Raw genomic sequence first — 144,179 nt, 5'->3', positions numbered from 1 at the left:
ACCTGTGCATACGCAACTCAGTGTACAATTTGAGCTTCTGTCGATATGAGTGCGCAAGTGGCCTGGCCAATCAAAAGCTGAAGATCGCAATCCAGGGGAAGCCTAGGGAGAAGTTGTCAGTGGCCAGTGAGGGACTGCATTGCTGGACTGGAGGTGTGTATAGTTCCACTTCAGTTACAGCAACATCTTTGTTTTGGTAAATAGGTTTAAACCATAAGCAAAAGCTGAATATTGTAAGCACCCCCGCCAGCGTTTTATGGTTTGTCTCAACCCTCTAACTGACACTTTTGTGGGACAGTTTGGACTGCATGTAAATGTGGAGAAAATTGAAATACAGTAAAACCTTGGATTGTGAGAATATTTTTTTTTTATAGTCCATATAAAAAGATTAAAGCAATGTGATAGGTTGTGTAACCATAAAATGTCCATCCACAAGGGGATTTGAAGCAAAAGCTACAGAATATAAAAGAGAAGAGAGGCGCCTCTAAGTGCAGAAATATGGTTACATTTAATGAAGGTACAACATTTAGCAACTCACATGGTTGATGATTAAAACAGGTACATGTAAGTATGCAGGCATCCGGGGTAAAGCTGTCCACATAGACCATCCTCCTCACCGCCGGTTCTCACCGATGTCAGTCTGAAATCATGACCAGAAAGACTACCCTGCAGTAGAGCGATCTGAAAGTGAGGCTTGAAGAGCTTGTGGAGCGCAGCGTGGAAGGGACGACGTCGATGGTGGTGCAGAGGATGGTCTATGTCAGGGATATGCAATTAGCGGACCTCCAGCTGTTGCAAAACTACAAGTCCCATCATGCCTCTGCCTCTGGGTGTCATGCTTGTGGCTGTCAGAGTCTTGCTATGCCTCATGGGACTTGTAGTTCTGCAAAAGCTGGAGGTCCGCTAATTGCATATCCCTGGTCTATGTGGACAGCTTTACTCCGGATGCTGCATACTTAGCTGTGCCTGTTTTAATCATCAACCATGTGAGTTGCTAAACGTGTACCTTCATTAAATGTAACCATATTGCTACACTTAGATGCGCCTCTCTTTTCTTTTATACTCAGTTGTGACATGACACTACTCGTATATCAAGGCATCGCTCGTTAATCAAGTCAACATTTATTAAAAAAATGTGCTTGTGTTGCAAAACACTCTCAAACCAAGTTGCTCTCAATCCAAGGTTTTTACTGAAGAGGTAGCTGAAATTAAAAAAGGGGAACATATTGGATAATATCATCACAGGTTTTAACCCATATAGTATCAGAATACATTTTTCCTTATAGTGGACCTTTACCTGAACTGAACATTTATTGGAAGTGTAGATGTGTTGTTCTTCTTTATACAAGTGTTCTAGGACAGATTTTTAAGGCTTTTTGTGAAACATGCGTACACATGAAAAATGAACTCTTTATACCATTTGTCCATTACGACTTGACAGAGGTTAGACCTGAGCGAACACCAGCCTCCATGTATAGGATGTATACGTTTCTCTCTATGGCCTTCTCCCCATACAGTATTTAACACGCACAGTGGTATGACGAGTAGACATTTCTCGTGATGTCAGCTTCTCTGACCTTCTGCTGAACATTTCAAAGACAACATCATCTGCTTGTATTATGGATCAGGTAACTTTGACAGGGGGTTAAGTGATACTCCAAATGTTTCTTAATAGAGATGCATTCCACTCATTTAATTTTGGCATCAAAGGTAGAGTCCTTGCAAATGTAAGTGGTTTGGTCTCTGGTTTCAAAATATCATCACATATTTTCATCAAGTTTTCAGGGATGAGAGCATTTGGCCTGCAGTGTTGTCATAACAATAAAAATAGGTGTACAGATATTGTAATGCAAAGGTGCCAAGGCCTTGCAAATAGTGCGTGAAGCCCTTTGATTTGCTGACAAAATCCATCTCAAAATGTTAATTATTTCTCTTTCTAAGGAACATCAGGTGTTTGATCAGCGATCACGACACAGGTTGTAGCTGAACCAGGTGAAGACAGGTACCTTGGTGGATTTTCGGTATGAAAATGTTCACTGACTTTGAGAGTTCTGCTGGGGAGATTTGCTGAACTAACCTGTTAATTAATTTCTGGGACTTAATGCATCCCTGACATATAAAATATAATGCTATATTGACAACCCTATGCAAACAAATGGAGTAAGGAGCAAAGTACAGTAAGCTGTAGAAACCAGGAATTCCCTTTGCTGAACTCGCACCAATACAAAATGGATTCTGATTGGTTGCCATTGGCATTGTATTTGAAAGTAGATCTTATTTATTTAATACAGCTATTTATATAGCACCAACAATGTATGTAGCACTTTACATATATATTGTGCATTCACATCAGTCCCTGCCCTCAAGGAGCTTACAATCTAAGGTCCCTAACTCACATTCATACACATACATACTAGAGCCAATTTAGACAGAAGCATTTCTTTGAACGTAACACTAAAATTACTTTCCTCCTCTCCAACCCAACCGCAATGAACGAATCCCCCTCATTTTAATTTTTTTGGTTGTTATTTGCTTTTTTTTTCACACCTCTCCTCCATTCTGGCCTAGTCCTAACTGATGTGCTGCGTTCCCCAAACCTCCTGGGACATGCACATCACATATCCCAGAAGGCATTGGCTCCCAATCATGAAAGGAGTGGGCCTGGTGGCACGTCAGCAGGATAAAATATATACGCTGAGCTACCTGTAATTAGTGTGATGCACACCCTATCAGTATAGGGATCAAAATGCATGCATGACTATTTTATAAAAAATTCCTTAAATAATCAATGAAGATGTACTGAATAACTTAAAAGGTGATTAGTGCAATTAATTTAAATGGATAAAAAGTATTATAAAAAATATATTAAATACACAACTTAATCCAAAGTGCTCCTATGCGAAGTGGTGTTGAAATTGCTTCTACAATACACAATTTAATCCAAAGTGCTCCTATGCGAGGTAGTGTACAAAATATATAGATTAATATGTGAATTAATCATGAAAAAAGTGCTCATGTGCATATGTGATCAACAATATGTCAATGGTGATCCTGACAGAAAAAGTCCATAAGTCTCAAACTGAAAGAAACTGTTCACAGATCACAGTGCTCATGCAAGTGGAATCCAAATGCATCATTGATGATCACGGTGTAGAGAAACCATATAAATCAAGCAATTCAAAAGGCGGTTCAATCATGCTATGGTGTCATCACTCAGGTGCTCCCCTTAGGTAATGAACGCTCACCTCAGAGTGGGCGACTCAGCAGTTAAGCTCAGTCAATGCACGCTTGTGAACCACCTCTGGGTTGTTTAATGGTACCAGGATCCTGGACTCCTCAATGCGACTTTCCACAGTATATGTAAATGAGAGACCTTGATAATGCAATAAAGTTTTTAAAGCTTTATTAAACAACATAAAATCCCTTTCTGGGGTACTCACACAGAACTGGTGCGCCAGTGCACCACTCTATGGTAAGTGCAAGCGGGTATATACCAGACTGGTATCGGGATGGTATGAGCCTCCTCCTCAGCAAAACAAACTGCCTATCGTACTGTCCTGTCCTGTTCATTACCTAAGGGGAGCACCTAAGTGATGACACCATAGCATGATTGAACCACCTTTTGAATGGCTTGATTTATATGGCTTATCTACACCGTGATCATCAATGATGCATTTGGATTCCACTTGCATGAGCACTATGATCTGTGAACAATTTCTCTCAGTTTGAGACTTATGGACTTTTTCTGGCAGGATCGCCATTGACATATTTTTGATCACATATGCACATGAGCACTTTTTTCATGATTAATTCACATATTAATCTATATATTTTGTACACTTCCTCGCATAGGAGCACTTTGGATTAAATTGTGTATTGTAGAAGCAATTTCAACACCACTTCGCATAGGAGCACTTTGGATTAAGTTGTGTATGTAATATATTTTTTATAATACTTTTTATCCATTTAAATTAATTGCACTAATAACCTTTTAAGTTATTCAGTACATATTCATTGATTATTTAAGGAATTTTTTATATAATAGCCGTGCATACATTTTGATCTCTATACTGATAGGGTGTGCATCACACTAATTACAGGTAGCTCAGCGTATATATTTTATCTATTTATCCTTGCACGATTTATGCGACGTGTTTAACGCTAGCAGATTCCCTGTCATTTATTTATTTATTTTAGCATCTGGTTATTGGTGGCTCGTAGGATCCTTTATTATCTAGTTGGCACGTCAGCAGGAGGCAGCTGCTTAAAACCCATGATGTCATGGAAGAAGATGGCGGCGCAGGACCTGAGCAATGGCAGTGGAGAAGCAGATCACAGCAGGACAATGCTGGATCTGCAGGATGGGTAAGTATCTGAATTGAGGATGCCCCAGCACCAGGTAAGCGGGTCTTTAAAAAAAATAAATGGGAAGAGTAGAGTTTCTCTTTAAAGCGGTTGTAAACCCTTTACATATAGCCATTGAAGGGACTATCCTCAGGTGATACACAGAGAATAACTAAATTCTCCTACATAACTTGTTCCTGTTTATCTTCAGTCTTCTCTTATCTACTTCCATTCAAAATGCTGAATTTTAAAGCTTGTCTGAGCTGTCAGAAAAAATTGGGCGGAACTCAGTGAGGAGAGGTCTAAGAGCTGATTGGAGGGAAGGGACACCCCCCTTCACATAGGTCACAGGAACAGAGCGGAGGCTGTCAATCTGTTGAAGGGCCCTCCCCTGTCACCGTTTTTCTCATGGCATCAGAAAAAATTGTCAGAAGTAATTCATGCTGATAGCAGAGGAATAAAGCAGCAGACAGTAATGGCACTTAGTGCTTTCAATTGAGACAAATACACACTATCGAGGAATATGCTTTGTTCATATTTCATGTTGCAGTGGATGCAAGCAGGTGATGTAACCTATCTATGGAATTCAGCCCCGTTGATGGACATCAAAATTACACGGATGACCCAGAGCTTTGCGATCCCATGACCACATATAAAAACATTAAAAAAGGTATTTATATTATGATTTGCTAGAAAATGTATGCAGAACAATGGGGAGCCCTGCAAAGGAAACCTTTTAAAAGTTGGTGTATTGGGTAGCCATTCCCTCTACCTTAAGAAAATTTGAGATTTGTACTTCTGCTTGCGGTAAACCAATGCTAGTTTCCTGGCTCTCTGGCTTTAGTAGTTCCTAAGTTACTTATTGAGAATAAGCATGCATTAAGTGAAATCAGATTTCTTCAATTGCTTGCTTGTTCCATGGGCGTCCGCAGAACTTTTTTCAGGGAGGGGCTTAATTAAAAAAAAAGAAAAAAAAAGTGCAGTTATTTTTTGATGTAGAGGATGTAGATGTATTCACACTATCACAGAAGTGGAGCGTCTGCAGATTTTAAAAATGTAATAGAGCTGGTCATGAATGATATTTGCTGCCACAACAAACACTAACCTGGAAGTTTGTCTGGCGACTCAAAACTCGCGGCCCTCGTGGTCGGGAGGAGGCTCAGGAGGAGAACTGGAGAAGTGGGGCTGCTGGCAATGTGCTGCAGCGGCTGCGGGAGTAGTTGGCGGCGGCCCCTGGACTGGCACTGACTGGACACAGGCTGGATCCTGGCTTACCAGCAGTGCCACTACCAGTAAGGACTGAGAATGAAGACGCTCGCCTCGTCGCTCTGGTGTGGCTGCCCTCTCTCTCTCTGCGGAGGTGCAGAAGGAGAGAGGAGGTGGGTGGACTCGGAGGCACGCTGCAAGGCTGTAAGGTGCCCACTGCCCACGTGTCAGCCGACGTCACTGGTTGCTAGACGCGGGGCGGCCCTAGCCTAGCAACCAGTTAGGCTTCTTCGGCAAATGATTATTAGGGTGGCGGACTGGCGGTGTGTTTTTTTTTTCATTCCGGGACACTGTATTGTCCTGGAATGAAGGTGCCTGGGACACAGGACAAAAATCAGAATTAAAGGACAATACGGGGGGGGGGGGGCAATTGCCCCGCCTTGCCCCTATTTGTGGACGCCCATGCTTGTTTCACAACATTGACTCACTGAAGTACTTGAATCAGTTTGACAAGAAGCCAGCATTTTCAAAGTCTGCTGTGACAGCATACATATTTCCCTTAGTGTGTATATATATCAAAAGCAGGATATTGTATACAACTAAGGAAAACCTGTGCCTTGCCTGCTTGTACTGGGCAAAGTAACAGAATGCTCCCATAGTGCCCTACAATTCTGTGTCATGTTTTTAAATTTTATATAGGTCATGCAGGTTCCTCCGCTCTCATTCAACAGCATTTGGACTAAAGAAAGCCCTCTGACCCTTCTGTACTCAGCATATTTGTTGTTAAGCCTTTATGTCAATTTACCTTTTTTTGAGCAAAAAAAAAAATTTAGCATTGATAAAATGTAATAACTTTTTTGTTATCAATTTATGTTAGAGTACATTGACGTTACTTATGTTATTGGGCTTTATTATTTATAAAAATAACGCAAAGTGATGTTGCTGCATTACAGTTTTTTCTTATTGTTGAATTATTTTAGTAAATCGCTGCTATGAAACTTCTACTAAACATCACCAAAAACCCTCAGAGCTCCCTCTGCTGGCACATTGCAGAAATTAATTTTCAGGAAAAGGTGAGAACTGTGGATATTATAGCAATGTTGAATTACTATGTGTGTGGCAAATTTCTTGGAGACAACTAGGTTATGGCTTATAAATAATATATACCTGTGCTCAAATCCAAATAGCCTATACATAAATATAACCCATCATGTGCTAAAGGAGTTCAATCACATTTTAACACTAGAAATTGTGTATGAACTCTCTGCACACTGCTATACACCCTTTCTAGTAAACTTTGCTCTAAAACAGGATTTTTTTTTTTTAGAAGAGCTACAAGGTTCAGGTTTTGTCACAGATCTGCACTATGCAATAGAAATAAGATATACCTGTGTTTAAATCCCAATAGCTTAGACATATATACAACGGATCAGGTGCTAAAGGGGTGTGACCACATTAACATTAAAAATTCTGGATAAACCCTCAGCACGTTGCTATACATCCTTTCTAGCAAACTTTGCACTAAAACAGAGATTTTTTGTTCACATACATTGCAATACATGTTTAAGCTGACCAACTGCATCAATGTAATCCCTTATGGCTTGCCATACCAAGCTTCTTTAAACTCTTGTTTATATCCCCTTTTATAAAACATGACATTGTGGGACACATGTGGCACCAGGGACGGCGCCACCACTAGGCGAACTAGGCAGACGCCTAGGGCACATTGTCGCCTATGGCGCAGCCACGGCTGCTGGCTCCATATCTCGATGTGTGACAGTAGTAGTCCTTTCAGGGCGGCGCCGCCATTCAATCCTGTGGAGGAAGAGGAGGAGGCGCTGGGAGCTTGTTACAACCTCGATCCAACAGTTGTTGGGTCAGTGATTGGATTCATGTGCCCCCCTCCCTTGGCTCCTTCTCTTCTTCCGCGCTCTGCGGATCTCCTAACATGTGCAGAGCGCGGATAATGGCCACCATGGCTGAGCAGCTCCCTGATCTCTCCAGGATGGACGGCCGTAGTGGAGGACCTGCCAGAGCAAATGTCGCAATCATCGGGGAGCCAGTCTGCTGGAGTCTCAAGGTACATACAGCATCATGGGCCTGCTGCCCGATACTGACACATCCTGTGACGTCATTCCCTGACCGAGGGCTCCCCGAACATCCCTGCTACCAGCCGCCGTGACCTCACACACACACAGCCCTCATGATATGATGCCATCTACTGTCCCCTGTCATCATCATCATCATGCTCCTTATCATCCCCCTGTTCCTGGTATCCCACCACCCTACTTCCGAGTCCTGTCATCCTACCTTTTATCATCATCCACCTGTACCCCCCCTGTCATATTCATCCCCTGTCATCATCATCCCCCCTGTACCCCCCCTGCCATATGCATCCCCCTGTCATCATCATCCCCACTGTACCCCCCTGCCACATGCATACCCCTGTCATCATCATCCCTCCTGAACCCCCCTGTCATATGCATCCCCCTGTGTCATCATCCCCCCTCTACCCCCCCTGCCATATGCATCCCCCTGTCATCATCATCCCCCCTGCACCACCATGTCATATGCATCCCCCTGTCATCATCATCCCCCCTGTACCCCACTGTTAGCTTCCTACCACCCCACCACCTGTCATCTTCATCCCCCTGTACCTCACTGTCAGCTTCCTACCACCCCACTCCCTGTCATCTTCATCCCCCTGTACCTCACTGTCAGCTTCCTACCACCCCACCCCCTGTCATTTTCATCCCCCTGTACCCCACTGACAACTTCCTACCACCCCACCCCCTTAAATTTACTGGTGCACGCCACATATGATGGACGCAGGGACAATTGTTTTCTTCCAGACACCATCAATGGGCAGGGACTTTTTTTCTTTCAGTGACACCAAGGATGCAGGTGCATTTCTACCTAAGTCCCCGCTCACCTATAGTGCAGTGTCCTGTGTTTAATTTTTTTTTTATATTTTTTTTTGGGGGGGGGGGGGTGCACGTAGCTGGTCTTGCCTAGGATGCAAAATAGCCTAGCACCGGCCCTGTGTGGCACAGGCTTGCTCCAAGGTTGGCATGAAGCTGATCCCTTTTAAAATCCGCATAAAATACAAATAAATTGAGTAGAGCCAGCTCAGTAAAGGGGACAAACAAGCATTTACCCTTTCAGGTCCCTACTTTGAGTGATGGGTCCCCAAAGCAAAAACAATTAAAGTACTCTTTTGCATCTTTTTGGACCTTCTATTGCTCTCGGCCTCCTCCAAATCTGCAAATTCCTTCTTTTTTTTTTTACTGCTGTAGCAAGGTCCCAGGCTTCCTTCGGTCTAATGAGAACCTCCAGGGCCAGAGATAGCTGACATCCTTCTGTAAGTATTGGGTTGTGAGGTATGGTGGGTGCAGAGTAGTTATAGTTATTGGGCGCCAGACACTTCTTCAATGCAAAAGAAAGTTTATTTCTCCTAACAAACTTTTTTGGGGGGAGAGAGGGTTAGGGCCAGGACACCCTTAGGTAGTTGCAAGATTAATTGACAGACTACTAAACTTCAATAGGAGGTCAGCCATGCAGGGAAAGGCATCCAGCAAGCCGCCACACCTGCACATGCAGGAATACTGTCTCCTATGGCAACAGTCCTCCTTGTAGTTCTTCAGCCCACTGAGCTCCCAGTCTCTCTCACTAGACTAGATGATTCACTGCCACTGAAACCCTTGAGCTCCTCTTCACGGTGGCATCTTCCTTAAACGTCACCCCCGCTTCTCTGCTGGGTCACTAGCTTGGTACTGTAGATACCTCTCAAGCTTCACCCCCTCTGGCCTGCTCAGTCCCTAGCTTGTTTTTGGTTGTAACATGACAAAATGTGGAAAATGTCAAGCGGTATGAATACTTTTTCAAGACACTGTATTAATAATTGCAATACTGCATTCATTTGTGACATTTATATCTTCCTAGAGTTCAGAAACGCTTAGGTATTAGGCGTAGGCAGTGGCGGAACTATCAGGGTTGCAGCAGACGCACTTGCGACCGGGCCCTGCATCTCCCCCTGCACCTCTGGCTGTCAGTTCACTATGCAGACGAGGGGTGGGAGGGGGGTGCGCACGAGCTGTGGGATCCTCCCTTTCGCTCCCATCCTTCCGGCTGATAGGATTGCATGACAGTCGGATGGTAATGGACAGGAACTTAGTTTCCATTCAACCACCCCATAGAGAAGAGTGGGCTGTGTCTGTGTCTACTCTGCATCAGCGGAGCAGATACGGACCTGTTATCCACTTGCTCATCGGGGATCAGTGGAGAGATCCCCCGCTGAGTAAGCGGATCCTGCAAATAATCCGCTCCATGTGAAAGGGGCGTGTGGCGTGCTGCCTCTTGAAAGTCTGGTTATTTTTTAATCCCAAGAGGGATTTTGTATTAAAAAAACACTTTGCTTATGGCTCATGGTTGCCGGGTGCTCCAATTGACCTTGATGGGGAAGTTTGACAGGTGGAGTCATCTATAAAACTCTTATGCGCCGTACACACGAGCTGAAATTCCACCAGCAAAAGTCCAATGAGAGGTTTTAATCGGAAAATGCGACCGTGTGTATGCTCCATCGAACTTTTGCTGGCGGAATTCCAGCCAGCAAAAGACTGGGAGCAGGTTCTCAATTTTTTGGTCGGAAAAATTTGCGATCGGAAATTCCAATCGTCTGTACCAATTCTGACGCGCAAAATTCCTACACATGCTCGGAAACAATTCGACGCATGCTCGGAAGCATTGAACTTCATTTTCTCGGTTCGTCGTAGTGTTGTCCGTCACCGCGTTCTTGATGGTCGAAAGTTCAGAGAACTTTTGTGTGACCGTGTGTATTCAAGCCAAGCTTGAGCGAAATTCCGTCGGAAAAATCTTGGAAAATCCGCTCGTGTGTACGCGGCATAAGGCTACTTTCACACTGAGGTGCTTTACAGGCGCTACAGCGCTGAAAATAGCACCTGCAAAGCACCTGTAAAGCGCCTCTCCTGTCACTCCAGTGTGAAAGCCCTCTGGACCTGGAGCGGTGCGCTGGCAGGACACCAAAAAAATTCCTGCAAGCAGCATCTTTGAGGCGCTTTAGGAGCGGTGTATACACCGCTCCTAAAATGCCCCTGCCCATTGAAATCAATGAAATCAATGGGCAGCGCCGCTGCAGTACCGCTTTGCTGGTGCTTTTAACTCTTTTTTGGCTGTTAGCAGGGGTTAAAAGCACCCTGCTAGCGGCCGAAAAGCGCCGCAATAGTGGCGCTTTACCGCTGACGCCCGCCTGCCCCTGTGTGAAAGTGCTCTAATGGGCGAGTTAAAATTGCTGCAGCTGCAAAGCAAAGCATGGCAGCAGCGGCATCTGTACAGCCCAGCCCAAATGTTATATTAGAATTTAGGTGGGTGGCCGAGTTGGCTGTAAAACAGCAGCTCAGAGAGAGCCCTAAAAAATTTGTTTCCATTTCTGAAGCTGAGAGGGCTGTACCCAAACTAAATTTTAATAATTTTGTTCCCACAAGTTCTTTTGGTGGTATTTGATTACCTCTGCGGTTTTTGTTTTTTGCTAAATGAATAAAAAAAGACCAAAAGTTTTGAAAAAAAAAGATTTTCTTTGTTTTTATTATAAAATTTTGTAAACAAGTAAGTTTTCTCCTTCGCTGATGGGCACTGATAAGCTGCACTGATGGGCACTGATAAGGCGGCACCAATGAGATGGCACTGATGGGCACTGATAGGCAGCACTGATAGGTGGCACTGATATGCGGCACTGATGGGTATTGATTAGGCGTCACTGACGGGACACACTTGTCACAGGGTGATAACAACTTGCTCATTCACTGTATTTAATTTTGGAGTTCGTTATTCATCATTCATGATTTATTGAATTTTGTTACTTATCACAGGGTGACAGTCATAGATGGCACTGGTGGGCACTGATAGGCACTAATAGGCAACACATGGGCACTGAAAGGCTGCACTGATGGGTACTTATGGGTGGCACTGATAGACGGCACTGATGGGCACTGATAGGTGGCAATGATGGGCACTGATGTGCACTGAAAGGCGGCATTGATGGGCACTGATGGCTGGCGCTGATAGATTTCTCTGATAGGCATCACTGGTGGCACTGGCAGGCATTTTTCATTGACACTGATTGGCAGCTGTCTGGGCACTGATTGGCATTTCCCTGGTGGTCTAGGGTGGCATACCTGGTGGTCCAGTGGGGTGGTCATCCCTGTTGGTCCTGGCGGCATCCTGGTGGTCTTGGGCGGGCATCCAAGGGGGGGCTGCGCTGATAAACAATCAGCACAGACCCCCCTGTCAGGAGAGCCACCGGTTGGCTCTCCTCTACTCGCCTGCTCGTCTGTCAGACGCGAGTGAGGAAAAGCCGATCACCGGCTCTTCCTGTTTACATCGTGATCAGCCGTGATTGGACACGGCTGATCACGTGGTAAAGAGTCTTTGTCAGATCGGAGTTGCGGTGTGTCTGACTGACACGCCGCAGCAACTATCAACGCGATGCGCGCCCCCGGAGGCGCACAGCGGCTTGTTATCCTGACCACGTCATATGACGTCCGGTCAGGATAACACAACCACGTTTGTCATTTTGCTATATGGCGGGCGGCAAGTGGTTAATTAATCTCAAACAGCAGGCAACTAATTAGCAGTAAATTAATAATTTAATCAGTGGAGCAGTGGACTTTGTCAATAGGGCAGAGATTGGTGTCAGTAGTTTTTTTTTTAATATTTTATTTTCTCTTTTTTATTTTTTACAATATTTTTTTTTTACAATTGTTTTTTAGACGCACCATTGGGGGATTTTGGTGACATATCAGGGGTCTATAACTACAGCTGCTAACATGTCTGATTAGGTCTTTGATACAGTAGGTCATTACTAAACACTACATCAAATAAAAAAAGTAAACATAAGTTTATGTAGTAAAAGTAAGTAGATATTCTTATGTTTTATAGATTTTTTTTTTTTTTATTTTGACTGCATTTTGTTTTTAACGACACATTATACCATTGAAATCCCCCTATTTAACTCTAATAATATGAAAGAAGGTCAACTATTATTTAATCAACAATGCATTCAGCGGCGGTTTAAAGGAGATTATAAGAAGAAAGGACTATTTGTGTTATTGCCATCAATCCTTGATGTCTTAGTAACAGTATTTACCTCGTAATTGGTATTTTTAAGGCAATTTGATTCAAAAAAATGATTATTAAAAGTATTATTAAAAGTCAAGAAAATATTATATTTAAAAACTGACATTCAACAATGATTGCACAAAACCAAGATATTACATCAAATTCAATAAAATTCATAGTGTGTATCAAAAGTTGAAGTGGTATTCCCCCAGCTACTTGCTGTTCCGCTAAAAGGGCACTTGTAGATGGTCATTTAGTAGGTGAGATGTCCAACGTGTTTCAAAATATAGACATTTAACAATTTCTTCTTCAGGGATTAATACCACTTCTGAAATACAAAGTAATCACATTTTAGCATCAATGCTTCCTACATTCATGCACAAACTTTTCAATATATTTTGAAACGCGTTGGACATCCCCACCTACTGAATAACTGTCTACAAGTGCACTTATGGCAGAACAGCAAGTAGCTGGAGAATACCACTTCAACTTTTAATACAAACTATGAATTGTATTCAATATGATGTATTATCTTGGTATTGTGCAATCATTGTTGAATGTCTTGTTTTTATATATAATATTTTCTTGACTTTTAATAATAGATACTTTTTATAATAATATTTTTGAATCAAATTGCCTTTGAAAAACCCAATTACAAGGTAAATACTGTACTAAAGGAGAACATAAAGCCAGCATGACAAATGCATCTCTTTTTTGTGCCTAGCCAATAGATAAAAGCTATTTTTAAAGCATTTTAATACAAAAAAAACCTCAGCCATGAGCACTGTGTGCATTGCAAGCACGTTCAGAACCCTGCTCTGATGACAGTTGAAATAAAGCACTATTATATGGCGCTCAGCACATCTCAGAAACGTCTATTACATGCAATTGTTTACCTGAAAATACCGAGCAAAGGCCAGAATTCGAGGCAGCCTTTTGATTGCTCACAAAGCACTGAATATGCAACTAATAAATTGCTCCACACCTTTGTCTGAACCGAAAAGAGAGCCAAAGGTCCTATGTTCCCTCACAAGCATCTACACGTCTGGCCAACGCAACGTGGCTTTCTCCTTGTAATTCTTCCTATTTGTTTACTTAGACTTTTCTGAGTGACAATGTACATCACTGGCATGTTACCTCTGCCATCTGCGCTACCGAGTCTATCTCCACTCAGATCAAAGCTTGAAGGCTTCTAAAAAGATACACAAACCACAATGTGACAAATAGCATGCTTTGTTTGACACAGCAAACAAGAAATTACTTTCATCAGCCCACGGAAAGAATCCCATGTTTTTAACGCTAATTGTGTTGTCTGCAGTAAAGAGAGCTGGAGCTTTTCTGCATTCTCAAGGAATGAATACATGAATACAAGCACAATGAGGATATAGAACATAATCTCTGAAAGGCAGGAAGCAAAGCATTCTATTGGCAGATCCCCTTTTTTTAAACACGACAATGATAGTAAGGGAAACTGTAATCATTTTTGGTCAGGTTTGATTTTTTTTTTTAATGTTTAAGTTTATAAACTTGTATTTTTATATTTTTAAAAATAAAATCTTTACTTAAAAAAAAAAAAGTAAAGCCTAACTCCAGGAATACTATGACTTCTAATAGTTCATTCAAACCAAGCTGGCTCAAAAAAATTATTTTCTTTACTAATCGATCAGCTACATACATGATCCCACACTGTATTCTGGCAGCTGAAGCAAAATCGAACAGGAAGCTTTGTATTTTTATGAATGAATACAAGGCTTCTTCTGATTGTAGCTTTGTTATGGAAGGATGTGGCCACCATGTGCCTCTTGTGACCATTTAACCTCTTTCTAACTGTTTTTACCTCCTTCTACCTACTTTAGCATTCCCATTGACTTGTATGAGTAGAGAAGCATTTCTGATATGAATGAATACAAGGCTTCATCTGATTAGCTGAGGTGGATATCATGACATCATGCACACACCTCTTCATTTCAGCGAATCAGAGGAAGCCTTGTATTCATTCATAAAAACACAAGTTTTTATAAGAATGGCTGAGCAGTGCTCAACCCAACTTGATTTCTTTGCAAGAATGGAGTGGGAAGTTGCAAGAACAGGACACAGCACTGTATACTGTATGTAGCTGATACTTCATACAGTTTATACGGCACTGACAGCTGCTGCATCACCTAGTAAAGGAAATAGCTTGTTTGAGCCAGCTTAGTCTAAACAAGCTGTTTAAAGTTGTATAATCCCTGGCGGTAGACTTTAATATGGGGTGCTTCTATGGCCATGGCATTTTGTTTGCAGGGTATACTGAGCACAGCAGTGCCTGTTCACTTTTTCAGCTATCTTAGTCTAAGGGCCCGTTCACACCATATGACAGGGGCTGCGCTGAGCCAACTCAGTTCAAATACATAGACAAAGGTAACTTGCCTTATGTCCAAATATTTCAGTTCACACCAAAGCACTGTGTGCACTGATAAAAATGTAGGACAGGATGCATTCTTATGCAGTACGACGTGGCGCACAACAATGCATCACTATGCAGTGAACAAAATGTCAGTCTGTGACATTTCAAAAAAAGTTTGAAAAAAGGTACATGTTATACACAGCATAACACAAAGCCTCTGGTGCGAACTGGCCCTAACTTCTAGCATACCTTGCAATCTGGTTGATCAATCTCCACTAGACCTACCAACAACTATGTAGTTCAAGGGCCTACCTTAATAGATACCAACTGAATAAACTGTTTTGGTATGCCACATTATCTAGTTTTGTCAGATGTATAGAAGATTGTACAGTACAGACACCAAGCAATCAGGTTGTATTATGCATAGCAGGTTTAACTGAAAATTCAGATGGCTCTGTATGAGTTTGCAAAAAAGGGGCACTGATCTTAGTCACTCAACTGTGCGTGTATTGTGAGCAGACAGAATTATAGCAGAAATGTAATTTAATAAATCACTTAAAAAATTAGTAATGTATAACCTTAAAGTAGGAGCTACATCCGACTTTGGAAAATGAAGGGCTGTTTGAATACAGGTTCTTGCTGAAAGAGCTAGCAGAAAAATAATCATTCAGTATCATCCCATTAGAGTCTTTAAACATCCGCAATCTAGGTTGGAATTCCTGCTTTACATTACTCACCTCAGGCACCATAAAACGTGGTGTTCCAGCAATTTCTCTAACCATGCGGAATCCAATGACACCTGTACCTGCCACTCTTATTAGCAATCTTAATATGGCCAGCATTGTCCAGGAGGACATTATCTAGCTTTAGGTCCCTTTTAACAGAAGGAGCAGACAGGGAGTTTTGTCTAATAGACAATTATTAGATAGAAATGTAGTGCTACCCCTTTATGAGTTGCTGATTTTAACTTCCCTAAACAGTGCAGAGACTACCAATCACACAGGCAAGAGTCCAATCACCCTGGCTCCATTAAACAGTCTAGGGGATGCTATTTTTTAGTTTGATTGTTTGTAGAACTTTAACAGGAGAGGGGTACAGGGCAAAGGAAAATGCTTAAGAACAGTTGGCAGAGGACTCTCTTCTCTCAATAAAGATAGCACAGTCTATTTCTCACAGATATCATGAGATAGCTCCAGCACAGTTAGAATCTCACAGCTGGGGACCATGAGATACGTTGCAGTATATGTAAAGACTCTACCCCCAAATCCCAGAACAGACATCTTAGGCTTGAACCACTGTTAGTGAAGCTCAGCAGTCAGTCCAGAAATGCCTGAGGCAAGCAGCCCTCTGAAACTCAGTGACCCCAGGGAAAAAGACCGTCTGCCCAGGGTTTCAGGCTGTTTGCCACCTTCCTAACCACCTTCTGGGCACACCTTCCCAGAGATCAGCCAGGGTAAAGTAAATATTCAGGCTAATAATTTGAATTTCCTACCCTATGCTCTGTAAGCAGGGGGAAACAATCAAACTTTTAGCCTGTGAAACCATGATCAGACCAAGGAAAATGATCACTGCTCCTCTGATTACAGAGCAAGCCAAAAACTAAATTTACCTAGCATCCTATACTAGGAGGGTGCTACCCCCCCCGGAGTAGGCCCTGTCATCTTAGACCGAATCATGAAAATACTCGCCAAGAGCAGAGTATTCCATAACAACAAGGATGGGAAGAGGGAAGCAACAATGTAGCAAAAGATATGTGGCATTCCACATAATATTCTCTGGTCGAGGTGCAGAAACTTTGTACATTACACCCAAGAGACTGCATCAGGTTAGGCAAGAACCCCACTAGGTTAGAGAACTCCAACAAAATACAAATACATATATACAATTTATCTAGGCAGAGCCCTACCACTAACTAATAATAAATGGTTAGTGCATTAACACGTTATACTTCGGCCGAAGTATAAATCTCTTGTCACCTATTAAAAAACAAGGTTAGGTAAGCAGCAAACCATCACAATCTGGGACTGAAGCATCATCCCTTCAGGGATGATCCTCCACAAATTAATAACATAGTAACTTAGTTACATAGTAGGTTACATAGTAGGTGAGGTTGAAAAAAGACACAAGTCCATCAAGTCCAACCTATGTGTGTGATTATGTGTCAGTATTGCATTGTATATCCCTGTATGTTGTGGTCATTCAGGTGCTTATCTAATAGTTTCTTGAAGCTATCAATGCTCCCCGCTGAGACCACCGCCTGTGGAAGGGAATTCCACATCCTTGCCGCTCTTACAGTAAAGAACCCTCTACGTAGTTTAAGATTAAACCTCTTTTCTTCTAATTTTAATGAGTGGCCACGAGTCTTGGTAAACTCTCTTCTGTGAAAAAGTTTTATCCCTATTGAGGGGTCACCAGTCCGGTATTTGTAAATTGAAATCATATCCCCTCTCAAGCGTCTCCTCTCCAGAGAGAATAAGTTCAGTGCTCGCAACCTTTCCTCATAACTAAGATCCTCCAGACCCTTTATTAGCTTTGTTGCCCTTCTTTGAACTCGCTCCATTTCCAGTACATCCTTCCTGAGGACTGGTGCCCAGAACTGGACCGCATACTCTAGGTGCGGCCGGACCAGAGTCTTGTAGAGCGGGAGAATTATCGTTTTATCTCTGGAGTTGATCCCCCTTTTAATGCATGCCAATATTCTGTTTGCTTTGTTAGCAGCAGCTTGGCATTGCCTGCCATTGCTGAGCCTATCATCCACTAGGACCCCCAGGTCCTTTTCCATCCTAGATTCCCCCAGAGGTTCTCCCCCCAGCGTATAGAATGCATTCATATTTTTGCCACCCAAATGCATTATTTTACATTTTTCTACATTGAACCTCATTTGCCATGTAGTCGCCCACCCCATTAATTTGTTCAGGTCTTTTTGCAAGGTTTCCACGTCCTGCGGAGAAGTTATTGCCCTGCTTAGCTTAGTATCGTCTGCAAATACAGAGATTGAACTGTTTATCCCATCCTCCAGATCGTTTATGAACAAATTAAATAGGATTGGTCCCAGCACAGAACCCTGGGGCACCCCACTACCCACCCCTGACCATTCTGAGTACTCCCCATTTATCACCACCCTCTGAACTCGCCCTTGTAGCCAGTTTTCAATCCATGTACTCACCCTATGGTCCATGCCAACAGACCTTATTTTGTACAGTAAACGTTTATGGGGAACTGTGTCAAATGCTTTTGCAAAATCCAGATACACCACGTCTACAGGCCTTCCTTTATCTAGATGGCAACTCACCTCCTCATAGAAGGTTAATAGATTGGTTTGGCAAGAACGATTCTTCATGAATCCATGCTGATTACTGCTAATGATATCGTACGTATTACTAAAATCCTGTATATAGTCCCTTATCATCCCCTCCAAGAGTTTACATACTATCGATGTTAGGCTAACTGGTCTGTAATTCCCAGGGATGTATTTTGGGCCCTTTTTAAATATAGGTGCTACATTGGCTTTTCTCCAATCAGCTGGTACCATTCCAGTCAGTAGACTATCTGTAAAAATTAGGAACAACGGTCTGGCAATCACTTGACTGAGTTCCCTAAGTACCCTCGGATGCAAGCCATCTGGTCCCGGTGATTTATTAATGTTAAGTTTCTCAAGTCTAATTTTAATTCCGTCCTCTGTTAACCATGTAGGTGCTTCCTGTGTTGTGTCATGAGGATAAACACTGCAGTTTTGGTTACTGAAGCCCCCCGATTCACTCGTGAAGACTGAGGAGAAGAATAAATTCAATACCTTCGCCATCTCCCCATCCTTTGTAACCAGATGTCCTTCCTCATTCTTTATGGGGCCAATATGGTCTGTCCTCCCTTTTTTACTGTTTACATACTTAAAGAATTTCTTGGGATTTTTTTTGCTCTCCTCCGCTATGTGTCTTTCATGTTCTATCTTAGCTGTCCTAATTGCACGCTTACATTTCTTATTGCATTCTTTATAAAGTCTGAATGCTGAGGATGATCCCTCAACCTTGTATTTTTTGAAGGCCTTCTCCTTTGCTTTTATATGCATTTTTACATTGGAGTTAAGCCATCCAGGACTTTTGTTCGCTCTTTTAAATTTATTACCCAATGGGATACATTGGCTAATGCCCTTATTTAATATGCTCTTAAAGCAAACCCATCTCTCCTCCGTATTCTTTGTTTCTAATATTTTATCCCAGTTTATGCCTTTTAGCAAGGTTTGTAGTTTAGGGAAGTTGGCTCTTTTGAAATTCAGTGTCTTTGTATTCCCTTTATGTTTCCTATTTGTGTGATTTATACTGAAACTAATTGACCTGTGATCACTGTTACCTAAATTGCCCCGCATTTCCACATCCGTGATCAGGTCTGTATTGTTGGTAATCAGTAGATCCAGTAATGTTTTATTTCTAGTTGGTGCGTCTACCATCTGACCCATAAAATTGTCCTGCAAAACATTAAGGAACTGGCGAGCCTTAAATGAATGTGCGGTTCCCTCCGCCCAGTCTATGTCTGGATAATTAAAATCCCCCATTATGATAACACTTCCCATTCTTGCTGCTAATCCAATTTGTGATAGGAGATCCGTCTCCACTTCCTCCCTCAGGTTTGGGGGCCTATAGCATACTCCCAGTATTATTTTCCCCTTAGCTTTATCCCTTTGGAGCTCTACCCATAAGGATTCCACCTCCTCTCTAGCTCCCTCAGTGATGTCATCTCTCACATTCACTTGTACATTATTCTTGATATATAGGCATACCCCTCCCCCTTTTTTACCCTCTCTATCCTTGCGGTATAGGGTATACCCTTGAATGTTTGCCAGCCAATCATGAGAGCTGTTGAACCAGGTCTCTGAAATTCCCACAAAATCCAAATCCTCCTCGTACAACAGTATCTCTAGTTCACCCATCTTGTCCGCCATGCTCCTGGCATTGGTGAACATGCCACATAGTTTAGACCGGTCGCATATTGTCCTCGTATTGGGTGTTTCGAGATTGCAACTAGGACTTGCTACTATACTCACCTTGTGTTTTTGTGCTTTGGTTAACCTACCACTAATGCCCCCAATACTAGCCTCTGGAATATCTTCCGCGCTGGCTATCTCTGCCTCTGGACCCTCCCCCCCATCGCCTAGTTTAAAAACCCCTCTAACTTTTTGGCCATCTTCCTTCCCAGCAGATCTGCACCCTCCTCATTTAGGTGCAGTCCGTCCCTTCTATAGTACCGGTTACCAACTGAGAAGTCGGCCCAGTCCTCCAGGAACCCAAACCCCTCCTTACTACACCAGCTCTTCAGCCACTTGTTTACTTCCCTAATCTCCCTCTGCCTCTCTGGTGTGGCTCGATGTACCGGTAGTATTCCTGAGAATACTACCTTGGAGGTCCTTTTCCTCAATTTAGCTCCTAAGTCCCTAAAATCGTTCTTTAGGACACTCCATCTGCCTCTGACTTTGTCATTGGTGCCAACGTGCACCATGACAGCCGGGTTATAATCCTAACTGTAGTACTAGTACCTACATTACCATCTATAAACCTAAGGTATACTGTCTAGCCAGTGCCCTGATGGCATCATCTCTCTGATGAAATGTGTTGGCTGTGGCTACAATGCTATCGCTGTCATACTCGCTGACCGGCATGTGGAGTCCAGTGCGGCCACTGTATGGATTACACTATGGGCGTATATACACTTTTTTTTTTACCATGCAGATGAAGTGTTCCTAACTGGACGCACCTGGCATTTGGAATCACCCTAGTCAAAGGGATCTAATAAGCGCGTTTGACTTTTTATATGATGGTCCACTGGGTCCGGTAATGCCCTGTACACACGGTCAGATTTTCCGATGGGAAATGTCCGATCGGAGCGTGTTGTCTGAAATTCCGACCGTGTGTGGGCTCCATCGGACATTTTCCATCGGATTTTCCGACACACAAAGTTTGAGAGCAGGATATAAAATTTTCCGACAACAAAATCCGATTGCGTCAATTCCGACCGTGTGTGGCCTGTTCCGACGCACAAAGTGCCACGCATGCTCAGAAGAAATTCCGACACGGAACAGCTCGGTCTGGTAAAATTAGCGTTCGCAATGGATACAGCACTTTCGTCACGCTGCAATGTTAAAAATGGTTTAATACAGCGCACTCTCTTCTTCTTTATAATGTGACAAGAATTAAGTAGTTTTGCTGCTCATATTCACACAGACTTCTCACAAACTTAATTTTTTTGGGGGGAGGGGGATTCCCTGAATATATTGTTATTTGTCACATCTGACATAAATTTTTATTTATTTATTTATTTATTTATTTATTTTTTTTTTATTTAAAGCCATTTTTCGTTTAGATTTTATGTTTGTATTTTTTCAAAGGCTGATCTTTGTTTAATGTTATTTTTAGTTTTACTCCAGAATATTTTTGTGTGTGTTTTGTGTGTCAAGTTACCACAACACCATTGATATCTTTTATTATTTACTCTCAAGGAGATTGTTTGTTGTTGGTGTCCCTTGTTAATTTCACATTGTATTTTTGAAATGTACCTGAATCCTCACAAACTGTCCTTTTTGAAGTAAAACACACATAAGCAAGTATAATTCAAACCAAAAATCCTTTATTAAGGGCTCAGAACCAAACAAAGAGGGAGGCAAGGCTGGAGAAACAGGAGAAATTAGTGAAGCCTTGGACCCCCAGGGCAGACATCAATTCTTGAACATCAAAATTGGTGGCCTGCGGAGTCCATATGTAAGGGAGGGCAGTCTGGTCCAGAAGTCCCAGAGATCCGGAAAGCAGCAGATGACATCTGTGTCCCCAGGCTGTGGTACTACAAGAGCCTGCATCTTTTGGCCGACCAGACTTGATCCCTTGTCCTCACTTTCTGGTCTTCCTTCCACGCTTCATTCCTGGCTGTGGCTCTGCTGTTGGAGATGTGGCAGGAGGAGGAGTAGGACCTGGAGGAGGAGGAGGACTAGGAGGACCTGGAGGAGAAGGAGGAGGAGGAGGAGGACCTGCAGGAGGAGGAGGAGGACCATGTGTGAGTTCACAAAGGTGTGTATCAGATGTAATTTGGGCCCTCCTCCCCTTATTAAGAGCCTCCAATATTAAGGACTCACACATGAGTTGTTGTCCCTCCTCCATCCTCTGCATTTTAGAGGCAATGATGGCAGCGAAGTCATCCTCCATGGTGTGTGGTGCTCCCAGGGCCTCTGTAGCCCTCCAAAAGAGGCCTATGGCAGCCTCCTCTAGGGCACTCCTCCTCCTGCCACTTTCTCTTTCCAGGTGTAGGGGAAGAACCTGCAGATCAGGCAGCCGGCTCGGCCCGGCCACCTCCTGGCTGAGACTTCCCTGTGTATGAAAAAGGGACATGGTTTTAGGTTTTGCATCATCAATCACAATCATAAATTAGTACTCCAAACTAACATCTAGTTAACATCATTGATTGGACAACCAGCAATATTTAGAGGAATGCTATACCTGGCTCAATCTGGGCTCCTCCACATGTTGTTGCCTGGAAGGCCCAGGTTGGGCGTCAGAAGCCTCAGCTGGAGGGGAAGGAAGCGTGGAAGGAAGACTGGAGAGGGATGGCCTGGGTTCAGTCTGGCCTGCCAGAAAATGCAGCCTGTCATAGTACCACATCCTGGGGACATAGATGTCATCTGCTGCTCCGGATCTCTGCGAATCCTGGACTTTCTGGCGCTCCCTTACATATGTGCTCCTCAGGCCACCAATTAGGATCTTCAAATATGTGATGTCTGCCGTGGGGATCACCTGCTTCACAATTTCCAACAATTGATCCAGCGCTGCCTTCCTCTTTTTCCTGTAATGTGGGTGGTTGATCTCCCAAAGACAGGGCAGCTCCCTGAACATGTCAATGAATATTGCCATGAAGTCATTATCTTGTAAGATATCCATGTTCACTGCAAGACACAACACAAGACAAACCCTAATGTCAGGCCAAACTCTACTAATCTTGTTACAATATAGGCCTCAATGTAGAAGCAGTATAGGCACAAGTATGTCTCTTACCTTCGTTCTTACGATCGGTGCCTCCAATGCTCCTTTCTCCGCTCACAGATCGTATGTAATACGCACGTGTGGTACGCTTTATGCACACTGCGCATGCGTGTAACTCCGCCCGCCCCTGACTTCTTTCTAGTCTATTCCCCGCCCCTTTTCGTTCTGCGCAGTGGGGGAAGAGCACATGGCGGATACACAGCAGGTGCGTGCTAATTACAGGAACAAGGAGGAGGAGGAGAAAAGCCTGGATCCGGACACGTCCCAATCCAGAAGGAGAAGATTTAAGGCCACAAATATGTCCTTTGGGGAGATGTTGGAGATGGTGGACATCCTGAAGAAGGCCGACTATGATGGAAAGTATGGACCTTACCACAACCCCAATATCAGAAAGGCCAAGATCATTGCGAAGGTGGTCAAAAGTCTGCACCGAAATTTCGGGGTACGACGATCGAAAGATCAGCTCAGGAAGCAGTGGTCGGACCTCAAATTAAGAGAGCCCGAGCAGTACAGAAAGATCCGGAGAGTGCTGCAAAAAAGTAAATAGTTGTGCTGTGTTCCTATTCTTTTTGTCTTTATTACGTTCGTGCTGCTCCATATGCTTTTCTTATTGTTGTACAGTTTAAAATGGCAATTTTAATGTTCATGAGACCATTAAGCGTTCGTATCAAACATTTTTATTTCGGCCTCTAAAACACCATTGTTTAGGCCATATGCATTTTCCAACATTTTTCAGGGCCTACTTGTATGAAAAATATTTGGTTGTGTAGATGGCTTTGTTACTATGAAATGCAAACTAGATTCTGTGTAAGGAGAGGACACTGAGCAGCTGTTTTCACATCTGGACACTGAAGCACTAGTGTGGGACACAAGAACACAATTTTTATTAGGGGGGGCACACAGGTGCTCCAGTGTATACTATAGGGGGGTCTCCATCTGTGAAGCTTGTACAAAACAGGTAAAGTATTACAGGTTGACAAAGGACACTAAAAAAGCTACATCTTGGAACTCTGCTAAAATTGACAATTGTACCCCACTTCCAAGCAATGTTTCCTATTTATAGTTCTGCCATCAAATATCTGTGTGCTAATTATACCATTTTTGATTTACATAGGGGAGAAAAGACTTGGAGGACAACCCTCATTCGAGGAGACCACAGACCCCCCACCTCTGGAAGAAGGGGAAATACCCCAAACACAAGCTGAGCAGGAGGAGGAAGAAGACGTGGTGAAAATTGGCACCACAACAGGTGAGTGTCTGTGACCACAGGCTCAGGTAAGAGATGGATGCTGGCAGATTTTTGATACCTGTTTTTGTTTGGTTACTCTCTTTTTAGGTGATCGTGATGTTGTGGATCGAGATCCTTTCACATCAGAAAGTGCCCAGATCCTGATCGGAAAAAAAAAAAAAATCAATGATGTTATTCAAAAAAATAATAACATCATTGATGTTTTGGGGTGAATTTAAAACCCCACAAAATCACTTTCTTTTTTTGTGTGCTACAATCTTTAAAATTTTTGAGCGATGTTTTGAAAATCCAAATTTGGAGGATGCACACAGTGTGTCAACATGTGCTATCTGCCATCACGGGAGATCAATGGACGCGTTTTGGGGGTGCAACCCCTTCCTCAATAATAAAGTAGCGGTGAGGAAGGGGTTGCTCCCACAAAACACGTCCCTTGATCCCCCGTGATGGCAGCTAGCACATGTTGACATTCGTAAATTGGTGTGCATTTTCCAAATTTGGCTTTTCAAAGGGTGACTTCACCCCATCTGAACGCAATATCAAACACAGTTCCTAAATACTCATGTCTGATATTGCCTTCAAGTTTTACCATATGTGAAATTTGTAAGTTCAAGATTTTTGTCTTTCTTGTTGTTTTTACACAGGCCTTTTTTATCGTAAATGGACATTTCTATTTTTGATAATGCCACCCCAAAAATTGTTATACAACAAACATGTTGGTTTGTTTTAAAAACCTTTGGTAAATGTACATGTGATTGTGCAGGTATTAAAAAGTTTGTTAATCAAGAATGTGTGGATTATTGTCTCAACGCTACAACACTTTTGTGGTGATGTAATTGCTGTTTTCTGAGAAAATGGTGGTTATTTCCTAAGGGCAAATCCTCTTTGCACTACAAGTGCAGTTTCAGTGCAGTTTCAAGTGCACTTGTAGTATTAAAAGTGTCTACGCCTTTAGTAAATAACACCCAACAGTGCTTTGTATCAGGTTACACAATCACGCCATTTTCTGGACTCCCAACATTGCTGTCATGGTCAGCTAAAACAAACACAAGCAGTAAATGTCACCAAAGATTAGCTTTTTCTTTTTTATTTGATAAATGCTTCACAAATTGTCTGGCATATTGATGGCCCCCCTACCCGCAAAGTACTCAAGGTATCTTAACCAGACATCACAGGCACTCAGGGAGGGCAAGCCAGGACGGCCACTTTCAAGCGCCGTCAGGGTTGGATCATGTAGAATTCCGGCCTCAGGCCCAACTGAGCCAGCATAGTTGGCAGAATGTTTGCGTAAAAAGTTATGGAGAACACAGCACACCAGGATTAGATGATTAACCACTTGACGACCGCCTCACGCCGATGTACGTCGGCAAGGCGGCACGGAGAGGCAAAATCACGTACAGGGTACGTGATTTGCCTTCCGCGGGTGGGGGGTCCAATCGGACCCCCCCGCCGCCCGAGGCGGTCCCGTTCTGTCCCCCGGCGATCAGAGATGAGGGGGAGGCCATCCGTTCGTGGCCCCCCCCTCGCGATCGCCGAATAAAGGTTTAGCCCCCCGATCGCCCGGCGGTGATATGCGTCGCCCCAGGCAGCGTCAGATTAGCGCCAGTACCGCTAACACCCACGCACACAGCATGCGCCTCCCTTAGTGGTATAGTATCTGATCGGATCAATATCTGATCCGATCAGATCTATACTAGCGTCCCCAGCAGTTTAGGGTTCCCAAAAACGCAGTGTTAGCGGGATCAGCCCAGATACCTGCTAGCACCTGCGTTTTGCCCCTCCGCCCAGCCCACCCAAGTGCAGTATCGATCGATCACTGTCACTTACAAGGCACTAAACGCATAACTGCAGCGTTCGCAGAGTCAGGCCTGATCCCTGCGATCGCTAACAGTTTTTTTTGTAGCGTTTTGGTGAACTGGCAAGCACCAGCCCCAGGCAGCGTCAGGTTAGCGCCAGTACCGCTAACACCCACGCACGCACCGTACACCTCCCTTAGTGGTATAGTATCTGATCGCATCAATATCTGATCCGATCAGATCTATACTAGCGTCACCAGCAGTTTAGGGTTCCCAAAAACGCAGTGTTAGCGGGATCAGCCCAGATACCTGCTAGCACCTGCGTTTTGCCCCTCCGCCCGGCCCAGCCCACCCAAGTGCAGTATCGATTGATCACTGTCACTTACAAAACACTAAACGCATAACTGCAGCGTTCGCAGAGTCAGGCCTGATCCCTGCGATCGCTAACAGTTTTTTGGTAGCGTTTTGGGGAACTGGCAAGCACCAGCAGCCTAGTACACCCCGGTCATAGTCAAACCAGCACTGCAGTAACACGTGGTGACGTGGCGAGTCCCATAAGTGCAGTTCAAGCTGGTGAGGTGGCAAGCACAAGTAGTGTCCCGCTGCCACCAAAAAGACAAACACAGGCCCGTCGTGCCCATAATGCCCTTCCTGCTGCATTCGCCAATCCTAATTGGGAACCCACCGCTTCTGCAGCGCCCATACTTCCCCCATTCACATCCCCAACCAAATGCAGTCGGCTGCATGAGAGGCATTTTCTTTATGTCCTCCCGAGTACCCCTACCCAGCGAACCCCCCAAAAAAGATGTTGTGTCTGCAGCAAGCGCGGATATAGGCGTGACACCCGCTATTATTGTCCCTCCTGTCCTGACAATCCTGGTCTTTGCATTGGTGAATGTTTTGAACGCTACCATTCACTAGTTGAGTATTAGCGTAGAGTACAGCATTGCACAGACTAGGCACACTTTCACAGGGTCTCCCAAGATGCCATCGCATTTTGAGAGACCCGAACCTGGAACCGGTTACCGTTATAAAAGTTAGTTACAAAAAAAGTGTAAAAAAAAAAAAAAATATGAAATAAAAAAAAAATAGTTGTCGTTTCATTGTTCTCTCTCTCTCTATTCTCTCTCTCTATTGTTCTGCTCTTTTTTACTGTATTCTATTCTGCAATGTTTTATTGTTATTGTTATTGTTATTATGTTTTATCATGTTTGTTTTTCAGGTGTGTAATTATTTATACTTTACTGTTTACTGTGCTTTATTGTTAACCATTGTTAACCATTTTTTTGTCTTCAGGTACGCCATTCACGACTTTGAGTGGTTATACCAGAATGATGCTTGCAGGTTTAGGTATCATCTTGGTATCATTCTTTTCAGCCAGCGGTCGGCTTTCATGTAAAAGCAATCCTAGCGGCTAATTAGCCTCTAGACTGCCTTTACAAGCCGTGGGAGGGAATGCCCCCCCCACCCCCACCGTCTTCCGTGTTTTTCTCTGGCTCTCCTGTCTCAACAGGGAACCTGAGAATGCAGCCGGTGATTCAGCCAGCTGACCATAGAGCTGATCAGAGACCAGAGTGGCTCCAAACATCTCTATGGCCTAAGAAACCGGAAGCTACGAGTATTTCATGACTTAGATTTCGCCGGATGTAAATAGCGCCATTGGGAAATTGGGGAAGCATTTTATCACACCGATCTTGGTGTGGTCAGATGCTTTGAGGGCAGAGGAGAGATCTAGGGTCTAATAGACCACAATTTTTTCAAAAAAGAGTACCTGTCACTACCTATTGCTATCATAGGGGATATTTACATTCCCCGAGATAACAATAAAATTGATTAAAAAAAAAAATATGAAAGGAACAGTTTAAAAGTAAGATTAAAAAAGCAAAAAAATAATAAAGAAAAAAAAAAAAAAAAAAAAAAGCACCCCTGTCGCCCCCTGCTCTCGTGCTAAGGCGAACGCAAGCGGCGGTCTGGCGTCATATGTAAACAGCAATTGCACCATGCATGTGAGGTATCACAGCGAAGGCCAGATCTAGTGCAGTAATTTTTCCAGTAGACCTCCTCTGTAAATCTAAAGTGGTAACCTGTAAAGGCTTTTGAAGGCTTTTAAACATGTATTTATTTTGTTGCCACTGCACGTTTGTGCGCAATTTTAAAGCATGTCATGTTTGGTATCCATGTACTCGGCCTAAGATCATCTTTTTTATTTCATCAAACATTTGGGCAATATAGTGTGTTTTAGTGCATTAAAATTTAAAAAAGTGTGTTTTTTCCCCAAAAAATGCGTTTGAAAAATCGCTGCGCAATTACTGTGTGAAAAAAAAAAATGAAACACCCACCATTTTAATCTGTAGGGCATTTGCTTTAAAAAAATATATAATGTTTGGGGGTTCAAAGTAATTTTTTTGCAAAAAAAAAAAACTTTTTCATGTAAACAATAAGTGTCAGAAAGGGCTTTGTCTTCAAGTGGTTAGAAGAGTGGGTGATGTGTGACATAAGCTTCTAAATGTTGTGCATAAAATGTCAGGACAGTTCAAAACCCCCCCAAATGACCCCATTTTGGAAAGTAGACACCCCAAGCTATTTGCTGAGAGGCATGTCGAGTCCATGGAATATTTTATATTGCGACACAAGTTGCGGGAAAGAGACAAATTTTTTTTTTTTTTTTTTTTTTTTTTGCACAAAGTTGTCACTAAATGATATATTGCTCAAACATGCCATGGGAATATGTGAAATTACACCCCAAAATACATTCTGCTGCTTCTCCTGAGTACGGGGATACCACATGTGTGAGACTTTTTGGGAGCCTACCCGCGTACGGGACCCCGAAAACCAAGCACCGCCTTCAGGCTTTCTAAGGGCGTGAATTTTTGATTTCACTCTTCACTGCCTATCACAGTTTCGGAGGCCATGGAATGCCCAGGTGGCACAAAACCCCCCAAATGACCCCATTTTGGAAAGTAGACACCCTAAGCTATTTGCTGAGAGGTATAGTGAGTATTTTGCAGACCTCACTTTTTGTCACAAAGTTTTGAAAATTGAAAAAAGAAAAAAAAAAATGTTTTTTCTTGTCTTTCTTCATTTTCAAAAACAAATGAGAGCTGCAAAATACTCACCATGCCTCTCAGCAAATAGCTTGGGGTGTCTACTTTCCAAAATGGGGTCATTTGGGGGGGTTTTATGCCACCTGGGCATTCCATGGCCTCCGAAACTGTGATAGGCAGTAAAGAGTGAAATCAAAAATTTTCACCCTTAGAAATCCTGAAGGCAGTGATTGGTTTTCGGGGTCCCGTACGCGGCTAGGCTCCCAAAAAGTCCCACACATGTGGTATCCCCATACTCAGGAGAAGCAGCTAAATGTATTTTGGGGTGCAATTCCACATATGCCCATGGCCTGTGTGAGCAATATATCATTTAGTGACAACTTTATGAAAAAAAAAAAAAAAAAGTGTCACTTTCCCGCAACTTGTGTCAAAATATAAAATATTCCATGGACTCAATATGCCTCTCAGCAAATAGCTTGGGGTGTCTACTTTCCAAAATGGGGTCATTTTGGGGGGTTTTGTGCCACCTGGGCATTCCATGGCCTCCGAAACTGTGATAGGCAGTGAAGAGTGAAAGCAAAAATTTACACCCTTAGAAATCCTGAAGGCGGTGATTGGTTTTCGGGGCCCCGTACACGGCTAGGCTCCCAAAAAGTCCCACACATGTGGTATCCCCATACTCAGGAGAAGCAGCTGAATGTATTTTGGGGTGCAATTCCACATAGGCCCATGGCCTGTGTGAGCAATATATCATTTAGTGACAACTTTTTGTAAATATTTTTTTTTTTTTGTCATTTTTCAATCACTTGGGACAAAAAAAATAAATATTCAATGGGTTCAACATGCCTCTCAGCAATTTCCTTGGGGTGTCTACTTTCCAAAATGGGGTCATTTGTGGGGGTTTTGTACTGCCCTGCCATTTTAGCACCTCAAGAAATGACATAGGCAGTCATAAACTAAAAGCTGTGTAAATTCCAGAAAATGTACCCTAGTTTGTAGACGCTATAACTTTTGCGCAAACCAATAAATATACGCTTATTGACATTTTTTTTACCAAAGACATGTGGCCGAATACATTTTGGCCTAAATGTATGACTAAAATTTAGTTTATTGGATTTTTTTTATAACAAAAAGTAGAAAATATCATTTTTTTTCAAAATTTTCGGTCTTTTTCCGTTTATAGCGCAAAAAATAAAAACCGCAGAGGTGATCAAATACCATCAAAAGAAAGCTCTATTTGTGGGAAGAAAAGGATGCAAATTTCGTTTGGGTACAGCATTGCATGACCGCGCAATTAGCAGTTAAAGCGACGCAGTGCCAAATTGGAAAAAGACCTCTGGTCCTTAGGCAGCATAATGGTCCGGGGCTCAAGTGGTTAAGTTTATACTCCGCCATATGGATGGGTGTCAGAAATAGGCGGAACCGCCTGGCCAGGATTCCAAATGTGTTCTCCACCACTCTTCTGGCTCTGGCCAGCCGGTAATTGAAAACCCTCCGTTCTGGGGTGAGGGTCCTCATCGGGAATGGCCGCATAAGATGGTCCCCCAGCGCAAATGCTTCATCCGCAATGAAGATGAATGGGAGTCCTTCCACATTGTCCTCTGGAGGTGGCAAGTCCAAGCTGCCATTCTGGAGACGCCTGTAGAACTCCGTCTGGGCGATGACTCCACCATCGGACATCCGGCCATTCTTCCCCACGTCCACATACAAGAAGTCGTAATTAGCCGACACCACCGCCAACATCACAATACTATTGAACCCCTTATAGTTGAAATAGTATGACCCCGAGTTGGGTGGTGGGACGATGTGGACGTGTTTCCCATCAATTGCCCCACCGCAGTTAGGAAAGTCCCACCGCTGGGCAAAGTGGGAGGCCACAGTCTGCCATTCCTGTGGCGTGGAAGAAAACTGTTAAGGAAAACAAAAATAAATTACTATTTTTGCACATAAACATGGCAAGCAGATTAGGCACAAACATTCTTGGCCAACCTCCAGATAGCACTTATTAAGGGGAAATTAACACCAAAGTATAAGGTAGACCTATCATATTCAACCCCCCCCCCCTCTCATGGCCCATTTTATAACATTATAGGGGGGGTGGAATCTTGGACCAGGTAACCCTCTTCACTTCATTGAGAGATGAATGCCTAAATACAGTGTATTACTTGGAACAGCCCCTCCTTAGTTACACTATTGGCAGCCCACTGGACAGGTAAGAAGTGTCATAATACAAAGATATAAATACACACTGTAGACATTTGAGAACATTTGGACATTCTGATATTACCTATCAAGATAATAATAGAATAAAAAACTTTAAACAGTACCATTGGAAAGTATACAGGCAGGCCCTTGCACTACATGCTTTGAGGAATTCATCCATACATCTGAGCACAAAAGAGATGGGTATAGTGTGTATGGGTTTGGCAAAGTCAGCAGATAGATGATTGAGGATAGATAGAGAATTGGTATCAGCTGACTTAGCAGTTGGGGGGAGGGAGGGTTTAGAAAAATGATTTGGGGACACTACAAAAAAAAGCCTCTGGCACTCTGCCTGAATTTAAAGCACAAATCACATTTCTAAACATTTTAGGGGGTGTTTGGGGTAAAGCACTACTATGGATCTGATAAAATACATTGTTAAGTGACTACATGAGGTGAATATAGGGGCAGGAGAGCATGTTGGGGAGGTAAGTGAAGGCAGATATGTATGAAGGACTAAAAAAAAATTAGATAAAAATCCAGCATGCATGAGAACAAAGGGGGCATTCACAGCATATTCCAATCATTAGGGAATAAGGAAAGAAATACAAGATATTAGCAAACATTAAAGACAATAAAATGTGATATTAAAGGATAAAAATCTTACCTTCATATACTCCTTCTGCAGGACCTGGATGATGGCAGAACAGGTCTCTGGGATGATGATCCCCAGAGCCTGGGGGGAGATGCCTGTCGAGAACTTGAGGTCCTGCAGGCTTCTCCCTGTCGCCAAGTACCGCAGGGTAGCGACGAGCCTCTGCTCCGGAGTGATGGCTTGCCTCATGCAGGTATCCTGCCTGCTGATATAGGGGGTCAGCGAAGCCAACAAACGGTGAAATACGGGTCCGTCATCCGGAGAAAGTTCCCGAAATCATCAGGATTATTCTCACGGATCTCACGGAGCAAAGGCACATGAGAGAACTGGTCACGCTGAAGCAACCAATTCTTGGTCCATGAACTCCTCCCCACCCTGTTCATCGACTGGACTTGTGTCAAGGTCAGGACCCCAACACCAAGCCCCCGCACAGCACGAACTCTACGAGCAGTACGTATACGAAACATGGCTAGAAAATGGTCGGCTGCTCAGAACGAAGTAACAGAACGCACTGAAGAACAGCAAGGCCTGTGAAGAGCGACCTGAAAAACAGTAACGAACGAACAAGAACACAATGACTAATTAAAGTCACGCGGAACTTGCTTGCACGCACTGAAGAGCAGATACAAACCCACAAGCACAAACTGAACCACAGAAAACGATCTGAAAGCCACGAGTCTGAAAAAGAGCGAATCGTCTCTCACCAAACTTTTACTAACACGAGATTAGCAAAAGGAGCCCAAAGGGTGCCGCGCTTGGTTCTGAACTGGCCTTTTCTAGTCTCGTCGTACGTGGTTGACGTCACCGCGTTGTTGTCGATCGGAAATTCCGACAACTTTGTGCGACCGTGTGTACGCAAAACAAGTTTGAGCCAACATCCTAGGATTTTGTTGTCGGAATGTCCGAACAAAGTCCGACCGTGTGTACGGGCCATAAGAGGCTCATTTATTTACCAAAGATATAGAAACTAATGCGCAAAAACCACAACCTCCTATAAAGAATATACAGCCTAAGCACAAACTATAATGCGGTACCAGATAGAGAGCTGCCAACATAAATGGGTGCACTCAACACCTCAGTGAGTCAATAATAAGATAGAATAATATGTGGCGCTAGTCCATCCTCCCGTAACTAACTGCAGAGAAGCAAAATAAGTAATAACTTGTCAATCACCATCCATAAAATCCTCCTATTACAAATAACAGGTGTGTGACAATAGGTTATAGCCACTAAACCAATAAATAGCCTGCCTGTCAAATGAATCAATAAATAACATAAAGTGACTAGTGCAAAAATAAACTCACTAGTGCAGTGACCAAATCGCAAAATAAAATGAATTATCAAAATCTCATAATGGTGACTCTACATGCAGTCCAAAAAATGTAAAAGTGCAAATATGCTTACATGTGCAAAAAATATTTATAATAGAAACTTGCTTGCTATAACATATGACATGTGACTTCGTCTTCTCTAAAATGTGACAAATAAACCAGTATATAAAAATACCATAAATAGTAAATTGCAAATGCGGATGCAAAAAAATAGTTACGCAACAATATATAAATAAATCTGAACAAATATTGATCACTGTCCCGGGATTACTGTGAGTGGAGAGAGGTGAAGCGGAGAGCTAGAGCCACGGACATCCCGCAGAGGAGGAGAATGCCGGTGCTGCTGCTGCAGGAAACTTATCCCCTTTACAAGAGCACTATCTACCTGCTTGATTTGGCCCACTGGGGGCCGCTACTGGAGGTGAGAGGCTGGGGGGAACAATCGGTGTGTGCACCAGAAGCAAAGAACAGCACTAAGTCACTATTATCTGCACGTCTCTAATAGACTTTTGGAACACTTGAAGTCACTTTTTGTGCATGATATTGGTGTGGATTGCATTGCACCATTGTCACATTTTTTGGAACTACACCCTTTTATTTATTTTTTTCATTTTTTTCATTTTTTCATTTTTCAATTTTCATTTTTTGTTTTTATTCTTTGTTTGGTTTTTAGCATCTCACATTGAAGGGATGTGTGTTTAATATTTATTGCACCTATGTCACTATTTGTTCAGATTTATTTATATATTGTTGCGTAACTATTTTTTTGCATCCGCATTTGCAATTTACTATTTATGGTATTTTTATATACTGGTTTATTTGTCACATTTTAGAGAAGACGAAGTCACACGTCATATGTTATAGCAAGCAAGTTTTTATTATAAATATTTTTTGCACATGTAAGCATATTTGCACTTTTACATTTTTTGGACTGCATGTAGAGTCACCATTATGAGATTTTGATTATTCATTTTATTTTGCGATTTGGTCACTGCACTAGTGAGTTTATTTTTGCACTAGACACTTTATGTTATTTATTGATTCATTTGAAAGGCAGGCTATTTATTGGTTTAGTGGCTATAACCTATTGTCACACACCTGTTATTTGTAATAGGAGGATTTTATGGATGGTGATTGACAAGTTATTACCTATTTTGCTTCTCTGCAGTTAGTTACGGGAGGATGGACTAGCGCCACATATTATTCTATCTTATTATAGGCTCATTTATTTGGTGTCAGTGGGGGAAGCACTGAATATTGGGAACGTGGGCACACGTTTATATTAACTGGATTACGGATTGATCATCTATTATGAACTTTGTTTTCAAATACCCTTATTGATGGACCCTAATGGACTGACTATTTTTGGCACAATTTAGCTTGCTGTTATTTTATGTTTGTCACTAAACAAGTTTGGTGTCACTGTATACAGATATGATTTTCTTTTATTTACATTGCCTTGAAAAAGTACTCATACCCTTTGAGATTTTCCACATTTTGTCATGTTACAACCAAAAACATAAATGTATTTTATTGGGATTCTATGTGATAGACCCACACAAAGTGGTACATAATTGTGAAGTGAAAGGAAAATGATAAATGGTTTTTACAGTTTTCAATACTTTGTAGAACCATCTTTTGCTGTAATTACAGCTGCAAGTCTTTTTGGGGATGTCTCTACCAGCTTTGCACATCTAGAGAGTGACATTTTTGCCCATTCTTCTTTGCAAAATAGCTCAAGCTCTATCAGATTGGATGGAGAGCATCTGTTAACAGCAATTTTCAAGTCTTGCCACAGATTCTCAATCGGATTTAGGTCTGGACTTATGCCCCGTACACACGGTCGGACTTTGTTCGGACATTCCGACAACAAAATCCTAGGATTTTTTCCGACGGATGTTGGCTCAAACTTGTCTTGCATACACACGGTCACACAAAGTTGTCGGAAAATCCGATCGTTCTAAACGCGGTGATGTAAAACACGTACGTCTGGACTATAAACGGGGCAGTGCCCAATAGCTTTCATCTCTTTATTTATTCTGAGCATGCGTGGCACTTTGTCTGTCGGATTTGTGTACACTTGATCGGAATTTCCGACAACGGATTTTGTTGTCAGAAAATTTTATACCCTGCTCTCAAACTTTGTGTCGGAAAATCCGATGGAAAATGTGTGATGGAGCCTACACACAGTCGGATTTTCCGACAACAAGGTCCTATCACACATTTTCCGTCGGAAAATCCGACCGTGTGTACGGGGCATTAGACTGGGCCATTCTAACACATGGATATGCTTTGATCTAAACCATTCCACTGTAGCTCTGGCTGTATGTTTAGGATCGTTGTCCAGCTGGAAAGTGAACCTCCGCCCCAGTCTCTACCAAACTCTAACAAGTTTTCTTCTAAAATTGCCCTGTATTTGGCTCCATCCATCTTCCTATCAACTCTGACCAGCTTCCCTGTCCCTGCTGAAGAAAAGCATCCCCACAACATGATGCTGCCACCACCATGTTTCACGGTGGGGATGGTGTGTTCAGGGTAATGTACAGTGTTAGTTTTCCATTACACATAGCGTTTTGCTTGTAGGCCAAAAAGTTCAATTTTGGTCTCATTTGACCAGAGCACCTTCTTCCACATGTTTGCTGTGTCCCCCACATGGCTTCTCGCCAACTGCAAACGGGACTTCTTATGGCTTTCTTTCAACAATGACTTTCTTTTTGCCACTCTTCCATAAAGGCCAGATTTGTGGAGTGCACGACTAATAGTTGTCCTGTGGACAGACTCTGCTACCTAAGCGGTGGATGTTTGCAGCTCCTCCAGAGTTGTTATGGGCCTCTTGGCTGCTTCTCTGATAAATGCTCTCCTTGCCCAGCCTGTCAGTTTAGGTGGACAGCCATGTCTTGCTAGGTTTGCAGGATTGAATAGTGCTCCATAAGATTTTCAAAGCTTGGGATATTTTTTTTATAAACTAACCCTGCTTTAAATTTGTCCACAACTTTATCCCTGACCTGTCTGGTGTGTTCCTTAGCCTCCATATTACTGTTTGTTCACCAAGGATCTCTAACAAACCTCCGAGGACTTCACAGAACAGCTGTATTTTTATTGAGAATAAATTACACACAGGTGGACTCTATTTACTAATTAGGTGACTTCTGAAGGCAATTTTTTTCACTAGATTTTAGTTAGGAGCATCGGAGTAAAGGGGGGCTGAATACAAATCCACGTCACACTTTTCAGATATGTATTTGTAAAAAATGTTGAAAACCATTTATGTACCCATACCCATTAACATAGGGGGGGGCAGGATCTTGGGGCCCCCCCGCAGACCCCGACAATCACAGCACAGGGTTGTCGGGAAGAGGCCTTTGTCCCCACCAACATGGGGACAAGGTGCTTTGGGGGTGGGGGAGCAATAGCTCCCCCTGCCCCAAAGCACCCACCGCCCCATGTTGAGGGCATGTGGCTCGCCACCCCCCCCCCTTTCCTGACCTGCCGGCTGCATGCTCGGATAAGGGTCTGGTATGGACTGGGAGGGGAACCCTATGCCATTTTTTTAAAACATTTTTCTATTGCCGGGCAATTTCCGGCATTCTCTTCTTTACATTCATCTGTCAGTGGGGAAGCCCGCTGACAGATGATGACATCCCGGCCCGCTGCTTAACAACTGGCTATTTCTTCACACAGAATTTGAATTGGTCGATCGTTTTTTGACTGATCCGAATTCTAATCGTTTTGAAAACATGGAATCTATTAGAAAATCATAAATGAAACATATTTTAACAAAAACAAAATGAAATTTAACGCAAACTAAACAAAACTAAATGAATTTCATAACGAAACAAAATTAGTAACATATTGAATCTATCCAAAACTAAACTAAACTAATTTTTCCATTCTGCACATTTCTATTTCAGTGTTGCTTCCTTATCTTATTATACTTTTGCTATTGGTGTCACAATTGCTTAAGCAACTGCTTATTTTGCATACATATGCTCCAGCGCAGATTTTTCATATAACTTTTGATTTATTCTCTGTAGTTTATGTCTAAGTCTTTTGGCACTTTCTAATATTTGGGCTGTGTATTCCCCAATCTCCAGCTCTTTGGGATCCCTCCCAGGAGACCGCCTAACTTTCCGGTCCTCATGGTGACCCCCCCAGGGCCAGTCCATTTGGGACAACTCACCCTCACTCCAGCTAAATTGCTCAGCTTCCTCTGCTGCACTACCAGTCCCAAACTTAGGTGATCCCAGGTCGGTATCCCCATTGCTTACCTCCCCTGTGGGCTAACCTGCCTCTGTATCCGGCTGTAGTACAGTCCAGTCTAGGAGATGTCCTTTTTTTGAGAATTATTGCTTGCAGAACTTTAACAGGAGAGGAGAACAGGGCACAGGATACTCCAAAACACTAATGCTGCGTACGGGAAATGTTCGATGGGAGCTTGTTGTCGGAAATTCTGACCGCGTGTAGGCTCCATCTGACATTTTCCGTCAGAATTTCCGACAAACAAAATTTGAGATCCGGATCTCAAATTTTCTGACAACAAAATCCGTTGTTGTAAATTCCAATCATGTGTACACAATTCCGACGCACAAAGTTCCACACATGCTCGGAATCAAGCAGAAGAGCCGCACTGGCTATTGAACTTCATTTTTTTTGGCTCGTCGTATGTGTTGTACGTCACCGCGTTCTTGGTGATTGGAATTTACGACAAGATTTGTGTGATTGTGTGTATGCAAGACAAGTTTGAGCCAACATCCGTCGGAAAAAAAACATGGATTTTGTTGTCGAGATGTGCAATCGTGTGTACGCGGTATTAGGCTGGGTTCACACTGCTGTGCTCACAACAGGGGTCCGGTGCGTCCCTGTTCTCCGTTTTAGGGATCAATCAGGCCCAAATTTTTGGCTGGATTTGGACCTGAAATGGACCGGAAGGCGCACAGGACTCTTCTGCAAACCGCTCCGCAGCTGTCCAGGAGCAGTGTGAGCCAGCTCCATTGAGAGCCGGTCACAGTCTCCTGACATGCGAATTGGATGCGGGGAAACCGGCATCCAATTTACACTAGTGTGGGCCCAGCCTCAAGAATATTTGGCAGAGGACTCTCATCTCTGAATAAAAATAGCAATGTCTAGTTATCACAGCTGGGGATCATGAGATAAGTTACAGAAAAGTTAAAGTCCCCTATTAACACCCTGTACCCCTTCCCCTCCTCTTACTTTCCTGCTCTGAACACTGTGCCTACAATTTACTCCTCTCCTCTGTGCTCTCAGTACCCTAACCTTGCCCATTCTGGAACACTTTTGCTAGTGTAGCTGGAAGGAATAGTGCAGTTTTTTGTTTAGAGTAGGTAGATTTCCAGGCTTGGCTGGCAGCCAAGCCAGAGTGTGTTTTTGTGATCTGGGTTGGGAATAACCTAGAGCAGTGCTGGGTGACTCACAGGTGGTGTCACCAGGACCTGTCACTTCTTTCCAGAATGTCTTACAAACCTGACCAGGAGGCACAGGAGGAGCAAGAGAGGACAGCGGGAGAACACTACCTGGCAAGTCTCCAGGAGTTCCACAGAGGCAGCCAGGGGGGCTGGTGAGTGGGCACACCGTCAGGAGGACTGGGAGGCACGCCTGAGAGGACTGAGATGCAGCAGCCTGGGATGGGTGCAGAGTCTGGAGGATGATGGTGTCACAGGCAGTGGAGCGAGGCAGCTGAAGCCAGGAGGGCTGGCAGTGCCTGAAGAGGTGGTGCTGGGAGCAGTAGCCACAGGGACAGCTATCACTGGTACTTTCTATTTGCTACACCATAGGGGTCCGCGGCCCCTGCGTGTAAAGAGCCTTTGCTTTGGGCCTGGCTGAGCCAGTGTCAGGTGGGTGGGTATCTGCGCTATCTAAAATAGCCAGTGTCAGGCCTACAGTGCTAGCTAGTCTGGAGAGTGCAAGAGAGGAAGCAATGTGCAGGAGGAGTGAGGAGTGATACTAAGAGAGGAAGCGATGTGCAGGAGGAGAAGAGGAGAGTGTATATACTGGACTGTATATAGTAGTCCCGATATTGACTGTTCATTACTCGGGCATCTCATAAGTTCCCATTCCCCATCCAAGTTTACTCTCCCTCAATAAAACATAAAAAACAAGTGCAAGGACTGCTTTCATGTATCTGAGCGAGTGAGAATTGTGTGCCTGGCTGGACAGGGTGACAGATGAACCACAACACTCAGCAGCCGCTACACTAGCATATAAAAATAATAATTGATCAACTAAATCCAGCATGTTTTAATTTGAATCCCTTACATCAAATATAACATATCACTTCCAGACTGGCCTTAGACTCAATGTATTGCTGTTGAAACGCCTGGTCCTTTGTCAATTTTGCGTACCTCGGTCATTAGATTCATCACTTTCTGGTACTGTGGTGTATTCAGCATCTGGGAAAAGAAGACAGAATTATCATGCTCAATAATTAAGGGCCAGTTCACACCACACACAGTCCAGTGAGTTTTTTTTCTGCATGGAAAGTAGGTTATATGGTTTCCAATGGCATAGTTAACACCAGTGTGGTCAGTTCCAGGGTTTTCCGGTTCCAAAAAAAAAAAGTAGAACATGCTGCATTTTTCCTGCACTGGACTGTACTGAAACGCAGTAAAATGTGTAGAAAGGCACTGGAATACACCGGAACATGTCAAAAACACTTCAAAAAGGCACTTGACCCTAGTATAGTAAAGCACCTGGATTTCATCCGGAAACGCATGAAAAACGCATCAAAAATTAACCAGAATGTGCCAAAAACACGTTATCGTGCATGCAGAACTGCATCTGGAACGGATCTGGAGTGTTCTTTTGTGGTGTGAACTAACCCCAATTTATAAAACGCTTCCATGTTTCAGTGGGCTACAACATGGTGTACAGGGGGTATCACAGAACAGGAAGCAACAGCCCCCTCTGATGGTCAAAAACAGCACTGTAAAATAATAATAATATTACTAATAATCCTTGTCCTAATCTGAGTCACCCTTGTAGACCCGCCAATATACTTGGTCTACTTAAATTTAAGTGATGACCCCCACGTCACTAAAAATACAAATAAATATATATAAAAAAAAGTATATAAAAATATAATGCTACTCCCCTCAAAAGAGTGATGTACTCCTAGTGATGAGTGAAAGATTGAATCCAGGGGGCGCTAATTGTGAATAGTACGTGCCAGCTAATTAGTATTAATATACCGACTAACTAAGATGCATGTATCTATATATATAGTTAATCCCAAAAAGTGTAAACACTAAATTATGCGAATATATAGCAAGGAGAATCCACAGCAAAACATCCATATAGAATAGCTTCAGTCTTCCGATTAGAACAGTGTGTTACAACCAATTATGAAGCAGATATCTATACATAAATATAATAAATGTAAATAATAATTCCCAAATGGTGTAAACACATGAATAGTGTGAATTAAGGCACAAAACAGTCCACAACACCATATAAATGTGAAACAACTTCAATCCTCCGATTAAAGCAGTGTCATCCAATAAAGATAATGGGTCCTCCACCAAACTTTAAGAAAGCTGCATTCACCAATAGTGAAATAGATAAGTGATCTGCTTACCAGATCAATTTGACTTCTTTCCCAGGAAAGATAGTCAAACTGCACTTGTGCAGGATAGCTCACATGCATGGGACAGATATGGAGGAGACCTTCTTCCTCAGTGGCAAAGGCAGGATATGCAGGAAAAGCAAAGCAATATCCATAGCATAATTCTGTTTTATTTATTGGTAAAATCAAAGTATAAAAAGGTGGCCGAATGGCCTCTTACATTTAAAAGTGCCTACCCGGCACTGGGGCTGCTGGCTTGTCAGGAAAAAGCTGTGTGTAATAGCCTCCGTCCCACCTCCGTGGATGGCGTGCGTTCCACTAGCTTGGACGAACAACCATTTACCGGCTTGGAACGACAACCATTGAAGTTGTTTCACATTTATATGGTGTTGTGGACTGTTTTGTGCCTTAATTCACACTATTCATGTGTTTACACCATTTGGGAATTATTATTTACATTTATTATATTTATGTATAGATATCTGCTTCATAATTGGTTGTAACACACTGTTCTAATCGGAAGACTGAAGCTATTCTATATGGACGTTTTGCTGTGGATTTTCCTTGCTATATATTCACATAATTTTGTGTTTACACTTTTTTTGGATTAACTATATATATATATATATATATATATATATATATATATATAGATACATGCATCTTAGTTAGTCGGTATATCAATACTAATTAGCTGGCACGTACTATTCACAATTAGCGCCCCCTGGATTCAGTCTTTCACTCATACTTGGTCTACTTTCTGCTCATATACTCACTGCAAGGGAAAGAAAATGGTGGCAGAGTTTTTCCTGCCTCGAGTTCAGGCCAATTGATCAGGTGGAAAAAAGGATGTGCTCGTATATTTCTGAGAAGCCCTCGTCTGGCATTTTGATTCTTACAGAGCAGCTGTAACACAGAAAGAAAAATAATAACAATCAGTAATTATACAATTGTGGATGGTATAACCCCCTTTTGTAATATGATGGCAAAATATTTCATCTACGTTGCTGTTTTTTTTCAAGAATATATACTTTGTTAAGTCCCTATTATTTTACTTTGCCCCCTGCCCACCCCCTCCCCGGTCTGACCTTGTTAAATAATGCTCTAATGCAGTGGTCTCCAAACTTCAGCCCGAGGGATATGGATATGGCCCATTGCTTGCCTTTATCTGGCCCTTAGGTCACTATTCCACCAACTGACACCAATGATGGAGCACTATTCCCTCCACTGACACCATCAATGGGACATTATTCTTCTTACTAGTATTAACAATGAGGCACTAAACCTCCCATTTATACCAATGATGGGGCCCTGATGCTAGGACATTTTCTACTCTCACTGGCCACAGACCGGTCCCCATAAAGCCCGAAAGAGAGTAAATTTGCCTTTTGTCTAGAAAGTTTGGAAACCCCTGCTCTAATGCTTTGCAGTCTGGAGTTTTATCCCCTTTTATGTCTGCCCATTTCTCTGATCTCGCCCAGCTATAGCTCTGAAATACTCACTGTCCTTATGAGGTCCTGAAGGTCATGCTCCATATGTGGTGGATAATATGGATAATGGAAACATGTTGTCACTTTCCACATTTTAAAGCAGCTAGAGAATGGGTGTCTGCCAGTCGCCATTAGAAACACTATAACGCCCAATGAAAAGTAGTCAACAGTCCAGTTGTAAGGCTGGTCCAGGAAAATCTGTAGAAATATCCAGAAGAGAGGAAGGATTAGAATATCAGTGAACAATAGTGATGAGTTAAGAGCAGTACAAATGCTATAATGAAGTCATCGGGTGGATAGAACATTACATACTTCAGGAGCCATAAAACGTGGTGTTCCAGCAAATCCGCTAACCATGCGGAATCCAATGACACCTGTTACTGCCACGTCAAAGTTAGCGATCCTAATATGGCCAGCATTGTCCAGGAGGATATTATTTGGTTTCAGGTCTCTGTTAAGAGAAGGAGCAGACATGAAGTTTAGTATAATAGACAATTATTGGATAGAAAGTAAATAATAGGAGAAAGTGTGATATAAAGATATGAAGAAGTCTTTGATTTTGTTTAATCTGATGATCTAAGCCCTTACCTATGTATAATTCCTTTGGAATGGAGGTATCGCAGGCCACACAAGATCTCCGCAGTGATAAATCTGAAATGTAAAAGAATCATGTATGTAGTAATCTCACACAGCAATGCGCGACTAGCTGCACCATGCAAAGATCAGCCAGAATGGCGTGTCTGGGCAGTGATACTGGAGAGGTTCCCAGGTTGACAAGTTGCACCAAGACTCTTCCTTGACAGGCCATGGATAGGGTACGGCCCACCAGCCACTCTCTAGGTGACACTGGATTCTTGCAGGGTTCGACCATGACAGTGGACCCTTATCATTTTTAGTGGGTCCCACTGGGGGTGACCAGACCACTTCTTGTAAGAGTGCCAAGAGTAACTTTTGTTTGGGGGGTTCACGGACCACTCCTACTTTCTCTAGGTGTTTCTGGTAGCCCTTGAAGCATCCAACGGATCGCTTCCCCAGTGACCCAGAAAACCATAGTGGAACCATGTTCCTCCTGACTTCCCCTGCACCTGCAGAGAAGAAAGTAGACTGCACCTGCCAACATACTGGTCTGTTAGCCACAATGATGGATACATGAAAGATATCATCTGATAATCCATGAAGGGGGACGGTAGTACCTTTGACCATCGGCTAAAACTGAACTGGTATTTCTGTAACTAATCAGCTGTAACCAGCATCATCCTCCAATGAAATTTAGTTAAGAAAATTATAATTTACTAATTATGATTTCCCTGCAGCATGTAAGAAGGGTTGAGTCAAATCTATAAATAACACATCTGTGGTTTTGGCACGGTCTGTTCTAACCCTGACTTTCAAGTACCTTGGTGTATGGATTTACTGAGCCTCAGCAGGAAAAGCCACCTTGTAAATGCCCCATGACCACCTTCTACCCAAAGAGTAGCTGGTAAGAATCTTACCTCAATTTTTGCAGGTGAAATGGACTATTTGTCTGTATGAGAGCACACAGGTCCCCACCACTCAAGTATTCCATGGCAAATAATAGCAGATTCTGTATGAATATAAAGGAAAAGGATGAATGTTAGACTATACATATTCTGTAAGATACTTGAAATGGGAATTTACATCTACAGTTGTGACATGGGGTAAAGAATTGCAATGACAAATTCGGCACAATTGACTGTGAACAGTTTCTAAGGCTTCTCATGTTTTTGTTCTTAAAAATTATTTGATTCAAGTTTTTACCATCTTTGTCCATTCGCAGATCATTATTATTATTATTATCATACAGGATTTATATAGTGTTGACAGTTTGCACAGAGCTTTACAAAATGAGGACAGACAGTACAGTTACAATACAATTCAATACAGAAGGAAGCAGAGTGCCCTGCCCATTAGATTTCCATTTTTCTGTATTACTGATAATGTCACCTTTGTACTGGATAGGATTGGTCAAGAAAAAGGACATGGGCAGTCATAGTTTTTACTTACCTCTGTCTGGAAAAAACCAAATAAGAAGGTGATAAAGGGAAATCCTCTGGTCATCTCCAGCACCTGGTGCTCTTTCAAGACTATGCTGGGATGTCTCTTCAATAAAGGACCCTTCGGTACAATCTTCAATGCCAGCTGCTGGTTACAGGCCGAATGGGAAACCAACATCACCTAAAGGAGATAGAAATTTAGAATACATTGTCATAATATTACCCACCACCACCACCACCATGTTCTCTAGCATGTAATCTAACCTACTTGTCAGAAAGATTTTTTTTATATAAAGAACATTCTACACCCTGAAGACAATAGGCAAAACTTTAACACAAGGCTAAGGAACTCTTAAAGTAAAGATGCTTATTTGGGTGTCTTAACTTTGTGAATTGAACCTTTAGCCTGTTATAAAGCCCTTTGAATAATGTCTGATCACTCACCTTCCCATAAGTCCCTTGTCTGAGTACCCCATGACAAGTGAAGTTATCCAAGCTTAGTTCAGGCAGATCATTCGTTATGGTGCTAATGGATTGGCCAAATGGAATTTGATTGGCTCTGGTGGGTTGATCTGATTTCTGTGGCTTTCTGTTCTTGGTGATGGTAAATGTAGCTTGCACACGATGCTTACACATTTTGGAGCTGCTTAATGGAGCTGGTAGAGATGGCTGAGTGTTTTCACCTCTTGCGTATAGAGCTGATAGACATGGCTCACTCCTCTTTGCACCAGTGGATGGAGCCCAAATCACTGGGCCTCTCTTCTTGACAGTGTTGGATGGAGCCAGTATTGGTGGCTGCCTCTTCGTGTTGTTGGATGTAGTAAATATTGGTTCACACTTCTTAGAGCCAGTGGATAGAGCCAAAATCACTGGGTCTTTCTTCATGACAGTGTTGGATAGAGCTAATGTCGGTGGCTTCTTCTTCTTCTTTTTGGATGTAGCAAATATTGGTGGCAAACATGGTTTATTATTCTTAGTGTCAGTGGATAAAGTCAATATTGGTATCCCACTTTGTTTGTTATAGGTGGATGTATGAAATATCAGTGGCTCAATCTTCTTGTCAGCCAATATCGGTGACTTACTCATCTTGTTGTCGGTGTATGTAGCTGATAGATATTGACTGGCATCACTGGACGGGACCAAAATCAGCAGCCTACTCTTCTTTGTGCCGTTGGTCGGAGCTGATAGATGTATCAGACTCTTCTTAGCTCCAATGCATGGATCCAGTGTAGATGGCACACAATTTATGGAGCTGAAGGATGGGTCTGAAGGAGCTGGATTTGTATTCTTTGGTTCTCTCTGCTTAGCGATAGTCAATAGAGCTGGCAGAAGTTGCTTACACTTTTTGGAGTTGCTTAATGGAGCCGGTGGATATAGTTGACTGGTGAAAGGAGCCAATATTGGTGGCCCACTCTTTTTGGCGCCAGCAGATGGAGCTGATAGGTGTGGTTTGTTCCTCATGGCTTAGTTGAACGGATTCAATATAGGTGGCTTACAATTTATGGAACTGGTGGATGAGTCTGAAGGGGCAGGGTTGGCGAGGAATTGGTCTGTATTCTGTGGCTCTCTGTCACTTTTTTTGGGGTGTTTAATGGAGCCAGTGGAGATGGCTGACTGGCAAAAGGAGCCAATATCGGTGGCCCACTCTTCTTGATGCCAGTGGATGGAGCTGATAGATGTGGCTCATTCCTCTTTATGCCAGTGAATGGAGCCAATCTAGGTGGCTCACCGTTTATGGAGCTGCTTGACTGTATATCAATTACTCCTTAAAAAAAAAAGAAATGTAGTATTTAATATATCTACATACATATTTTTAATCTGTTACATGTGATCTGCTGTCTTTTAATACTGAACTCTGGGATTAATGAAAAAAAATAAAAATGCAGCGGGCCTTCCCCAGAAGCTGGAGCACCTTAGCACCTTAGAGAGGAGGCTTTAGGGGACTTGTTACACAGATCAAGTGAACCTGCTGGAGCAAGTAGTAGTGTAAGTATTATATCTTATTCCTCTACCCCTAGACCCAAACCCTAGGGGAATGAGCTTTTCCTATCTGGAGCTGGGCTTTAAAGCATTTTTTCACATATTTCGTAAGAGTAACTATCTGTTACACAATGGGGGTATTTAGAAAAGCAGTTTCAATATGCAATTTGCATGCAAAAATGGTAAAGTGTGACTAAACCCAAAACTAAAAAATACAATTTTAGAGCTTAGCAATCATTGGATGTGATGACTGCATTAGTTTCCTTTATTTTTATCTGGTGATTGATCAGTAACATACCTCCAGTCCAAGGGTGGCTATATTCACTCCTCCACTGTATCTATAGAGGAGTAATGTAGCCACCCTTGGACAGCAGCATTCTCAATCAGTGGAGAGGTAGTGTTAGAAGGATTGGTAGATTTAGATGGACTTAACATAAATGACTGACAATTTAAAGCTGAGCTCCAGATAACACTTATTAAGCAGTTACAGCAATAGTTTGTTTTCTTTTAGGGATAAAGGTTTTACATAAATGAATAAAATCTAACTATTGTAAGTACACCTTCCAATGTAAAATGGTTTGTCTCAAACCTCTAACTGCCACCATAGATCAGTTGCCCTCAGCAGAGTGTCCCCATAAATCAGTTGTCCCTATTAAAGTGCCCCCCATAAACCAGTTGCCTCCATCAGAGTACCCACATAAACCAGCTTCCTCCATCAGAGTACCCCCATAGATCAGTGCCCCCCATCAGAGTAAATCAGTTGCCCCCTATCAAAATGCCTCCATAAATTAGTTGCCTTAACAGAGTACACATTTAGATCACTTCCTCCCATCAGAGTAACCATAAATCAGTACAGCCCATCTGAATCCCCAGTGCCTGACTGATATGTCCCTGTAGCCAGGCAGGCAGGCAGGGGCAGGAACTGGGAAGAGAAGCATGCTGCAGGGGGCAGGGCACACATGTGATGTCATTGGTTGCTAAGATACCAGCAGTCCTAGAAACCAATGACTGCAGCTCAGCGTGGGTTCCAGCGCTGCAGACTGGCAATCTGATGGTTTGGACTGGGCAGTCAGTGGGTCTGTCAGTGAACCTGATCTCAGTTGGACATTTAAAGAAGGCTGCTATGTACACTGTAATCTACGGTTATGGTCAACAAGGGAATATTCTGCATAGAGGTGTCCTAGCGTCTCACACAAATGCCTTAGCGCCCTGTACAGATGCCCTAGTACCCTACACAAATGCCTTAGCGCCCTGTACAAATGCCCAAGCACTCAATACAAATGCCCTAGCACCCCATACAAATGCGCAGTCACACTATACAAATGCCCTAGCACCCCATACAAATGCCATAGCACCCCGCACACATGTCCTAGCACCCTGTACAAATGTCCTATCTTACTGAATAAATGTTCTAACCCTAATTTAGGGATTTCTGTTGGCCTCAAACCCTTAATGTCTCCAAAGGGCTTTGGATATAAGATTTATTGCATGTAATGCTACAGAAAACTGAAGGCAAAGACTGAAGACCTAATAGAGGAAATTGTCAGAGACTATTCTACAGGAGTGGTTGAAGACTGAAGTCATGCTTTAGGAGACAGTCAGAGACTAGGGACATGTTGCATAAAACCAGACTTTACTACTTTTAAGGGTTTCTTTAAAATTAATGTTCCTTCTACTCACTGTTGAGGTTTGGTATCAGGGTGCTAACCAGTGGCAGCCCATCCATTAGGGGCGTCGCCCCCCCCATCCATACATCTGGCCCTTTAATCTACATGCAGGGCGCTGGACGCATGGATTCCAATCAGGGTTTTTTGTTTTTTTTGAAGCAGGTGATTACAGCCAGAGGCTCTAATAGGCTTCAAAAAAGAGCATTGCGCCCCGAGCCCACCCAATTGTGTGACAATAGCCAAAGAATATTGGGTCTGAGACCCGTTTCCCGATTGGCTGAAAGGAGAAACTTTCCAATTGGCCGAGGAGGTAGGGAAGATGCACTGCGGAAGCCGCCCATGGCCCTGGAGCGAAGCGCTGCCCGCGCCATTGATGTGGTAAGTGCCAGGCTCACAACAGACCTCGGGGGGGGGGGGTTTTGGCCCTTGTGGATGACCGGACCTACTGACAGACCAGACTGGACCGGGGGGGTCTTGCGGATGACCCGACCGGTGCTAACAAGTCTAAAACTGAAAGTTAAAAGGAAGCTGAAGCTGATACTATAGTATAACAGTGTTGTGTTGCTTTTACAAGGGCTGAGAAGCTGCCCATCTCATACTATGCAGTCACAAGGTGTGTAGGCCACTGAAATGGTTTCCTCTACTGTACAATGAAATAGCAGTTTGGATTGTAAGGATGTTCTCACTCAAATCTTCAGAGTTCTTGACTATCCTAATAAATGTTATCCTGAAGTGTCTAATCTAGGTCCATATTGAAGATATACCTCATTCATAGAAGAGTGACCCCCGTATGTTTATACATGGGTGACCCTGGTACTGTTATGATACTTACCTGTTGGTGGTTTTTCACTCTTGTTTTTATCACAAAGGGTAACATTTTTCCTAGAAGTGCCCCAGCACCCTGCACAATTGCGCTAGTCCCATGTCTTTTTGAGGCTTTAGTGATAGTATGTGCTTTGGGTTGGCTGTTCTCTGATGTGTGATTTCCTCTCTCATCCTCAGGGCCCTCTTTAATATTGATTGGACCCTGGGAAAAAAATTTCTTGGGGCCCCCCTCCATGCAATTTCACTCTCCACCTGCTCTGAGACATACAATAAATAGCAGCTAGACTTAAAATCAGTTTACTGTATCAGATCAGGCAGCGATTGGTTGCCAGAGGTTACAGCATATCACTGCTGCTTACTAACTGATTGCTAGAGGTTACAGCATAAATTAAGGCTCACTGATTAAATGCTAGAGGTTACAGCACATGATTTCTGCTTGTTGATTGGTTGCTAGAGATTACTGTACAGTAATATCGCTCACTGTTTTTTTGCTATAGGTTACAGCACATCTTCTCCTCACTGCATGATATACATATGAATGCTGCCTTTATTTACATATCAATGCTGCCAGCCTCAGCTATTTACATATGAATGCAGCTGCTATTTACATATGATTGGCGATTATTTACATGTAAACACAGGGTCTGCAGGTGAGTCATCTGTACACAACAATAGGGCAGAGCTGGGTAGCATTAGTACCAGCACTTCACACTGAGATATCAGGACACAGCACAGGACTAAAACTTCAAAGGACAAGGGAATTTAAACTGGGATAGTTGGCAAGTATGAGGCAGCTGCTTTGGGCCCCACAACAATGACAGGGCCCAGGGCAGCTGCTCCTTTTGCCCTGACTTAAAGACGGCCCTGCTCATCCTTAGATTCCTCCTTGGTGTTGTTCGGAGGAACCACTCCTATCCTATTCTTCTTCTTTCTCATAATTATCAGAAAATGCTGAAAATGCTGAGAAAACAAAAAATAATTGCCTGCCCTTCAGTCAATGGAAACTAAGACACTGACTGTAGTGCATGCAACTAAATAGCTGAATGCATGCAGGCTGACCCAGCCTTTTATAAGCTAGCTGGCCAGCTGCAGGTGACATAGTACAACTACTGTGTTTTCCAGAAAATAAGCCCGGATCTTATAATAATTTTGGCAACAATAGACACAGTGGGGCTCATTTTCGGGGTAGGTCTTATCATGTCATGTGCTGTCTTCTCTCCCCCTCTCCCTCCCTGCCTGTCAGGAATCCCCAGTGGAACTGAGTAAAAGTAGCTGTAAAATCCTAGAATTCACTCTATTACAGTATTATTTAATGTAAACTATGTGTTTTTCTGTAATATAATTGTGCCAGATACCTTCTGCTTATCTTTCCATCCTGAGCTCTCTTCCCCGCTCCGAGCACTGCAGGGGGGGGGGGGCTGAGATTGCCCGCTGACATCTGGGAGAAGAAAAGGAGAGCAGCAGGAGGTCAGCTGAGCACCAAGCGGCGCTGTACCAAAGGTATTTGACGCAATTAGATTACAGAAACATACACAGTTTACATTATATAATACTGTAATAGAGTGGATTCTACAAGGATTTTACAAGCACTTTAAACTAGGGCTTATTTTCAGGGTAGGGCTTATATTGCAGCCCTCCCCAAAAATCACAGTAGGTCTTATTTTCAGGGTAGGTCTTATTTTTGGGGAAACACAGTATATGACAATCACAGTCATATGACTAAAAATAGAGCTCCTTAGGCTGGTGTTATTACATCTGATCATTGGGAAATAGAGAGGAACACCACAACAAATTGTGCTTGGTTAGGCCAATCAAATTTGAAAAGCTGCAATGCATCTTAGCACATGAAAAAAAAAGGTTCTGTCTGCATTTCTCACAGCACACTGTGCATTGTCCCTTAAAGTGATTGTAAACCCTTTACAACCACTTTTTGCTACAGGTAAGCCTATAATAAAGCTTACCTGTAGATACCCCGATGACGTCGGCACATGCAGATACAGGGGATATCTCCTAAACTGTGCATGCTGTACGTGCTGTTGCTTCAGTGACTGTGCCGACACTGGAGGCTCCCGCGCGGGAGTGACGGCATCATGGCTCCAGCCAATCACAGCCCCGGAGCCCACGATACCCGGAAGTAACTCCAGGAGCTATGTCGCCGGCCAGAGCAGGGTACGAAACGAAGACCGCTGCGGGGGCTTCGATCTAAGGTAAGTAAATCATAATGGGCTAGTATGCTATGCATACTAGCTCATTATGCCTTTGTCTTGCAGGTTTTTATTTTATTTTTATATTTTTTCGTGGGTTTACAACCACTTTAAACATTAATTATTTGTGGGGTTTCTGTTTTCTGCCTTGTAGGATCTGGTGGATGAGACTGGATACTGGGCTTCCTGTATTCAAGTGTGATCTAAGAGAATTGGGGAGTACTGGGGGCATCAGTGATATACAACATGATTGGGGGGGTGCATAATTCATGTTATGATCTTTGTCAATATTATTATTATTAACATTATTACTCTCATCCTATTTTATAAGCATATAGTTTTGTTTTTTTGGAGTATTGGTTGTATTGATATGAAGATTATTATAAATAGTCTTTGAATAGGTGGTTCTAATCCCTTTTATGCTCTCGTGTTTAATTGATTATAAGTATACAACACATGTATTTATGTTTAAAGTATAACTAAATGTAGCACCCTGGTGTTTAGACAGGGTTGCTAACAAATTTTGTTTGCCAGGTAGTAATTGTCCTGGCTGATTGATAGAAGATCCACTGATTCCTCTCTAAATTCTGAAATTGCTGCACCTTTTCTATTCTGTCACTAGGTGGCACTGTGGTGGTGACATTCGATTGACAGGGGCTTAGCAAGGTCAGATCATGAATGGATGGGGTGTCTCGATCAATTGGGGTTTCTTTTAGTCCCTTGGCCTGCCGGGAGAGCCTATTTATTTGGGTGGAGTCAGGTGATCGGGGTTCTGGGCTGTCTGGGTGGATGTGTGTTATGTCACCCCAGGTTGCTAGGCTGGAGGCCTGAGGTCTATCCCCTGGCTACTAGGCTGCCTGAGGCCTATCCAGGAGCAGGAGAAGCAGCGTAGGGTTGGGACTACAGGATTGGAGTCCAACCGAATTGAGAAGATTCAGCCGGATGGGGAACCAGTTGTGGTCTGAGGTAGAAAGGAAGCTGTCGCCACTAAGGGACCATCCTTCTTACTACCAGAGGATAATGTGAGTAAGCTGAAGCAAGTACCAGAGCAGTCTACTCACCAGCCGGAGACATTGATGAAGTGGGAAAGCATCAGCAAGTGCCAAGCCAGGGACCCAGCAGGATAGCGGGGGTGACACTTGAGGAGTATACAGTGGGATAGCTGTGAAAGAGCTCAGGGGATCTGGTGACGACTGGGATCAGGAAGTCTAGCGAGAGATTGGGAGCTCAGTGAGTGAAGATCTACAGTGGGACACTGTGAGATAAGTAAAGGACTGTTCGGTGTTACCAAGAGTTATGTATAAATACCTTTAGTGACTGTTGCAAGATTAGTTGCCGTAGGAGACAGTGGTCCTACCTATACAGAAGTGTTACCCGGCTGGAGGTCTTCCACTGTATAGCTGTCTACCTATAGAAGTCTCTGAGTCAATTATCATTGCACCTACTCGAGGGTGTCCTGGCCCTAACCCCCTCTCCCACAGTTCTGTTAAGAGACAATAAATATCTTGTTCGCATTCAAAAGTGACTGGCGCCCATCATTTCTTCTTGCATCACACCAACCATGCCTGGTAACCCACTCTACAAGGAAGGATGTCAGCTTTCCCTAACCCTTGAGGTCACCATTAGGCCTCCGAGGCCCCAAGACCTTGCTACATAAAGGCAAAACTTTTTTTAGGTTTGGATGGAGTAGAGAGGGATTAGAACACTTGTCAGTTTCTATTGCTGTCTGTGCACCGTTAAGGAGATTTACTCTCTCTATTTGTCCTGTTTATCACTATCATTGAAAGTGAAAGTTAAAGAAAATCCTACATTTTGGGTTGTCCCCAGTAAAGTAATAGAGGGGCAATCTTCCCATGGGACACTAGTTCTGGCGACCAGGGGGTTCCCAGAGGAATTCCCTTAATTTGCAGGGATTTCCTCTCAGTTCCTGTTTGGCTATGAGAGAGGAAGCGAAGGGAAATCTCCACAATGGGACACAGGTAGCAAAAAAAAATCTGACAAGGGTTATAACCCTTCCTTACTCCATCCAAAATGAAAAAAAAATGTTTTGCCTATAGTTCTACTTTAATAATTGATCCCACTTTAGATATACACTGTATAATATTTCTTGATTTATTGGCCCAGTATTACAGGTTGTCACACACACACACACACACACACACACACACACACACACACACACACACACACACACACACACACACACACACACACACACATATATACACATATACAGTATCTCCCAAAATGAGTACACCCCTCACATTTTTGTAAATATTTTATTATTTCTTTTCACGTGACAACACTGAAGAAATTACACTTTGCTATAATGTAGTGAGTGTACAGCTTGTATAACAGTGTAAATTTGCTGTCACCTCAAAATAACTCAACACACAACCATTAATGTCTAAACCGCTGGCAAGAAAAGTGAGTACACCCCTAAGTGAAAATGTCCAAATTGGGCCCAATTAGCCATTTTCCCTCCCCGGTGTCATGTGACTCGTTAGTGTTACAAGGTCTCAGGTATGAATGGGGAGCAGGTGTGTTAAATTTGGTGTTATCACTCTCACTCTCTTATACTGGTCACTGGAAGTTCAACATGGCACCTCATGGCAAACAACTCTCTGAGGATCTGAAAAAAAGAATTGTTGCTCTACATAAAGATGGCCTAGGCTATAAAAAGATTTCCAAGACCCTGAAACTGAGCTGCAGTACGGTGGCCAAGACCATACAGCGGTTTAACAAGACAGGTTCCACTCAGAACAGTACAATATAATAAAATATATAATACAATATAATAAAATATTACAAAAATGTGAGGGTTGTACTCACTTTTGTGAGATACTGTATATACACACAGAGGGTAGACAGTAGTGTACTGGACCATCTATTGGAGGTTCAATTCAACACTATAGAATCACCTGATGACATTGTGTCTCCATGGCGACCGCAGGCTGATCAGAGATGGCTCGCTGATGTTATCAGAAGCTGTCTGTTCTCCTTGGTGGGGTGGAGCTACAGCCACAATACAGGCTCAGCCTCTTTGTATCTGTGATGCAGACTGCCGTTGCCATGGACACCGCTGGTATGGAGGATGGGGCCTCGCTGGTCTGTTGCTAGTACAGGGCCCCATGCTTATAGCTGTGGGCAGGGCTTATGCGCCCTAGTGGGGAACGCTAAGAACTACACTAGCTAATAGCCTAGGTTCTAGGCAGAAGTTTGAGGTCATGCAAAGTCAGCATTAGAGGACTAACTTGCTGTACTGTTAACACTAAATACTCCAGACACCATAGCTCCCAACTGTCCCTGATTTGGGGAGACTGTCCCTGATTTGGAACAAAGTCCCTCTCTCCCTCCTTCCTCCTTATCTGTCCCTCATTTTGATCGAAACTATATAGTTGCATATAAAATGCACTACTTATCTTTTAAAAAGTGTTTCCCAGTGCTAAACCTTTCAAGTTCTAAATTGCTGCATTTGCAAGTTTCAAAAGCTAATATAAAAGAATAGTAGTGGTAAAAAAAAAAAAAAAAAAAGCACTTTAACTATTATTTTTATGTTTAATTCTCCTTTAAGGGGCGTGGCAGGGTGTGTGTCCTATGCCCACATATTTTTGCCAATAGGTGTCCCTCGTTCCCATCTAAAAAAGTTGGGAGGTATGAGACACTACTACAGTTAGAGAACACCAACTCCCAGGTGCTCAGCACTTAGGAACCCACCAACCCAGCAATACCTGTCACCTTCCTCCCAGTAACATGTCCACATTTACCGATGGACACAGGAAATTACCTTTACGCTGTAACTACATGCTTGCTCTCTCTCTCAGGGGCCCCTCTCTACATAACATACTTTTCCATGACTTCCAGGCTAGGTCCCTAAGTTCACTACCAGAGTAATCGTCACCCTACTACAAGTCACTCATTCCCTGGCTTCAGACCAGGAATTTAAAGGAGAACAAACCATCTTTACTGAAAAAATGCAAACATAGAAGAAAAGTCTTTATAAAGCAACTTCTTACATGAAATCCTGTCCGGAGGTGCTCTAGTGCCCTTAGGGTAATTGTACCTGAGTTAGCAGCAGGTTCATAAGCAGTCTGTTAAGGCAAGAGTCCATAAAGACAAATACTCCTCAGAGGTAGTAAGTCTCCTTAGAGTCTATGATTGGCAATGATCCTTAAAGGTAGTAAGTCCATAGCTGGTAACTGAAAGTCCAGCAGAGTCCTCAGGTTCCCAGCCCCTCAAGGAACCGCGACTGCCCCCCCCACACACTGGGGCACAATCCAACAGCATAACGGCCTACATTTTGGCAGTATTTTCCAGACAGAGTTCTCAGGGCATTTCAGTGAGGCCTTTTTATGTGGATCTCTAGAAAATTGGTGGAAAAATCTAGCCAATCGATTCCTCAGATCCACCACACATCCACATTGTAACAATTTGCACCTCGCTGGCTCCGTTAACTTAAGGACATGAGCATGGACAGGAAAAACAGGAACACAGAAGAAAAAAAAAAAACACATTAACCCCTTTTGTAAGCACCTGCCTGCATGTTTGTTCCAGATTGTGGTGGCAGGAGTCATGTTTTTGGTAATACTAATACACTATTATACTCTATGATCACCGGTGATGGTGTCATATTAATACCTTGTCATCTGATAATCCCTGATTGTGAAGGCATGGCTGTGTTGCTTGTATCATGTCATCTAAACTCTGAACGGACATTATAGGAATACATTTCATCTTATAATCTGTTTTGCTGTACCATATTATTTTTCCACCATGTGACTGTCATTATTCAAATGGAAAGGGGGTGTGGCTTAAAGTTTGATTGAGGGGAGGGATATTTAAAAGTACTGTGCAAACTCTGTGCAGGTCAGGTAGGTGTGAGGAGATGGATGACCTGTACACAAGTGAATGATCATATATAGATCATAAGCGCGCTATGTACGTCATGGAGACACATTTAAATATAGTGATGTTTGTGCATTATTATAGAATTGTGTCTTACATGACATTGGTCAGCAATGGTGGTGCAGTTTTATACGCAGGCTGCGGAGCTCTATATGAGCATTCACATATTTCTAATATTGTATCATTCAGTGGTGATATTGTGGATGTGACATCACTGCGCAACATATAACGAACAAACATTGTTCCTGCTCTTTGGGGATCAGCGTTTATTTTTTAAAGTAGAACTAAAGGCAAAGGATAGGGTGAGGGAGGGTTATAACCTCTGTCGGTTTTTTTTGCTATCCTTGTCCCCTTGGGGATATTTCCCTGCACTTCCTGTCCCATAGCCAAAACAGGAAATAGGAGGAAATCCCTCCAAATCCCTCTATTCTTGTTCTGGGGACAATTCAAAATTTGGCATTTTCTTTTACTTTCATCCTTGGTGATAACAGTCAGCAGAATAATTAGAGAAGGAGAATCTCCCTAACAGGAATGCAGACAGCAATAAAAACCTGACACATGTTCTAATCCTTCTCCACTCTATCCAAAAGATTAAAAAAAGGTTTGCCTTTAGTTATACTTAATGGTTTTAGAATCTTTTAACCCCCTCACTACCACTGAAGTAAGTTTGATAATGATGGCCGCAGTGGCATTGACAGATTGTCCCAGCTGCTACAACAACCTGAGTGTGTATGCATTTTCTTGATGACTTTCTGCCTGATGTTTTCAGGTTTCAGGTGGCTGTAAAGCACGGGCACTTTGTAATGGGATCAATAATTTTAGGGCCACAATTCTCTAATATTTCTACACTGATGATCTGTAGGAGCTTTTAAAACGTTACCTATGGAAAAGTATACCAAAGTCTGTCGCCATTTCACAGGCACGCGCATGTGACATATTCGGTATTTATTTCTCATCTTATATACTGTACCAAAAAGTGGGTGGTATATTGCATCCAATCCATATGAAGCCCTACTCAACCTCCATCCAATGGGCTGTATTGTTAATTAGTTCAGTCTCAGAGCATTCATGTTTATGATGGTCCAAAAAAATCTGCCCAAAGCCTGGTGGTCTGGCAGACTAATGGTCACACAAATCAAGCAAGAAATGGCATGGTGTTGATCAAAGGAAAAACTGGCAGCTGTACTCCATGACAAGGTTGTAGGAAGGTTTGGTCCCCTTAAATTACCATCCAAATTCCACTCAGTTTAGGTTTTAACTGTGGTGGAGCTCTCACTGCTCTTAGAGCCCTTTCACACTGCCAGCGCCCGGAAACCGCTGGTAAAGCGCCGCTTAAACTAGCGGCGCTTTACCAGCATTTTTCGAGCGCTAGCGTGGTGCTTTTAACCCCCGCTAGTGGCCGAATAAAGGGTTAAAAGCACCCACAAAGCGCAGCTGCCAAGGCGCTTAGCAGGCGCTTCCCATTGATTTCAATGAGTAGGGGCACTTTAGGAGTGGTGTATTCACCGCTCCTAAAGCGCTGCAAAGAAGCTGCTTGCAGGACTTTTTTTGACGCCCTGCCAGCGCGCCGCCTCAGTGTGAAAGCACTTGGGCTTTCACATTGGGATTGCAGATGAGGCTTCTTTCAGGCGCTTTACAGGGGCTTTTTTTTAACGCTAAAGTGCCTGAAAAACGCCCCAGTATGAAAGGGGTCTTACTGCTTCCCATCCCTTCCCTTCCACCCATCTTCCCCTCATCTTCCCTTTCCTTGTCTTTTCCCCTAAGATCCCACTTTACACTCTTATGTCCAGTAATCAGGCCGGATTGTAGCAGAGGTGTGGATCCGAGCTATTGTGCTTCTCACATTGCAATTCTACTGTGTTGTCTCTGCCCTGAGTATGGATCTTCTTTGTATGTTGCACAGAGCTCTATATAACTCTATATAATGTCTGATGTTTACATTGTGAAATCTTTTTTCATTAAAACCTATTGAAATAAATATAGATATATCTATAGATAGATAGATAGATAGATAGATAGATAGATAGATAGATAGATAGATAGATAGATAGATAGATAGATAAATCTATCTATCTATCTATACAGTACATTGCATTTGTGTGCATTAAAATTACAGTGTTACTAAACCCACAACAGTAAAATCAGTCTGTATAAGCAGTAAAGCATGCATGTTAGCGATGGACTCGGGCGTGTTTGGATCTAACCCCCCCCAGGAAACCAGCACTGCACATCACCAATCATAGGCAGTATGTGTATGTGCAGCTGCCAGTCTTGAAATGCCTCACTGCCTATGATTGGCGGTGAGCAGTGACGGTTTCCTGGCTAGTTTGATCCAAACATGTCCGAGACCATCAGTAATGCTTGTTATACTCACTGTGGAACCTAAGGGGTAAATCCACTGCATTGTGCAAAAAGGCTGTTTGATACAGTCTTTTCTGATCCTCCCCTTCTTCCACAGTCCCCAATCCATCTCCTTATAGTACAGAGCCTTGGGGGCACTCTGCAAATGCTCAGTTTGCTGTGTATTGATAGAGAGCTTTTATTTGGGGGGGGGGGGTGGTGGAGGGTGCATGTGATCAGCACAGGGCCAATCAGCACTGTCCAAAGTCAGGGGTCATGCAGCCTCATAGGACAGTCAGAGGAGAATGAAAACTCCTTCTACAAGCTTTAACCAGTGCCTGGCCTGACACTGATAGAAGTCACAAGACTGCTATATACTGCTGATAAGAAAAGGTATTTAGCAGTTCATATTTACTAAAATGATTGCATTTCCAAGTACTGTGAGAAACCAGATATAGTGAATGCAGGGTCCTGGGTTTAGTAACACTTTAAAGCGGAGTTCCACCCAAAAGTGGAATTCCACTCATTTGTCTCCTCTCCCCCTCCAGTGCCACAATTGGCACCTTTCGTGGGGGAGAGGGGACAGGATACCTGTCTTTGACAAGTATCCTGTTCCCACTTCCGGGAGTCCGGGCTGCGGGAGAGAGGAGCGGGGCCTCGCGCATGCGCAGTAGGGTTCCCAGCGTGAAGCCGTACCCTTACCGGGTACCCTTACCCTCAATGGCAGCGGCAGCACCCGACAACAGATGGAAACATCAGCTGCGGTGCCGACATCGTGGGACTCCAGGACAGGTAAGTGTCCTATTGTTAAAAGCCAGCAGCTGCAGTATGTGTAGCTACTGGCTTTTGATTTTGTTTTTGGGCGGAACACCGCTTTAACTTTTGTGCATTTTTTCCTGAAAATGTGCTTTTGATAAACCATTATGCTAATATTGTGTGTGATAAAAAAGGGAACTCCATTTTATTCTCCAGGGTCTCTGCTTTCAGAATGATTGGAAATTGTATCCAATTTTTAGGCCTAAAATATGCATTTTTACATGTATGCAAAAAACAAGAACTAAAAATCGGCTCTGACAACTGGTTAATGTGTAGAATAAGGAATAAAATATGTTTATTATTTATGCACAAGTTATGGGTTTCTTTTTATTTTTACTATTGCTATCATATATATTTCTAGGTCTGTTTCCTTTTTCTGCTCTAGAATCACCAACATTAAACAGCTGCACAGATGTAACACATAAGAACATAGAGATTATACTAGCAATATAAGACCTTCAAGGACTACCACCCAACAAATGTATTTCCTCTATTGATGTACTGCTGTATATGTATACATTTAAATCATACAACATTGTACAAATAATTCATTGATAGTTGAGAGGTCTTTGAACAACCTCAACAAATAGTATTCTGAGAGTGGGGACTCATGCAGCTGATCGAAGGAAAATTTTCCAACAGTCCCGTGTGAGAGAAGCTGATCATAAGAGTGACTTCTCTCAAGAGGGAACAGCCAAAGATGGATCGAAATTCAGCCAATCCCTGCCTAACGAGACGATTTTTGATCCATCAATGGCCAGCTTTAGTAGCAGAGGAGATAAGTGATAAAGAGAATCTTTCACTTCTCCCTTCATGGATACAGTGACAGGTTTAGATAGAGATCAGTTTGTGCGTTTTATTCTTCATTTTCTTGCCTACCGCCTAACTGGGAAAATATGTCATGATTTTGACGTTTAATTGTGGAGTTATGGCTGCAGCGAGATGCCATAATCCCCATATTAATTTTTCCCTCAGGCGCCAGACTTTCTGCTAAAATAATCTGAGCAGCGGATTCGCCGCTGGATCACTTTTAGAAGCGGACTAGGTGGACCGGAGGGACGTCATGTTGTCACTTCTGGTTCCGGCCCCATGTAAACAAGGCCTTTTTTTTTTTTTAAAGCAAAAGATCAAAACTTTTTTTTTTTTTGGATATTTTGCTTTTAAAGGTAGAGGAGAGATTAGGGAATCTCTCCATAAGGGGACTTGTCATGCTTTATTGTTATCGCAAAAAATGTTTAAATTTCTTGCGATAGCAATAAAAGTGATTAAAACATTTTTTTTAAAAAGAACAGTGTAAAAAAAAAAAAAAAAAAAAACAACTATTTAAAAATAAATAATAATAACAAAATATCACACTATTTAGTTCTAGATGAAGAAAAAAACAATTGGCACCACATCCCAATATTGAATAGAGAAAATATAGAGAATTTGGGGACTTTAAAGGTGCAAGTAAACACAAAATATGTTAAAAAATATTTGAATATTTATTGTACATCATTAAAATGTATTTGGTAAAATCAATGGTTTTCAACAAACACATATATCACATTTCATGTGACAATTGATGCTTCCACTTGACATGTTTCGCTAAATTTGTTACACAGCTTCTTCAGGAGTATATGCATCAATCTGTAATTATTTGATGACAATTGATACCCATACAGTAAAAATCTGGACAGTTCAATAGACGACCACAGAGGGGATATAGGGTCCAAGAAGGAATCTTGAGTTCGTGGGTGAACCACAGGAGCATGCTGGGATTTGATTTAGATATCTGTCTGGATTCCCAAACCCGTAGGGTATAGGGGTTCACAGACTATTTACATACCCCCCAACATTTTGAGATGGGAATGAGGGACACCTACTAGCAAATGTATGTAGGCATAGAACATGCCCCCTGCCACACCCCCTTAAAGGAGAATTGACCCAAAAAAAAGGTTAATTAAATCCAAAAGGGACTTTTTTTTACCACTACTATTCCTTTATATTGGCTTATAAAATTTACAAATGCAGCAATTTATAATTTGGATGAAAGGTTTAGCACTGGGAAACACGTTTTGAAAGATAAAAATTGCATTTTATATACAACTATATGGATCAGACCAAAATGAGGGACAAATGAGGGTGAAAGAGGGACAGAGGGACATTGCTCCAATAAAAAAGAAAGAAGGACGGCGCCCTCTAAGTGCAGCATGTATGTTAAAAATATTTATTACAATAGATAAAAACACTCACATTTGAGTTGCTAAAAACCAGCATGTAAAGTAGTTTCATCCGCGTGCTCTCGGGGGATGTGGGTGTCACGGGCCAGTGGAGGGGTTCCTGGGATGTGAGTCCTGTAACCTGGGTCCTGGTAGCTGTTCCAGTGGTGCCGAGGGTCCTCAGAGCCTCCGGGCGGCCAGGATGTCGGTCATGGATCCTCCGTGGAGCGCCGTGCTGACCTGCGTCTTCACTTCCGGGAGCGTGGTGAGGCGAGCGATGCTTCGCGTTCGGAGCATGCGTGCTCCTTCATCAGGCTATATCACCATCAAGTTCCCCCTCTCAGGAACCCCCAACCCACCCCCTTCCTCCCACCATTTTTAGTTATATGTACTCGGCTACCTCCATTGTGCGCCATATTAACTCCTTGGACATTGCTCCAAATCAGGGACAGTCCCTCGAAATCAGGGACGGTTGGGAGCTATGTGTTTATATGTCTCATTCCCTGCTCACTTCCTTGTGGCTCCAGCATCATGCTTACTTACACCTTTAATGTTCCCAAAATTCTCTATGTTTTCTCTAATAATAACAAAATGTTTTCTAAAGCACCTCTGTCCTTCCGCACTCACGCACAGTGGTGGACACATACGTAGGCCACGCCCACATATGTAAACAGTGTTCGCACCACACGTGAGGTTTTGCCGCGAATGTCAGAGCAAGAGCAATAATTCTAGCACTAGACCTCCTCTGTAACTCTAAACTGGTAAAAAAGTTGAAAGCGTTGCCTATAGAGATTTTTAAGTGTCAGCATGACATCATCTTTCATATTTTAAAAACAAATTGGGGTGTATATATTGTGTTTTGTTTGTTTTTTTAATTAATTAACCACTTCCTGCCCAAGGCCGTCATATGACGTCCTTGAATTTCAGTGGGAATATCTGAATGATGCCTGCAGCTATAGGCATCATTCAGATATCCTCGTTTTCAGCTGGCAATCATGTGCACCATAAGAATGATCATAGCGACAGTTCCACCACTTGATTGTTCTTACAGGCGACGGGAGGGGTCACCACCCCCCCCCCCCCCCTGTTGCCGTCCGGTGCTTCTCCGGGCCCTCCTGTGCCATCAGGGACCCAGAGAAAGAATCGGCCACCACAGGATGATGACCATAGAGATGACCGGTGACCAGATGGTCACCGGTCATCTCTATGACCGTCGGAGGCCCAGGCACGGTGTTATGACGTCACGTCCGAGGCGCGATAGTAAACAAAAGCTGTGATCGCGGCTGGTAAGCATGAGATCGTGAATTTTTTTTTTATCTCATGCTTTCCAGCCTGGAGGAGAGATGTGGGGTCTTTTTGACCCCGCATCACTCCATAAAGAGGACCTGTCACGCACCATTCCTATTACAAGAGTTGTTTACATTCCTTGTAATAGTAATAAAAGTGATCAAAAAAAAAATGTAAAAGAGAAAGTGTAAAAATAAAAAAAAAAAACTAAAATAAACAATAATTTTTTTTTTTCTTTTTTAAACGCCCCTGTCCCCGTTAGCTCGTGCGCAGAAGCGAACGCACACGTAAGTTCCACATATGTAAACGCTGTTCAAACCACATGTGATGTATCGCTGCGTGCGTTAGAGCACGAGCAACAATTCTAGCACTAGAAAATTAAAATTAAAGAGTCGCCTATGTAGCTTTTTAAGTATCGAAGTTTGGCGCCATTCCCTGAGTGTGCGCAATTTTAAAGAGTGACATGTTGGGTATCTATTTACTCTCCGTAACATCATCTTTCACATTATGCAAAAAAATTGGGCTAACTTTACTGTTTTGCTATTTTTTAATTTATGAAACTGTTTTGTTTCCAAAATAAACGCGTTTGAAAAATTGTTGCGCAAATACTGTGTGAGATAAAAAGTTGCAATGACAGCCATTTTATTCCCTAGGGTGTCTGCTAAAAAAGCATATATAATGTTTGGGGCTTCTGAGTAATTTTCTAGCAAAAAAATGATGATTTTTACATGTAGGAGAGGAGTGCCAGAATAGGCCCGGTATGGAAGTGGTTAAAGTGTCGTTTTGCCAAAAAAATTGTGTTTGAAAAACCACTGTGCACAAACCGTGTGACATAAAAAATTGCAACAACCACTATTTTATTCTCTAGGGTCTCTACTAAAAAAAAAAAAAAAGATATAATGTTTGGGGGTTCTAAGTAATTTTCTAGCAAAAATTGATTTTACTGAAACAAGGAATGTCTGAAAAATGCCTGGAGAGCAAGTGGCTATACAAGTACAGACATCTGATGTGAGCACACATGGTAATTATATGTAAAACAATGATGTGCACAAGGCTACAGCTTGCTGAGAAACTGCCATTATTTATTCAGGCACAGCCAGTGACTGTCATACTAGTCACACAGTAATAGTCCCAATCTTCATTTATAAACAATTCCATATACAAAGCCATACACATTGGAAGTGTCTGTATATATAGATATAATATATGAAATCTCTGATCAGTGAGATTGCAGAGCTGAACCCATCCATCATTCAGCTGCACACAGAACACTCTCCAGCTCTCCAGCACGCATGGTGCTGCACCACGTGACTGGAGGGCGGTCCTTCCTATGGAGCTCCAGCCAGTGTGTGGAGAAACGTTCCTCTTCCTGTTTACCTTTGGTTGCTCGGCAACCAGCCCCGTGTGCCGTCACCTGGATAGAAGGTGGGCTGTGGTGAGACAGGAGACATGTGGTGCCATGTGTGATGTGTGTGGAGCGATCTGTATCTTTCATTCGTTTTTTTATTGACTACAAATTCTACTCTCTGCTTTATCTAACCAGCTCTTTTTTTTTTTTATAGAAACAGTACCCATTAGGATTAGAATTCCTCTGTGTTTTTTCCTTCATTCCTAGACCATTTTTATATCTTAAAGAGACCCTGTCATCAATTTATACACATTGAGTGCATTTAAAGTCATATTTGACATTATCGTACAGTAAATTAAAAAAAAAAAAAAAAAAGTCTTATCTGTAGGTGCCTTTAAAATGTCTGGAACTTGTGTCATTTAGTAGAGAGTGGCATCAGTACAAGCCGATTTTGTAATCAGCGCATGCGCAGTACAATCTGCATGCAGAGAGCGCTGTGCCACTTTGGTGACTCCCGTGCTCAGGTGTGGGAGTGACCTCATCGCGGCCCGCCATTCAAACGGATAGAGAGCGCCATCCCAGAAGGAAAACCGAGCGAAGATGGAGGCACCAGCAGTGGTGATAGCGCACCACTGGAGGACTCTGTAAGGTAAGTCTGTCATAATGTGCGAGTAATCGGTACATACTTACACATTATGGTAACCTGCGCATTGGGGGCATTGTATTTTTCTCTTTTTCTTACTACTGCTTTAAATGCTTTCTTGCAGCATTTTCCCTTTCCATAAAGACTTGCAATGTGCCTTTGAAATGTGAGCACTCCAGGAATAGGGATGAGCTTGTGTCCGAACCCACCTGAGCTATCTCACCAGCATGCTGTCAAACGCAACAGCCAATCATAACCAGTGACACACATTCCCCACCCCACAGCCAGATGTATAGAGGTGGCATGTATAGAGTAAGGATGAGCTCCGGCGTGTTTGCACACTTCACATGCAGAGCCCGCCAGGAAGTCGGCACGGCGCTGCGCTAATCACAGGCAGTGAGACATTATCCCGATGTGCGGCTGCAGAGATCGGGAAATGTCTCACTGCCTGTAATTAGCGCAGCGCCGTGCCGACTTCCTGGCGGGCTCTGAACGTGGAGTGTGCAAATACACCGGAGCTCATCCTTAGTATAGAGGTGGTATGTATACATGTGGCTGTGGGGTGAGATATGCCTCTGCTGCCTGTAATTGACTGATGGCTTTGACAGTATGCTGGTGGGATAGCTCAACCCAGCGGGCTGAACAAAACAAAACTGACAGCTCAGGTTGGAGCCGCTGTACTAACAATCCAATGTTAGTATTAGTGGCGGTGGGTGCTAAACTTTTTTTTGGGGGGGGCAACAAACAAATCCCCCCCCAGTCCGCACTCACCCCTCCACAGCGTGGTCCCCCTGCACTCACCCCTCCACAGCGTGGTCCCCCTGCACTCACCCCTCCACAGCGTGGTCCCCCTGCACTCACCCCTCCACAGCGTGGTCCCCCTGCACTCACCCCTCCACAGCGTGGTCCCCCTGCACTCACCCCTCCACAGCGCGGTCCCCCTGCACTCACCCCTCCACAGCGTGGTCCCCCTGCACTCACTCCTCCACAGCGCGGTCCCCCTGCACTCACTCCTCCACAGCGCAGTCCCCCTGCACTCACTCCTCCACAGCGCGGTCCCCCTGCACTCACCCCTCCACAGCGCGGTCCCCCTGCACTCACCCCTCCACAGCGCGGTCCCCCTGCACTCACCTTTTCAGGGCACGGTCCCCCTGCACTCATCCCACCACAGCGCGGTCCACCTGCATTCACCCCTCCACGGCACATTCCCCCTGCACTCATTCCACCACAGCGCGGTCCCCCTGCACTCATCCCTTCACGGCATGGTCCTCCTGCACTCATCCCACCACAGCGTGGTCCCCCTGCACTCACCTCTCCACGACACAGTCCCCCTGCACTCATCCCACCACAGCGTGGTCCCCCTGCACTCACCTCTCCACGACACAGTCCCCCTGCACTCACCTCTCCACGACACAGTCCCCCTGCACTCACCTCTCCACGACACAGTCCCCCTGCACTCACCTCTCCACAACACAGTCCCCCCTGCACTCACCCTCCACGGCAGGGTCCCCCTGCACTCATCTGTCCACAGTGCGGTCCCCTTGCACTTGTCCCTCCACAGCGAGGTTCCCCTGCACTTATCCCTCCACAGCGCAGTCCCCCTGCACTCACCCCTCCACAGCGCGGTCCCCCTGCACTCACCCCTTCACAGCACGGTCCCTCTGCACAGCGCGCTCCCTCTGCACTCACCCCTCCTCGGCTTCTCCTCCCAGCCAACTCTGATCTTCCTCCTGTCCTGATTGGCTGGGAGGAGAAGCCGAAAGACAATAGTGAATATTGATTCACTATTGTCACTAGTGAGCCCAACCCTTTTCAAGTCAATTAGAGTCTCAAGCTCTAATCATGTGGCTTGAAAAAAAACTGCCTGCATCCCCACATGCAAACTAGGGGGGGCGGCACCCCTGCGCCCCTAATGGACTGGCCGCTCTTAGTTAGTATAGTGATCTCCTCTGCTGTTCTATTGTGTTCTGTCAGGGTCCTCCCCCTCCCCGCCAGAACACTCCGGTCAGCGCTCTCAGCCATTGGCTTAAGGATGGAAGAGAGAGCAGCTCCGATGTTAAGGTTGGCCATACATTATACAATTTTCTTATACAATTTTCCTTTAGATTTACCAGAACCATATAATTTGAGGTCCAACCTTTCAATTTGTATGCAATCAGGTAAGCTATTGCACTACATAGTTGAAGGTAAATCTTTAGATGAACCACCATTCAAGATCTGTTTGCCAGTACTCCCCCCATAGTGACATCCCAGTGATGCAAGAGCACGTTTTAGGAAGGACTTTCCCTTCATCGAGCTGCATAAGGCTTCATTAGTGTTAGGTTCAGCTGTTTGCTGTTTAGTCACTACCTCTGTTTTTTATGAATGAATGATCTATACATACTGTAAGATCAGTATTTATTGTTTCTGAATGTTTGTCCATTACTATTTTTTTTTTTTCTGTTAATACTCCATTGATACTTTTTTTTTTCGTTTTGCTCATCTTCAAGTTATTGCTGAGTGCCTGAGAGTTTTGGTTTGTTTTGGTTTGTTGTAGACACAGTAGTGCTTAGGCACCCTCACGTACCACAAAGTGCATTGTTACTTTTCAGGAGGAATTCCAGACAAAAGGTAGGTTTTTACAAATTACTGCACAATGAGCTGTTTTACATTTTCCATGTAACATAGCAAACCTAAATTTTTTGAGTTCAGTTTACTTTAAATAATATAAAAAAAGTAGCAATAGGAGTAATGGCTAGGGTTGTCCCGATACTGATACTAGTATCGGTATCGGGACCGATATTGAGCATACTTGTACTCGCACAAATGCTCCTGATGCCAGATCTGATACCTGGGAGAGGAATAAAGCGACTCGGCGCAACCGGAAGTGACGCTCCATGTTGACGTCAGCGCTTGGACATCCCGACGCCCATCTTGGTACACCCTGCACTCGGCTGCAGTAAGCCAGCAGCAGACATCTTTTTACACCCAGCTCATATAGTTCAGGCTGGGTGTAACAAGATGGCCGCTGCTGATTTTAATGCGGCCAAGTGCAAGGAGTACAAAGATGGGCGTTGCAGCAGCCTTTCCTTGTGGCATGACAGTGTCACTACACCTGCCCATCAGTGCCCATAAATGCCACCTATCAGAGCCTAATGCCCATAAGTGCCGCCTATCAGTGCCAGCCACCTGTCAGTGCCAGCCACCTGTCAGTGCCAGCCACCTGTCAGTGCCACCTAGCAGTGCCAGCCACCTGTCAGTGCCATCTATCAGTGCCAGCGTCACCTGTCAATGCCATCTATCAGTGCCAGCCACCTGTCAGTGCCACCTATCAGTGCCAGCCACCCGTCAGTGCCAGCCATCAGTGCCATCTGTCAGTGCCCGCCATATGTTAGTCCTGCATATCAGTGCCTCCTAATCCTATCAGTGTTCATCAGTGCTGCATATCCATGCCCCCTAATCTGTATTGTGCTTTGAAAACTGTCACATAACATTAAAAAAAAGTATTGGTAATCGGTATCGGCGAGTACTTGAAAAAAAGTATCGGTACTTGTACTCGGTCTTAAAAAGTGGTATCGGGACAACCCTAGTAATGGCCATATGTGATGTGCTATACTGTGCTACTAAAAGGGTGGAATCATTCTACTGCCCCGTACACACGGTCGGATTTTCCGACGGAAAATGTGCGATCGGAGCTTGTTGTCGGACATTCCGACCGTGTGTGGGCTCCATCGGACATTTTCCATCGGATTTTCCGACACACAAAGTTTGAGAGCAGGCTATAGAATTTTCCAACAACAAAATTCGATCGCGTCAATTCCGACCGTGTGTGGCCAGTTCCGACGCACAAAGTGCCACGCATGCTCAGAAGGAATTCCGAGACGGAACAGCTCGGTCTGGTAAAATGAGCGTTCGGAATGGATACAGCACTTTCGTCATGCTGCAATGTTTTAAATAGTTTAATACAGCGCACTCTGTTCATCTTTATAATGTGAGAAGAATGAAGTAGTTTTGCTGCTCATATTCACACAGACTTCTCACAAACTTATTTCTTTATTGTTTATCGGGATTCCCTCAATATATTTTGATTTGTCACATCTGACCATTTTTTTTTTGGTTGTTTTTAATTTTTAAAAATTTTTTGTCAAGGCTGTTTATTTTTTTTGGGGGGGGGGGGTTGTATTTTTTTCAAGGCTGCTTTTTTTTTGCTTTTTTTTGCTTTTTACTCCAGAATATTTTTGTGTGTGTTTTGTGTGTCAAGTTACCACAACACCATTGATATCTTGTATTATTTAATCTCAATGAGATTGTTTGGTGTTGGTGTCCCTTGTTAATTTCACATTGTATTTTGAAATGTACCTACCTCCTCACCAACAAACAGTTTTTTTGGAAGGAAAACACACATAGGCGATTATAATTGAAACAAAAATTCCTTTATTAAGGGCTCACAACCAAACAAAGAGGGAGGCAACGCTGGAGAAACAGCAGAAATTGGTGAAGCCTTTGACCCCAAGGGCAGACATCAATTCTTTTCAAGCAAAATTGTTGGCCTGAGGAGTCCATATCTAAGGGAGTGCAGTCTGGTCCAGAAGTCCCAGAGATCCAGAAAGCAGCAGATGACATCTGTGTCCCCAGGTTGTGGTCATACAAGAGACTGCATCTTTTGTCAGACCAGACTGTACCCAGGTCATCACTCTCTGGTCTTCCTTCCACGCTTCCTTCCACGCTGTGGCTGTGGTGGTGGAGTTGTGGCAGCAGGAGGAGGAGGAGGAGGGTGGTCCAACTCAATCATGTCGGTATTGGGTGTGATTTCGCCACTCACCCCCTTAGTTAGGACTTTATAAATAAGTTTCTCACACATGAGGCGTTGACCCTCCTGCATGCCCTTCAGTTTGGTGGCAGCCATGCAGGCAAAGGCCTCTTCAGGAGTGGGTAAGGCTCTGAAGGACACAGAAGACTACTGAATGAGTCTGAGCGCTGAATCCGGAACGTGACTCCCCTTCCTGGGTCTTTTGGTTGGAAGGCGGAGGGGAGGAACCTGCAATTCGGTCAGGCTCCTACTGGTCCCAGGCTTCTCCTGGCTGCCACTTAGCCCTGCCTCCTCCTGGCTGCCACTAACCCCCGCCTCCTCCTGGCTGCCACATTCCAGAGCCTCGTCCTGGCTGAGGTCTTCCTGTGTATGAATAAGGGACATAGTTTTAGTTTTTTATTCATCAATCACACACAATTTTCAGCTCATGACTGTTGCAAATTGAATGTTAACAAATATAAAAGACTATCATTCTGAGCCCAGCATTTTTCATTCTTGTCCCAATTATTTTTGCCCACTACTGTCTATTGATATGTAAATCAGCAATTAGTGATCAATAATAACATCTAGTAAACATAATTTCTTTATTGACCAGAAATCTGTAGAAGAATGCTATACCTGGCTCAAGCTGGGCTCCTCCACTTCTTCCTGGCTGGAAGTCCCAGGTTGGACATCGGAAGTCTCAGCTGGGGTGGAAGGAAGAGTGGAAGGAAGGGTTGAGAGTGATTCCCTGACTCCAGTCTGGTCTGACAGAAATCGCAGTCTCTCATAGTACCACAGCCTGGGGACATAAACATCATCTGCTGCAGCTCCTGATCTCTGGGAATCTGTGACCTTCTTGCGCTCCCTAAGATAAGTGCTCCTCAGGCCACCAATTTTGGCTTTTAAATAGGGGATGGTTGCTGTGGGGACCACCGGCTTCACCAACTCCAGCAATTTCTCCAGCGCTGCCTGCCTCTTTTGTTTATTATTGTAATGTGGATGTTTGACCTGCCACAGACAGGGCAGCTCCCTGTACTTGTCTATGAACAGGGGGAGGAAGTTGTGGTCATTGAAGCCATCCATTTTATCTGCAAAACACAACACGAGACAAACCCTAATGTCAGGCAAAACTCTCCTAATCTTGTTACAATATAAGCCTCAATCTAGAAGCAGTATAGGCCCAAGTTTAGATCTTACCTTTGTTCTCACGATCAGCGCCTCTGATACTCCTTCCTCCGCTCACAGATCGTACGTACTACGCACGCGTGTTATGCTTTATACACACTGCGCATGCGTGTAACTCCGCCCGCCCCTGACGTTCTTTCTAGTCTATCTTCCGCCCCTTTAAGTTCGGCGCAGTGGGGGAAGAGCACATGGCGGAGACACAGCAGGTGCGTGCTAATTATAGCAATGAGGAGGAGGGGGAGGAAAGCCCGGAGCCTGAAACGTCTGGATCCAGAAGGAGACGATTTAAGGCATCAAATATCTCCTTTGGGGAGATGTTGGAGATAGTCGATATCCTGAAGAAGGCCGACTATGACGGGAAGTATGGACCTTACCCCAACCCCAATGTCAGAAAGGCCAAGATCATGGCGAAAGTGGTCAAGGGTCTGCACCGGAATTGCAGGGTACGACGATCGAAAGATCAGCTCAGGAAATGGTGGTCGGACCTCAATTTAAGAGAGCATGAGCAGTACAGAAAGATCGGGAGAGTGCTGCAAAAAAGTTAGTAGTTGTCCTGTGTTCCGATTCTTTTTATGTTTATTACGTTCGTGCTGCTCCATGTGCTTTTCTTAACTGTTATCCATTTCTGAATGTGAACTTTCATGTTCATGGGCACATTATTCGTTCGTATCAAACATTTTTCGTGCGGCCTAGAAAACACCATTGTTTTGGCCATATGCATTTGCCCACATTTTTTAGTGCCTACTTGTCTGAAAATAATTTGGTTGTGTAGATGGGTTTGTTACTAGAATGAAATGCAAACTAGATTCTGTGTAAGGAGAGGACACACAGCAGCTGGTTACACATCTGGACGCTGGAGCTCTAGTGTGGGACACAAGAACACCCTTTTTATTAGGGGTCCCACACAGGTGCTCCAGTGGATACTATAGGGGTGTCTCCATCTGTGAAGCTTGTACAAAACAGGTAAAGTATTGAAGCTTGACAAAGGACAATAAAAATGCAACATCTTGGAACTCTGCCAAAACAGACAATTGTACCCCACTTCCAAGCAATGTTTCATATTTATAGTTCTGCCATCAAATATCTGTGTGCTAAGTATACCATTTTTTTTAACATAGGGGAGAAAAGACTCGGAGGACACCCCTCATCCGAGGAGACCAGAGACCCCCCACCTCTGGAAGAAGGTTAAATCCACCCAAGCAACGCAGAGCAGGAGGAGGAAGACGTGGTGGAAATTGGCACCACAACAGGTGAGTGTCTGCGACCACAGGCTCAGGTAAGAGATGGATGCCGGCATATTTATAATACATGTTTTTTTTTGGTTTCTTTCTTTTTAGGTGATCGTGATGTTGTGGATCCAGATCCTTTCACCTCGGAAAATGCACAGATCCTGATCGGGGAGATCATGGGGTGTAATAGGGACTTGGAATACATCAAGAAAAACATCAATGATGTTATTCAAAAAAATAAGAACCTCAATGATGTTTTGGGGAGAGTTTAAAACCCCTCCAAATCCCTTTGTTTTTTGGTGTGCTACAATTTTTAAACTTTTTGTGTCAAATTGTAGAAAAGCCAAATTTTGAAGAGGCACACAGTGTGTCAACATGTGCTATCTGCCATCACGGGAGATCAATGGACGCGTTTTGGGGGTGCAACCCCTTCCTCAATAAAAAAGTACCTGTGAGGAAGGGGTTGCACCCCCAAAACACGTCCCTTGATCCCCCGTGATGGCAGGTAGCACATGTTGACATTCGGCTATTTGTGTGCATCTTCCAAATTTGGCTTTTCCGGGGGTGACTTCACCCCATCTGAATGCAATATCAAACACAGTTTCTAAATACTCATGTCTGATAATTGCCTTCAAGTTCTACCAAATGTGAACTTTGTAAGTTCAAGATTTGTGTATTTCTTGTTGGTTTTAAACATGCCTGTTTTATCTTAAATGGACATTTCTATTTTTTCGAATGTGACCCCAAAAATTATACTACAAACATGTTGGTTTGTTTTAAAAACTTTTTCTAAATGCACATGTGATTGTGCAGGTATTAAAAAGATTGATAATCAAGAATGTGTGGATTATTGTCTCAACACTTTTGTGGTGCTCTAATTGATGTTTTCTGTGACAATGGGTGTTATTTCCTAAGGGCAAATCCACTTTGCACTACAAGTGCAGTTTCAAGTGCACTTGTAGTGCAAAGTGTCTTTGCCTTTAGTAAATAACACCCAACAGTGCTTTGTAAGGTTACACAATCACGCCATTTTCAGGACTCAACACATTTCTGTCAGGGTCAGCTAAAACAAACACAAGCAGTAAATGTCACCAAAGATTTGTTTAATTTTTTTTTTATCTGAAAAAGGTTTTACACATTGTCTGGCATATTGATAGCCCCCCTACCCGCAAAGTATTCAAGGTATCTAAGCTGGACATCACGGGCACTCAGGGGGGGCAAGCCAGGACGGCCACTTTCAAGCGCCATCAGGGTTGGTTCATTTTGAATTTCGGCCTCAGGCCCAACTGAGCTAGCATAGTTGGCAGAATGTTTCCGTAAAAAGTTGTGTAGAACACAGCACGCCAGGATAATATGATTCAGTTTATACTCCGCCATATGTATGGGTGTAAGAAATAGGCGGAACCGGCTGGCCATGATTCCAAACGTGTTCTCCACCACTCTTCTGGCTCTGGCCAGCCGGTAATTAAAAACCCTCTGGTCCGAGGTGAGGGTCCCCATCGGGAATGGCCGCATAAGATGACCCCCCAACGCAAAGGCTTCATTTGCAATGAAGACGAATGGGAGTCCTTCCACATTGTCTTCTGGAGGTGGCAAGTCCAAGCTGCCATTCTGGAGATGCCTGTAGAACTCAGTCAGGGCGATGACTCCACCATCGGACATCCGGCCATTCTTCCCCACGTCCACATACAGAAATTCATAAGTAGCCGACACCACCGCCAACATCACAATACTATTGAACCCCTTATAATTATAATAGTATGACCCCGAGTTGGGTGGTGGGACGATGTGGACGTGTTTCACATCAATTGCCCCTCCGCAGTTAGGAAAGTCCCACCGCTGGGCAAAGTGGGAGGCCACAGTCTGCCATTCCTGTGGCGTGGAAGGAAATTGTGGAGTAAAATAATAAAAAATTAATTAGTCTTTGTGCACATAAACAGGGAAAGCAGATTAGACACAAACATTGTTGGCCAACATCAAGATACCATTTATTAGAGGTAATTTTTAAACACCAAAGTATAAGGTACACCTATCAGATTCCTCCCCCCCCCCCCTCTCATGGGCCATTTCTGACATTATAGGGGGGGGGGGAACTCTTGGACAGGTAACCCTCTCCACTTCATTGAGAGATGAATGCCTAAATAATGGGTATTACTTTGAAAACAGCCCCTCCTTAGTTACACTATTGGCAGCCCACTGGACAGGTAATAAGTGTCAGAATACAAAGATATAAATACACACTGTACACATTTGAGCACGTTTGGACATTCTGCTATTATCTATCAAGATAATAATAGGATACAAAAACTTTAAACATTACCATTTGAAAGTATACAGGCAGGCCCTTGCACTACATGCTTTGGGGAATTCATCCAAAGATCTGACCACAAAAGAGATGGGTATAGTGTGTATGGGTTTGGCAAAGTCAGCAGATAGATGATTGAGGATAGATAGAGAATTGGTATCAGCTGACTTAGCAGTTGGGGGAAGGGAGGTTTCCAAATGATTTGGAGACCCCCCAAAAAAAGCCTCTGGCACTCTGCCTGAATTTAAAGCACAAATCACATTTCAAAACATTTTAGGGGTGTTTGGGGTAAAGCACTACTATGGAGCTGATAAAATACATTGTTAAGTGACTACATGAGGTGAATATAGGGCCAGGAGACCATGCTGGGGAGGTAAGTGAAGACAAATATGTATGAAGGACAACAAAAATAATTACAAAAATATCAAGCATGAATGAGAACAAAGGGGACATTCACAGCATATTCCAATCATGGTAATTAGGGAATGAGGAAAGAAATACAATATATTATCAAACATTAAATACAATAAAATGTGATATTAAAGGATAAAAATCTTACCTTAATATACTCCTTCTGCAGGACCTGTATGATGGCAGAACAGGTCTCTGGGATAATGATCCCCAGAGCCTGGGGGGAGATACCTGTCGAGAACTTGAGGTCCTGCAGGCTTCTCCCTGTCTCCAAGTCCCGCAGGGTGGCGACGAGCCTCTGCTCCGGAGTGATGGCTTGTCTCATGCAGGTATCCTGCCTGCTGATATAGGGGGTCAGCAAAGCCAACAAACGGTGAAATACGGGGTCCGTCATCCGGAGAAAGTTCCTGAAATCATCAGGATTATTCTCACGGATCTCACGGAGCAAAGGCATATGACAGAACTGGTCACGCTGAAGCAACCAATTCTTGGTCCATGAACTCCTCCCCACCCTGTTCATGGACTGGACTTGTGTCAAGGTCAGGACCCCAACACCAAGCCCCCGCACAGCACAAACTCTACGAGGAGTATGTATACGCAACATGGCTAGAAAACGGTCGTCTGCTCAGAACGAAGTAACAGAACGCACTGAAGAACAGCAAGGCCTGTGAGGAGCGACCTGAAAAACAGTAACAAACGAACAAGAACTGAATGACAAGAGTCACGCGTCACTTGCTGCACGCACTGAAGAGCAGATACAAACCCACAAGCACAAACTGAACAGCAGAAAATGATCTGAAAAGCACGAGTCTGAAAAAGCGTGAATCGTCTCTCACCGAACTTTTACTAACACGAGATTAGCAAAAGGAGCCCAAAGGGTGCCGCGCTTGGTTCTGAACTGGCCTTTTCTAGTCTCGTCACCACGTTCTTGGCGATCGGAAATTCCGACAACTTTGTGCGACCGCGTGTACGCAAAACAAGTTTGAGCCAACATCCGTCGGAAAAAATCCATGGATTTTGTTGTTGGAATGTCCGATCAATGTCCGATTGTGTGTACGGGCATACTACTGAGAAGAAATTTTGATTTTGAAAGGAGTTCTAGGACCTTGCCCAGGGTCTCTTGTCTAATATATAATTTATACTGGAGCCATGATTAGCTTTTTAGATTTTATGGCATGGGAAACATATTGTCAATGATTTACAAAGTGAGTTTGCGTTGTGTAATGTTTTCTTTTCTTTAGGTTAACGTGTACTAGCTAGGACACGGAATGGCTCATCGTTTAAGTTCAAGGCCTAGCAGAGCATCTGTTTCTGTTACAAGTGTAACAAAACCTTCAAAGGTATATCTTCAATAAAATCACTCCCACACATGTAAATATGCATTAACAATGATGACACTATGGGACACTCCATGACTGCTATTTTTTTTATGAGGGTAAAGAGTTACTCTGCTTTGTTTTCATGTTCTACCCCCTCCTTTTGAGATAAGAAAGACTATAATTATCTGTTTTTCCTTACGCTCATGCTTGCTGATTGTTCATAAATGCAGCAGAACACACGGCACAACTAGATAGCAGCCGCCACTCAACCTGAAAGTCCATGTAGGTCTAGTGCAAGTGTGCTGTGCTCTGAAGGCAGACAGACAAAATGGCAATATGAAATTGTAGACTGGCACAGTGGCGTCACTAGGGTTGGTGTCACCCGGTGCCAAATAAATTGGTGTCACCCCCCTCCACCAACTACCTCAGTACAGACCCCCCCTCCACTAACTACAGACCCCACTCCATCAATATAGCCCCCCTCCCGCAGTACAGACCCCCTTCCATCATTATAGACCCCCCACTAAGTACAGACTCCCCTCCCTCAGTACAGACCCCCTCCATCAGTACAGACCCCCTTTCCTCAGTATAGACCGCCCACTAAGTACTGACCCCCTCCCTCAGTACAGACCTCCCATCAGTACAGAAACCCTCCCTCAGTACAGAGTCTGCAGACCCCCCTCCATCAGTATCAACCTCCCACCTCGGTGCAGACCGCCCCATCAGTACATACACCCCCCCCAGTGCTGACCCCCATCAGTATAGAATCCCCCCTCAGTGCAGACTCCCCCATCAGTATAAAATCCCCCCCTCATTGCCAACCCCCATTAGTATAGAACCCCCCTCAGTGCAGACCCCCCATTAGTATAGAACCCCCGTCAGTGCAGACCCCCCATTAGTATAGAATCCCCCCTCAGTGCAGAGCCCCCATTAGTATAAAATCTCCCCTCTGTGCAGACTCCCCATTAGTATAGATTCCCCCCTCAGTGCAGAGCCCCCCATTAGTATAGAATCCCCCTCAGTGCAGAGCCCCCCATTAGTATAGAATCCCCCTCAGTGCAGAGCCCCCCATTAGTATAGAATCCCCCCTCAGTGCAGAGCCCCCCATTAGTATAGAATCCCCCCTCAGTGCAGAGCCCCCCATTAGTATAGAATCCCCCTCAGTGCAGAGCCCCCATTCGTATAGAATCCCCCCTCAGTGCAGAGCCCCCATTAGTATAGAATCCTCCTCAGTGCAGCGCCCCCATTAGTATAGAATCCCCCTCAGTGCAGAGCCCCCCATTAGTATAGAATCCCCCCTCAGTGCAGAGCCCCCATTAGTATAGAATCCCCCCTCAGTGCAGAGCCCCAATTAGTATAGAATCCTCCTCAGTGCAGCGCCCCCATTAGTATAGAATCCCCCTCAGTGCAGAGCCCCCATTAGTATAGACACCCCCTCAGTGCAGAGCCCCCATTCGTATAGAATCCTCCTCAGTGCAGAGCCCCCATTAGTATAGAATCCCCCTCAGTGCAGAGCCCCCCCATTAGTATAGAATCCCCCCTCAGTGCAGAGCCCCCATTAGTATAGCATCCCCCTCAGTGCAGAGCCCCCATTAGTATAGCATTCCCCTCAGTGCAGAGCCCCATTAGTATAGCATCCCCCTCAGTGCAGAGCCCCCCATTAATATAGAATCCCCCCTCAGTGCAGAGCCCCCCATTAGTATAGACACCCCCTCAGTACAGAGCCCCCATTAGTATAGAATCCCCCCTCAGTGCAGAGCCCCCCATTAGTATAGAATTCGCCCTCAGTGCAGAGCCCCCCATTAGTATAGAATCCCCCTGCACATGTCCACCCACATACTGTATACATAAAGTTTACAGACCTCAGAACAGCGCGGACCGGACGATACACACAGCCGTGTCCCTCGGGCTCCTCCTCCTCCTGTGTGGATGTAAACAGAGAGGAGGGGGAGGCGGCTTCAGTCCGCTGTGCTGAGGGACACAGCGCATGTCCCGTGGCGCAGATCAGGGCAGCGGGCAGTGTTAGCGGTGCGTGCCGCTACCTACGGGTGTCACCCCTCTGGCGGGTGTCACCCGGGTGCGGCCCGCACCCCCCGCACCCACCTAACAACGCCACTGGACTGGCACATGCTAGTGGGATCACAATACTTCTTCTTTCTTTAACACTTAAGGACCAAGTGTCCTTCCTCCTTGCTTACATGTTTGCTTACATGTTTCAGCCCTGTGTGGGCCTTATTCATAGCCAGGCTGTTGTTAATTCTTCAGCAGCTGTTGTTAATTCCATTTTCATCTTCCTATGGCATCACTGTGTTCTCTTGGCTTGAGGACCAGTTTAGGAGGGCATTTTAATCTACAAACTGGTAAAGCACCACACACACCCCAGTGGCCATTGCACTAAATCAGTCAAGCTTTTGGGTCTGGATTTTACAAGTATTAAGAGTACAGATTCCATTAGCAGTAAGTCCCCTACATATGAACATTCAACTTGCAAACTTGTGTTTACTTGTCCAATCCTGTAAAGCTAGGTACACAATCATTCTTTTTTCGTTCAACCCAGCGGGCTGAATGAAGAAAAAACTGACACATCGCCGTACCATAACAAGCAATGTTGGTGCACCGATCTCCCCCTGTTGTGCCTTTGTGTTCTGACAGGGGGGCTATCTTCTGCCAGAACACACTGATCAACGCTCTCAACTTTTGTCTGCAAGCGCTGACCTTTGTTGGGCTTACGAACGAGCTCCCGGAATGGAACTTGTTCGTAAGTGGGGACTTACTGTACTTTTTGGTCCCCATATTTCTATGAGGTGTTCATACCTGTTTCTAACAGTTCCAGTCCATTACCAAGTCCATTATTCTACTTATGCACAGTAGACATTAGTTTCAGATAGATTTGTTATGTTTCTAATTTAGTTTCGTTATGGAATTCGTTTAATTTGGTTTTGGAATTCGTTTAGTTTGGTTTCAGAATTCGTTTAGTTTTGTTTCGTTTTTGTTAAAATTTGTTTCATTTATTAATTTCTAACGAATTCCAACTTTTCAGAACGATCAGAATTTGGATAGGTCGATCGTTTTTCGAATGCTGTGTGAAGAAATAGCTGGTTGTTAAGCAGTGGGCTGGGAAGCCGGCCGCCCAAATCCTTAACAACCATGAGACATCACTGACAGATGAATGTAAAGAAAAGAATGCCGGCATTGCCTGGCATTAGAAAAATGTAAAAAAAACAAAACAGCGTAGGGGCCCCCCAGTCCATACCAGACCCTTTTCCGAGCAGGCAGCCCAGCAGGTCAGGCGGGGGGGGGGGAGCGCCCCCCCTCCTGAACCATACCAGGCCACATGCCCTCAACATAGGGGAGAGGGTGCTTTGGGACAAGGGCCTCTTCCCAACAACCCTGGGCTTTGGTTGTCGGGGTCTGCGGATGGGAGGCTTATCGGATTCTTGAAGCCCCATTTAACAAGGAGGACCCCAGATCCTGCCCACCCATGTGAATGAGTATCACTTACAGTACATTGTACCCCTACCCATTCACCAAAATAGAAATACAGAGACAGTTTTTGACAAATCCTTTATTAAAAAAATAAAAACCAGTGTCCCCCAATGTAGATCCGACATCAATCATGCCACCCACCGACCCGAAAAAAAAAATCGATCTCGCCAACAGGGAGGTGCTGTGTCTACTGCAGGCTTCTCCTTTTGACAGTTCTTTTATAGGAAATGGGCAGAGCCACCTTCTGATATCACAGAACCAGCATGCACTGGTCCGTGGTGCCACCAGGTGAGGTAGACAGGTGGCCCTGCCCATTCCCTATAATAGAACTGTCAAACAGAGGAGCCTGCAGTAGGCAACGCACCTCGGTGTCGGCACTAGCGATTTTTTTTCTGGTAGGCGAGCGGCGTGATTGACGACGGATCTACTTAGGGGGACACTGTTTTTATTTTTTAATAAAGGATTTGTCTCTGTGTTTTTATTATTTTTTTACACTTTTTTGGTGAATGGGTAGGGGTACTGTGTACTATGTACCCCTACCCATTCACATAGAAGGAGGCTTCCAGATTCCGATAAGCCCCCCGCCCACAGACCCTGACAACCACAGCCTAGGGTTGTCGGGCAGAGCCCCAAAGCACCCACCCCCCCATGTTGAGGGCATGCGGCCTGGTATGGTTTAGGAGGGGGGGTCCTCCCTCGTCCCCCCCCCCTTTCCTGACCTGCCAGGCCGCATGCCTGGATAAGGGTCTGGTATGAATTTTGGGGGGGCCTCAATGCTGTTTTTTTTTTTTTTATTTTGGCATGGGGTTCCTCTTAAAAACCATACAATCCATATGGACTGGGCGGGGGGGGGGGGGGCTACGCAGTTTTTTTCTTTGTTTCTTTTTTTTAAATAACCTGGTGCCGGCAATTGCAACTGCAGTCATCTTATGTATGATTTGACTCGTTTTGTTTGTTTTGCTACAGCATGAGTTCTACATGCTACAGATGCGCTACTTAATACCATTGCCGGAAATAGAAAAATGTAAAACGCTGTGGGGTCCCCTCCCAGTCCATACCAGGTCCTTCGGGTCTGGTGTGGATTTTAAGGGAAACCCCATGCCAAAATGTAAAAAAAAAAAACTGCATGGGTCCCCCAAAAAATCGACACCAGACCCTTATCTGAGCATGCAGCCCGGCAGATCAGGAAAGGGGGTGGGACAAGCGAGCACCCCTCCCTCTCCTAAACCATACCAGGCCACATGCCCTCAACATGGGGGGTGTTCTGTGCCCCCGTCCCAAAGCCCCTTGTCCCCATTTTGATGGGGACAAGGGGACCTGTCTACGTCATGTTGAGGGCATGTGGCCTGGTATGGTTCAGGAGGGGGGGTGCCCTCTTGTCCCCCTCCCCCCTTTTCTGCCCTGCCGGGCTGCATGCTCGAATAAGGGCTTGGTATGGATTTTGGGGGGGACCCTATGCTGTTTTTTTTTTTGTTTTTTTTAACATTTTTCTATTGCCAGGCAAAATTTTCTTTACATTTATCTGTCAGTTGGGAAGCCTGCTGACAGATGATGACTCATGGTTGTTAAGGGCGCGGGCGGCTGGCTTCCAGGCGCACTGCTTAACAACCAGCTATTTCTTCTAATTCAAATTGTTCTGAACAGTTGGAATTTGTTAGAAAACGAATAAACAAAACGAATTTTAACAAAATATGTTACTATTCATTACTATTTCAATTGGAGATTCGGATTTGTATTTGGACCGAAATTAATTGCACATGTCTAATGCACACTGAGCTTTTAGCCCTAGTGTATGAGATCCTGGCATTTTTGTGTGGGCAGAAGGCACAGTCACAATGTCCAGCCCAGCTGCCAGCAGTCTGTAAAACTCTATTGCCCTGTACACACGATAGGATTTTCCGACAACAAATGTTGGATGTGAGCTTGTTGTCGGAAAGTCCGACCGTGTGTATTCTTCATAGAACATTTGTTGTCGGAATTTCCGCCCACAACTAATGTTTGAGAGCAGGTTTTTAAATTTTCCGACAACAAAACGTGTCGGAAATTCCAAGCGTGTGTACACAATTCCTACGCACAAAAGTCCACACATGCTCGGAATCAAGCAGAAGAGCGGCACTGGCTATTGAACTTCATTTTTCTCGGCTAGTCGTACGTGTTGTACGTCACCGCGTTCTTGACGTTCGGAATTTCCGACAACATTTGTGTGACCGTGTGTATGCAAGACAAGTTTGAGCCAACATCCTTCGGAAAAAAATCCACAGTTTTGTTGTCGGAAAATCCTATTGTGTGTACAGGGCATTAGAGATGCTGAAAGTTGCTGCAGGGGAATGGTGCACTGAGTGGTACTAACATTTAAGGCAGTATATGTCCATGGATGAATGCCTAGAACGGAGACTGCTCAGGGCATTCATCCCTAGGCGCATGCTGCTATAAACATTAGTATCTCCTGGTGCACCATCCAGCCGCTTCAGCTTTCAGCCTCTCATAGAGTTTTACAGGCTGCTGGCAGCTGGGCTAGACAGTGGAGCGCCTGTGCCTTCCGACCACATCAAAATGCTGGGACTAAACACCTAGTATACATGAGGCCTTAGTGAAAGAATATTAAAGTGATTTTAAAAGTAATTTAAAAAAAAAAAAGAAAAAAAATCTCTATACTTACCTGCTCTGTGCAGTGGAATTACACAGAGCGGCCGCAAACCTTCTCTTCTCGGGTCACCCGCCGTGCTCCTGGCCCCTCCTCTCTGTCCGGTGCCCCCATGAGAAGCCACTTCCCATGGGGGCACTTGTGCATGCCATGTTGTGGAATCATAGGAGATAACGTGTTATTTATTATTGGCCCTGGAATTATTGCTTTGACCCAAGTCCAGTCCAGGAACAGGAGGATTTCTTGGACCAAAAATTGGTTGCTTTATTAATCATGACCAATTATGTCATATGCCTTTGCTGCGGGAGCTCCAGGAGAATAATCCAGATGATTTTCAGGATTCTCTCCGGATGAGGGACCCCTGCTTTCACCAACTCTTGGCATTGTTGACCTCCTATATTAAAGAAGCAGGACACATGCATGAGGCTTTTATTTTATTTTTTGGTTGAATAATGATTTGATTTGATATATTTCCTATATTTTTGGATGCATAGAATGCACTTTTTGGTTAAGTTCTATTGGCAGATAGCATGTCTAGTTTTCTTTTTTTAATGCACAATAAAAAAATTGTGTAGAATAATGCTTGGCTATGTGTTTTACTTCAAATGACAGTTTGGGAGTAGGCAGTTACATTTTAAAAAATACAATGTAAAATTAACAAGGGACACCAACATAGTTGTATCTTTGATCTTAAAAACTATGGGATAATGGTGTTGTGGTAACTTGCACCAAAAAAAAAAAAATAAAAAGCATAATAATATTATTCTTGATATCACTAGAAAAAAAAAAGCCTTTGAAAATTCATTTGCAATAACTCCATCAGTATCACCAGCAAAGCAGCTTCATTATTATCCCATTATAGAAGATGAGAATGTGCGCTGCATTTCGAGATTTCATAATTTGCCGCGTCACAGATGTTAATTCTCCATTATGAACGCTAGTTTACAAGACCGACCGCTTCTGGCTCGTCCTTGCTTCCGAGCTTCTGACGGTCTTGTGTACACACGCTCGGAAAATCCAACAACAGACATTTGTCCGTGGAAAATTTTAAAGCCTGCCGTCCAACATTTTGTCCGCGGAAAATCGGACAGCAATTGTCCGATGGCTTTAGGAAAAGTAACATCGGTACATATGGCCCTATGTGTATTGTTGGCTCCTAATACTATGGGGTTGATTTACTAAAGACAAATAGACTGTGCATTTTGCAAAGTGCAGTTGCACTCTGCAAGTGCAGTTGCTACGGAGCTTAGTAAATGAGGTAAAGCTTCACTTTGCAAAGATTACGCAATCACATGCAAGAAAAATAAACAAAAATAAAACATTATTTTTGCTTGCATATGATTGGATGATGTAAGTCAGCAGAGCTTCTGCTCATTTACTAAGCTCTGGAGCACCTGCACTTTGCAGAGTGCATAGTCTATTTGCCTTTAGTAAATCCACCCCTGGGTACTGTTGAGTACCTGTAACAAATTTCTAATAAATCAGGCGTTTAGACAAATGTACCAGTTAGTCTAAGACAGGCATCAAATTGTTTTTTTTAATCAAAGAAAATACTTTAGTGTAGTTATGACATATTTATTTTATATACAGGTGCTTTTGCATTAGTATATTTATATGTACTGTTCCTTTATTGTTATATTCTAGAATATGAATGGAAATCAGCAGCCGATAATCCTTACTGCTGTGGCTTTGCAAGATCACATACTAAAAAATCTCCAGCTGCAGCACCTCTCTTTAGTGGATCCGTGTAAAGGAATCAGCAGCATTAGAGGTTCCAGACTTGTGAATAGAAGGCAAATGAAAGCTGTTGTAGATACTGGAATCAGGAGGAAACACGTAGACAAAGTTACACCGAATAGGCCAGAGGAGGAGTATGTGCTTGACCCTGCTGGACCACCGCTAACTTTGGGCAAGTCAATATTTCATGATGCACCATGGGGAAATTACAAATGTTTGTGATGCATAGTTTTTTTTGCTTATGAATGACTAGCAAAAGCGTGTGCACTGGTGCTTATGAAAATATGGGTTGTTAGAGATGGAGGAAAAAAATTTCAAGCATAAGTGAGAGGAAAAAATGTCCCAACATCAATAGTCAGCATAAGAAAATAATATTCCAGTATCAGTGGTCGGTGCAATGGAAGGAAAAAAAACCTAGATCAGTGGTCAGTGGAAGTAAAAAATATCCCAGCATCAGTGTTCAGTAGTAGTACAAAACGCCCAAGAGTTGTTGGTCACTAAAAGGAAAAATATTCCGATGAAATTGTTCAGTAGAAGGAAACATTTCCCTAGCGTTGGTAAGCTAGTGGAAAAAAAAAACTATCCTGAGGTCATTAGGATTTAAACATGCTCCAGCATAGGTAGTCAGGAAGAATGGTACATCATTTGTGTCATGTAGGGTAGGAGATCACTCCAGCTGGATGGCCTGCGTAGGACTTTTCCTGGAATTTTCCAGCACCTGTGGGTCCCCAGCCCCAAGATTGAGGTCTTTGGTGCATGCTTAGTGACAGATTATAACATGGTTAATACGGGAGGCCATTGGCACTAGAGTTGGCAAACAGTTTGAGCCGAGCAAAAGTTCATCACCTGTTCGCCTGTCCTTTAAACACACAAATTTGCGGTGCGCTCAGTGGGATGTTTGTCCGCCGAGCACCCCACAATGCACTGCGTGCTGCATAGTACATTCTAAGCCCTGATTGGGCAAAGCTTTTCCCATTTAGAGCCCAGTGAATAGCTGGTTGTTAAAGAGCGGGCCAGGAAGCCGGCCACGGTGTCCTTAACAACAGGTGAGTCATCAGCTGTCATTGGGGAAGCCCGTTGTCAGCTAATGACTCATCCGTTGTTTAAAAAAACATTGCTGGCAATAGAAAGATGTAGTAAAAAAAAAAACACCCCCCCACCATGTTGAGGGCATGTAGCCTGGTACATGGTTAAGGAGGGGGGGGCGCTCACTCATCCCCCCCCTTTCCTGGCCTACCAGGCTGCATGCCTGGATAAGGGTCTGGTATGAAATTCGGGGGGGACCCCGCGCCATTTTCTTTTCATTTTGGCGTGGTGGTTCCCCTAAAAATCAGCAATTTAAATGTCATTTTTTTCTCTTTATAGATGTCAGTTTTGCTGCAGCAGGTTCTATACATGGTACAGATGCGCCACTTTACAAGCAGACTAACCAGGCACTATATTTAAAGTAATTTTTTCATTATTATTGTTTTACATTAAGCATCCTTAAAAACGATCTTAAAAAAAAAAAAAATTGCATTGATACATTTGCCCCCAGGGCAGTACCCAGGCCCCCATACCCTTGTTATGGCCAATAACTTGCATATAAGCCTTCAAAATAGGGACTTTTGATTTTTCTAGTTGGGGTCCCATAGACTTTAATAGGGTTCGCGGTTCGGGTCCAAACTTTTTACATGTTTGGGAGTTCTGGTGTGAACCAAACCGGGGGGTGTTTGGCCAAACTCTAATAGACACCCTGTACACTGCCCCAATCATCCAAATAATTATCCACTGGGCACCACGGGTGTGCAGTTTAGCTCTATGGGGCTTGTAGTTACACCTATGCACTGGAACACGCACTGAAGCCTGAATGATAATTTAAATCTGGTTTTTGATTGAGCAGGTCCTGAGCATGACAGGGGGGGAGAAATCATCCCACTGGGTATGTTAAAAGTAGTGAGGACCTAGCAGAGGAACCTTATCCTTGTGTTAACCCAAGTGAAGTGAGGCTGTATTGTGATAGGTGTCTTATTATTCCATATACTGGCAAAACCCCTGTCACAAGCAAGAAAAGCATTCCATTAACATATTAATGTCCCACCAAGAAAGATTTTCTTTGTAAAGTTTTAGTGTTTCTGGTACCATTGCTTAAACTATGAAAAATGATGACAACTTAATTTCTTAACAAAAACTAAATTTCAAAAGAATATCAAGCTTTGTGAATGTACCTGTCTGGGCAGAGGTTTATAGAAATCACTACAGACACGGATGTTTTCATTTATCATAAAAACTGTTCAACTTCTACTGACTGTCTGTAAATTCTTTTCTTTTTCTGTGCAGACAGACAGTTTAGTTTTGTTAGCATCTCCCCATGTAATATGGTTGCTTTACTGTCTGCGACTCACACTCTCTGACTCCATGGGTGTTTGCAGGAAATACACAGGGGGGGGATTTGTCTCTTCGGCTAGAGGCCCAGTAAGGGTTCAAACACCTTTTACCTGTTTACCTTTTTGTAGCCAAAAGCTAGGAGACAACATCAATGAAAAAAAATATTTTCTTCTGGCAAGGCATTGCAGCAAGTTAAAACTGAATTCCAGGATTTCAGCGTCTTTGTAAAAGTGAAGGCACAGTATGAGTTAGGTCAAAGGAGGTGCATGACATCTCTGGGCTTATCTCTATTATTTACATCTGACAGTCTTATTACAGTCCCGGAAAACAGCTATCACTGTATTTCAGGGAGCCTGACAATGATGCTTCAGGTCTAGGCATCTTCAACATTAGAGTCAATGTAGCTGTTATGTCTGACCCTCTTCTACTCCTGCCCAATCACAGAAGCCTTTGTATTATGTGAATTCATTCTCAAAATACAAAGGCTTCTCTAAATGGGCAACAAAGGGGAGGGGCAGGCATAGCTGCTCTGTGTGCCTCTCTCTCTCCTCTCACAGCCCCAAGTGTCAGTGTATGCTCTGGCAGAGCAATAAACCTGTCAGATATAAATAGCAGAAATAAGTTCAGGAGATGTCATGCACTTCCTTGGACTTAATTCATAGTGTGCCTGAACTTTTTTACAAACTGGCTAGATTCCTTGAATTCAGCTTTAAATGCTAAATTCCATATGTCCTGGGCTGTGTAGTTGGGAACTGCCTACAGCTGATGATTGACTGCCAGAAACAGCCGATAAGAAGCAAGGGATGGATCCAGTGCAAATAGCCCAGCTTTTGAAATAGAGTGGTATGCAGTGCCAGTAAGGTTTCATACACATGGGTGCATTTGTTCATGCAGTGTAAATAAGCTGGGTATTTCTGGTGCTCAGGGTGTCCTGGAGCTGTGGACAGCTGCCCATAGACATGAACAGGTAAAGGCGGCTGTACTTAGCTATGCACTGCTATTTGCATAAACTAGCACACAGACATAATAATCAAAACACAGGTAGTGCATAGGTAATACTCAGGCAGCCTCCAGCAGTCCCCCAGAGTATGGCTTATCCATAGGGATGTATGTGGTCGCGGCACACATTTGACATTATGTAGAAGGGACAGGATGGGACCATGATGCACAAATGATTGCTGGATAGGAGATGAAGGTATTTTCTCAGATGGGTGGTAGTCAGGAGGACAGGGAGTTTATTAAAGGATAACTTCACCAAGGGCCCATTTACTTATTTTACTGTGCGTTATATTGTGCACTAATGTGTAATGTGCAGCGATTAAGGCAACAATAATGCAACAAACTTCCTTGCATTGCTGCATGCTACAACTTAGGTGCATTGCCTTAGTGCTTTTGGGTGCCATTCAAAACAAAATGGCACTGCAGTACAGCAACACATGTTAGGTGCGTTATTTTGCATTGCAGTAATACCTGTATTGTCACAATGCAAAACTTTAAATGCACCCTAAATTTGGCTTGTTTTAAAGCTTTTTTTGCTGCTTGTTAAAAATGTATGAAAAGTTGATATACATAGTCTAGACACAGGTGCACTTTGAGCAAGGAGATAGAGTAGTCATAGTGGTTAATCCACCCTGCCTCTAGTGCCTAATCTGCACATTATTACCTTTAATACAATAACAAGAATACATAAGAATACATATTGGCAAGTATATAAGTATGTGAAAGCTGTATGAAAAGTTATGTGCTCATTACTTCCCCTTTAAGTATCTAAACCTAAATGAATTCCACATATGTTCCCTAAAGCATTGTCTGCCATAGACAATTATCTTGTTTTTTTTTATCATAAACTACTGTTTTTACCCTTTTTTTAATCCTTATTTGTATGTCAGTGATCACCTCCAACCTCGTTCACTCACTTTCCATCACATGCACATACTCCAGCATCAGCTGCTAATTACTATAGTGATTAACTTTCTGATAGTGACAACAGTGCACCATGCTTGCATGATATGTGTTGGCACAGCCACTTGTCCCAACTGGGGGTTCACTGGTCAGGATGAGAACACAAGAACAACCGGGAGACATTTGTCACCCTATAAAAGGAGAGACGTTTATGGGTGTATCGCCAAGTATTCATCTAATGACAGCTGCAGATTTAAAAGCCCTGTTTTAACTGGTAAGTGGGCTTTTTAATAAAAAAAAATGGGCACTTTTTTAGAGAAATGTTTTAACATTTGATTTATTACATTAGCAGCAGTGTAGTTTCCATAAGGGGTGTTAGTTCAGTTAAGTTTCTTCTTGAATGAGTTAATTCATGACGCTCCCAATGTGACTGATTGATTGCGGGTTTGATGTCTTCATCCATTGTAATGATTGACAGGACAAAAGAGTACTTATGGGAAGTGCCCTGTACTTGTATTCTGAACACCATGTAGCTGTCAGTGTATTCAGTCACTACAGGTGTCAGCGGTAGACGCATAAAAGTAATTACTTCTGCATACAAGGTTAGCCAAGACAAATAAAATGAAAACTACAGTCTAGTTATGAATTAGGCATTGTGTCAATTTCCGTTCATTACTGAACACATAAAGGGTCAGTCCACCAAAATCTCAGGCAGGTTTGTATGTCTCCCAGGCACAGAAGGAGTATCTGGTGCCGCAGTTTTGTAGCTGGTATTTCTTGACATTGGACGGTTAGGATTAGGTGCTGATACTTTTGGTGCAAGGTGAATGTCAGTCATTAGTTCAGTTGATGGTTGTTTATTATGGATTGATGTCAGTTAATCTCAGGATTAGGGGGTTAAGGATTAGGTTAAGGCTGGGTTCACACCATCGCCGTATGCGGCTCCTAGCAAGGGTCTGGTGCATCCTGGTTCACTGTTTCAGGTCCGATTCCCGAATTTTTGGCTGAATTCGGACCTGAAACGGACCAAAAGACGCACAGGGCTCCTGTGAAAATCTGCACCGGAGCCGCAGGATAGATATGTGAACTGGCTCCATAGAAAGCTGGTCAAAATTTCCTGCTATTGCAAATTGGATGCGGGGAACCCATATCCAATTTGCAATAGTGTGAACCCAGCCTTAGAATTAAAGCCTAAGCGTAGCTGAAATTAAAAGAAAAAACCCCAGAAAAATCATCTCCCAACCCCGCATCTGTAATTTTCCAGTGTGGCGATGGTTAATACAACTAGGGGGCTGTCATAGGCTCTCATCAAGAGAGCCCAACAATGCCTGTCCCCTCCACCTAACTGCTCTATTCATAGAAGACATACTACAGCTTCTATGAATGAAACAGGACCTAAAAATGGAAGACGGGCAGATGATTGATAGGTCTTCCCCTCAATTCTTAGATTCCTTTTCATTCAAAGAAACTGTAGTACAGCTGCTATGAATAGAGCTGTTTGAGGGTATGGGTACCTACGAAGAAGTGTACATATTTATTGGCACAGAAAGCTCTACACTCATTAGTATAGTACCAGACTTCCGGTGTAAAAAAGTTATGTACCACTTTCAGGAATTTCAGATCTCTGTGCTTGTATTCCCTGATTTTTACACATACTATGACAATATCAAGGTGCATTCACATTTACTAGATGAATTTTAATATTCTTTAAGCTAGGAATATTCTTTAAGCTTCTTTTGTAGCAAAAGGAGTGAAACTGCAAGGTGGCTGGAATTATGAAAGATCAATCTCACCAATAAAATAGAATGAGAGAAAAATTTAAATATGGCACAGTCAAGCAGGTTCCAGCTATAATGAAATTAGTATGTTTGGGTAGCCCAAATTTGAAATTTATAAATAACAAAGATAGGTATAGCCTCATTTCATTAAGCATGGTAAACCTGGCCATACATCATACATAGTTACATAGTTACATAATAGGTGAGGTTGAAAAAAGTCCAACCTATGTGTGTTATTATATGTCAGTATTACATTGTATATCCCTGTATGTTGCGGTAGTTTAGGAGCTTATCTAATAGTTTTTTGAAACTATCAATGCCCCCTGATGAAACCACCGCCTGTGGAAGGGAATCCCACACCCGCCGCAACCTCCGTGAGTGTGATGGCGGATCCCGCAGACCCGATGTCCGCGAGGATACCCATGATTGTCTCACGGAGAGGAAGAACGGGGAAATGCTAATGTAAACAAGCAATTCCCCTCTTCTGCCTAGTGACAGGACGCTGATCACCACTCCCTGTAATCGGGAGCGGTGATCAGTGTCGTGTCACACATAGCCCCCCACAGTTAGAATCACTCATTTTATTATTCAATTTCCTTTAGATTTACCTTCAGCTATGTAGTGCAAGGGCCTGCCTGGTTGCATGCAAATTGAAAGTGTTTAGATTTGACCTCATATATTGAATGGTTTTGGTAAATCTACAGGAAAATTGTATAATGTATTGCTAGCCTTAGATGCACAGTCATTATACTACATTGCATTACGTTATTACATTATTATGGTGAAATAAAAGAGTAACAATTAAGTAGTTCATAGTAACCAATTAGAAATCAGCATCTAGTACCTGGCAGAAAAGGTGAGACTGGGGTACAACGAATGCCCATTAAATTATTTTTACCACCAATAACACTGTGGGAAGCTCATAAGCCTGTCTTGAGTGGTACAATACAAAGACAAATGGCACTATTTAAATGGGAACGCAAAAATCTAGCAAAAAAACTAGAACTCAATTTTAATGCAGCCTATATATCATTTCAAGATAATCCATCTCAGAGTACAAAATCTCATCTGGAAAAATCTAGATTGGAATACGATCTATTTCTCACTGAGTCAGTTGATAAATCCCTCAAACGCTCCAAACACAATTTCTACATGAATACAAACAAACCAGGTACATATTTGGCTCGGGCATTAAATTCAACTAACAAATCTTTCAAACCAATACGTTTGAAATTATCAAAAAATGTTTACACTTGTAATCCAGTTAAAATAGTCCATAAATTTCACTCACATCTCGCAACTTTATACAAGACAAACAATGAATTGAATCCTACAGATGCTGAATCCTTCTTCTCAAAAATAACCTTACCTGAGTTATCTCAGAATCAAAAAAGCAGTTTGGATGAGCCTATAACTATAGATGAAGTTGCTAACGCTATAAAAGACCTAAAACTTAACAAAAGACCAGGCCCAGACGGCTACTCGGCTTTATACTATAAAACATTCTCAGAAATACTCTCTCCCATTCTCACTGAAACTTTTAACAAACTTCTAGATGGACATTCTTTTCGGCAAGAAACACTAATGGCAATTGTTTGTATGATCCCAAAACCCCTTTCTGATGATACTTCCTGTGTGAATTATCGGCCTATCTCTCTGTTAAACCTCGATATTAAATTATTAGCTAAAATAATAGCAAAACGCCTCAATAGCATTATAGGAAAATTAATACATAGAGATCAAGTAGGCTTCATACCAAATAGACAGGCAGGCGATAATATACGCAGGGCAGTGTTATTGGCACATATTGCTAAAAAACGGAAAATCCCTTTATGTTTTCTATCTCTCGATATTAAGAGGGCATTTGACACAGTATCCTGGCAATATATGCAATATTCATTACAAAAATGGGGTTTTGGACCCCACTTTTTAACATGGATCAAAGCATTATATAATAAACCCAAAGCCTATATAAAATATGCTGGATACAAATCTGAAGCCTTTAATATCGAAAGAGGTACCCGACAGGGTTTCCCATTATCTCCCTTATTATTTGCCCTTATACTCGAACCCATGGCCCAATACATCAGAACAAACCAAACTATAACTGGCATTGAAGTAGGAGGTATTACACACAAATTATGTATATTTGCAGACGATATATTACTTTTTCTATCATCACCACAGGTCTCTGGTCCTAACTTAATACCAGCTCTTGATGGATTTGCAGCCCTATCCGGCCTTATGATTAATCCTAAGAAATGCCTAGTGCTTAATATTTCACTCACAAACATGGAATTGATCCCGGCTAGGGCTGCACTCCCATTCACGTGGGCAGAAAAATCAATCCCATATCTTGGAATTCATTTAACAGCATCTCATTCTGACTTATTCTCAACCAATTATCCTCCTGTATTAAGACAGATCACAAATCTAATAAAACAATGGTCGCAACTTCCTTTATCCTGGATAGGGAAGATTAATGCAATCAAAATGACTATTCTACCCAAATTGCTTTATCTATTCAGAGTCCTCCCTATTCCAATTCCTTCCTATTTTTTGAGAATAGTACAAAAAAGAGCAACTTCGTTTATATGGGGCTCTTCTAAACCACGTATACCTATACACACACTACATCTTCCCAAAAATAAAGGAGGCCTGGGATACCCTAATTTTACTAACTACTACAGAGCAGCACATTTTGCCAGTCTGTCCAAATACCATGCAAAACAGGAAATCCCATTATGGGTATTTATAGAGGCTTCAGAAAATGACCCTCTATTAATATCAAATTTATTATGGCTTGATCCTAAAGACCGCTTTAAAATTCATAATCCCATAACTAAACACTTCTTATCTCTCTGGGATAAACTAAAAACCAAATATCAGTTACAATCTCCACACAATCCTCTCCTTTCTTTTATCAGAAATCCGGCCTTTTATCCGGCATGGATCTACCCAAATTCTTTTAAAGCTTGGACAACATCAGGCATTCAGACACTAAATGACTTCATAGCATCTAAATCATTCCTTTCATTCCCATCGCTTAGAGAAAAATATGATCTACCAAACTCTGAGATATTTAGATATCTCCAAATCAAAAATTTCTATACACCATTCCTAAAGGGGGATACACCATTATCCCAATTATCCATGTTTGAATCAATCTGTACAAAAGATCCATTTGCTAAAGGTACAATTTCATCACTTTATAATCAATTATATGGAATAGCAAATCTTAATAGACCCTCTTACGTTCAGAGGTGGGAGGAGGACCTGGGACGAACTTTAGAAGACACGGACTGGTCTAACATATGGCTCACATCTAAGTCATCTTCACCCAACATCTTAGCACTGGAGACAAATTATAAAGTCCTAACTCGCTGGTACCTTGTACCCGCTAGAGTGGCAAAATATTCACCTAATACCTCAGATCTTTGTTTTCGAGGATGCCCAGAAATAGGCACATATTTACACATATGGTGGACATGCCCAGTAATCCAAACCTTCTGGAAGGAAGCCTTCGTGATTGCATCTAAAATATTTAAAAAAATAATACAACCAGATCCATATTTAACTTTACTTAATCTAAAACCGGAATGGTTAACACTCTCTCAATTCAAACTTATGATCCAACTAATAACGGCTGCAAAACAAACAGTGGCCAAGGCATGGAAATCTCCTACATTGGTACTAGCAGAAACAATTCACAGAATGAATAATACAATGTCCCATGCTAAGATGGTAGCCATCGATCAAAATCAAATTCCAAAATTTGAAAAACTTTGGCATCCTTGGATAAAACAACAGTTCCTGTCAAACTTCAATGACTCTGTCCTGTTGCCATGGTAACAGATTAAATGACTTACAGAGACACCCATTCTAAGGCTTCAAAGAGAACTAAAAAGAATAATAAACTGACGAGCGGGACAACCTTGTGGACCATACCTCTACCTTTCAACCTTTTTTCTTCTTTCTCTTTCCTTTTCTCCACCTTACGATTAAAGCTCATTATCAGAATTTATTTGACCTATATACCCTCTACTTGTAAACAATATGTATAGTAGGTATAAATCATTTAAATACCTACAAAAGTAACTAAGGAAATGATATATATCTTTAATTTAGGTTTACGTGAACCCAATGTTTAATATTTGAAATTTCATGATATTTACCTATATAAACCCTACTGTAAAACGATGAGCTTACTTTATAGATCCTTGTAAACTTACTTTATGTATCTTTATAACATTGTATACTCAATAAACTTCTTTTGACAAGGAAATTATTTTTACCAAATCTCATCCTGTTTGTGTGTAGCTCAGAGACTCGGCATTGTAGAAGCTCCACCAAAACCATTAACTGATGATGAATGGAAAAAAGCAAAGCAGAGATCTGTTGAGCAAGGTGACTCTTTACAACCCTGTTCCATATGTAAAGAAGAGTTTGAACTGCATCCACAGGTAAAGTACAGAATTCAGAACCTCCGCTATTTTATTTTTTCATCTATTTTACCCTCGATTTTCACATTACCATTTTATCATAATGTTGTTTCCTTTACAGGTGCTGCTTTCTTGCTCCCATGTATTTCACAGGGTAAGAGCAATATTTTAATTGTAATGGTGCATGGATACCACAGTCCTGGATTGCTGGGAACTTTATTTTAGCCAGTTCATTTTAGATTTCTTTCTTTTTTAAGTTATGGGAGAAAGGAGTAGAGCCCCTGGCAAGTTTTTACCTCTGTCTGTGTGCCCACTGGGGAGGTTTACCCACCCATTTGTGTTGGTGACCATTGTCTGAAGTATTGGGAAATCCTCCAAATGGGAAACCTGTTCCTGTGACAAGCCTCTAAAGGTGGCCATACACTCTTCGATAAATGCTCAATTTATTTTCTGATCAATCTCCTCTATGAGCAATACTAATTTCCTGCCATGGGGACTGGGCACTTTTTCCTGCTTGTTATCTTTCTGGGCATTGGTCCCTTTACCACCTCCTGAATTCTCCTGCTTCTGGAACCTATGAGAGAGGACCCAGCTGTTGGAAGTGATGGCTCCACCAATAAATGGGTGAGCATATCAAAGTAGGCAATGATGTGGACACACATAGATAGACCCCAGGAAGTAAGCAGAAGAGGAGAGAAGGATCATCATGTGACCGTGGCTTTAATTAAGTAAAATTGACATTAGTTGTTTTTTGTTTTCATACTAGTTCATAGTGGATAGTTGGGGGGGGGGGGGGGGTGTGTTGCTAATATCCTGGAGTTTGGCTTTAAGTAGTAACAAGTAAAAAACAAGTATCAACAAGTAAAGCACATATCTCCGACCATATAATTGATCTTTAACAATCTCCTAAAAGTGTTTTTGTATTTTATGCCTGAGTGATACCTTAAATTTGTTACATAGGATTGCCTACTCTCTTAAGATGGCAATACACATTAAAGGTGATTGATGTGGATTTGTTCACCATTATTTAATGCAAGGGTTTAAACAGTCTATTACATTTCTATGCAATCAGGAAGGCTGTTGTACTGTATAGAATTTGGTAAATCTGAATGAGATTACACAATCAGACTTCTAACATGTGTGTCTGATATATTGCACAAATGTGTTTCTTTGCAGGTATGTTTGGAAGCCTATGAGAGGTTTACTGGCAGGAAGATGTGTCCAATGTGCAGAAAGAATCACTATCAGACAAGAGTGATACATGATGGAGCTCGACTATTCAGAGTGAAATGTGCTACCAGGTAATGTAATGTGGCAATGTGATCTGTGTAAAACACCTTCAAATTGATAAGATTAACCTCTTTCTGATCACTTGTAAGACACATTAAGGGTGAATTTACACATACTGCGGTGACAGGCATTTTACTGCATTGTAAAACGCTTGTCACCACAAGGACTTCAAATAACGTACACTTTAAATAAAGTTTGTACACTTCAAATAAAGTTTACACAAAACAAAAATTAACAAAAAGAGAGTTGTGTGATGCGCCACACTGCCCACTACCACAGCTGACAGTGGAGAGCTGCTGGAGTGGTGAATCGCTCTGGCAGGTTTCCGTTGTGTGAATTTACCCTTAAAGATAGCATTCTTTTATTCAACAATTAGCACCAATGGGTTGGGTTCAGTTCCCAATAGGCACGCTGTCTGTACAGATTCTTTGTGTTCCAAATTGGGGCTTGTATGTGATAGGAATGTTAGCTTGTAAGTTCTTCACTGGGGCGGTTTGCAGGCGCTATTGCGCTAATAATAGCGCCTGCAAAACGACCCGAAACAGCCGCTGCTTTAATTCCAGTGTGAAAGCCCCGAGGGCTTTCACACTGGAGCGATGCGCTGGCAGGACGGTAAAAAAAGTCCTGCCAGCAGCATCTTCAGACCGGTGAAGGAGCGGAGTGTATACCACTCCTTTACCGCTCCTGCCCATTGAAATCAATGGGACGGCGCGGCTATACCGCCGGCAAAGCGCCTCTGCAGAGGCGTGTGGTGGTTTTGGCAGAATTTGATTAAGGCAGAATGAAGACCTAAGTAAAGCTGTCCATAGACAGATCAAAATTTGGCCGGTTCAGCAGAGACCAGATGAATTTCGATGCATCTATGGCCGTCCACAGTTCCAGAGAACTCGATCAAATTCTCTTGAACCAGCTTGTTGGAAAACTTTCCTTCAATTAACACTTGTGTAGATGGGGGGAATCTGTTCAGTTTTTTTTTGATCAGCCTAGTGGCTGATCGAAAAAACTGGCCCATGTATGGCCAGCCTGAGAAAGCAGCTTGCGCCCCCCCCCCCCCTCACCCCATCCCTTTGATTGATGTTGATTAGGATTGCAATAGGCACAGAAAAGCTGCCCCATTTGGATTGTCTCTATTGACTTGGCTTTTTCCCATTAGACACCAACAACAGCATCCTCTCTTGTGTATAGACCGACAGGTGCATTATTTTCATTATATGGGAAAAAATTTGTGAAATGGTTTCCACTTCTACTATACCAGCAAATATTACCTCCAAAATTATATCAGTCTTTTATCGATTCTCTTCTTTCTGCCAGTAATACCATTCTACTCTATATGTCTATCTATCTATCTTGAGTGACATATTTAGACAAGATTTCTGTTCTGTATTGTCACTATCATTCCATTACTCAGGATTCAAGCATGCTGGAGAGGATACATAGTAAGAAAATGGTACAAAAAGTTACGCCAAACAACTCCTCCTAAAGACCCTGAATTGCGGAAGAAGTTCTTTGAAAAAAAGGTATCTATTCATTTTCCTTGGGGCAAGAATGATATTAACATTATTTTGTATCGTACGCCATCTAGCTTTAAAGATTTCCAGAAAGACAGTGAAATAACACTGTGAACTTTTGCTCATCTTGTTTCATTTCATTTATTATGGATTGCACTTAAAAGCAGTAAATCAGTGGGAAATCGTAGGTCATCCCCATTTACTCATAAAACGTCAGTCACACTAATAACTTTATGATGTTCTAAGGGAGAGAGTGAGTAGGTGAAAATGTTCAGATATAACCACAAGGCATTTAGTTGTGTGTTGTTATTGTACATTGTGGAATGTTGATGTAACTTATATTATATGACATAAATTGTTTCTCAGCAGGCTTATAAAAGGTGTTTCCCATTTTTAAGAGTCAGTCGACCCGAACAGATATTTTAATTTGTTGCAGATAATAGTTATAGCGCCGGATTTCATTTATGTTCTACACAAGGTTTTTTTATTATGCTGTCCTTTATGACTACACATTTTTGAGTCTGCATAGTCCTCAACATATCAAATAAAATCAAGTGTATGCTTAAAGCAGATCTACTGTATCTGAACACCACAAACTAAGAACACTATTTAATTCATTTTTTTTATATTTAAAGCAAACTCACCCATCCATCCATGTCTCCATGCTTTATTTTGTTGAGAAACCACTTTGAGGTTCACTCTCTAGCATTTTTAGGCATGACCATCTTGAGTAAGGGGAGATGATTCATGTAGCATTTACTTCCTGAAATCTATCTGCCCTTAGCTCAGGCATGCAGGCAGGAGGGCATGCTTAGCCGAGAAAAACCCTCCTCCCCTTCTCCAGATGAAAGAAGAAAATGCCCATGAAGACTCCTGGGATGTATGACATTTTTTTGCCTAGGTCAGAAACTCAAAAGCAACTGAAAATATGTATTAAAGGTTTAAAATAAGTAAATATAATATAACTTCCTATCTATATACTAATGCTAGCAGCATAAGAACTAAAAGTAGTTCATGTTTATTGAGAAAGTTTGGTTTTGCTTTAACGTGTATTTTAGGGCAAATCGAAAATAAAAAGAGACAACATATGCAGTACATCTCTGCAATACAGTTGTGATTTCTTGGCCATTTTTCAGAGAATATGAATGATAACACAAAAACTTTTCTTTCACTCATGCTTAAGCCTTGTACACATGATCGGATTTTCCGTAGACAAAACCTAGGACTTTTGTCCGAAGGCATGTGCCTGGATTTTGTCTTGTATACAAACGGCAAGGAATTGTTGGCCAACAAACACGAACGTACTGACGTACTACATGGTTTTTCAGCTCTTTAGCGAACAACCTTTGGGCTCCTGCTAATTTCATGTTAGAAGTTTGGTGAGTGTTGATTTGCGCTTTTCATTTCGTGCTGTTCATTTAGCGCTTTTCAGTTCGCGCTTTTCATTTCGTGCTTTTCAGTTCGTTTCTGAAGGGCCGTTCGTCAACCAGCCATGTTGCGGACTCAGAGGAGATAACATGTTGTTTATTATTGGCCTTGGAGTTATTGCTTTGACCCAAGTCCAGTCAAGGAACAGGAGAAGGAGGAGTTCTTGGACCAAAAATTGGTTGCTTTATTATTCGTGACCAATTATGTCATATGCCTTTGCTGAGGGAGCTCCAGGAGAATAATCCAGATGTTTGTCGGAATTATCTTCGGATAACGAACCCCTGCTTTCAACAACTTTTGGCACTGTTGACCCCCTAAATTAAGAAGCAGGACACATGCATGAGGCTTTTATTTTTTTTTTTTGGTTGAATAATGATTTGATTTGGTATATTTTCTATATTTTTGGATGCATAGAATGCACTTTTTGGTTAAGTTCTGTTGGCAGATAGCATGTTTAATTTTATTTATTTTCTTTTTTTAATGCACAATAAAAAAATTGTGTAGAAGAATACTTGGCTACGTGTTTTACTTCAAATGACAAATTGAGTAGGCAGTTACATTTAAAAAAATACAATGTAAAATTGACAAGGGACACCAACATAGTTGTATCTTTGATCATAAAAACTACAGGATAATGGTGTTGTGGTAACTTGCCCAAATAGAAAAAAAAGCATAATAAATATTATTCTTGATATCACTAGAAAAAAAAGGCCTTTGAAAATTTGTTTGCAATAACTCCATCAGTATCACCAGCAAAGCAGCTTCATCATTATCCCATTAAAAAAGAAGAGAATGTGCGCTGCATTTCGAGATTTTATAATTTGCCACATCACGAATGTTAATTCTCCATTACGAACTCTAGTTTCCAAGACTGACCGCTTCCGGCTCGTCCTTGCTTCCGAGCATGCGTGTTTGTACTTGGACTTTTGTTAGACGGATTTGTGTACACACGCTTGGAAAATCCGACAACAGGCGTTTGTCCATGGAAAATTTTGAAACCTGCTATCCAACATTACTTGTTTTAAATCATAATGACAACAGAAACTACCCAAATGACCCTGATGAAAAGTTTACATACCCAGGTGATTTTGGCCTGATAACATGCAAACAAGTTGATACAAAGGGGTTTGATTGGCTATTAAAGGTAACCATCCTCACCTGTGATCTGTTTGCTTGTAATTAGTGTGTGTGTGTATAAAAGGTCAATGAGTTTCTGGACTCCTGACAGACCCTTGCATCTGTCATCCAGTGCTGCACTGACGTTTCTGGATTCTGAGTCATGGGGAAAGCAAAAGAATTGTCAAAGGATCTGCGGGAAAAGGTAGTTGAACTGTATAAAACAGGAAAGGGATATAAAAAGATATCCAAGGAATTGAGAATGCCAATCCGCAAATCAAAAAGTGGAAAATGAGGGGTTCTGTTGAAACCAAACCACGGTCAGGTAGACCAACTAAAATTTCAGCCACAGCTGCCACAGCTGTTCGGGATGCAAAGAAAAACCCACAAATAACTTCAGGTGAAATAAAGGACTCAGGCTGTTTCAAGATGCACAATAAGGAGGCACTTGAAGTAAGATGGGCTGCATGGTTGAGTCCCCAGAAGAAAGCCATTACTACGCAAATGCCGCAAAGTATCCTGCTTACAATATGCCAAACAGCACAGAGACAAGCCTTAAACCTTCTGACACAAAATCATTTGGAGTTATGAGACCAAAATTGAGCTTTTTGGCCACAACCATAAACACTACATTTGAAGAGGAGTCAACAAGGCTTATGATGAAAGGTACACCATTCCTACTGTGAAACACGGAGGTGGATCACTGATGTTTGGGAATGTGTGAGCTACAAAGGCACAGGATATTTGGTCATAATTGATGGCAAGATGAATGCAGTATGTTATCAAAAAATACTGGAGGAACATTTGCATTAATCAGCCAGGAAGCTGCGCATGGGACATACTTGGACATTCCAACATGGCAATGATCCAAAACACAAGGCCAAGTCGACCTGTCATTGGCTACAGCAGAATAAAGTGAAGGTTCTGTAGTGGCCATCTCAGTCTCCTGACCTCAATATCATTGAGCCAGTCTGGGGAGATCTCAGATGCGCAGTTCATGCAAGACAGCCCAAGAATTTACAGGAATTTAAGGCTTTCTGCCAAAAGGAATGGGCAGCTTTACCCTCTGAGAAGATAAAGAGCCTCATCCACAAATACCACAAAAGACTTCAAGCTGTCATTGATGTTAAAGGGGGCAATCCACTGTATTAAGAACTTGGGTATTTAAACTTTTGATCAGGGTCATTTGGGTACTAATAATTAATAATTTTAAAAATAAAAAAACTGGGAAAACCTATTGACTCGAGTATAAGCACATGGTGGGAAATGCAGCAGCTACTGGGTAAACAATGCCCATCTGCAGCCTCACTGTACCCATCTGCAGCCTCACTGTGCCCATTTGCAGCCTCACTGTGCCCATTTTCAGCCTCATTGTGCCCATCTGCGGCTGTACCTGTGATAACTAAAACAGCGGGTGTCTCCCGCTGTGTCATGCCCATCTGCAGCTGTACCTTTGATAACTAAAACAGCAGGTGTCTCCCTTTGTGTCATGCAGTCTGTTCGGTGACCGTCCATTGTAACAAAGCCCCGCCTCCTCCTCGTCCGTGATAGACGGAACACTGATACAATGCTGGAAAACTGTATCAGTGTTCCGTCTATCACGGACGAGGAAGCGGGGCTTTGTTACAATGGACGGCCGCCGAATAGACTGCATAACACAGCGGGAGACACCCGCTGTTTTAGTAATCACAGGTACAACTGTAGATGGGCAAGAGTAAACACAGTTGATTGATAATAATAAATGGCTTCAGCCAAACACTAACCATAAGTGAAAGAAAAGTTTTTGTGTTATTCATACTCTCTGAAAAATAGCCAATAAATCATAAATTCTGCCAGGGTATGTAAACTTATGAGCACAACTGTACATGCACATTTCCCTAAGCTTAAAATTTGGTCTGTCCTGTCATAAAAGCAATCAAATCTTAATTCCTATTGTGGGCTGACAACACACAGCATGTTATAGACTGAGTGGTGTCAGCTTTGCCAACTTTTCTATGGCTAAAGCTGGCTATAGATAGAACAAATTTCTTTCCTGCAACTGCGGGTTGCAGGAAAGAAATTAGCTTGATTCCCCTATCAACACAGACAGTGATAGGGGAATCCCTCCCGCCAAGCCATTGGGGGGAGGAGCGACGGGGGGGAAGCTGTACCCACCGGGAGAACTAATTATTGCTAGCAGCTATACCAGCCACTAGCGAGAATTGCATGTAAAATCTGGCAGGCTGGTTGTAACCAAGTTGATGGGTACATTCAGCCTGCCCATGCATGCTTTAAATCTCGCCCGGTTCCTGCTGAACTGACAGAGATTCGAGCCATCTATGGCTAGCCTAAACTATTCCTATTCTTCCACTGTCCCCATCTTTACAACATACTGTAAACACTAATTGTTCTGTAAACCAAGATAAGAACTAGGAGGGCTTATTAGATTTCTTAAGATAACCAAGGAAGTGTGCACAAAACACAGGACAGCTCTGAATTTCTGACATGATCAAAAGTTTTTTTTTTTTGTACTTATCAAACAGATATAACAAAATCCTTTAAATCATGTATTTAAAATACCAAACAGGAGCAACTAAAATAAGTTAACTGTTGGTGTTTACATACATTTTACTACGGTTAAACATTTAAACATTTTCCCTAAAGATTTTTGTTAACATTTTTTGTTTAGGATTAAAAAAAAAATCCATCTACCAGATAGAATTTTGCCCTGGTTAATATGTCTTTCCTCAGCACAGTTAACTTTTTATATATCCAGGTCTGAGTATATTGATCAGAAGTTCTGAGTGGTGTCCAGTTTGGCAGTTGGAAACATCTTTCCATAGTGTGTCATACTTGCTCAGAAAAGACAATGGGTTAGATATACTAAAAGCCAAAGGACTGTTGCAAGTGCAGTTGCACTGATTTTTCCCAGAGCTTAGTAAATGTGGTGAGGCTCTACTGATTTCCATTATCGATTACCCTCTGGGGAAAATGAGTGCAACTGCACTTGCAAAGTGCACAGTCTATTTGCCTTTAGTAAATCAACCCCAATGTATTAATGCCTTGTCTGCCTTGATAAAAGGATCCTGCATGGCCTCAAAATGATGGTGATTCACAGTGTTGATGCAATAATAAAACGTCTTCCATGAGACAAGGATGGCTTGCTGTAAAAAGGTGTGTTTGTCTTTGTTAATACATGGAAGAGTCAAAAGGAGATAATAGTTTGTAATTTAAAATGTTCATGAGACATTACAGAAACACAGCATAGAGTAGCACTTGGAAAAAGAAGATGGCGGACAAGAAAAAATGAAGCATACTTAGGCCCTGATGATTAAAAATACTAAACATTTGGCCTTGTTTATTACAGTGAAAATTGATTTTAATGGCACAACAAACTCAGATACTGTTAAAATGTAATAATTTTATTGTTCGTACAGAAAATAGTTAAAATTAGTATTCAGTTTACATCACATACAAGAAAACAGTTGCTGGTAACCACCATCAGCCCCAGTAAAGGATGGGTCCTCCCGCAAACTGGGTATATGGTTCTATGCGGGAATAAAACCCCAACCAACTGATACACGGGGGTGACCACTTAAAGGGATGATGAGGTCCAGCATGAAGTCCTGCTTGACATGTTTCGCAACAAACGTGCTTCTTCAGGAGCTTAATGCCCCGTAGACACGGTCGGACTTTGTTCGGACATTCCGACAACAAAATCCTAGGATTTTTTCCGACGGATGTTGGCTCAAACTTGTCTTGCATACACACGGTCACACAAAGTTGTCGGAAAATCCGATCGTTCTGAACGCGGTGACGTAAAACACGTACGTCGGGACTATAAACGGGGCAGTGGCCAATAGCTTTCATCTCTTTATTTATTCTGAGCATGCGTGGCACTTTGTCCGTCGGATTTGTGTACACACGATCGGAATTTCCGACAACGGATTTTGTTGTCGGAAAATTTTATCTCCTGCTCTCCAACTTTGTGTGTCGGAAAATCCGATGGAAAATGTCCGATGGAGCCCACACACGGTCGGAATTTCCGACAACACGCTCCGATCGGACATTTTCCATCGGAAAATCCGACCGTGTGTACGGGGCATTAGAGTTAAAATTATTTTTTTAATATAGTATATAACAATAAAAGAAGGCATGTAGAGAAAAGCGGTCAGGCGAAAAGTCATCCTGGGTCCCCAAAGATCACCCCTAACATGGAAAGTATCCTTAGAACATATGACTAAAGTATCAAACCATTCAGCAGAATATGCACTTGTATAAAAGTTTCCATAAGGGTAAAGCACAATTGCTCTCACTCAACACCATCCTTAAAGAGAAATCCATAGGGATACCATTGCTGCACAATAACCACTTAAGGGTACCTTGCCGTGTAGGGTCCACAAGATAGATATCGCCATTCCTTAGGGATTCCTGGGGCCTGCAGCCAGGGTACCTGGATGGCTACCCTGGCTGCGGACAACAGGAATCCCTAAGGACTGGCGGTATCTATCTCGTGGACCATTTATAACCCTATATGCACCCCCATATGCTCTTTTTGGGGACCCAGGGTGACTTCCCGCCTTTCTCTACTTGCCTTCTTTTATTGTTATATTAAAAATTCTTTTTAACTTTAAAGCTCCTGAAGTGCGTTGGTCGTGAAACATGTCAAGCAGGACTTCAAGCTGGACCTCATCCTCCCTTTAAGTAGTCACTCCCATGAATCAGTTAGTTGGGGGTTTTATTCCCGCATAGACCCATATAACCAGTTTTTGGGAGGACCCATCCTTTACCAGGGCTGATGGTGGTTACCAGCAACTGTTTTTTTGTATGTGATGTAAACTGGATACTAATTTTAACTATTTTCTGTACGAATAATAAAATGTACATTTTAACAGTATCTGAGTTTGTTGTGCCATGAAAGTCCATTTACTCTTTATTAAATAACACTACCTAATATAGGACGAGGAACAGTTTATGATATTATGTCCACAGTACCATTCTGTGTTGACATGTAATATTGATTCTTGTTTATTACAGAAATCTCTTATTTCCATTAGCACTATGTCAGGTTTTTCCTTCTATTCTTGCAGTGTAGTATTTAAGGACAAGGAATCATTGGTTAACGTGGGCAACAAGATGGGCCCCATTCAGACACTCATTTAACACGGTAAAGCAATTTCCAAGATAATTTTCAAATATTATTAAAATTTTAAGCTTTCCTTTAAAAAGAAAATATCTGGTAATCCTGCCATAAAAAGGCTTTATCCGTGGGGTACCATTGCTCTGTCCCTGGCTCACAATTGTTCTTCTTTGTTGTCACCCCATCGCATGCTTTCCCAATGGAGACTACAAGCAGCCGTGTCAATATACAGTGTTATCACCATCAGGAAATTTACCTTGAAAAAGGACACGCAGCAGTTGCTGAAGCACATGCATATAGACAGAAAGGGCTACTAAGAGGCTGTAGGAGGCTGTAGTGGTTCTTCAAAGAGGCTGTAGTGGTGCTGATATGAAATCAAGGGTAAAAACAGGATTTTATGTTAACAAATGCCATTTTTTTCGGTACACAGTGCATTAATAAACTGTCAGTTAGGGTTTCCATGTACCTAAAACTAGAAAAGTCTGTATAACATTGTAGAGGACCATTAGATAGACCACCAGGAATTACACTTAATAAGGTACGCGGTAATATAATGGGCTGAAGGAAAATCTCCTTTCCAAGCTTTGATTAGAAGAACTCTGTTAATTAACAGGGAGTTAAAATTTAGCCCCAAAGTGCTGTAATATATCATTAGAATTAGAAAAAAGATCAATTTTACTAACATGGAAGTCCTTCAAGGTATTTCCTCTACTTGGCAAATTCCTCTAACCTGCAGACAGTGTTGTTATGGGTTCGGAATATTGAAGGTGAATCATAGTCTTCTACTTGTTTCTGAGTTACTGTTTATTGTGTCCCAGACATGAACTGAGAATGATATGTTTATTACCCATCTGACAGAGCCACAGTAGTTTTACTGAGATCTAAGAGTCCCTAAAAGGTCACAGCAACTATCTCATTTATGCCAATATCCACAATCCGTGTGTACAAAAAGCAAACTCTTACCTAGAATGCAGCCAGTGCTGTTGCAAGCCACTTTGATCCTTACCTATAAACCGTGCTTGCATAAGCCATTTAATTGAAGCAGCTCATTTTACGGGGGCCATTAAATCTTTTTCATATGCATTACATTATCTGGAGCAGGATTTAATGCTAGTTCTGCTCTTTATAAGGAGTTGGCTTGGCTGTGAAACAACAGTGAAGGCTGTAGAAGTTTTCCGGCCATGAGAGATTTTTTTTTTGACAAACCTTTTCTTTTTAAATCTTGCCAAACACTAGACTGACCATGGGGCTTATTTATCCGTTTGACCAGGACAGGGCAAACATTGTGCTGTCAGCTTGAGCTGGCTACAAGCAGCGGGTGGCAGAAGGGTTTTAACCCTGTAATATCTTATCAGAGATCCCTTGATACATTGTAAATTCCAGCCCTTTCATTTTACTCTTCAAGATCGCAATAAGTCAACACATTAGTAAGCAATTTGCTGACATTAAGATGGATTACTTAAAAAAAAAATTACTTCTCCAAGTGCAAGAAGTCCACCTGAGTCCTTTTGTTGGAATTTTTCTCTGTCTCTATATATACTTTGTTTTCTAGACATTTGTATTCTACTTGCACTACTTTAGCTAACTTCAGCATTGTGCATCTGTTAACACGTCTTTGTTGCTTTACTGGCTGGGTAGAGAATGAGAACCAGTTACAGATGATTAGCTCTTTGTTGCATTTTTGTGTATATGATGCTTTTTAATGGAAAAGATTTAAAAATAGCCTTTCACCCACAGATCTTCTAAGCTGTGATGGCATAAAGAGATGATGGTGTTGTGCTGTTAGAATAGGGAGGGTCGGTTGCTTTGATGCTCCAGGATTTTCTATAACAAAATCACCTTTTATTATGTTACTTGGTATCAAACTGTCTGGAGGTCATAACCCCACCAGAAGAGTAAAGTTGGCCACTGTAAGACTTCTCTCATTCAGCCCTGTGGAGAGAAATGTGTTGATCCTTCCCTGCTGGCTATTGTATTTTGACAGCTGGCAACAGCAGCTGTCAGTGTACCTGAACAGTGCCTGCATCTGACTGGATGCAGAGGTGCTATTTGGCTGATCATTTTCCACCCAGCTTCTTTATTTTCAGATCGAAAGATGCTGAGTGAGAGGGTGCCAACAAGGCCACCCACAGCTTAAATTTTGGCATGTTCATTCGCTCTTTTTATGGGCAGCTTTAAAATAGATCTATGGTCACAAGTTAAAATCAGATACCGTACCAATAAGTAACACTGTTTGTTTTGTCACATCCCGCCTTTGCCATAACATAGTCTTTGTACTGTTTATTCTAGTGATCCTGCCAACAGAATACTTGATCTACTTCCAGTGCTATCTGTCTACTGTGATGCCATCCTTTGCAGTAGTGGTGCACCACACCCATCGCCTATTATGTGTTTTATTGATTGACCGTCCACTGCTCCAACCTGGGCTGAGATAATGCACCCGCATACATGCCCCTTTGCAGCAGCCTCACCCACATTCAGACATTCCCAAAATTAAAAAGGCAGTTTACCTTGGTCGTAGTTAGCATTCATTTTAAATAGAAAAAAAAATGCAGCGTTTTAGATTTAGACTTTAAAGCTCAACTTTTTTTTAGATCAACTAAATACATCCCAAGTGCAATAAAACTGACCTCTGGGAAAATTACACAAAAAACACAACCCAGGGTGTCAGAGATGAGCACCTAAAGCCTGTAGGTAAGTATTACAGCATAATCTTCTACACCGATCTCTTAATTGACTTTTACCACTATCTCTTCATTAGCTTTTAACCCTTGCAGTTTAGGGAAGCCCACTGTAGTTTTTTGTGTAATTCCCAGAGTTCAGCTTTAAAACAAATGAAGGTGTTCAAAGTTTTACAGTAGGTTTTCTTTAACCACTTAAAGAGGAACTGCAGTCTGCTCACATAATTTGTAATAAAAACATCTTTGCCATTCTGAAGCTTCCCTCGAACCACTTTGCATATTATTTTATATATACTGTAATTCTGTACTTTCCAAATATGCTGCATAAATCTCCCTCCACTGAGTCTGGCTGCAACCATTTTAACTGTGGGCAGCTGAAGCTGCTGCCTGTTCACTTCCTGGGTTCCCACAGAGGCAATGCAGCCCTGCAGCTCTCAGAATGAGACAGAAAGCTGTACATGATGTCATAAGCCTAGGCTTTTTACCAGACAAGAAACGGGAATGGGCTGTATAAGGTAATTGCTGGCAGAAAAAAAAATGTTTTACTATCCAAAGTTAAAACAACAAGGGCAGAAGATTTAATAGATGGAAAGTTAACAAAATGACAGAAGGTTCGCTTTAAGGACCAAGCCTATTTTTCACAATTGTTGTTTACAAGTTAAAATCATTTTTTTTTTGCTAGAAAATTACTTAGAACCCCCAAACATTATATATATATTTTTTTCAGACACCTTAGAAAATAAAATGGCGGTTGTTGCAATACTTTATGTCACACCGTATTTGCGCAGCGGTCTTACAAACACAATTTTTTTGGAAAAAATACACTTTTTTTAATTAAAAAATGATAAAACAGTAGTTAGCCAAATTTTTGTCTATATTGTGAAAGATAATGTTACGCCAAATAAATTGATACCCAACATGCCATTCTTCAAAATTTTGCCAGCTCGTGGAACAACTCGCACGATTTCAACCCGGCAATGCAGTCCGACTTCGAGGGGGATTTGACAGACATCTGTGCGGTTTCCTGCACAGATGTCTATACTAACCATCTCCTGAAGTTGCCAAAAGTTGTACAGGAACTACTTTTGTGAATCGGTGCGGACGGTGCCATTGCCGGCAATAGCCGCCAATTTGGCATGCGATTTGACATGTCAAATCGCATGCCAAATTGTACCAATGTGAACCTAGGCTAAACCTCTGTGTGGAAGCAGTAATCCAGCACATAGGTGTGCGCAGCCTATTGCTTAAGGGTGTGCACCCCAAAGCTAAAACACACACACACACATATATATTATATTACCAAAAGTATTGGGACACCTGCTTTTACACGCACATGAACTTTAACCTCCCTGGTGGTATGATTATGTCGGATTTTAGGTGCTGAAAGCGGTACAATTATTTTGCATGGAAATTTGGCGTTTTATATTGTAGGCCTGTAATTCTTAGGAATAACACACTTATATCTGTCCTAACCAGAGTCTAGTAGACATCTCGGGTGTGATAAAGTTTGAAACACAAAATCATAAATTATAATATAATAAATAACTATAAATAATTATACCAAATAATAATATAATAATAATAAAAAATATTCAGTAATGTAATCAAATCAAAAACACTGAAATTTGCTCAGTTGCAGAATTGTCACTGTCATTACTTTTCAGTATTTGATGACGGATCTCCCCACAAATCACTATCGCTCAATTCTTAGAGTGATTCTAATTTCTTATCGCTGTTTTCTAGCTGCTCTAAAATCACTTTTGATGTAAAGGGACAGTTTTGATTGCTATGGACAATCTCCAGTTTCCAGGCAGAAAGAACAGTATTTATAATATAAAACTACATGCAGGGCACTGGAGAAACCACTAGGGACAAAAGGGAGGTGAAATAATTACATACAGTAATGTAATCTGTAAGATTACAGTATACTGTATGTATTGTGTGTGTTTCACTTTTTGAATTTGGCGCCGTTCTCCGTCCCCGTGCGTAGCAACGCTCGCAGGGAACGAAGCTCAGCTCCGTGATGAATCGAGCAGGGGATGAGACGCTCACACTGCGGGGAGACATCGCAGGATCCAGGGGACAAGGTAAGTAAGCTCTTCCTGGATGCTGCGATGCGATCCCGAGTCTGGCTCAAGGTTACCGATCTTGGTACTGAAATTCCACCCCGAGCCACACTCAGGAATACCGCCAGGGGGGTTAATGGCATCCCTGTCTTAGTCCGTAGGGTTCAATATTTAGTTGGCCCACCCTTTGCAGCTATAACAGCTTCAACTCTTCTAGGAAGGCTGTCCATAAGGTTTGCGAATGTTTGACCATTCTTCCAGAAGCACATTTGTGAGGTCAGGCACTGATGGTGGAGGGGGGATTATGGTGCGGGGTTGTTTTTCAGGCTTTGGGCTTGGCCCCTTAGTTCCAGTGAAGGGAACTCTTAAGGCATCAGCATACCAAGACATTTTGGACAATTTCATGCTCCCAACTTTGTGAGAACAGTTTGGGGATGGCCCCTTCCTGTTCCAACATGACTGCGCACCGGTGCACAAAGCAAGGTCCATAAAGACATGAACGGTGGAAAATTAACTTCAGGTGCACTATTTCACATTATAATAGTAACTGAAACATAACTTTAAGTGTAACAATCTAAAAAATAAAAATTCAGAAGTGCTATAATGGTGTGAACCTCCCAACTAAAAAGTTGTTGCACTTAAAGTTAATTTGTATTTTGCAAATATCTGTAGAGGGGTTTCCACCACCCTGCTAAGTTTAATTTTTTGTTTTATTTTCAGTTTGATGTGTATTATATGTGAAAAGTATCGCAGAGACCAGTATTGTGGTAATATTGACGTTTAATGGGATTACCATACATTAGAGGGTGTCACCATTATTGTTAAGTTATTGATTAGTAAGTTAGTGCTGCGATTTTTTATTTTTTTGTGGTGTGGTGTGGGAACACATAACAGTGCTTAACAGCAAGCCTTTTACTGACACATTTTTTATTTTACCTCCAGTAGTTTATTGTAAATAGTAGTGTGGTGATTACCTATTATACTAAAGATCGGCATGTGGCATTAATAAACATTTGACAGATTTCATTTGTGGCCAACCAGGCCAGCCCCCCCATGGATATTGTGCCTGTCTTCTAAGTTCATCTCCCCATCCCTGCATTCAGTGCACTGATGGGCACTGATTGGCAGCACTTATGGGCACTGATAGGCGGCACTGATTGGCACTGGTAGGCGGCACTGATTGGCAGCACTGATGATCACTAATAGGTGGTACTGATGGGCAGCACTGATGGGCAGCACTGATGAGGAGGCAGTGATTGGCTCCCATAGGCAGCATTAATTGGCAGCACTGATGGGCACTGATTGGCAGCATTGATGGGCCCTGATTGGCAGCACTGATTGGCACTGACATGGAGAGGGGGAGTTTCACATTCAGCAGCAGAAAGTGAGGCTTGAAAGAGCTGAGTGTATGAAACTGGCAGGGAATGTATCTGAGACCAGCTGTCAAAACTCAGCAGTGATGTGGGGGATGAGCAAGACAGATAAGCTGATCAAATAATATACATGAACCGCACTAAACAATTGAAAAAATATACTATAGAAAGTATATCAAACTTTCTATACTTTCTATAGTATATTATTTCAATTTATTAGCGTAGTTCATGTATATGGGATGATTAGGGTGTGCCCAGGCACACCCGGCACACCACGTGCGCATGCCTATGGTCCATCATGTCATTTGCCAAGTTAGATCTGCAAATAGCAAAGCTTATGCTCTTAACATTGATTAAGGCCAACATATAAGAGCTGTGATGTTACAGACATTTTGCAAGGAAGTTCTTTTTATAGAAGTGTGCATGTTTTTCTCAGGTGAATGAAGGAAAAAGTAGAGGTGTACTGTGACTCTGCCATTTTGAATTTTCTTTAAATTGCACTGAGCAGTGATATAAGACATTAGACTTAATTCACAAAGCTTTAAAGCTGAGTAAGCTTACCTTCAACAGTTCACATCCTGTGCCAGCATCTTCTGCTGGGTGCCGGTCTTCGGCTGTCTTTATTGGATGATGTGCAGTCATTGCACCACGCAGGCGCTGTGCCAGAATGTAAACTGAACAGCACTGATGCAGCTCAGTGTACATTCCAGTGAAGACTGTGAGCAGTCAGGTAGGTTTCTTTTGTTGCAGAAGACACTTTGCATATCTTATCTGCAATAAAAAAAGCCTGCCTGCTTGCAGATTTTGACAGCGGGACTTTGGTTCTGCTTTAACACAAGAATAAGCATTCATTTTTTATACACATAGCTGCAATTTTCAAATCTCATTTGACTGAAAAAACTGTCACTTTTTTGGAACTATTTATCCTTATCCTGGTGTTGTAGCTCTGTGGATTGAAGCTAATAAATACTGATTGGTTTGCGGTTCTTATTTCCAAGTTTCTGATTTTTGTTTTTAAAAAAGAATATGTAAACCCCAACAGAATGACAATGACATTTTTTAATAAAATAGGTTTCCTCATGGTGACAACAATGGACTATGATTGTCTAATTTGTGTTCCATTGGAAGTCAGTGGGACTGGGTGACATTGTAGAATCAGAATTAGGAGCTAGGGAAAGAGCTTTGCCACCCAATAATAGTATAATATAGTGTATATAAAAAAAATTGTCTTTTTTTTTTTTCTTATAAAAAATTTCCTCCTGATCCCCTGAAGACTCATTGGGGTTAATTTACTAAAACTGGAGAGTGCAAAATCTGATGCAGTTCTGCATAGAAACCAATCAGCTTTCGGGTTGAAGGCCACATTCACTCTGAGGGCCGGTTTGAAATCAATTTCAAACCGACATTTTAGTCCGACTTCGGGGGCAATTTGACAGACATCTGTGCAGGTTTCTGCACAGATGTCTATTCAAATCGCCCCCAAATTCACCCAAAAGTAGTGCAGGAACTACTTTTGGGAATCGGTGTGGCACAAAGTCGCTGTCGCACTGATTCGGACAGTGCCATTGCCGGTAATAGGCGGTCATTTGACATGTCAAAACGGCCCGATGTGAACGTGGGCTTATCGTCAAACCTTAATTCAACAAGCTGAAATTAGAAGCTTGATTGCCTATCATGCAGAGCTGCACCAGATTTTGCACTCTCTAGTTTTAGTAAATCAACCCCTTTGTGCCCACTTCCTTTCTACATGTTTCTTAGGACAGGTTTTCTTGTAAAAGAAACAATGGACTGTGTCTTTGTAAAGTGTGGTGAAAGGAGCACTTGTAGTCTCTGTTAGAAGCCCACATGACAGGGTTACTCTGCAATGTCAATATTCCTATTGCACACAGAGTGCACTTCAAGATAGCGGGTGCTGCAGCAACATACTAGCATATTATGATAGACTTACCTTAGAATGAAGCCCTCCAGCACTGCAATGTCACCACTGAGACGGCTGACATCTTCCCCCGGTCTTCCTTCCAGGTTAGCGGCCTCTGGATACACGAGTGGCCGGGGGCGCAATTACGTCACTCAAGCGCTTGCGTGCAGGCGCCTCCGTTTATGGCACAGGCTCTGAAGATATGGCACTGTAAGCCAAGACGTCAGAGTGCATGCGCCGGTGGTGTCATCGGCTGCATGCACTCTGAATGTCTCCTAAACTGTGCAAGTTACTTACCTGTATGTACAAGTGGTGTAAGAGAGTTTACTACCACTTTAATAAAAGCTGTAAATAAAAAATGATAATGACTTTTGAAATTACATTGATTGGTAAATTTTATATAGTATTTCAGTCATTTGATTTAAATATAATTTAGGTATAAAAATGACAATAGTAATGAAGGTGGTAGAGATTATCATAGATCTCCAATGAAGCTGCCCCTTTGTAGCACAGTAGGCTAGAGTAAAGCAGTGGTATATTGCTTCTTAGAATAGATGAGCTAAAGGAGACATATCTGGACTAGCTCTGAATGGTGTGTTAGGAACAGTGTAGTCATTTGGTTTTAGGAGTCTAGAGGATCTCTTTTTTGCCTTGGGCTCTGCATCCTGCATGGGCTCTCGCCTTGGCAAGTCGTGCATTGTGTTGCATTAGTCACAGGAAGCTATCCAACTCGAGGGTGGTGGCCTGCCAGCCATGGAGCCCTGTCCCTGAAGACCCCTTCGGGGGTATGCCCAACATGGAAGAGGCTGGTTCCTAGCCTCCTGCCCAGAGTATGAAGACATCTGCGGTGGTAAGTTTCCGGACTTGCGCTCTAATGCCTTTGGTTGTTGGTGGAGTGCAGGCTACAACACTTTAAAGGGTGTATTGCAGCCATGGAGCAAGAGAGCCAGCCATTTAAATTTGGGTCTGCTTAGTAGTTTACAGAAAATAGCGACAACCCTATCTTCCTTCCAAGCCTTCAGTTCACTTTACAGAAAGTTACAAGGATTTTGCATTTCTGGCAAGGTCAACAGGTATTTTCTGTAACTAAAGTGTTACTAAACCCACAACAGTAAAATCAGTCTGTATATGCAGCATGCTTGTTATACTTATGGTGGAACTTAAGGGGTTAATCCTCCGCATTGTGTAAAAAGGCTGTTTTATCCTGTATGCATGGATCCCCCCCCTCCTGCACTGTCTATCTGGGCAAGGCCAGCTAACACAGGCAGAGTAGCCGACCTGCACATGCTCAGTTGTGTCTTTTATGCTGGAGAGATAGCCAGGTCACATGATTTTGACATAACACATTTGGGCGTATATACAGGCTGCAGTGGAAATCTCCTCCTTCCTGAACTCTCAGCACTGGAGAAACTCTGCAGTTTATGATGTAACTGTGGTATACAGATCATCCAAAAAGGTATATAGTGGCAGCATTTTAATGTACAAAGAAGATTTATAAGCTGTGGGCACTGTGGGAGGGGGATTAACTATTTTTATATTACTGGGTTTAGTAACACTTTAATAAAAATGTTCTTGGCCTAAATAAGAAAACGAATGCAGTCATCAATCTGTTAACAAGCATATGGACAGTGTGAGCATTCAGCTTAGCATGCTTTGCAATCTGATGTATCTTGTACTAAATTATTATTTTAAAAATATTATATTTTATTTAAAAAAGGCATAAAACAGTTCAGAACATGTAAAAGCTTAAAGATCTTAGAAAAATTTGCCAAAAGTCATGATGCTTTTTTCCTTAAGCCCTGTTTCACACTTGTGCGGTGCGAATTGAAGCTCAGGTTTCACTGGTGAGATAAAAATCTCCTGTTCAACGGATTCATTGCGTTTTTGCTCAGGATTAGAGAGCAGGGAGAGGGGGAGGGAGAGGGGGGGGGGGGGGGGGAGAGGGGGTGGTGTAATGAGGAGAAGTAGAAATTCCTTGTTCAGAACGCAATGCATCTGCGAATCAGATGCGTTCCCATAGGAGATAATAGGCTTGTAGTTCGCACCGCAATGCCCAAAAAACGCACACGTTTTTTGTGCAATGCGCAGTGTGAATGCAACGCACATATGTGAACCAGATGCATTCATATGAATGTATTTTAAAATGTCCTGCGAATTAGATGCGGTGTAAGCCGCATTTAATTCGCATAGGTGTGAACCCGGGCTTAAGCAACAAGGAAGAAACACACATTATAGTGTTTATGGGGTTATGAAGCCCAGTCAGGCATTTTTAGAAGAATTTAAAACATTTGGACCTGTTTGTGGATGAAATAACAGTTCTCCAATTCTGCGCTATGTAAGCTGCACTGGTAACGACTATATTGCAGCAGGAGTGGAAATGTAATTTCCATGATGAAAAAGAGATTTTTTATTTTTTTTTAAAAGGTAGAAATCTTAAAATGTAAATATTATTTCACTGCCAACATTTTACCTCTAATCCTATGGAACAAGGAGTCCTGTTGACCCCCCCCCCCCATATATATTTATTGTAGTTAATCAGTGAAAAGACACACCTTAGCTAGCCATTCATCTGCATGACATACATGACCAGTACAGCTTTGCCTGTCTGTTTATCTTGAGCAACAAAAGAACTTTTAGCAAAGATAAATTAGAAACTAAATATAAAAGGCATATGTGACTTGTTAATTGGTTTACATTATGGCTTCAATTTATAAAAGCTGTCCAGATCTGTCTAGGTAGAGAATAGGCCTTTGCTTTCTTCACATGAACACAATACCACTGCTATAGGTTGGTTGCAGGAATAAGAAGTGCAATCTTCTCCTAAGCAAACACGACTCTAAGTCCTAAGACTGTGCGCTGTGTCTAATGGAAATTCTCCATCAGTGCTATCTTGAAGTGACTTACATTTTTTCTTTTGGTGTGTGTGTTACGTTTGAACTGGAATGACAGGTTAATTAATTTAGCATAATAGAAATGTTTTCTGCATGATGAAAAATGTATCCAAAAGCCGCGTAAATGATTAATCAGCGGTCACACAAGCTTAAAGGGGAACTGTAGTGGGTTTTTTTTTTGTTTGTTTTTTGTTTTTTTAGACATACATATGAAGGGGATCATGCTTGGTGTATTATTTTATTGTATTGTAATGTACTTTTTTTTGTGTAAGTATATATACTGCATAGCCAAAAGTTTGGCAGTGGACCATCACACTTACCTGTATTGCCAAATGTAATTGGACAGCCCTCCAAATTTTAGAGTTCAGATGTTTCCAAAGAAAAGTTACTTTAATGTTACAAAGGGCAACTGCCCCAACCTATAACTGGCCTTAACAGCAAGGATCACATGAAAGGGTGATGCATGTCAAACAACAACAAAAATTTCCCAGCTCAACTTACCAGCCAGTCTACAACAACCTGAATTGTCCTGTCTAACAGTTCACGTTAAAACCGGGCAGATAATACTGGGGTGCCTTGTCGCAGCCTCTGATGCTTACACACGTATTTGCAAATCTGTGCAAATTAAACTCCTGTTTTTAAGCTGGACTTTTAGACAGTACAGTTCGGTTTGTTGCAGGTTGGCTGGTAAGTTGAACTGGGAATTTTTCTTTGTTGTTATTTGACCTTTATGTTACAGCATACAAGGACATTTGGAACATAGAACTGTGCCGTTCTATCCTCTCCTCAAGGCAACTATTTGGGGATGGCACCTTTCTGTTCCAGCATGACTGTGCTCCTGTGCACAAGGCCAGCTTCATAGAGACGTGGAGGAAATTTACTAAAGCTGGTGCACACAGAATCTGGTGCAGCTGTGCATAGTAACCAATCAGCTTCCAGGTTTTATTGTCAAAGTGTAAGTGAACAAGCTGAAGTTGGAAGCTGATTGGCTACTATACACAGTTTTAGTAAATCTCCCCCCATAGTTTGATGAGCTTGGTTTGGAGGAACTCAAGTGGCCTTGCATAGCTCTGACCTTAACCCTGCTGAACACCTTTCAGATGATATGAATCACATTGTGAGCAAGGTCTTCTCATCCATCAACAGTACCAGACTACACATGCTCTTTTGGTTGAAAAGGGCAAAAAAAGCACCGCAGGCTCTAAAATCTTGTAGCAAGTGCACGCTGTTGTAGCTGCCAAGGAATGGGGGGGAGGTGTGAACTCTATAATTATGCCCATAGTTTTGGAATGAGATGTCCAACAGACTAATCTAGGTGTAATGGTCAGCTTGGTGCCTTGCTGACCTCTTGTCTCACTGTAAGTCTAGAGCAGGGGTCTCTTTCTAAACAAAGGGCCAGTTTACCATCAGAGGGAATAAACAGTGCCCCATCTTTAGTATTAGGGGGAGAAATAGTGCCCAATTGTTGGTGTCAATGGTAGAAATGTGCACCCCATTTTTGGTGTCAGAGGGTAGAATAGTGTCTCATATTAGTGGGATGAATAGTGCCCCAAGGGTCAGTTAAGGCGGGCAAAGGGCCAAATCGGGCCCCGGGACGCAATTTGGAGACCCCTGGTCTAGAGGATCATTTGTTATAGTCGTGGATATTTTGGTGTTATCAATTAAGTCCACAAAAGCACTAAATCGGTGTAATCGTATCTGTTTCATTGTTTATTAGCATGTTTAGGTTTAATTTAAAGCTGAAGTCCAGGCAGATTTATAAACAAAATGAATGCAGCTCTTTAATCATTAATACATGATTTACTTAAGTTAATTTTAGGTATTTGCTAATAAAATATCAGCCTCTTGCAGTATACTATGCAGTAGAGCTCAGAGAGGGGAGAGAGAAGCAGCACAAGTGGGCCAATCGGGTGTGTTTCAGTGCAAGCAGCATGCTGATAGGAGGAGAGAGCAGAGTGTTGAGCTAACCAGTTTACAGCTTCTCATTTCACTGTCCAGTCACACCATGTAAGCCAGCGAAGAGACCTGTATGTGAAAGCAAAGCTACAGAAGAGAAAGATCAGGTTGCTTCTCCTGCTAGACAGGGTTGTGCTGTGGAGTAGAGCTGTGTACATCTCAGAACTGGGTAGACAGAAATAAAAACTGTTTGGCAGGTAAAACAGCCTTATTATATGTATATCATCATCTGTTTTTTAGCTGTTTGGAGTTTAGCTTTTAAATCAGAACTAAAGTACCTTTTTTTAGGCAAACACTCTGAAATTGCATGCTGAAAATGTGCATTCATGCATACTTTGCACTCTGTGTTGCCTTTTGCATTATTCATATTTCATATTCCCTGTATGCTATTTTGCATTGTCTTGGTGAGATGTAATGAAGGGATGCTTCCATCTGAGGGAGGAGATCTTTTCGTTCCTTCACAAGTTCTCTGTAAGGCTGGATTCACACCTATGCAGTTTTAGTGCCTTTTGCATTTTGCAGATTTGCACTATAGAACGTGTTCCATAGGAAACAATGTTAAATGGACTGTAGTGCAAATCTGCAAAATGCAAAAAGCACTAAAACTGCATAGGTGTGAATCCAGTCTTAAACTATTTTTTTTTTTATTCTTTGCCAGGAGCAGGATGTATAATAGTGTAGTTCTGTCCCACCCTAATCCTCTCTCTCTTCTGCTCTTGTAGAGCCATTTGTTAATGCAGCCATCAACAAATGAGAATGGAGAACAAAGAGTAGGAATATGAGGACCCATAGGGGGAGATCTACTAAGACTGGAGAACTTAGAATCTGGTACAGCAGTACATGATAGCCAATCAACTTCTAACTTCAGCTTGTTCAATTAAGTTTTGACAGTTAGACCGGGTTCACACTGGTACGATGTTAAAGTGGTATTAAACCCAAAGCCAAAAATGTAATACAATGGCAAGAAAAAAATTGTGCATCAGACTGCAACATTAGGATGATAAAGATCTGTATTTTGTGCCATGATGACACAGTTTTATGAAAACAAAAACCCATTAGGGCCCCAAGAAGCTGTGCCATACCTATCACTTTAGTTCACACGTTATATGAATTGGTACGGCACATAACATTAACAAATTACTGATCAGAATCTCCTTTTTGTCATAAATAAACTGTTACTCCAGAGATCAATTATGTGACCAAAACTAAAGCCTAAACAGCATAAAGTATATGGTGACTGACTATCGAGCACACTGTGGGCTCAGGCTACTAAGGACTGTAGGCTAGAGACACAGGTAACCTTGTTGTGGAGCTTTTGGCCACAATAGTTTGAGAAATAATAAATAAGATAAATAAATAAGATAATGAGATAAAGAGACCCAAACAATTCTGCCTAACATCCAAAATATGTGATTTACCGCGTTAAAAAATATCCATATCCATTTATTTTTTATCAGTAATGGAAAAATAAATTGTGATAAATACTTAAAAAACGATAAAAACGACAGTTCCTGGTCATTATACACACCTATTGATTTCAATATTTTCAATAACCTGGAACAACTACCGTATCTAGTTTAGGGAACTCAGAACCATTAATCTGCATATTTGTTGTGAATCAGTAATTTAAAGTGACTCTGTTGCTTAAAACTAAATTCTAAAAAAAGCAGCCTGCAAAATAAGACTTCTAATACCTCTGTGAAGTCAGAGGCTGGAGCTTCTGAACAGAGCATAGTGAGGACATGCTGTCTGCCAGAGCCAGAGAGGTAAGGCTGCTTTTTTTAAAATCTATTTTCCAGTGACTTTAAATGCTAAGTTCACCCTTTTGCAAAAAAAACCAAAACATTAATGCATATACTGTATATTAGCAGGAAAAATGTGCATTTTTATTTAGAGGAGCCTGCAAAGCATTGCACCTACGATTAGTAGATCACAAGTGCAATGTCAGGTTCCTGCAGACACTGCCTCCAGCTTTCCTGCCCGTACCTGCATACGGGTAGACAGTTACAAAGCTGGAGGAGGTGGAGGAAATCAGCATCTAATTAGCATTTTGCTGCTCTTTCACTGTCCAGTCAGCAGGTTTGGAGTGGAGAGAGGACATCACTATTTTATGTAAGGTATATGTACGGGTGCATCTCAAAAAATTTGAATATCATCAAAAAGTTAATTTATTTCAGTAATTTGATTCAAAAAGTGAAACTTATATATTATATAGATTCATTACACACAGGGTGATACTGTATATTTCAAACATTTCTTTCTTTTAATTTTGATGATTATGATAGCTTACAGCTAGTGAAAACCCAAAATTCAGTATCTCAGAAAATTAGATTACAGAAGACCAATAAAAAATTATTTTGAACACAGAAATGTTGGCTTACTAAAAAGTATTTCCATGTACAGTATAGTATGCACTCAATACTTGGTTGGGACACCTTTTGCATGAATTACTGCTGAGGTGTTATGGAAGCCCAGGTTGCTTTGATAGCAGCCTTCAGCTCATCTGCATTGTTGAGTTTGGTGTCTCTCATCTTCCTCTTGACAATACTCCACAGATTCTCTATGGGGTTTAGGTCAGGCGAGTTTGCTGGCCAATCAAGCACAGTGATACCATGATCAATAAACCAGGTCCTGCTGGGAAAAGGAAATCAGCATCTCCATACAGCTGGTCAGCAGAGGGAAGCATGAAGTGCTCTAGAATTTCCTGGTAGAGGGCTGCGCTGACTTTGGACTTGATAAAACACAGTGAACCAACACCAGAAGATGATATGACTCCCCAAATTATCACTGACTGTGGAAACTTCACACTGGACCTCATGCAACGTGGATTCTGTGCATCTTCACTCTTCCTCCAGACTATGGGATCTTAATTTCCAAATGAAATGAAAAATTTACTTTCAAAGAGGACTTTGGGCCACAGAGCAACAGTCGTCCTTTTCTCCTTAGCCCAGGTAAGACGCTTCTGACGTTGTCTCTGGTTCAGGAGTGGCTTGACACAAGGAATGCGACAGTTGTAGCCCATGTCCTGGATGCGTCTGTGTGTGGTAGCTCTTTAAGCACTGACAGCAGCCATACTCCACTCCTTGTGAATCTTCCCCAAATTCTTGAATGGCCTTTGCTTCACAACCCTCACAAGGTTGTGGTTATCCCTGTTGCTTGTGCAACTTTTTCTACCACACTTTTTGCTTACACTCAACTTTCCAATACTGTGGATACCTTCCAACTTTGAAAACAACACTCTGTGAACAGCCAGCATCATTACCAATGACCTTGTGTGACTTACCCTCCTTGTGGAGGGTGTTGATGACTGTCTTCTGGACAACTGTCAAGTTAGCAGTCTTAACCACGATTGTGTAACCTACTGAACCAGACTGAAAGACCATTTAAAGGTTTAGGAAACCCTAAGCAGGTGTTAACAGGTGTTTTGAGTTAATTAGCTGATTAAAGTGGGACACCATGAGTCTACAATATTGAACTTTTTCACAATATTCTAATTTTCTGAGATACTGAAATTTGGGTTTCCACTAGCTGTAAGCCATAATCATCAAAATGAAACGATGCTTGAAATATATCACTATGTGTGTAATGCATCTATATAATATGAGTTTCACTTTTTTATTGAATTACTGAAATTAACTTTTTGATGATATTAAAATTTTTTGAGATGCACTTGTATAGCCTATGCCCATCAAAAGCAAAATATGTACAGAATAGTAACCCTGTCTCATTGCCAAAGCCTTTCTTTTACAGAGATTTTATTTACAGTAAAGTTATCATAACCAAAATTCATAGTTATTATATAACTTCTTTCTTATGTACAAGGTTCAGAAGTAATATTCAGCTCTGTGTATACAAAGGAGCAGGGGGAGCTCATGTCCATAATGGGGAAGTATTGACACAGCCCCAAATGATCCACAAAGACTCAAAATTGATCTGGTCCAGAAATATTTAGACAGCATAAAGGTGAATAAGGCACCTGGACCAGATGGCATCCACCCACTAATCCTAAAAGAATAGTACCACCGGACTGGCGTAAGCTGCCTATATTTAAAAAGGGATCAAAGTTTTTACCAAATAACTCTAGACCTGTTAGGTTAACTTCTATATTTGGAAGATACTGGAGAGTTTAATAAAAGACCACATAGTTGAGTTCTTGCTGGAAAAAATATTTTAAGGAACAGACAGCTCAGCATGGATTCGTGAAAGACAAGTTGTCAAAGCAGCGGTTTCCAATGCAAGCAAAATCCTTGTATTAAGAGAGGTATAGACTCCAGAGAGAGAGAGAGATCATTATGCCCCTGTACAATTCATTAGTAAGACCTCATCTGGAATATGCAGTTCAGTTTTGGGCACCAATTCATAAAAAGGATATTGGGGAACTGGAGAGAGTGCAGAGGACTGAGGAACAGAGAAACTGAATTAATTCTCTCTTGAGAAGAGGAGATGAATGCGGTAGTAAACCACATCCAAGAAAAAAAAAAATTGGGCCCCGGGCAGTTTAAGTTATAATGTGCTAGTATGCATCACATACTAGCACATTATGACAGACTTACCTGAAAAAGAAGCCCTCCAGTGGTGTGTTGTCACTGCTGAAGGCGCTTCCATCTTCACCCAGTCTTCTTTCCTAGTTCGCAGGCTTCGGCTATCTGATTGGCCAAGCCAGCAATGACGTCACGGGTATGCCGTTCCTTTAGAGCGCATACGCCAGTGATGTCACTGGCTGCATCAAAATTAAATATCTCCTACAGTGCACGTTTAAGAGATATTTACAGTAGCTTTAGATCAACCTCATTATAGGCGTATCTATAGGTTAAAATCAAACATGGGAGTTTACTCCCACTTTAAGGGGGGATATGATCAACATGTATAAATACATACTGTAAGTGGTCCATATAGTGAACTTGGTGTTCAGTTATTCACTTTAAGGTCATCACAGAAGACAATGGAGCACTCTTTATGTCTGGAGGAAAATCTCCTAATACGTAAAGGTTTTTTCACAGTAAGAGCTGTGAAAATGTGGAATAGACTCCCTCAAGAGCTTGTTCTGTCCGGCTCAGTAGATTGCTTTAAAAAAGGCCTGGATTATTTTCTAAATGTACATAATATAACTGGATACTAACATTTATAGGTAAAGTTGAACCCGGAGATATCCAATTGCCTCTCGGGGGATCAGTAAGGAATTTTTTCCCTTGCTGGAGCAAGTTGCATCATGCTTTGCTGTTTTTTTTTTGCCTTGCTCTCGATCAACTGTGGGCATGGGATTGTGTATATAGGATTGTATAATTCTTTTTTTCCCTTTTTATTGGTTGAACTAGGTGGACTTGTGTCTTTTTTCAACCAGACTATGTAAAAGTGGTTGAAAAGGCTAAAGCTTTTTTACTTTAATGCATTATGTTAAAAAAAAAAACTTTTATTTGCAGCTCCCCCCCCCCCACCCCCACATACTTACCTGAGATTCCATCCAGTGCTGTGCCCAAGAGCATCAGCGCTGCACTCTCTCATCCTCCTCACTGGCAGTAGCAGTAGAAGCGATTGGTGCACACAATGTAGCTCAGGATCGAGTGCCCCCATAGCAAGCAGCTTGTTATGGGGGCACTTGGAGGTCAGGAGGAGCCAGATGCACCAGCGAGGGACCCAAGAAGCAAAGGATCGAGGCTGCTATGTGCAAAACTATTGCACAGAGCAGGTAAGTCTAACGTGTTATTTTTAAATTATAAAAAAGAACCTTTACACTCACTTTAATTATGATGATTATTTTAGACAACCTTAGATATATTGATGAAGCTAATGTTGGCCTATTGATTGTCAAACCATTTTATAAACAAGGTAACTTGCCTCTCATGGGGGGAGATCATGAACATGGTAACAGCTGTTTTTTTTCTCTATGCTACCCCTGCTGCAAAACAGACCTTGTGTTGGGATGGTTTATCTGCCTATACTTTAGTGCTCAAAAGAACAAACTACTGAAGGTAACAAATGTGTGTGGAGGGAAAGGGGTGGGGTCTAGGCATGGCTGGCCACTGATAGATAGACAAGAACATGTTTGACCCCGGTAGAATGCTTTCAGAAATCAGGGTGCACCAAGTGAGAGTTTTACTTCTGCAGTATTCTATTGATTTATAAGATAAAATGATTCACTTTGTAGATCAAGTACCTTAATTAATCCACTCTGGCTGCAGGTTCAGACATGTACAGTTGTGCTCATAAGTTTACATACCCTGGCAGAATTTATGATTTCTTGGCCATTTTTCAGAGAATATGAATGATAAAACTTTTTTTAAAACTTTTCTTTCACTCATGGTTAGCGTTTGGCTGAAGCCATTTATTATCAATCAACTGTGTTTACTCTTTTTAAATCATAATGGCAACATAAACTACCCAAATGACCCTGATCAAAAGTTTACATACCTCAGTTCTTAATACCGTGTATTGCACCCTTTAACATCAATGACAGCTTGAAGTCTTTTGTGGTATTTGTGGATGAGGCTCTTTATCTTCTCAGATGGTAAAGCTGCCCATTCCTCTTGACAAAAAGCCTTCAGTTCCTGTAAATTCTTGGGCTGTCTTGTATTAACTGCACGTTTGAGATCTCCCCAGCGTGGCTCAATGATATTGAGGTCAGGAGACTGAGATAGCCACTCCAGAACCTTCACTTTATTCTGCTGTAGCCAATGACAGGTCGACTTGGCCTTGTGTTTTGGATCATTGTCATGTTGGAATGCCTAAGTATGTCCCATGTGCAGCTTCATGGCTGATAAATGCAAATGTTCCTCCAGTATTTTTTGATAACATACTACAATTATCTTGCCAACAATTTTGACCAAATTTCCTGTGCCTTTGTAGCTCACACATCCCCAAAACATCAGTGATCAACCTCCGTACCTTTCATCATAGGCCTTGTTGACTCCTCTCCACATGTAGCGTTTATGGTTGTGTCCAAAAAGCTCAATTTTGGTCTCATCACTCCAAATGACTTTGTGCCAGAAGGTTTGAGGCTTGTCTCTGTGCTGTTTGGCATATTGGCATATAAGACCACATGTTTTTAGAGAGTCCCGTATTTCACCTTAAATTATTTGTGGGTTTTTCTTTGCATCCCAAACAATTTTCCTGGCAGTTGTGGCTGAAATTTTAGTTGGTCTACCTGACTGTGGTTTAGTTTCAACAGAACTTTCATTTTCCACTTCTTGATTAGAGTTTAAACACTGCTGATTGGCATTCTCAATTCCTTGGATATCTTTTATATCCCTTTGCTGTTTTATACAGTTCAACTACCTTTTCCCGCAGATCCTTTGACAATTCTTCTGCTTTCCCCATGACTCAGAATCCAGAAACCGTTAGTGCAACACTGGATGAAAGATGCAAGGGTCTGTCAGGAGTCCAGAAAGGCATTGACCTTTTATACACAAACACACACTAATGACAAGCAAACAGATCACAGGTGAGGATGGTTACCCTTTAATAGCCATTCAGACCCCTTTGTGTCAACTTGTGTGTATGTTATCAGACCAAAATCACCAGGGTATGTAAACTTTTTATCAGAGTCATTTGGGTAGTTTCTGTTGCCATTATGATTTAAAAAGGGTAAACACAGTTGATTGATAATAAATGGCTTCACCAAAACACTAACCATGAGTGAAAGAAATGTTTGTGTTATCATTCATATTCTCTGAAAAATGACCAAGAAATCATAAATTCTGCCAGGGTATGTAAACTTATGAGCACAAATGTATGTATCCAATAAACTTACAGGATACAAAAATTCTATATCATTTTCAGTAGCTGGGACAGTGCCATATACAGTATCTCACAAAAGTGAGTATTTCTCCCCCCCTTTTTTGTAAAAAAAAAAATAAAAAAAATTGATAACAGTGTAAATTTGCTGTCTGCTCAGAATAACGCAACACACAGCTATTAATGTCTAAACTGCTGGCAACAAAAGTGAGTACACCCCTAAGTGAAAATGTCCTACTTGGGCCCAATTAGCCATTTTCCCTCCCCGGTGTCATGTGACTTGTTAGTGTTTCTAGGTCTTGGGTGTGAATAGGGAGTAGGTGTGTTAAATTTGGTGAAAAGAATATATTGCCAATACATTAAAGCAGCAACTATGCAATATTTAAATATCTTGTATCCTCTTATTACAGTTCACCGAAATATCTGACCGCTTGTTAAGATCCTGCAGCACAGACATTGATGTGTTCTTCAGTGAGATTGACCAGTCAGTTGCTGCAAGTCGTAGTGTCTTCTGTCAGTTAGAAGAAAACTTCAACAGAGGCATCAGTGATGCAGATTGGGAGAGGATACAAGTACAGGTGAGCTGTAGTCATCTGCCACCATATCTGCAGGTTTCCCAGAAAGAGAAATTCACTGATTCCATCATTATTGTTTGTACCTTTGTACACCCATTTATGTCAGGCCAGAAGTTTATATAAAAGTTATAATAAAAAGATATGGACATTTTTTTTAAAGCTTCATCACCTGTATAAAAGTAGCCTCAGACCTTTGGCTTAAATATATAGATGCAATTTGAAGTATATTTTATGTTCCATAAATACATTAAACTGAGCATTAAAAATGTGTTCCACATAGCTCTAAAGGTGAACTCTAAAGCGGCGTACACATGGGCAGACTTTTCGACCGGACTGGTCCGACGGACCGAATCCGGCGGACAATCCGACCGTGTGTGGGCTGCATCGGACTTTCGACGGACCGTTTCAGTCGGAAATCCGATGGACTTTAGATTTAAAACTTGCTTCAAATCTTCCCGCCGGACTTAGTTCCTATCGAAAAGCCAGTTCGTCTGTATGCTGATCCAGCGGACCAAATGCGACGCAAGGGCAGCTACAGCACCTGCCCGCGAGAATGTTTCCAGTGCGATCCTATCGCGCTGGTTCTCGGCGACAGGGTGCTACATCTCGCACTCGCTGCAATAGGAAAAACACATTTTCCTATTGCAGCGAGCGCGGGGGGGGGGGAAGAGAAAATGTCCCTTAGGTCTGGTATGGATTTTAAGGGGAACCCCCTACGCCGAAAAAACGGGGTGGGGGTCCCCCCAAAATCCATACCAGACCCTTATCCGAGCACGCAGCCCGGCCGGTCAGGAAAGGGGGTGGGAGCGAGCGCCCCCTCCTCAACCGTACCAGGCCGCATGCCCTCAACATGGGGGGCTGCAGCCCCCCCACCCCAAAGCCCCTTGTCCCTATGTTGATGAGGACAACAGTCTCTTCCCGACAACCCCGGCCATTGGTTGTCATGGTCTGCGGGCGGGGGGCTTATCGGAATCCGGGAGCCCCCTTTAATAAGGGGGCCCCCAGATCCCGGCCCCCCACCCTATGTGAATGAGTATGGGGTACATCGTACTCCTACCCATTCACCCAGGGAAAAAAGCGTCAATAAAAAAAACACAGTACACAGGTTTTTAAAGTAATTTATTAGGCAGCTCCGGGGGTCTTCTTCCGACTTCTCCGCTCTCTCCAGCCTCTTCTCCCAGTGTTTGGCCTCTTCTCCCGATGTCCGGTTCTTCTGCCGGGCTCCACCACTTGCCCCGAGACTGTGACGTCATAGGGGGCGGGGTCATGGGATGACGTCACCCGGTGACCCCGGCCCATGCCTATATAAGTCATTACGCACCGTCCACACAGCATTACAGCGGGAGAGAGCGTCATGTCAACATCGGAAGAAGAGAAGAGGGAAGAAGACGAAGCAGAAGACTGAGCCACCGCTAGCAACAGAGCGGCAGAAGATAGCGGAGGAGCCCGGCAGAAGAACCGGACACTGGGAGAAGAGGCCGAACACCGGGAGAAGAGGCCGGAGAGAGTGGAGAATTCAGAAGAAGACCCCCGGAGCTGCCTAATAAATTACTTTAAAAACCTGTGTACTGTGTTTTTTTATTGATGCTTTTTTCCCTAGGTGAATGGGTAGGGGTACGATGTACCCCATACTCATTCACATAGGGTGGGGGGCCGGGATCTGGGGGCCCCCTTATTAAAGGGGGCTCCCAGATTCCGATAAGCCCCCCGCCCGCAGACCCCGACAACCAGCAGGCAGAGTTGTCGGGAAGAGGCCCTTGTCCTCATCAACATGGCGACAAGGTGCTTTGGGGTGGGGGGGGCCGCAGGGTGCCCCCCTCCTCCAAAGCAACCACCCCCCCATGTTGAGGGCATGCGGCCTGGTACGGTTCAGGAGGGGGGCGCTCGCTTGTCCCCACCCCCTTTCCTGACCGTCCGGACTGCATGCTCGGATAAGGGTCTGGTATGGATTTTGGGGGGACCGTTTTTTCGGCGTAGGGGGTTCCCCATAAAATCCATACCAGACCTAAGGGCCTGGTATACCCTGCGACGGGGCCCGCAAGGTGTCAATCTCGCCGATAAAAGCGGCAAGATTGACTTCCTTTTCTAGTCCCGTCGTACCCGAGTCACGTTCAAAATGAATGGACTTGTCCGTGTGTGGGCAAGCCGGTCATTTGGAAAGTCCGTCGGGAAAACCGGCGGACCTAGTCTGCCGGAAAGTCCGGTCGTGTGTAGGCAAGTCTGTCGGAAGTCCGCCGGAAGTCCGTCGGGAAGACCGTAGGACCTAGTCTGCCGGAAAGTCCGGTCGTGTCTACGCTGCATGAGACATAACTGGACTTTTACATTTAACACTTTGTTTGCCCCCAACACAAAAGCTAACCCTGGAACTTGACATGCATGTTTGAATGTGTCTAAAGAGTGAGACGGGAGCTGCTATTGCTGAGCTTTCTATGGACCAGATATTGTAGGATTTTGCCACATAATGTACAAAGCATTCAGGCTTCGGGACTTAAAACTTTGAGAAAACAAAAACCTTGTTTCTTAATTGTACGTTACAGAACACAGGACAATATTCAGGGACATAGGGTTATGCTGCTGCTGGATATTGGACACTGGCAAAAAAAAAAGCTGGAAGGAGATCCCAGCGTAACCCTTTCCACGCTAGTTTTTTTGCTAGTGTCTTAGAAGAGAAGACACATTATTTCTGCTGAAAAAAGCTACCCACTTTTTTTTTTTCAATATCTTTTTTTTTTTCTTCTAGAAAGTTTCTTCAATGGCTGCAGAGCCCTCTGGGGCTCATTTGTGCAACTTTATAGATCAGCTAATTCTTGGCATAGCCTGCAGGCAGTACCCAGAACCTGCTATGAGGAAGTTGTGGGGCCGGTCTGTAATGTGTCTTCCAGCACTGGTCTCTCACCTAGGCATGTGATATGACATAATGAGGCAGATGCAGAGTGCTTTACGGGTCCAGGAAAATAATCCGCCCATCTGGTGGACGCCTGTCCCTGAAGACCCTTTAGGGGGTATGCCCATCAGGAAGGCAAAGTTCCTATGAGCATGTCTCTTCCTCCCCCACCCTTCTGCCTGGTGGAAGGCTGCAGGACAAGACATATGCAGTAAGCCTGGGACCTGTGCCCTTTTAGACTAAAGGTCGCCTTTCCAGTCCCCTAAAGTATAAACTCAATTGTGCCAACCGCAACCATTTTTTACATTTTGTGTGGGGCAACACGCTGAGCCTGCATGACCTCCACTTCACAAGCATACTTCACATGCATGCACCTTTCTTCAGCAGGTGCAGCACTTGGTCGTGTGCTCTCCTTCCCGTGGCTCCACACCACCATCAGAACTTTTGCTCCCTGCTTCCTCAAGTAATGGTCACTTTTGGCAGTTAACCCTTCCTGGCTCAGCAGGCTGGTCAGTTAGTTACCCCCTCAACTTTTCACCGGGTACAGAAATTCCGCATGGAATCTGTCGGGTGGGTCATTGCTCCCCTTCATCCCAGGGATTTCCTTGCCTCAATAAAAACCAAGGGTGTTTATTTGCATGTCCCTATCTTCCCGGCACAAGATATTCTGCATTTTGTTAGGGGTGTACAACATTTCCAAACTATTGCCCTCTTTTGGTTCGTCCACTGTGCTTTGGATCTTCCTCAAGGTACTAGCCCCGTACTAGCTCTGCTGCATTCTCGAGTCATCCCCATAGTGGGGTATCTTGACAAATTCCTTTTTTAGTATAGTTGGCAAAGATTCTCAACCAATGTCCACCGGAGCATCGAGACCCTGAGGAGGTTCAGGTTGATCCTAAATCTTTAGAGGATGCTGGATTGGTCTCAGGATTTGGAGAATGTGCACCTGATCCTGGACCTGACCTAGTCCATGGTCTTTTGTACCCTCAGGAGAGCTTTTGGTTCTTTGTTCCCAGGTTCAGATGCTTCATTCATATTGTCAGTCCACCCTCCAATTTTGCATAAGAGTTCTAAGCTTAATGGAGGCCTCATTCGTGGCAGTGCTGTATGCCCAATTTTACTCTGCAGACTGCTGCAGGCCAACATTTTGGCAGTGGGACAAGAAGGTACAATCTCTGGACCATGCTATTCACTTGAGCAGCCAGACCAGTTTACTCTGACACAGTGGACGATTAGCCCGGTGCTGGAGTCAAGGAAATCCTTTTTTCATTTGACTTGGAAGGTCCTCGCAGCACCAGTACTGGGTACCCTCTCAGCATAGGGAGCCTGGACTCCAGGAGAAATTAATTTTTCGATCAATACTCTGGCCCCAGAAATCTCATCTGTGGGGCCGTTTGACCAGAGTTCAGTTGGCCAATGCCACAACAGTGGCTTACAGGAACAATGAGGGAGGAACCAGAAGTCTCCCAGCTTAAAAGGGTAGTGAATTTGATTCTGGCCTGTGTGAAGTGCAGTGTTCTGGCCCTATCTGCCGTGCATATCCCAGGGGTGAAGAATTGGCAGGCGGATCTCCTCAGTCATCAACATCTGGACTCCTCTACATGGACCTCCTGGTCTTCAGGTTCAACAACAAACTGGACAGGTTTTTATTTTTTTTTTCCAGATCTAATTATCCTCTCGTCTTCACCGTGGATGCTGTGATGACACTGTAGGATCAGTTCAGCCTAAGCTTTGCCTTTCCCCCACTAAAACTCCTTTCTTGTCTACCTTACAGGACTGATGTGGATGGCTTTCTGGTCATTTTTACTGCATCAAACTGGTCCAGGAGGACATGTAACACGGACCTTGGGCCCTCCCAAATTGACCAGATCTTTTGTCTCAAGGAATGGTTTGCCACCCTTTTTCTCGGTTTGCGGACTTTATTGGCCTGGCTGTTGAAGTCCAGGTCTTGAGGGACAGGTGTGTGTTGAGAGTTCATGATCATTATGCTTTTAAAAGCTAAAAAAAAATCAAATTCTCACAAGTCTGTCACTTCTGGGAGATCTCAGTCTGGTTCTTTTGCTTTTGCAGAAACCTCTTTTTGAGCCCATTAGGGATATTCCTCTTACCATCTTTACTTGTAAGGTTGCCTTTCTCATTGTCATCACTTCAGCAAGACATGTCTTGGAGCTATTGGCCTTAACCTGTAAAGCAATGTTTCTCAACTCCAGTCCTCAAGTACCTTCAAAAGGTCTTGTTTTCAGAATTTCCCTCTGTAACGGAAGGTCCCACACTTCGCTTGAGTGCTTCCGTCAACACACTGCTTCCTCCAGTCTGGAACTTCAGATATTACAGCCCATTTATTGTAAGAACCAGGCGAGGCTAGCTCAGTTACAAAACTGCAACATGGAATGATTTATTGAAACACAGGCACACAGAGATATTCAAACTTCTCCTTAGTAGACTGTCCAATCAGCAGGGAGAGCTGTTGGAGGAATTTGGCCCCTCCCCTCCACAGCTACATACACATGCCATAATACCCAAGGCAGACAGACACAATAGAACAACTGAATACAGCCACACCCCAAATGACCCAACACAGCACACCATATTATGAGATATATATAATATATATTAATAATTATAATATTAATAATATATATATTCACACACACAACATTCCAGTGTGGTTGTACAGTGAGTCAAATTAGTACAGCTCAGACTGGGGTTCTTGGTCACCCTGTGCCCTATTAGAGACACAGGGTGACTTAGACATAGGAGGTGCATGGGAAGCTGAAACAAGGGTTTCCCAACCTCCCCAAGGGATTCTGGGTTCCACGCCCCCCCCCCCCCATCCAAATGGCTCCCGTCACACCCTCAGATGAAATGGCTGTGGTAATCACTAAAGGCAGTGAAACTGATCAAATCAGCTGTGCAAAATAATGGGAAGCTTGAAAACATGACCCATTGGGGGTACTGGAGTTGAGAAACATTGCTGTAAAGAACCTTTTCTTATGTTAGACAAAGACATTTTTTTTTTTTTAATTTTAAGGCCCAAAGCTTCTTTTTACCTTAACCAGAACATCGTTCTTCCATCTTCTGTCCTGCTCTGAAACATCCATTCATTGTTCAAGTCTACCTGTTGAGCATAGCCCCCTTTTTAAAATATGACTCTAAGTCAGGGGTAGGCAACCTTTGCCCACCAGCTGTTTTGAAACTACAAGTCCTATGAGACATTGCAAGACCCTAACACTCACAGGCATGACTCCTAGAGGCAGAGGCATGATGGGATTTGTAGTTTCACCACAGCTGGAGGGCCGAGGTTGCCTACCCCTGCTCTAAGTCATTCCTGGCCATGTGAATTCAACAACTTCTTTCTCAGTCTTATGACCTCAAGGACAAAGATCCTACTTTCTCTGTGAATTCCCATTCAAACAGATTGGTTGGCACTTTGTGGATATTTCACCATCATGCTTCTGTTTCTCAGATTGGCAGGGCTGCCATCAAGCCTTTTGTTCACAAATTTGTTATGTTTTATTAGGTGGACGTTCAGGCCTGTGTTGATGTATAGTTCTTCAGGCGATTATGTTGAGTCACCTCTATTAACCTGTTTTTTTTTTTTTTCTATGGGCCTGTTAGCCTTTTTTGCTGTGTTGCCCAGCCCTCAGTTGGGACGTTTTGGCCACTCCTATGTTCCCGAATAATGGCCTGTAATGTGCGATTACCTGTAAACCCTTACCTGTTATGTATTTTCAATATCGGACACAAATCCATGAGTCCCTTACTGTATGTACGTTAGAAACCAACGTGACAAAAAAGTCCACAATCCTACCAGCCAGCGCTGTACAGTTTGTAGGTCAGACATCCTGTCACTTCTCTGGCGGTATGCTTGTCCCTGTGCAGTGATTAAGTGGGTTAATAATAACTGTGGATCTTGAAACAATTCAGCAACTGCAGATCCAATATTTCTATTCTGACAGGTTCTCATTTGTAAGCCAAGCTAAGGTTACCTATCTGGAGATGACCAGGTTTCTGTTTTTAAAGGGTTACATAAATTATGAAAAACACTTTTAGTGTGCTTTAGTTTAATACACTGTATAAACAGTATTACATGTTATAGACATGACCAAATTACATTTTGTCCTGCAGGCTGTTCATCAGGAAATATCCGACTGTCCAATATGTATTACAGCATTGAATTACAATGAAGACCATATAGGACTGTCCTCATCCCGACCCATCGTCCTTCTGTCCTGCTCACACGTCTTTCATCAAGCTTGTCTTCAGGCCTTTGAGGACTTCTCAGTTGGGAAATGCCCCCTTTGTCCTTTGTGCCGATCTCCATACCAGAAGAAAATATTTTCCTGTTAGACTTTTATGAAAAATTAGTACTCCCTCGCCCTGTTTTTATATAGATTTAAAAAAAAAAAACTGCCCAACCTTACCAGTGAACATGTATGTTAATCATTTGACACAGATGCATTGTCATACTTTTGATGGAACCTGTTAAAACCAAAATTCGGACAGTTTTTTGACAGAATGTGAAAAGGTTAGGACCTCTTTCAGGGGTTAAAGTGAAGGAAAATAAAACATTTCTAAAAGAAAGATAGCATACATATTACCACGATGACCTAGTTGTAAAGTGGCTCTACGTTAACTACCTCCTACGACCAATCCGACATCCACATGATGTAAAAGAAAATGTGCATATACAGTATCTCACAAAAGTGAGTACACCCCTCACATTTTTGTAAATATTTTATTATATCTTTTCATGTGACAACACTGAAGAAATTACACTTTCTTACAATGTAAAGTAGTGAGTATACAGCTTGTATAACAGTGTAAATTTGCTGTCCACTCAAAATAACTCACACAGCCATTAATGTCGAAACCGCTGGCAATAAAAGTGAATATACCCCAAGGGGAAAATGTCCAAATTGGGCCCAATTAGCCTTTTTCCCTCCCCGGTGTCATGTGACTAGTCAGTGTTACAAGGTCTCAGGTGTAAATGGGGAGCAGGTGTGTTAAATTTGGTGTTATCGCTCTCACTCTCTCATACTGGTCCCTGGAGGTTCAACATGGCACCTCATGGCAAAGAATTCTCTGAGTATCTGAAAAAAAAAAATTGTTGCTCTACATAAAGATGGTCTAGGCTATAGGAAGATTTCCAAGACACTGAAACTGAGCTGCAGCACGGTGGCCAAGACCATACATTGGTTTAACAGGATAGGTTCCACTCAGAACAGGCCTCGCCCTGGTCGACCAAAGAAGCTGAGTGCACATGCTCAGCGTCATATCCAGAGGTTGTGTTTGGGAAATAGATGTATGAGTGCTGCCAGCATTGCTGCAGAGGTTGAAGGGGTGGGGGGGGTCAGCCTGTCAGTGCTCAGACCATACGCCGCATGCTGCATCAAATTGGTCTGCATGGTTGTCATCGCAGAAGGAAGCCTCTTCTAAAGATGATGCACAAAAAAGCCCACAGTTTACTGAAGACAAGCAGACTAAGGACATGGATTACTGGAACCATGTCCTGTGGTCTGATGAAACCAAGAAAAACGTATTTGGTTCAGATGGTGTCAAGCATGTGTGGCGGCAACCAGGTGAGGAGTACAAAGACAAGTGTGATTTGCCTACAGTCAAGTAGTTTGGTGAGAGTGTCATGGTCTGGGGGCTGCATGAGTGCTGCCGGAACTGGGGAGCTACAGTTCATTGAGGGAACCATGAATGCCAACATGTACTGTGACATACTGAAGCAGAGCATTATTCCCTCCCTTCGGAGACTGGGCTGCAGGACAGTATTCCAACATAACGACCCCAAACACACCTCCAGGATGACCACTGCCTTGCTAAAGAAGCTGAGGGTAATGGTGATTGACTGGCCAAGCATGTCTCCAGACCTAAACGCTATTGAGAATCTGTGGGGCATCCTCAAAAGGAAGGTGGAGCAGCGCAAGGTCTCTAACATCCACCAGCTCCGTGATGTTGTCATAGAGGAGTGGAAGAGGACTCCAGTGGCAACCTGGAAAGCTCTGGTAAGATCCATGCCAAAGAGGGTTAAGGCAGTGCTGGAAAATAATGGTGGCCACACAATATATTGACACTTTGGGCCCAATTTGGACATTTTCACTTAGGGGTGTACTCACTTGCCAGCGGTTTAGACATTAATGGCTGTGTGTTAAGTTATTTTGAGGGGACAGCAAATTTACACTGGTATACAAGGTGTACACTCACTACTTTACATTGTAGAAAATTGTCATTTCTTAAGTGTTGTCACATGAAAAGATATAATAAAATATTTACAAAAATGTGAGGGGTGTACTCACTTTTGTGAGATACTGTATGATAAAGGACGTGTACTAGATTGTACTAGATACGCATACCAACTCTCATTTGGCAAAAATGTCAACTGCCAGGCCTTAATGGCAATAGATTTGGAAAACAAAAAAAACATATTGGAAGCATGTAAAAAGTCCATAGAAATTCCAAGAAGGTCTTTTGGGGGCATAAGGCGCAACACTGTCAGCGTCGGCAACTTGTCCTCTTAGTAGCAGGATTGGGATATCCTCCAATGTGGAACCATGTGAAAGCACAAAAAGAGAGAGATGCAAGTGCCATCCACTGAGCTACACTAATATATTATTTGGCAGTCTCAGTTCAATTTGGCCTTCCCCAATACAACTCCAGCCCTTTAATTTTCGTCAAAATGTCGCCTGCTGTTTACCCTGTTTGGGCCACAGTAAAACTGCAGAAACAGACATTATTTGAGCTTCCCCAATTTGGCGGCAGGAGTATATGCAGCTCAGTACATTATAGGCATGTGTAGCACCCTCTTAGGCAGGCAGATAGGTAAATATAGTGTTTAGTTTGCTCTGTAGCTTGAGAAGCTGGATCTGTTAATGATTTCCCAGGTAGTGAGATTTATTATTTTTCCCCTGGCTCTGTTGAGAAACTTCCAGAGGGAGATGCAACCTGAATTTGCTACCCTCTGACCAAATGCCTGGAGAGGTGTGCCCAGTAGGTGGTCAGAAGGGGGGGGGGGGGGCCTGAGGCTTTTTTTTTTTGGCTGGCTGCTGGACTACTCACCTACCCCTGGAACAAGCCCATGGCCTGGTATCTACTGGTACTCTTAAGTAGAGCTTCCTCTCCTGAGCTGCAGTTGTATCTATGGTCCTTTGCTGTGGTTTAATAGACTTTTCCAGTGTTCTCGCTCTCTATCCTGTGGTCATCAGCTGCAGGGAACTTAGGAACTTAGACTGTCCCAGTCTACTACAGTCCTACTCATGCTCCATCCATTATTCTCCTGGTCTAGAGGCTGGAATGAAACCATTTGTTGCTACTGTCTACACATTGTGAGTGCATTCTTGTCTTTTTTTTTAATACATCTGCTACTCTTAGTTGATGCTGCTTTTGTCTCGCTCTCATTCTGTGCTTTCACAAGGTAAAAAAAAAAAAACATGGATTTATCAGGCCAAACAACCTTCTTCCATTACTTCATGATTCAGTTCTGATGCTCACATGCCCATTGTAGGCACGTTCGCCTGTAGACATAAGTCAGCCTGCGCACCCTGACCGGTCTGCGGCTACACAGCCCTATACACAAACTGTTATGCACTGTGTGTTCTGACACCTTTCTATCAGAACCAGCATTAACTTGAGCCACAGGAGCTCTTCTATTGGATCAGACTACACGTGCCAGCCTTTTGTGCCCCAAGTGCATCTATGAGCCTTGACTGCCCATGACCCTGTGCCCAATTCACCAGTTTTCCTTCCTTGGACCTTTGGTAGGCCCTGACTGCTGCAGACCAGGAACATCCCACAAGTGCTGTAGTTTTCGAGTTGCTATGATTTACTCATCTAGCCATTACAATTTGGCCCTTGTCAAAGTCACTCAAGACATTACGCCTGACCATCTTTTCTGCTTCCAATACATCAACTTCAGGAACCACATGTTCACTTGCTGCCTAATATATCCCACCCACTTCCAGATGTCATTGTAAAGAGATAATCCATGTTATTCATTTTACCTGCCAGTGGTCATTATGGCTAATTGGTGTATGTGTACAGGCAGCGATGCTGTTTTCGGAGTGTGCTTAATCATAGGCTCCCAATCACATGTGCACTGTGACAGCCAATCACAGCATTCACATAATCGTAATGCCCAGAAAACATTTCCTGATGTGACGTCCTTAAAGGGTCAGCTGCTGGTGGCAGTAAGGGTTTAACTTAAAATGCAAAATGTAAGCCAATGTACCAGAGTTGCAGATTGCAATACATTGGTAGGGAACGTGCCCTATATCAAGTGGATTAGTGACAAAATTAGTCATGCTGCCTTTCAGCACAAAGTCTATGTGACAATTTCTTTTTTGTACATTTTCAACCCTAGTGCCTGTAATTCTAGGCAGCCAACCAAGACAGTTTGCACAAGTCTACAACAGAATTATTACTGTACATAAGAAAGATTTTCACTGCAGATGTAATCAAGAGGTCTGGGTCAGATTTTATTCTTTCACACCATCTACTTTAGAATAACAAAATAACCTTATAAGCAGCAATTTTATTCTAAATCTGTTTCATAATCTGCCTGACTGATCCCATTTATCTTTGCCTTGTTGTTTGAAAGAATTATGTCCCTAAATTTATTTTCTCATATGCAAGATATCACTGTGCATCCAATGGTCCAGACTCATTGCAGATTACATATTAAAGGTGTCTTACAAACTGTGTAATTTTGGTGCTTTAATATTTGTTCTTGCACCATTACAGTATATGTACTTTAGTTGTAGTAGTAGTATGTTATTAGCATCTCTAAAGTTTCTGCATTTAGACCCACAGAACACCATATTAACCACCTCAATACTGGACATTTTCACCCCCTTCCTGCCCAGGCCAATTTTTACCTTTCAGCAAACAGGACAACATTCATCTACCAAAACTCCAGCACCTGGTCTCCTCAGTTCCCAGACATTTACAGAGTCTTAAAGGAAAAGGGGACACTACACCGAGGTAAACATGGACCTGTCCCAACTTGTTTGCTCTGTGTTGCTACCATCAATTGCAAAATGACCTTATTTTTTCTTTAACCACTTGCATACAGGGCATTTTCACCAAGTAATTTTTCTCCTTCACTGACAGACACTGATAAGCTGCATTGATGGGCACTAATGAGGAGGCACTAATATGCAGCATTGATAGACAGCACTGATGGGCGACACTGATGGGCACTGAAAGGCAGCACGGACCATCAGGACACTGATGATCAGTGATGTGATTGTCAGTGCAGATGTCCCTGCTGATGAACGCCGATAACTGGCAGTTCCTGTTTACACTGTAATTAGCTGTGATTGGACAAGATGGTAAAGAGCCTACATCATAGGCTCTTTACTGTGATCAGTGATGTGCTGTGTCCGAGGAAGACAACACACCACTGATCGCCGCGCTCATATGACGTCCCCACAGAAAGAGAGTGCTCCCACCCGTCCGTCATTTCACAACACAGAGGGCAGAAAGCAGTTAAATGGTACATTTTCTCAGGTTTAACATTTGATATGTTTTCTATTGTGAATAAAATAGGAGATCTGCAAATCATTGCACTCTGTTTTATGTAGGATTTTACACAGTGTCCCAACTTTTTTTGGAATTAGTGTTATATTACAAACAAACGTGAGCAAAGATTTAGGAAACACAAAAAAAGTTTATTAAGCATATAAACACTTACAAAAAATCCAGTAAAATGCACACAAATAAAAAAAAAAAAAAAAAAAAAAGCACAGACCACAACTAAACAAAAGTTGAAGTGATCTTGTTCACATTTCAAACTTTGTGAATTCTCCATTAACAAAAAGGAGAAAAGAAATTGGCAAACACAAGACTCGTACTGAATGTAAAAGCAAGATGATAATAAAGACATACATTCAAGTAACTAGAATTGTATTTAGTGAGAGGTTTGTCTAAGCTTTAGCAACAGTGACTATTTAAATCTGATTGAAAAAAGTATGTGAAATAAATGTAAAATGGATTGTCAAAACGGAATTGGTCACCAAAAAAAAAAAGTGTATGGACATACAGCTGCTAATTCGACAACATGGTGTGTTCTGGCATGGTGCGTTAAAAAACAAAACCACAAAAAAAACAGCTTGCTGCGTCTTTTAGGCAGTTTCTACCAAAAAGTACCTTCCATAAAATGGAATAGTACCAAGTACAAGGAGAATGAAATTGAGCATGGAGAGCTGCAAATATATTCCTATGCTGGCCATAAACCCATCTATCCAATTGTTTGATATAAGGATTGTTCTAATGAAGAGTCACATTTTCAGAAATTCATTGAATTAAATGGGTGGTTCCATGTAACAACTGTAAAATGGAATGTTTAGTTCTGGAAGAATCATTTTTTAAATGTAAATTACTATTTTTTAATAATAAAATAATAAAAGATAAACTGAAATAGATCTGGGTTCGGCCAGATGAAATAAGCACCTGCAGTGTCCAGTCCCAAGATTTCCACCTCTTTACAGCTTCCTGCGAGTGTTCGAGATTTAAGGCCCCATTCACACCAGAACGCAGTTTAGGAAACCAGCATTCCGTGCATTTAAAATGCACTGCTGTTGCAATCTTCTTTCTTTAAAATTACAGATCATGTGAAGCTTGGGTCTTCCTGCACCAATTAGGGATGACCTCACAGAAGAGAACCAAGAAAATTGTCAGCCTTAAGTATAGAAGCCAGAGGAAATAAATTGGGAAAATGCTAATCACAGCACCCATTTGAATTTCAGGAATTTTCTAGTGCAGGAGAGTAGATGAACACTGGTATTGAATTAGTTTCTGTTGGTAACACCTCCACTTTCCATTCCTCTGGAGCTGCAGGATCACATACTGTATTCTACTTCTGACATATAGCTTTGTAGTTTCTAACACATACACAAAAACCAGGTAAGGTCAATGACCCAACTAAAGTCTGCTCCAATTGTTGTATTTTGATTCATACCCCTCTTATGAAGTCATTTAGCCAGAAAAGATTAAATTAAGCCATTTAAACATCTGCAACTGAGCAAGTATGGGTATGAAAAGCTGCCCAAATCATTAATGCTTTCAAACACAACGCAAAATGTAAAAGTTACAAAAATTATTATATCCTAGCAAAGGAAGTCATCCTAGGGATTGACCATGAACCTCACTTCACATCAATGTGGGATCAAAAAACGATCTAGCAAATAGAATTGGAGAAAAAACGGTCCTTAATTGTTCAAGGATTGGTTCATCAGTAGCTACTGAAGACTGGACTTTTTCACCAACAACCAGAAGTGTTATCTATCTGTATGTATATGGTTTTCTCTGGCACAGCTAAACATACCAAGCCTTATTTATAAGAGTGTATTAACAAAAGGACAGTCTTATAAAGGAAGTTACCTAGCCCAGGGTAACTACGGCTCTAAGCTCTGTTATAAATGGTTATGAAGCCAGGGTCGAGCCAGACCCTAGATCATAACTGCTCTAGCTAGGTGACAAAATCTTTGGCAGATACTGGCAAATTTATGATGCACGACATCACTTTCAATCTACGCTACGCATTTTTACTAAATGTGAGCTAGTGCTGAGGGTGAGGAAGGCTTCGCTACTCCACCCCAAGCAGCCTGAATTTGCTAGAGATGCCAGGACCCGGCTGAAGAGGTTTACAAGACAGAATCCTAGCATCGCTGGCTCGGGTCCATCATCAAGGGGTGAGTCAGAGGTACTGTAAGGACCCTTTGACTAGGTAAGTTTGCATTATTGACAAAAAAAGTCTGGCACCAGAAAAATGTGACATATGTTGCCCTGGGAACCTTGTGAATGTCCAGCAAGAGCCCAAAAAGCATCTGTGTGGATGAGCACACCAGGAGGGGTGTGAATACTAGTAAAAACATTCAGGGGCAACCACAATTGGAAGCGCTGATCGGGGCAGTCTTGAAAGGACAAACAATCAAAAAGCTCAATGAGATAAAATCATGTGCCCATTTAATAATGATATATACTTAGATGAACAGTTATCTAAAAATCTCCTTGCATAGATAAAGCGACTGCAAAGCGTGCTCCTCACTGTGACAGTACCTTGAGCAACAGTCGGTGGTGGACTGGCTTGGTGAAGCAATGCTGTGATGGCAAAACCTTCATGTATTCCTGGATGTCACTAGGAGGAGGGAAGCCAGCGTGTGCAGAGCCAGATGGACAATATGAGGCCTCGATCGAATCCCCAATGAGATGTGGCAGGATGGTGGAACAACTCTCCACCATTTGTGCTTCAAGCCTCGTTTTGGACTTGTGTGCACCGATCATAAGACGTCATGCTCGGGTGTTTCCATCCATCAGCTCCGGTTGGTGGTTGTTCCAGCTGCCTCTCGGTCCCTTCCTTGTTCCATGGCCATTCCACCATCCTGCCACATATCATTGGGGATTCGGTCAAGGCCTCATATTGTCCATCTAGCTCTGCACACGCTGGCTTCCCTCCTTCTAGTGACATCCAGGAATACATGAAGGTTTTGCCATTGCAGCATTGCTTCACCAAGCCGGTCCACCACCGACTGTTGCTCAAGGTACTGTCACATTGAGGAGCACGCCTTGCAGTCGCTCCATCTATGCAAGGAGATTTTTAGATAACTGTTCATCTAAGTATATGTCATTATTAAATCGGCATATGATTTTATCTCATTGAGCTTTTTGATAGTTTGTCCTTTCAAGACTGTCCCACTCAGCGCTTCCAACTGTGGTTGCCCCTGAAAGTTTGCATTATTAAATAATCCTTTTCAAAAGGGTGGAAATGTCCATTTAAATAAGAACTGCTGGTGTTGCCTGCTTTCAGATACCAAGTAACATAGTCAGATTATTGGCTAAATTTCTGACATTTTTACGGAAGAGTCCAGTTGAAACTGGTAATAAATTAAGGTTTGATGCTATAGGGTTAGCACCTTAAAACTTGAATTAAGATTTGATTGGCTGCAAGGAACCATGAAAATAAACTGAAAAAATAGTCACAGATTAGTTTACAGAAATGTTTTAAATGTCATGGAACTACAGCAAAACGTGTGATGTGTGGAGTCAAAGTGATATAAAGGCTGGAAGAAAACCAGTTGAAAGGCTGCGTCAAATTCACCTGAAACTGGTGCTGAAGTTTTGGATGGGCATTTGTAGGATGTCTGTCTGCATATCACTTGGAGACTATAATGGTGAGATTTCCCTGCATTATAAGCCATTCCTAATAAAAGTGTCACTCTCCAGCAACTGAACTGAATAGTTTATTCTACCTTTAAAGAATCCAGCAGCTGAGCAGGTTATCAATTGGCTTTATGTCTTGAGGCATCTGAGCAAAAGTGAGAATTACAGTGCAGATATGTCACCATTGGCTCCATGAGATATCAGAAGACAACATGCGATTAAGCTGTCAATGAGATAAAGTTGACTTATGTGTGGATAGATTTGGATTTAGGCCTGATTTAGAGAAATACTGCCCAACCCTAATATTGCTATATTTGTTTCTTTTAGTGCATAGATTAAATAATTGCCTTTTGTAAACATGAGTTTGGTTTCAGGTGCATAATTATCAGATCAATTCAAATCTTAAACCCATTCATGTGTTGCAAAGTTTTCCTTAAGGGTCTTGCACCTACTGCTCATTCAAAATACAGCATGTATGCAAAGTTCCCTCATTTACTTCATTTGTGGTATGGTCAGGTATATTTGAACTTCATGAGGCAGCTCAGAAATGGCCATGTACAGAAAACAATGGCAACTAGATTCAGTTTTCATAGTCTGGGCACTATGATTTGTTATAGGGTTACTACTGCATGCCATTTCTTTTTTTGCTACTTTAAACACAGTAACTGATAGAAGGAAATCTTTGTACCACAGGAGGATAACCATCTTAAAACACAGGTTCCAAGTGTATTATGGGGCAATGCATGATGCAGGTTAAAACAACCTAAATCAACCTTGCTAACTGTCCTCTTCTCCTCGCAATTTCAAATAGTACCGATTAATATTCATTAACTTCATGGCCAGAGTGCTTTAATTAAAAGTATATGCATTCAAATTATATAATAAAAGTGATAGGATTATTTAGCTTTTTTTGTAACGGAAAATACAGACTTTAATTTGGCTGAAAGACATTTTAAATGGCTAGTCAACCCAAAACTGGCAATTGAATTATTAGTAGCAGCCTAAAAATACCATCACCTGCAAGTTTCCAGTATCTCTCAGAGACCCCTGTGGTGAGATGGTTACACCTACATTGGAAATGCAAGAAATCTGCATTATGCAGAACTAAAGGAACTTCAAGGTGGGTTGGAAGACAACTGGGACCTGTGCTGGAGAGCTCATACTTCTACAGCTCTCAAGAGTTACAAGAAGCCAGCCGATGCCTCACTAACATCTGAAATGCAACTTGTGAGAGGACAGACAAGCTTATATAAAGTATACAAGAAAATTGTGAGTGATAGGTCATCCTATTCCAATTTACAGGTTTAGAGCCATGTAGGTATCTACCTCCAGCCTACCCTCCATTCTACAACTCCTAATAATTCACCTGAAATCTGATGCAAAACTCAGCATGCTGACTACTCTTTTATGGGCTTCATTCTCTCATATGGATGCACTTTGGATGTGGGGCCTGTGATGTGATATGAATATGGGGTTAGTAACTTAAAGAAAACATTAAAGGCTATTGCTAGCAGATATATCTATCCCAATTGCACAATGAGTTAACTGTACAGAACAGGGTGTGTTTTATATGGTCTGTCTAATTTATATAATGAAGGCTAAGTTCGTACAGCACATTCAGGGGCCAGTCAGTCTTATCTAGATCCCAGTATCTGCTTTATATAGGCAAAGAACATGTGTGAACTAGCTGCAGAAAAATTAATTCATATTCATATCTGAGCCTAAATGAACTATTTAGGCTAAAATGCTCTAGTGTCACCATTACTCAGAGATATACACATTTAGCATTACACTAATAGTGCTCTTATCACGGTACAACAGACTATGTCTAGTGATCATCGCTATCAGCTAGTAAGTCCTACTAGCTGAATTGAAAGAGACATAGAAGTAAGGTCACAAGGATGGTACTACAAGACATGGCAGGAAGTCATGGATATATAAATGTAACTCCTAAGCTGAAATATCTCTCAATTGACGGCTATAAAATAAAAGGTCCAACTATCTGCTTAATGTGCTGAAAACCTAAAGCACAAGTGGCCTTGTAAAACAAGCTGTTAATAAGCTTCCACAAACATACACTGGAACGCTTCAACACTTGCAAAACGGAAGTCACATGATCTGTTTCATATTAGCTGCTCTGCGGAGGAAAGCACTGACCCTTTAATAGGTTTACGAAGCAGAAAGTTGGATGTATACAATTAAATACATTTCCTCTGATAGAAAAAAAAAAAAAAAAAAAAAACT

At 42.5% G+C, this 144,179-nt stretch overlaps 2 protein-coding genes across 7 annotated transcripts in view; one reads left to right on the top strand and one right to left on the bottom strand.

Moving 5' to 3' along the window:
• The first annotated feature begins 63,970 nt into the window (after positions 1-63,970).
• On the top strand, positions 63,971-133,483 carry RNF32 (ring finger protein 32). Of its 6 annotated transcripts, XM_073629940.1 has the most exons (11): positions 64,035-64,093; positions 64,231-64,665; positions 67,196-67,269; positions 75,802-75,900; positions 83,654-83,918; positions 94,114-94,256; positions 94,357-94,389; positions 95,412-95,536; positions 96,934-97,042; positions 125,723-125,890; positions 132,900-133,483. In XM_073629940.1, exons 4-11 carry the CDS (start codon positions 75,829-75,831, stop codon positions 133,119-133,121), a joined length of 1,137 nt encoding a protein of 378 aa, XP_073486041.1. In that variant the 5' UTR covers positions 64,035-64,093; positions 64,231-64,665; positions 67,196-67,269; positions 75,802-75,828; the 3' UTR covers positions 133,122-133,483. The 6 variants fall into 6 exon arrangements, with proteins under 6 accessions (XP_073486042.1, XP_073486043.1, XP_073486046.1 ...); XM_073629941.1 differs by lacking the exon at positions 64,231-64,665 and having other exon boundaries at positions 63,971-64,093; XM_073629944.1 differs by lacking the exon at positions 75,802-75,900.
• A 10,674-nt stretch (positions 133,484-144,157) lies between these two features.
• Positions 144,158-144,179, bottom strand: part of LMBR1 (limb development membrane protein 1) — a 251,126-nt gene continuing 251,104 nt past the window's right edge. Inside the window, exon 17 of the mRNA XM_073629939.1 lies at positions 144,158-144,179. This exon is cut by the window's right edge and continues 2,030 nt beyond it. The gene's annotated coding sequence lies outside the window, so the exon portion shown is untranslated.

The sequence above is a fragment of the Aquarana catesbeiana genome, linkage group LG05 (genome assembly GCF_042186555.1).
Source record: "Aquarana catesbeiana isolate 2022-GZ linkage group LG05, ASM4218655v1, whole genome shotgun sequence".
Classification (NCBI taxonomy): domain Eukaryota; kingdom Metazoa; phylum Chordata; class Amphibia; order Anura; family Ranidae; genus Aquarana; species Aquarana catesbeiana.
The sequence above is the reverse complement of the archived record's forward strand: the minus strand, read 5'-3'. Positions and strand labels throughout refer to the sequence as shown.

What these genes read in the sequence shown, in the direction of transcription:
- RNF32 (XM_073629942.1), top strand. Translation starts at nt 75,829, where the DNA reads ATGGCTCATCGTTTAAGTTCAAGGCCTAGCAGAGCATCTGTTTCTGTT. An exon ending in TGGACCACCGCTAACTTTGG is followed by an intron (nt 83,919 to 94,113) that starts GCAAGTCAATAT and finishes GTTTGTGTGTAG; the next exon opens with CTCAGAGACTCGGCATTGTA. An exon ending in GCTCCCATGTATTTCACAGG is followed by an intron (nt 94,390 to 95,411) that starts GTAAGAGCAATA and finishes GTTTCTTTGCAG; the next exon opens with GTATGTTTGGAAGCCTATGA.